We start from the raw sequence: 143,300 nt of genomic DNA, 5'->3' as shown, positions 1-143,300 counted from the left end.
TTCACTTCCCAGTACTCCCATGCACAGCACTGTCCTCATATTGTGCAATTTGGGAGAGGAGTCCATGGACTGAGTAAACTGAGCTGAATATACAGTAAATTAAAATGAATATACGCATGCAATACAAATTTTCTTGGGTGCCTTTCAAGGCAGCTATGCAGTCACCCACGTCCCTGGATGGCATGTAAGCTTCAGCATGTTTTCACCAATATCCCTTCTCACACATTTGGCTTTAAAGACAGACTTGTGAATAATGCGTGGCCCTGTTTCATGCCCCGTTGAGGTAAAGCTTCTTAGAACATCCAAGGAACAATAATGTGGTATTTCTTGATTACCTAAGCACATAAATGTGCAGACTAATGATTTTTTTTTTAAAAAAAAAGCAGCCAGTGGTTTTCTCATATTAAGGAGTTTACATCACGTAGAAATATAACACAGCTTTGAAGTTGCTGGCCACAGCACTTGCACGTTCTCTCAGCTGGGGTGACTGGGCTGGAGCCCACTGGGAGCTGCTGCACCCTGTATGGTGGGGTCTGCAAAACACAGCCTTCCCTCCCTGAGTTTCAAAGGGTCATTCATTGTTTGTTCAAAGCAAAGGCAATTAAAGGCAATTGTCATCCCTCGAGAGCTGTGCCCACTTGGGTGGGTGGCACAGCACATAGCATATAAGAGATTATTTTCTGATAATTGTAAGGATAGTAATAATAAAAAGTAGGATAATCACAAGAATGTCTCTTAAGTGAAAACACTTGTCATTCCTTATTGAAACTGGTCTCTCAGATTCATTTACTACGGGGCTATTAAAGCTAGATATTCCCCGGGGAAAAGGAGGCTGAGTCAGCATGAGATACATTCTGCTCTTACTGATGTGCCTGCAAAAGAAGACGACTGCTATTTTAAAAGAGACCCTGCTGGAAACAGATCAGAACTGAAGCACCTCAGATGAAAGCGTGGAGAAGTTCTCAGTGACAGATGTCGTCAGATCAGAGCCCGGCCTAGCAAATGGTCACTATTCTCAAGAAATATTTTGCACTGTTGCACAGTCATCTGTCTAGAATCTCAGAGTGTTTTATAAATATTAACGTAGTACAAATACGTTTTATTAACCTCTTTTACGGAGATGGGAAGTTTGTCATTGAGGATATCAGCAGCTCTTCTGAGTCATAGACAGCTCCTGGCACAATCAGGATTAGGAGGAAAATTTCTTAATAGCAGGCTCCATCCAAATTATTCTGTCCTATTCTCTAGTTGTTTTATGAAATATCAGCTAGCAGTGAAAACAGTTAAATGGATGTTTCTTTTTAAAATGTATGAGGATTACAGAGAAGGAAAATACAGTGTTCAAAGTTTGGGGTGATTGTTTCCTTTCTGTTCTTTGTGCTGGTTGGTGCCTGCCACTTTATACCACTAAGATCTCCCCACAACTTCTTCATGGTGATACTTAGCTTGCTCACTTTCCCATGATACATTTAGAAATATGAATTCCCTCCTGGCTTACTGATGGACAGAAAGGGAGAAAGGTAATACATGGAGGCTCAGATGCTCTTCAGCTGTGTCAAGAATCTTCTAAACCTCATTGCAAACAGCTTAAACACCAGAAAAGTTGGTCTTAAAAGGATTTATCCCAACACTGTAGCTGATTCCAATCTGTATCTCGTCCGAGCTAGCTGCCCCTCTAGAAAGACACTAGAAAACCATTCAAAGAATGAAGTATGAGTTCACAGATCCTTATGAATTTGGCTCCACCTTCTGTACACAGTGAAAATAAACATGAATTATATTGGATATTGAATGTCAGTCAAGCTTTTTATTTGTTTTATTTTCCATTTCACTTTCAAAAATCCTACATTGAGATGGTCTTATGGTATTTTGTGAGCTTTTATTTCTCTACATTGGTGGTGAGGTTTTCCAGTTATTTGGATCCAAAGGATGGGAGTTTTAAAAAAGAAATATGGCTATTTCAGGTTTTCAAAACGTAATGTAGTGTGAAAGTAACGTAGTCTTTCACAAAACAGTCTAAATTTCTTCAGGGGGTCTTGCAATTTCATTACCAATGTAATAAAATAAAATTTCAGAATATGTATTGACACTGACTGCTACTTACTCTGATGGGTAATCTGCGTCACTGAATCCAATAAATCTGCACACATTAAGTACTACCCAGCAATGTAAGTAAAGGCTATACAGCCAAACTCTAGAATAGAAACCTGCACAAATAAAAGAAAATCAGAGTAGGTAACTCTCCCAAATTCCTACCCAGTTGAAGATAACTTTTGCATCTTTATTGATGGAAAACATTTTATTTATTACCAAACAGAAAATCAGCTGTTCAATAATCATTGTGCTTTGGATGTTTAGAAAAAGTGAGTGGTTTTGACATAATTCTGATACTTTTTATCCAGGCATTACATATAGAAACTGAAATCCGTAGAGATTGATGAGTTTTCCACATGTGTCTGAACCATGGGACAGAAAGTTTGGCTACTTTGGTCATGTCACAAGAGCAAAGGGGAAACGTGTGAGCTTCCTTCCCCTGAAGAAATCTTGCCTTTTCCATCCTGTCCTCAGAATATCCTCAGGTTTTATTTAATTTTGATTTTTGATCTTTGCGTTTAAATCATTCCAGAGCTTCACTTGCCATTTTAATTGATTTGGTAATGGGAGGTACTGTGTTTTAGTCACAGAGCAATATTTTTATGTTGAGTTAGGCAGTATCATTGGTTACAGTGAATTAAATTGAGCTGCTTCAATGCTTAAATAAGCATTGAAGTCTACCAAAAGTACTTTTTATCCAGAAGATCAAAGTGAATGTTTTATTTATGTCAGTTATTGTTTAATATTTGGAAATAAGTCCCTTTTTTCTACCACTTTCAACATAGAAACAGAACTAGAATCAATTATTTATAGGCTCTCATTTATTATTGCATACATTTCAATAAGATTTGTTAATCACATTATTCGTTTAACTTTTTTTATTCATCACAAGATTAGAGAATGCTTGTGGGCAGCCTTTTCCTGTAGATATAAGCATTTTTAGATTGACATGTGGGTTCATTCACATTTAGCTGGGTGACTGTGTTCAATCACCTGCAGACAGCCTATGCTGGTCATTTTAAAGTCTTCTCCCCACACAACTGCCACGGGAACAAAGAGGATTAGCTTTCCTGTCACTTTAGTTTTTTTTGGCTGCGGACAAGAGAAATTTAATGTCCCCTAAGAAAATGGGCCTAAAACACACTATTTCAAAAGATTTCTGAAAGACAGAGGCAGGATGCGTGAGATGTGGTTGGCTGAAAGGCAGAGGCATGCATACTGGGTTTTTTGATAGCATCACATGTTTGAGGACATGAACATTTCAAGGCTTCCCTCTCATTTTCCCTACACCACTCTTTTACCATTTGCTGTACAGCTGCATATATGTTGGCCAGACTCATCTGAGAAGCATAATTGCTTCTTTCTTTTGTCAGTCTGCAGGATTAACTGTGTTGTAGACATGAAAGGGTCTGCAAAGAACCAAACATCAAGAAATTTTACATAAAAGCAAGTAAAAATTATTAATAGGGTTGACTGCTGGTAAAAACACAAATTGATTAAAAATATACTACTAATTAAGGGGTTCCCATAAGAACAGCTTTGGGAAAACAACTGGAAAATTAATCTACTGGAATTAGCAGTTTCTGTTATAAAGTTTTCCCAGAAAGGGATCTTCCAGTATAATCCATGAGTCGTTTTCCCAGGCAGTAGAGAACATCAAGTCCAGTAGTCTGCTCTGAATTTAAATGTATATACATTCATTTATTTAATTTCTCAGAAATTTTAAAATTAACAGAACTGAAAAAAAAAAGTACTTGTTGAGTTACACAGTGTATCAGTAATTTAATGACATGTACAAACAAGGCATAAAGAACATAAAAATCCCTGACTCCACAATTCAGGCTGGGAACTGCTCGTTAGCTGTTGCTAACGCTGTTCAGCAAACATGAATGGTGCATAAGGGAAAACATCACATAAGAGATAACAATATCTTTCAGCTATTAAACTTTAATGCAAACTACATTATATCAAAAGCATGCTAAAAGCACACAGAATAAAATCATTTCAATAAAGTGAGAAAAACTAGTTGTATTGAGCATTAAACTAAGGGCTAATTTTTACATGTCAACTTTGAATAATAAAACACGGCAGCTTTACAGCTTTCCAAGGCTGCATTCAAAAGAAACAACTTTCAATTACCTGCCCTCAAAACTAACACTGGCATATTATCCATAAGCATAGTTCTTGTAAACTTGATCACAATAAAAACCAAAATGGGTACCAATAAGACTATTCCATATTTACAGAATATTTTCAGAAGATAGGAATGTAAGAATTAATTCAGTGTTCTCACAGTCAATCCAGGTTATTCTGTCTAAAATCTAAGTAAAAATTATTAGGCAAAACCAGTAAGATGCATTGCCTATGAAAAAAAGGTGTCCTTTTATGAGTGCTTTTTAAGGGTGATTTAGTGTAAGCATTGAGGATGAGAATGAATACAGAGTTTAGGTCCTACTACAGATACAGGGAACTGAGGCACACAAGTCCTAGTTTCTGGCCCAGCAGCCTTCCCCCGGTGATTACCAAGCTCTGGAAAAGCATGAACTGCAAAGCTCAGGCAGCACCTGTGGTGCTCAGCATGCCCATAACCACCCCACATTATGCTGCCTGGAGCCCCCTTCCCATCCTTGCTCTGGCCAGAAACCCCAAGAAACCAGAGGTACCCCCACCTTCCTCCCTACAGAGGCCCTGTTTTGCCATGTATTTTCCGAAGCAGCCCAGGACAGGCTGCCATGTGGGGCTTCCCACGCCATGCACTTCTTCTCAGCTAAGTCCACTTGTGATTCTGCTCCTGCCGCTGCTGAGGTTTTTTTGCTAATTATTTAGTGATCAGAACACTTGTCCCCAAAGTGGTGAACTTGCTTGCAAGCCCTGCTGAGACTGTAAAGTTCAAAACAGTATCTTTAGCTTCCAAACCACTGCTTTAATTAGCAAGACAGAGGACAACTGAAGGAAAATGGATGCATCTTTTATTCCTGTAGAGAAAGCTGCGTTATTTTGCAAAAATGTGGCACTTAGGGACATGGTTTAGTGGTAGACTTGGCAGCGTTAGGTTTATGGTTGGACCCGATGACCTTAAAGGTCTTTTCCAATCTAAATGATTCTATGATTCAGTGAAAAAGAATTGAAAAGTTCATTAACCTGAGAAATAATTCACAAAAAAAAAAAAGTGAGAATATTTACAGAATACTAACAGGCTTCTGTTTGAACCAGCACTTGAGCGCTCAACTGCATAGCTAAACCTCTCAATTTTATTCCTGTTTTCTTTGAGTGTGCCCAGAAACTCCAGGAGCAGAATGACATCTCTCCCCAGGGAACCTGAGCTCCCTCCTTCATGCAGAGAATGACAAGCCAAAGAAACTGTCTAACGACTGAGAGGTGGTATTGTATTACTGCTACTAGCAGTTTAATGCCACACAGAGAAACAATCTCTGTGGAAGAAACAAGATTCTGACTTCTCTTCACCCCGCCAAGCACTCAAACCACTAAGGCAGAAAGTGAGGATTTCACCCTGCAAGTGTCCTTTTTTCCCCACTGCTTTCATTAAGTCTCAATTTCAGTGCAGAAGCTGAGTTTCAGGAAGCAAAGATTATACATGTGGATATATATTCGATACATATTTAAATATCTTTCAGGTATGTATGTGTCTTGAAGTTCTATGTCAGGAATTTATTTTGTGGTCAACACAAAATTCACGTAGTAAGAATTTGCCAACTTAGTTTTACAATCCTGTGAAAATATTGCTGTTTTTCAATTTTGTATTTTTGGAACATATAAAACAGAAAAAAAGAGGTATGAAACAGTAGGTTTCCTCTCTTGCCTATCTCCCAAAAGGCTTGGAAGAGAAAAGCTGACTGCCTGTCCCTCTGTTCATAGAGAAGAACATGCATGTTTTCCAAGCAGTAAGCAAGAACTTGTAAGCCAGAACTTTCTTCATATACTGAATTATCTGAAGTTCATTGTCTCCACTCAATCAAAAATAAAAATATTAAATTAATAATACTTCAGAAATGAAATTTGAGGAAATTTGGATCATTAGTGTAGTATATTTTCTTTTGTTTGTTTCACTAATTGCAAGATAACAAGGTAGAAATCCAAAGACTTTCACAACACATTATTTGAGAAAGCTGCTTTTACATATTTTGAAATTTAGAATCCAGAACACTGATAACTTGCTTTTCTTAACATCTTTTTCAAAAATACTCTTAAAAACAGGGTAAGTATTCATAACATGGTCTTGAAGAAAGTACCTTTTTTTCCTGACCATTTCAGATGGGCACAGCACAAACTGATACACTCTACGAGCCCAAGAATTCCTTTTGCCACCCATTGCACACTAGTTTATGGAAATTGTGAGTGATTACTACATTTCAGATTAACTTTAATCACTGTTTATACTCCTTTGGGTAAATTCCTTTTCTGAAACCTTGAAAGTAGTCACAAGTATGAAGCCAGTTAAGCTGATACCTGTATAAGAAACTGCCAGAAATGTTTACAGATAAAGGAAGATCATACTGATTAGCCAAATGAGCCAGAAAATGAGGGCTAATCTTAGGTACAGGAAAGGGAAACACACACTATAAACTGCAAGTAAATGCTAAAACTGAAGTAAAATCTCTTTGGATTACTTCATGAAACCACTACATAAAGCACAGATCATTTCATGAATTTATGTAGAGTCTAGGGATACCAATGCACCTGCACGATTTTTTTTTCATGGCATATAAATAGATCTTCGTTACTTATTCAACTTTTGTTCCCTGCCCTCAATACCATTTGATTACAAATAGGAATTCTACATCAAGAACAAATAGGGTTTCTACCAGCCTTTGAAATGGAAATGTAGAAGTCTCAGTGTGAAATTGTTAAGGATCTTGATATGCAATCTGCTTGACCCGCAGACCGTATTTGAAAAGTGCTGGGCTATGTGTTGAAAGCCAAGATGGTGTTATATACCATTGTAAAACAGCTCTCTTCTACCACTGGTCTCTGCTGTAACAACTCACCATGACTTTTTAAAAAAGTGTTTTGCTCTGAGGGTGGATATGTATATATTTACACCAGACAGGCAACTGGGAATTGAGTATATATTGCATATAAGTATTCTGAATATTCATGAAACCTAGGGAAACACATTTAAGGCAATACTACACACCTAAAAATGTGCGTAACTTGTTTTGGCTCCCTTGCAAACTCCCCAGTGCAGGACTGGTAGGCGAAAGCTTATTGCTTCTTTTATTCTATAAGTTGTCCCAGGGAAGACTTACTCTCATACAGTTACAGTTAGTTGCCAATTAGTTTTCAATTTAGGTGTGAAAACAAGAGTAATGAAAGAACAAACAAAAAATATAGCATCATTACCTGACTTATTTTTTGAAGATACTAAGAAATATTCGGGAAAGCAGGGTAACAATGAGCTTTGCAGATCAAATCCATAAAACGATCCTAACACTGCAGTACTAATCAAATGCGGCCACACCGATGATTAACACTAAAACAACCACTTCAGATTCCTATTCTATCTTAGAAAGGTGCTTTCCTTACACAGACTCCAGAGACTGAGGCACCAAGCAGGTTCATGCTCTTAAGACCAGCAAGCTCCTTCACAGGCACAGCAGGAAGCAATTAAGGGACTTCTCAGAAAATTAGGTGCCTCCAGACATGGCAATTGCTGACTTGGATCTTCCAGGCTATTACAGCGGTACAGAAAGACCTAAAACATAATTCAGCACCGGAAACATTGTGTGTCTTTAAGCCAAAATCTTTATCTCAATTCTAAATGTTATGCTGAAATGTAATCTTTCTTTATGTCACTGTTAATTACCGGTTTTACTACAAGCTCACATTTCTGTGCAGCTCTGCAAACCAAGGTTGCAGATAGGTATTAGACATAATTTTCAGACTGTGCCAAGAAGAATAACTGCTACTGGGCAAAATGCCCGATGGTTTAACATCCCAATGCTAACCTGGGTTTGAAGTTTCCGTGTCTACGAAAAAGCGTCATCTGCAAACACAGCAAATTAACCTGGAAGACACTGAAGGGCAGCGCATATGAATTTCCATTGCACCACATCTAAATATAACAGAAGCTCTATATTCAGAACAAAAAAATACATAAAAGCACAACATAATGTTCAAAAAATAGATCTTTTAATTTTGAGAAGTTTTATTGGTGGCTCTCTTATTGTTCTGAATAATTTAAAGATTACCGAAAATAATGTGGATTTTAATCGAGACTAAGGTTTAACAAGAGAAGCTTTGCTAGAGCACCGGCGTTTGGAAAGGGGGTGACGCGGGGGATCCCCGTTTCCGCCAGGTCCCACTAGGGGGGGATGCGAGACCGAGGAGCCCTTCGGCCGGGGCGGCGCCGGCCGCGGCGGGGAGGGGCTTGCGGAGCCCGGGGGGCAACTTCGGCGGGGGCGAGGGAAAGCTGGGAGGGGGAGGAGGGTGCCCAGCAGTGCCCAGCGGTGCCCCCGTGCCCGTCGCCGTGCACCCGCTGTGGCTGCAGCCGTCAATCTCGTGCGTGTGAACCCGCTTCCTATCAGAAAGGCGCTCCTCCGCCTTCCTGTTCGTTCCTTATGCCTCGTCAGCCTGTGCATATGCTCATCTACACACACACAAACACTTTTTGTAATAGCCACTAAAAAGATACACATTTTTGTGGATCTACCCCACCCCCCTCCAGAAAAAAAAAAAAAAAAAAAGGTTCATGAATGCAAGAATTAGCTACAAATGTTAAAAAATGTCACTTGGACATCAAGAGTTTTGGTTCGTTATGGCCATTCTCTTATTTCCAGAATGAATATCTGAGAATTTGAAACTAGTGAGTTTTGAAGGGTTTCCACCTGAAACAGTAATGCTTCTTGAAATATCTTTCAAAGTCTTTTATATCATGGGGCTATAACATATACTTGTCATGACTTTTTCAGACTTTGACAAACTGATCAACAATTTCGGTTTGGTTTTAGTTTTTCAGTGAAAGCCAAGATAAGTTGCAGGAATGTTTGCTTCACTACCTATCAGCTTGGAACATCTGCAAAATCAATCAGCTTTCACCAAAGACAAGGACATCTCAGAAGGTCAGTCCTTATTTTTCCTCTTGTACCAGGATTTTTGCATTACATATGAAATACAAAATGTACATAGTGCAGTGATTTGGCTAGGACTCCAGAGTTCTCAAGGTCTATTAGTACAACTAATGAATTGTCATTAATTGTTTTCCAGGTTCTTTACTATCACTCATATTACTCTATTAAAATGTTCTGGCTCTTCTGGGAGCAATATGTTGTGTCCTTTTGTCAATAAACCTACAACACAGAGATTTTTCATTAAAGGTGTCAGTCAGCTGTATATAAGTGAGTGATTACTTACAACTGGTTTAGTCAGTTCCTTCAGGGAAATATGATAGAGTGATTGTTTTAACAACAATTTCAGTTTCAAAGAATGTATGTCAAGGGTTAATGTTTTCATCTGGAGATTGCGTTCACCTGCAGTAAAACCGTGTACTTAGATCACTTCAGATCTAATTATCTCTAGAAGCATTGAAATTCCTTTACAGTAAGTTAACAGAAGAAGTATCAATCAATAATGATACCTAAGGACATTCTGCCACTTGATGTCACTTTCAGAAAAGGCACTGTATGTGTTTGGGACATAAAAAAACCCCGACCTGTGTAAGGTAAATAACCATAGGTAACATGCAGAGTCACTGGCAGATGCAAGCAGCAGGAATTTAAACCCTTTCTTATTACTATTTATAGTATAATCAAATCACAGGCATCCCACCACTTGTACGGGAGATACAAGTTAATGTTAAGGGAAACAAATGAGCAAAAAGTCAAGAATATTACCACTTCCATCAGTCTTAAGTTGTTGTAGCAGTCATGCAATGTTGACTGCAATAGCCACAGTAAATAATATATCTAATGAATGTAGACATTTTCCATCTTTGCATGATATTTCCAGGCACAGTTTGATAATCATAAATGTACTCATTGATCAAAATTATCCATTTAAATGTTTACATTAATGTACTTCAGCAATGCCTCAGGAATGCTCCTGATACTCATCATTGCAACCCTTGTGTCCAACATGACTTATTTGTGGGCTACAGTTTGTGTTGCTATTTTTTCTACTGCTTGATTGATTTAATCTTAAACCCACAAGCGACCGTCCAGAAGATCATGTGTACTTGTCTAGTTCACCCCTAATAAAAAGACATGTAAACAAACACATTAATTTGATCCTAATATTTGATTTTCAACAAAAATCCCTGATCATAAGGCTTGTCCTGTATGACAGTCCTTAAGAATATGTAGAATACAGTGGATGTGTTGTAGTAAAATCTCAAGTTATTTCGCTCAGTACAAAGCTATAAGGATACAAAAAAAAAAAAAAAAAAAAAAAAAGGCAGCATAATAGGTACAGTACTTAGAAGGTCAAAATAATCTAATCTCTCTTGGCCATAACCTTTATGACTCCATTGATGATAATGAAGGAGATACGAGTTTTAATTAAAAAACACACTTTCATGGAATTTGTCCTGCAGAAGGTTTTCATGTCTATGACAAATCTTCCAATGCTGGCTGCATCTGAATTACATACAGACAAATCAAGACAGTAGGCAGAACAGTATAATTTACACTCCAAGCTAGTAATACAAATTGAAATCAAGGATAATGGCAAAGTTTGGGATTTTCCTGTTTGCCTGATTATTTGGTTTTCTGCAGGGAAGGTGAAAAAATACGAGAATTGAAAACAGATGACATACTAAAGATGCTCTCGAATGAAGGAAAATATTTTCCAACTATTAGGGAATTGAAACTGAAAATTCATTGCTTTTGTTCTCAGTCTTTGTATGGCCGAGTTGTTTATTACTAACTTGGACAAAAGCCCTTGAAAGACAGCAATTCTGAAATGGCAAAACCATAAATGAGAGGACGTAATGAAAGCTGTTTCAGGCTCTAAATATTCTGATTTTGTATTTCAACAATTGAGTTCTACTCCTTCATTGTAGTGGGGAGAGCTGAAATATAGTCATAGGAAAATCAGACATGTCTACTTATGTCATCTTTGAAGGCTGTGGATATTCATCTCCATGAAGTGAACAGTATAAAGAGATATTACCAGAGTCATGGGTGATTTTTAAACATCAAATCAAAGAAGATGAAACAATCTGAAAAAGAAATGTATCACATAAAGATGAAAACCTCTTATTGAAAGCCATGCACTGCATGATGAATGTGCACAAACTTACTCAAAGCACACTTTGCCATGGCAATTTCTAGTAAACTATTATCTCTTTAGAAAAGATGCTGTGATATTTTAGAATTTCCAGTAGCTGGAAAGACCCGTCAACACAGAATCGCACTTAATAGTGGTGCATCTTACAGGAGTGTGAGAGATTTTCATGGAAGAAAAATGCATGTAGGTCTGTATGAAATATTAATGATACAAAACTGACAGTGATATGATTAATGCTTCAATATGGATTACATTTCTGTAAATGTACTCTGATTAGTCCTCAAAATAACCAGATTGAGGTATTTGTTTCATTGTGATCATCACACTGACTTAGATGTACAGTTTGCCTTTTTGGGTTTTTTTGAGGGGGGGGTTTGTTTGTCTTTTTAATTTGCTCTGTATTTGGTTTCATAATAAGCTGTGTTCCCTGCTCAATATTAAGAACTTTCCTGAATTAACATAGTTCTCAAAATCAGATTGAGTATCCAAACAACTTGGACTTTGAATCATGGCTCAGTGTGGAGCAAATAATGGATAAATGTAGGAAACGGGAATTATCTCAGCTGTAAGGGAATACTTTGAAAGATAATTCCTAAAAGTATCTCATTAATGTAATATTTAGTGGTTGAATATAATCAGTAAAAAGTGTAGCTCTATTATGAATTTTATGCAAAGTCATGGAGTGTGCATATGGAGTGCCATGGCAGTAACGATCTTGCTCTTGTTCATTTGGTTGCCTTTTCCCCCCAGCTTTTGGAAACTGTTCTCTTTTTTGTCAAGCAGGGTTATATATTACATGTACCACCTCTGGCAATGTATGGAAGGAAGATATAGCTATGAAAGTCATTGGATTAAATGATAGATTCAACTTTTTTCAACATAAAATTTTGGTGACACCTACTGTAGCTACTCTATCTGGGACAGATAGCCTGCCTTAAAACTCACAACTAGAAAAATCAGAATAATTAGTATCTGGTGAGCAGGTATAAACTTCTATCTGGAGGTGAAAGAAAAACAAGAAAACCACTTGGGGATTGTGAGAACTAAACAAGGAAAGACATTCAAGTCTGTAGGGACCCTACTGGTCTCAATGCCTTCTCCCAAAGCTGAAGGTCCACCAATCCTTCCACTTATCCCGTGATCTAATTTCTCCTGTAGATTAGCCCTTCCCGTGCTCCAGATGGTCACATAATAATTGCTTCTAAGGCTGTGCTTTTGCACAGGTGAATGCACTAATGTGATTTGCCAAATCATCATCAGGTTCTTATTCCCATATCTTAGCATGAATAGTTTAAAATGAAAACATCTTCACTTTCTGAGAGCAATTGTAAGTAAAACTCCATTTTCGTGGAGATGGGGATTTTCCTAGCAGTGATTCTCTATGTGATTCTAGGAGCTGGTTGCCTTACTCCCAACTTTTCCTCCAGTTGTAAACACAAATAGAGGCATATTAATTCCTCTCAAAATGACTTGGCTATTGAAGGATTAACCTTCAATTTCTGTTCCTTAGTATTCTTCCCTCCAAAGCATAATTTGACCAAATGTAAGACTGTTGAATTTTCTTTCTACTTTGAATCAGGATATGAGAAAAAAAGCTGGCTTACGCATGTGCTTCACTTTAGAGTTTAATTACTAAAATTCTCAAGATTGCTATATATTTGAATTTGCTGAATTATTAAATAATGCTGCAGGGTAATGCAGTTCGTGATCTTCCATTTAAAAACATGATGGCAATTTTATCAACATTTTTAATAGAAATTCATATTGAGACCCAAGTAGCCAGCTATTAATCTGAACAATTTCTTTCATACTGAGGCAAGAATATTGATGGCTGTGGATTTGTCAGATGCAGAACAAAGTAATATGAAACCATTTTAATAAAAGGCAGCTTCCCCTTCAGCAGGATTTTAGTTGAAGTTTACTTCCATTATTTATTTGAATCATTTAATAATCTGTTGCAGTCCAATTAAAAAGACAGATTGGACTGAACCTGTATTTAGAAGAACAGGGCATATCACTTTCTCCTGCTGTCAAAATTCTGTTTAATTAGCACTGAAATTTACAGCATCTATCTTTCCACCTAAATTACTGTAGCCAGCTAAAATGCAATATGTTTCCATACCTGTGAAATGTTCAGGATAATCAGAAAGAAGCAAGTTGTGCCTTAGCTCAGAGCTTTCAGATTCTCCTACATACCTAGCTGAATGCACTCACAAATAAAATCTTTACCAGTATCAAAGAAGCAGATCACAGACCTTGCAATATGTTCAGATTTGTTCCAAAGCAATGAAGCTATTCAATAGTTAAGGTGAGTTGAATCCATTACTATCTTGTTCTGAAAGCAAATCTATTATTTTAATGTTCAGGGTGTTCAGTAGGACCAGGCTATGGGATGTTGTACATATGTAAGAAAAAGCAAGAGGAAGAATTGCTAACTACAAAAACATTAAGGCCCATATGTTCCCAACAGCTGCACAAGCTGGAAAATTGTCAGAAGCTGGGCAATATCGGTCTAACAGTTTCACCTGCCTGAGCATGCGGGGTGCATGGTTTTAATGTTGCAGTCAAATTGCTGCATATGTCGCTGTCTCAATGATGCTTGTGGAGACATAACCTACTCCACAAGTACCCTTCATCTTCTAGATTATTTTAGTGAAATTAATAGCATCTTTCTGCCCAGGAACGCCTACTGAGTTTCAGTGGGATGACTTCCAGGACAAGAGACTGATCTGCTGAGAAAGCTTGGCAGACTTTGGGATGGAGAGTGAATCAGGAGCAAAAAGGTGAGGAAAAACTGAGGAATAAAATAATCTTAATTCACAAAGAATAGTTTTTTTGTCTTTTTGATAACTTGTCATCACTGGGAGCTAGGATTTCTATCTGGGCACCAGGAATTTTAGTAAGGGGGAGCTGCACTGAAGCAGTTTGACACCCAAGCACTATGATTTCATTTCGGAGACACCTATCTCCTCGTCTGATCCTTCTAGCCACCACTGACTCTCCCTGTTGACCCTACTTCTTCTGGGGTGGCAGCTGGAGGGCATGGGTTTATTCTTACTGAATACCTCTTGTGGTCCACCCATGACGCAGCTCAGGGACCTCAGTGGAAGGAGTATGGTGCCTAATTTTCAAGCACCAGTCACTTGTTGGTTCATAGTAACAGTCCAATTTACATAAGTACAACATGGAACAAAATTAGTTCTTAATTTGTTGCTAGAATATTATCAAATTGTTTCCACTACACATCCTAAAGCTCTTGCCCAGGTTTGTCCTTGAGAGGATTCAACTAAGTTCTGTGTTTCCACCATGAAACTCCATTCATTTTGATGCGCATTGAACCAGAGCTCTTCCTAGAGCTGGGTAAAGAGTTCTTCAAGGTGAGTTGAACTGTGTAGCTTTGAAATATGTTTTTGTATTAGGAACCTGACAAGTATCACATTTCTACCTTGTGCATTCATTCTTTGAAATATAACTACAGTCAGCTTCTAATATGCCAAACACCTATGACTCTTTTTCCTGTCATCTATGAAGGAGTATTTTCTTGATATAGAAAACTAACTATTTTTTTTTTTTTTTTGCTTCTCTGGAAAACAAAAACTATGGGTTCTAATTTGAGTGATAACATCACTTCAAAATGATGAATTGTCACTTTACCTGGGAAAATTCAAAATTGCTAAGAATAACAGACTCCAATAGAGATGTCACTTGGAGGAAAAACTTCTATGACAGCACATTTTTTCTTTGCTAGAAAGCACATTAAATAACACACTGCTAAGGCTAAATTGATCCTCCCATAAGAAATCATAAGCTCTTGTATTTTATTTAAAACATAAATCAAAGGAGTTGATTGTCTTTAATTTTCATTTGGTTAACTTCCATGTTCACAGCTCTGATACCACATTTCTGCATGAAGTGCCTCATAGTTAAGGGGGAATGAGTGTATTAGTGAAAAACAATTAGACTGAATTAACATGTTAGACTTAAATAACAGGTACTGTTTCATACACAGGAATTAAGTAGATGTTAAGTATGAAATTTAGTTGCATGAACTGCAGTTGGTGAAACTGTCTATATTTACAGGTGACTAGTGCCATTTGGTGCACTTAGGATATCCAAGACATATCCACACAACTGGGGGAATATCATAGAAATACAGGAGATGCTCAGCTCTCTGCCAAGACTTGCTTTTAAGTTCACCCTAAATTAGGTCATCTTAAACCCACCTGCAATTTAAGCTCACCTGAAAGAAACACAGATGCTTGATTCAGTGGACTAAAACAGGCATATAGTGCCATTTGAGATGCCCTAGGGCATTTGAGACACATCCATGGTTTTGGCAGATGCAACAAAGGACAAACAGGATGCCTACACAGTTCTGGAGCATCTGGATACCACACACTGTGCCTGAGGACATCTGAAATGACACTAAATGCCATTTTTAGACAACTGAATTTGCCACTTACTGCCCCCCCCCCCCCCAACTTTCAAAACCGTTAGTCATAATAATCTATTGTAATATAGCAAAAGAAGGCCACACTTAACCAAGGAATTTTAATGTTAATTGCTCCAGAATAAAAACTGGATTTTGTTAACAGATGGATTATATCCTGTTGTTATCTTAATGTTGTTCCAAAGAATTTGGAACATTCAGTACATCTGCAGGGCACTTTACAGTCTTCATTGCCAAAGACAACTTGCAAATACCAAGCAAGATGGTTTTGCATTGCCCAGTTCTGCACAGCACATAGTCAACAGATTAACACTTGCCCATACTCCATCACTAAGAGCCCAGGTAGGACTGGAAACAATTATATGAGATTCCTTTGAGTTCACTAAACAGAATGCTTTTATTAATTGTTAATTGTACTTTGATTCTTAGCACTGATGATGTGGAAATTAATGACCCAGATGTAGACAGAGCTGAAGCAAAGGCTAGCGATTCCTGCAAGAGCCTCTGAGCACTTGCACACTTCTGTTGCAGTCTGTCAGGGGAAAGGGTTGAGCAGTTATATACCAAAACAGGTCTAGCAGAAAGCTATTTAACATGAAATCTATGAATCCATGTCTTAACATTGACCACGCCCTAGATAATTCAGTTTGTCTTTTCTTTTGCCTACTGGTTATGTGATTCATACTTACGGAGATTTTGAAAGTTCACTCCAGCCAGATTCTCCCATCAGTTAAATATTATAAATGAAGGATGACTTCTCATGAACTAATTTACCAGTGTAAAATAAACACAAACAAGGAAAGTAATCATATAATTTTACATTGCACACATGCCATCTATCCATTTACCAGTGTGCCACTAATCTGTTCTGTTTATTCTCAATTAAAGAATATAATATATACTCAATTAAAGAATATAATTTTCATAGAATCATAGAATGGTTTGGGTTGGAAGGGAACTCAAAGACTGTCTAGTTCCAACCCCCCTGCTATGGCAGGGACACCTCCCACTATATGAGGTTGCTCAAAGCCGCGTTCAACCTGGCTCTGAACATTTCCAGGGATGGAGCACCCACAACCTCCTTGGGCAACCTCTTCCAGTGCCTCACCACCCTCACAGTAAAAAATTTCTTCCTTATATTTAGTCTAAACCTCCCCTCCCTCAGCTTCCACCCATTACCCCTCATCCTATCATTACAGTCCCTTGTAAAAAGTGCCTCTCCAGCCTTCTTGTAGGCGCCCTTCAGGTACTGGAAGGCCACTATGAGGTCTTCCGGAGCCTTCTCTTTTCCAGGCTGAACAAGCCCAACTCTCTCAGCCTGTCCTCACAGGAGAGGTGTTCCAGCCCTCTGATCATCTTGGTAGCTCTCCTCTGGACTCGTTCTAACAGTTCTATATCCTTCTTGTATTGGGGGCTCCAGAGCTGGGCACAGTATTCCAGGTGGGGTCTCACGAGGGCAGAGTAGAGGGGCAGAATCACCTCCCTCGACCTACTGACCACACTTCTCTTGATGCAGCCCAGAGTCTGGTTGGCTTTTTGGGCTGCAAATGCACACTGTTGGCTCATGTCGATCTTATCATCCACCAACATGCCCAAGTCCTTCTCCCCAGGACTGCTCTCAATCCACTCATTACCCAGCCTGTATCTGTGCTTGGGATTGCCCCGGCCCAGGTGCAGGACCTTACACTTGCCCTTGTTAAACTTCATGAGACTGGTCCCTCTGGATGGCATCTTCCTTCGCTCCAGCATGTCAACCACACCACACAGCTTAGTGTCATCAGCAAACCTGCTGAGGGTGCACTCCATCCCACTATTCATATTGCCAACAAAGATATTAAACAGTACCGGTCCCAGTACTGATCCTTGAGGGACACCACTTGTCACCGGTCTCCACTTGGACATTGAACCATTGACCGCAACCCTTTGAGTGCGGCCTTCCAACCAATTCCTTATCCACCGAGTGGTCCATCCATCAAATCCATGTCTTTCCAACTCGGAGACCAGGATGTCATGCGGGACAGTGTCAAAGGCCTTGCACAAGTCCAGGTAAATGACATCAGTTGCTCTTCCCTTATCTATTGATGCTGTCACTCCATCATAAAAGGCCACCAAATTTGTCAGATAGGATTTCATTTCACTCCATCTACAAGAGAGGCAGAAAGGAGGATCCAGGAAACTACAGACCTGTCAGTGTGACCTTGGTACCAGGGAAGGTCATGGAGCAGGTCATCTTGAGTGCCATTAAAAGTCATATAATGGACAACCAGGGGAGCAGGCCTAGTCAGCATGGGTTTATGAAAGGCAGGTCCTGCCTGACAAACCTGATCTCCTTCTATGACAAGATGACCTGACTATTGGACGAGGGAAAAGCTGTGGATATTGTCTACCTGGATTTTTGAAAAGCATTCGACACAGTTCCCCATAGAATTCTCATAGAAAATCTGGCTGCTCATGGCCTGGATGAGCGTATGGTCTGCTGGGTCAAGCACTGGCTGGCTGGATGGTCCCAGAGAGTGGTGGTCAATGGAGCTAAATCCAGCTGGCGGCCAGTCACAAGTGGTGTTCCTCAGGGCTCAGTGTTGGGTCCATTTCTGTTCAACATCTTTATTGATGATCTTGATAAGGACATAGAGTGTATCATCAGTAAGTGCGCAGATGACACCAAGTTAAGCGGGAGTGTCGATCTGCATGAAGATAGGGAGGCTCTACAGAGAGACTTGGACAGATTGGATCGGTGGGCCAACATTAATGGGATGAGCTTCAACAAGGCCAAGTGCCAGGTCCTGCACTTGGGCCACAACAACCCCATGCATTGTTACAGGCTTGGGGAGGTGTGGCTGAAGTGCTGTCTGGAAGAAAAGCATCTGGGGGTTCTAATTGACAAGCAGCTGAACATGAGCTGGCAGTGTGCCCAGATGGCCAAGAAAGCCAACGCCATCCTGGCTTGTATTAGAAATAGTGTGACCAGCAGAAGTAGGGAGGTGATAGTCCCCCTGTACTCTGCACTGGTGAGGCCACACCTGGAGTATTGTGTCCAGTTTTGGGCACCTCAATACAAAAGAGATATCGAGGTGCTAGAGTGAGTGCAGAGGAGGGCAACGAAGCTGGTGAAGGGCCTGGAGAATAAATCCTATGAGGAGTGATTGAAGATGCTGGGACTGTTTAGTTTGAGGAAGAGAAGGCTAAGGGGAGACCTCATCACTCTCTACAACTACCTGAAAGGACATTGTAGAGAGGTTGGTGCTGGTCTCTTCTCACAGGTAATTAGTGATAGAACAAGAGGGAATGGCTTTAAACTGCAACAGAGGAGGTTCAGACTGGACATTAGGAAAAAATTTTTCACAGAAAGAGTGGTCAGACAGTGGAATTGGCTGCCCAGGGAGGTGGTGGAGTCACCATCCCTGGATGTGTTTAAGGGTCGTTTAGATGAGATGTTGGGGGATATGGTGTAGGGGAGAACTTTGTAGAGTAGGGCTGATGGTTGGACTCGATGATCCCAAGGGTCTTTTCCAACCTGAATGATTCTGTGATTCTGTGATTTTCCCTTGGTGAAGCCATGTTGTTTGCCACCAGTCACCTCCACATTATCCATGTGCCCTAGCAGAGCCTTCAGGAGGATCTGCTCCATGATCTTGCCAGGCAAGGAGGTAAGACTGACTGGCCTGTAGTTGCCCGAATCTTCCTTTTTTCCCTTTTTAAAAATGGGGGCGATGTTTCCCCTTTTCCAGTCAGTGGACACTTCACCAGACTGCCATGACCTCTCAAATATGATGGAGAGCGGCCTAGCAACTTCATCTGCCAGTTCCTTCAGGATCCGTGCATGGATCTCATCAGGCCCCATAGACTTGTACACCTTCAGGTTCTTTAGATGTTCTCGAACCTGATCTTCACTGACAGTGGCAGATTATCCTTCTCCCAGTCCTCCGCACCTTCAACTTCTACATCTTGGGCAGTGTGGCTGAAGCCCTTGCTGGTAAAGACTGAGGCAAAGAACTCATTGAGAACTTCAGCCTTCTCCATATCCTCCGTGACCAGTTCTCCTGTTCCCTTCCGGAGAGGACCCACACCTTCCCTAGCCTTCGTTTTATCATTTACATGCCTAAAAAAGTTTTTCTTATTCCCCTTGATGTCCCGGGCTAGATTTAATTCTACGTGGGCTTTTGCTTTCCTAACCTGATCCCTAGCTACTCGGACAACTTCTTTATATTCTTCCCAATCTACCTGTCCATCCTTCCACTTTCTGTAAATTTTCTTTTTATCTCTAAGCTTGTCCAGGAGCTTCTTGTCCATCCATGCAGGTCTCCTAGCATTCTTACCTGCCTTCCTCTTTTTTGGAATGCATTGTTCCTGGGCTTGGAGGAGGTGGTCCTTGAATATGGACCAGCATTCTTGGTCCCCTCTCCCCTTCAGGGCATCATCCCATGGTACTTCACTAAGCAGATCCCTGAAAAGGTCAAAGTCTTCTCTCTTGAAGTCCAGGGTGGTGAGCTTACTGCGTACTCTCCTTGATGCCCTGAGGATCATGAATTCTAACATTTCATGGTCGCTGCAGCCAAGGCTTCCCTTCAGCTTCACATTATCCACCAGTCCCTCCTTGTTGGTGAGAACAGGGTCCAGCATGGCACCCCTTCTCATCGGCTCCTCTACCACCTGGAGAAGGAAGTTGTCGTCAATGCATTCCAGGAACCTCCTGGATTGCTGGTGCCCTGCTGTGCCGTCCTTCCAACAGATATCCAGGTGATTGAAGTCTCCCATAAGGACCAGGGCTTGTGAATGTGAAGCCTCTCCTATCTGTCTGTAGAGGGCCTCATCTACTTGGTCATCCTGATCGGGTGGCCTGTAGCAGACCCCCACTATGATATCACCTTCCCCTACCTTTCCTTTAACCTTGGCCCATAAGCTCTCAGTTTGTTCCTCATTCATCCCCAGGCCAAGCTCCATGGATTCCAGCTGGTCATTAACATAAAGGACAACACCCCCTCCTCTTCTTCCCTGTCTATCTTTCCTTAAGAGCCTATACCCATCTATACCTACGCTGCAGTCATAGGAGCCATCCCACCACATCTCAGTGATACCTATAACACCATAACCTTGTAGATGTGCACACATCTCTAACTCCTCTTGCTTATTCCCCATGCTCCGTGCAATTTTGCCTTGTTTGTTACTCTTAGACCCCTAGAATAATCTAAAGGAACTGACTTCAGTATTTTATAAACTAGATGGTTTATACTCCACTTCCATTTAGCAGTTTTCTTTAATGTAAATATTTTAAATTAAGGGTTCTGCCTTTATCAGGTTTGAGATTTACAGTTCCAAATGTACTTCATTTACATTTTTAAAGATACTTCATAGTAATACAAGAAGGATGCAAATCAGTGAGTTTACAGTGTTAAAACAGGTAAATTAAAGAATCCTGAAGGTTGAGAAAGTCATGGCCGAATATTAAACTGAAAAAGCTCAATAGTGGCCATGTGACACTTTTGAAGAGAGGTGCTAAGTGTATGCAAACATTTAAAGGGTAAAATATCCACTATGGAGAAAGCTGTTTTACAGCATCGCCAAGCTGAAAAGCACAGGACAAAGCCTGTGAGAGCATGGGGAGAAAGCATTTCTCACAGAAGGGATCCAGCTATGGTAAAAGAAAAAAGAATCAGAAGAGATTATTATCGGACTTTCTTTAGGAAACACAGCCAAACCTTAAACAGAAGAGACTCTGCTCCATCTAAGAACCACCGTGCTTTGTACCGAGAAATATTAATCCCCCCAACTCCAACCTGAATTGCAGGAATCTGAAGAAAAAATCAGTAAACCAAATTATTAGAATCTCAAAAGTTAAAAATCACACAGCCCAAGCAAAGACCTACACTGAAAGAGAAAAATGCCAAAGAAAATGCCAGGGACTCTTCTGAATTCCTTTAGGAACTTCTTTGTTGCTATTCTTTAGCATGGAAGATGATCAGATACTATGATAATGGAATATAAAACTATATTGGGAGTTATTTTCAAGATAGGAACAGTGACTTTGGCTAAACAAAATGTAAATCTGATTATCTTGTCTCTCCCAAAGGTTGTTGTTTCTGCCACATCAAAAAGAAAACACAAGACAAGCATGCACTAGAAAAACCTCCTGGAATATCTTGTAGGGGAAAAATCCTTAACAGACATGAGGACAGAGGATATGACCTTAAGGGCCGACTTTCAAAGGGCTTTCAGCTTTGGCTGTAAATTGAGTATGCTGTCTGCAGGCACAAACAGGATCTATGCTTGCAGATAAGATTTTGCGATGTTCTCAGATCACTGCTGGGTCAGTCACTTACTTTCATGCAGTTGATCTGCAAGAGGCCATTAAAGACCCCTGTAAAGTTGGTATGACAGGTCATTTCCTTCTCTAATTCAAGTGTTTCTGTGACAGCATATGCTAATCTATGAACAGTTTATAGCATTAACGTATTCAGGAATGCTTTACATCCAGCAAGACACAGTTTCCATCAGCAAGTGCAAATGGCACTAAGCAATGAGTTTACTCCATCACCAGGCTCGCAGCTGTGCACTACCAGGAAAATGACGCCATTATTTATTTATTTATAATGACAAGTTTAATTTCATTGTGGCCTTGTCTTCAACTTACCTCTTTCTTTGTAGCTCCCCCAAAACTCTTCCTCCTTTTCTCCTGGTCTTTCATGTTGGTCTTCCTCCCTCTTTCTGCCCTCCTACTCCAGGCAAAAGCATCTGTTCTGAGTCTGCAAAAGGCTTCAGGTTTTACTGTGCTTTCTGGTATCTTTAATCTGTCCTTTATTTTCAAAAATAGTTAAACTGGAAGAATGCAAACTCTTTATTCAGCTTCCTTAAATAGAAATTTCAGCTTTCAATTTCCTGCTGTTATGGACAAGCACCACAGGATATACTGGCACACTCACAGAACAGATGCATTAGTTGGAGAGGAAGGATGTACAAAGAGAAGTTGGAGTGTTTTATTCACAAAGCATGTTTTTTTCTTGTGATGCTGCAATGGCTGTTTTAATTAGTTTTGGGAGGCTTCTCTCATCACCTAGAACTGATGCAACTAGGTAGCCTGAGATTTTCAGCAGTAGGTGGTGGCAATGTGTGCAAAGGAGACATGCAGGGAGCTGCAGGGCATGGTTATGCAGCGCTTTCTAAAAAGCAGGCTCCACTGAAGTTTCCTGAAAAATACTTAAGCACCCAAAAATCAACCATCTTTTTGGAATACCGTGGTCTTAGCATTTTAATGTCCTCACACTATGTCACTCTGAAGGAGCACTCAGAGGGAGCTCGGAAGGACCATCCCCTTTCTCCTGCTAGTGGAACCTTCTCCCATACTTGGCCTTGCTGAAGTTAGTCAAGTCACTTATAGGATGATCAGAATGAAAAGAACCACAGTGTGGCTTGTTGCCATTAAAGAAGCCACCACTATCACTTTAAATAACCAGTTTCAGCTGGTTTTATTTCAAGCCCCTAGGTTCCTCCAGCAACCACTGCAAAATCCACGTGGCAGAAATGACCTTGCAGTTCAAGCACAAGCTCAGTCTCCCTGCCTTTCCTCTGTTCTCAATGCAACCACCACTGTCCTGTCACTCAGGCCATAGATTGTGCTTTCTTTGTATCCAGTCTTGCCATTAAAATGTATTGAGAAATCACTGTGTAGCTATAATTCATTTTTTGTTCTCCCTGCCCTCCAAAGACATTCTCAGGGTGCAGTGAGGGCTGGCTGTTCCCTAAGGGTTACAATTGAACTGAACAATGCCAAAACCTCAGAATTAAGAGGAAATTTTAGCTAGAAGCAACATGCAAAAATGTAGAAAAGACCATGAAGAAGCTGTGTTGGAGAAGACCAACCTGTACAGTATCTGTATAGCTTTTTTTAATTAGCAAAAGTATTTTCTCATGTTTCATTCTATTATACATAACGTATCTGTAATTCGCTAGTGGTTTCTAAAAGCGAACACGCAGCCTCATCAATTTTTTCTGCTTCTCATTTTTTTATATAATTACATTGGAAGTTGTACTATGGGACAGAAAAGCATCCTCAGCAGACAGAGGATAGGATGCTGTGACTTCTTACTAAATCGACTGCACAGACACAGCACACATAGCAAAGTGTACAGCCAGTGTTTAACATGCTGCAGTGTGCAGCACTGGCCAAACACTGTCCTTGGTGAGAAAAGTGGGAGCTTTATAGGCAGCTCTCATGCTCAGTCTGTCTGATCTGGCAGAGGTTCACACTGCATCCTGTACAGCTGCCTCCTTGTTTTCTTCAATGGATCATGGTTTTCTCTTCTTCATACCAGTCAGGCGCAAGCTGAATGTTTCATGGCAGGGAAGGTTATACTGTTATACATTAATGGTGTAAACATTATTTCTGATACACATAATGGAAAAATTAGAATGTTTGTAGTACACTTGCATAGTGTGTGACTAGGACTATAGGGCAGTATGGTGCCTTGCTGAAGGAAAAGCCTAAAGCAATGGAAACACCTACTTCTTCCTGAGCATTTCTGCCACCATCACATCATTATACCTCTAGATAGAGCATCTGCTGTTGCTTTCGCTGGTAATCTCCTACTCAGTACGTGCATAGTCAGCAGTAGTCTAATGACTACTGTTTGCACCCAGATCAGCGGCCACAGGCATTGACATCAGTATAGATGACACTATGTTTGCTGTACTGTGCTTGTCGTTAGGCAGAGCTCATCATTACCAAGGGACAAACCCTCCAGCCCTGCTGGGTAGGCAGAGATCCTGTCCTGGGTTCCTGGGACCAGCTTTCCATTGCAGGAACCTTGCATCTAGAGAACACAGTCAGGATTTAGATTGTGAATGGCTTAATTTCTGGGAATAACCTTCTTTATCCTTTGGGTAAATAATAAAGTTTAGCAGCTTAAGACAGACTCACATTGCTGACTCTTTGGGTTTTTCTCCACAGAAAAAAAATAGCAAGGAAAGGAAGCCGCTGCGCTCAGAGCTGTCGACTGTACTGAAGTGCAGCTCAGCTATGACTGCAGCACCATCTCCCCAGCCCCATTAGACTTGCTAAGTGCCATCTGCAGGTCTGCTCAGGAGCACCGAGTGGAAGCTTTTATTACTGTCTGGTCCCACTGAAAATAACTGAAAAAGATTTTGCAGCCTAGAAAAAATTGTAGGAATATGAATGAAACGAACTCCATCTTGTCTAGTAATCTTTTAGCAATTTCTAAGAATAAGAATTTCTCTCAAGATTCTCCTCCACTGTCCCCCCAAAATCTTAAACAGATATTCACTAGCTAAATAATGGGCTTAGATTTACTGTTTTGTCCCGAAGGTCTAGTCAAATTTAGGCTTTGTTGGATTTCCCTAGCCACAACACTACTTTGTACAGCCGGGTTCAGTTCATATGGTGACAATAATAACACTAACCCTATCCTCAAAATATGTTAAATAACTGCTAATTCACCACACAGTAAATGATATTTTCATGTAAAATTAGTTTCCTTTTTCTTACAGTTAATAAAGCCATTTAAAGCATCCTTCAGTAACATAGCAAAACCAGTTCTGTAGAATGACTCTACCCATAACTTATCTATTGTCACACATGCGGGGAGGAAAAAACAATGCAGTGAAGCAAAATGCCTGTTCAGGAGGAGTACATCTATGGTTCAACAAGCAGGGTAACACTTTTACAAAGCACGCCCACCCATCATTCTTTAAATGACTGTAAAGAATTAATAAACTTTTTTTTTTTTTTTTCAGTGCAGTTTCAGCTTTTGAAGAAAGAGCTACAGTCAGTGAGGTACCTTGCCACTATGCTGCAACTTTCTTGCTGCTTGGTGCCTGCAGACACATCTGTCTGGCTGATTTCATGCTTCTCTCATCTCCCTCACTTAGCAGAACACCAGACCACAACCACAGGCACAGTGGGGAAATGTTCCTGTGATGTGGTTTCTGAAATTTGGCTCAGTTTTTCTTTGCCTGGCAAAGGCTTATTCATTTCCATCCTCTGAGCCAATCCTGTTCCCAGTCAATGATAGCTGTGTGAATGCATCTGAGTGCTGAATTTAGCTTTTTGTGTTCAGCTGGTTTCACAATGACTTCTTCTGACTCAGCGCTCATTCTGGCAAATAAATGCAATTTTTAATGAGTTGCCACTTAGCAGTTTTTTTTATTAGTAAGTAAATTATTCCTACTTCACTTTGATTTTGTTTTCTTTTTTTTCTTACATTAAAAAATCAAACCTCATTTCTAAGAACTGTTTAGAGGCCACAGTAGATTAAATTTTCAGGTGTAAGTAGCATCTTGTTCAGCCTTAATAGATCTCAGTGATGCCTGGTGCCTCCTGTGAGTAGTTTAAGAGTTACTTACATGATAAGAACAGGCTTTCAAAAGCAAAAACTTAGCATCATTTCTAAACACATCCTTCCCAGAATGCAGACATTGACAGTTGTACAAAGCATATACCATAAAAATCCTTGGGAGGTCACTGGTCCAGCCCTGCCACAGCAGGCTCAGCACTGAGGTCAGACCGGGCTGCTCTGGTGACATTAAACAGAATGGGTCCCAAGGCAGACCCCTGTGGTACTCCACTGCCACCAGCCTCCAGGTAAACATGATCCATTAATCACTGTCCTTTGAGCCCAACCATCCAACTGCTTTTTAACCAACTAGTTGTCCACCCATCCACACTGTAATGTCCCAACTTAGTTACAAGAATATTGTAGGAGGCACTGTTGGAAGCCTTGCTAAAGTCAAGGTGACTGACATCCACCACTCTCTCTGGTCCACAAAACTAGTCATTTTAACATAGAATTCAATCAGGTTGGTCAGGCATGATTATTCCCTGGAAAATCCATGCTGGCTGTTGCCAATCACTTCCTTCTCCTCCATGTGCCCAGAAATGCCTTTCAAGAGGACCTGCTCCACAGTTTTCCCAGGGATCAGTGTTTTGGAGACTACTCTACTGATAGAAATTGGCCCAACTTCCATGTAAAATAAATTGTATTGCATTTCCTTCTATGCTACTAGATGGATTTGAAGTCTTCAGAGTGGATACAACATTTGGTTAATCACTCAACATTTTAAAGTTGGTGTCTTCAGGAATCCCATTCATTAAATTCCAGTTCTTTCCTGAGATCTTTTGTCCATTGCTTGATAGTGGAATTTAAGGCTTGGGCTATAATAAAACCCCACTGAAGCTGCTGAAATCTGGGAATATAGCTGAGGGAAGCTTTTTTCCAGAAGACAAGTAGTGACCATAATTCATTTGAATTCATTATGAAAGCAATGCCTTTATTTTCATTTATTATTGGAATTGTACATAAACATTTATTTGCATACTTTTAACTGTCTGTGCTAAAGAAACCCGAGTTATGGTTTGAAATGTTAAACACAAAGGAGTTAGGAAATACTACCTTTAGAATTGCTTTGTGTGTTAAACCTGTGTTTGGGGTATATGCCCAATCCTAGTATACATGAATGACTACTGAGGTGTCTGAAAGCTGGTTTTGCAGGAAAAGTTCACTTGATATTTCTAAATTTCAACTCAGAAAATACTTTTTAGCACATGGCTTCTTACTTGCTCCTGTTATTTTTATGCTGTGATTGTGAAGTGTGGTAGGGACTGTCTTTCTAGTCTGTGTTTAGACAGCACCTGGGGCAACACAGCCCTGATGAATGACTGAGGCTCCTAGCAATAGGGAAAAGGAATTATATGTAACAGACATACTTAGCTGCTAAGTTTTGAGACACTTCTACGTTATGCGTCACTGCCCAAAATGATTTTGCCATAACTTACTTCTATTCCTTCCCTTCTCCATACCCATATAATTTCATACGATGAAATGGGGATTGTAATTATCTGATCTGCCCATATACAGGCCTGGGGAATAGTTACCAGGAACTCAGATTTTCTTCTCCCCTCCCTCTCTATATCATACTGCAGGGACATACATGGATTTTGGGGGGTTCCGCAGGAGATTTGGAGATAGATCTCATTCCACTGTTTTAACAGTGTATTTTGGCATCACAGATGGATTACATTAGAAAGAAAAACTGTTTTCTGCTTTGGCTTCTGAATCAGCCCAGCCACAAAGCTTCATGGTTTGTGAATATCATAGTTTCTTCTTGTGGTGCATGTGTGAAAAGGAAAATGGCAATATCAGGCATTTAGGTCTCAGCAGAAGCTCTCCAGAATTTAAGAGGACAGAGGAAAAATATTTCATTAACTGTAAGTACTCCTCCTCAAAATCCTTGTGCAAATAATATGAAAAAAAAAAGTCTCATAGAAAAAGTTGTGAAAATGTTAATAATGGAAAGTGTTAAAAAGCCAAGATATATCATCCCTACTTCCCTGGGTCTCCTTCTAGCAATAAAGGTAGGCAGCATCCTAATACTTTGTAGTTAGGAAGATTTATTTGAGTTTCAATATAGTAAAAGGAGAGTAACTCTTAAATACATTTCTGAAGGCTATCTGCAGCTGTGCTGTTAGCCAACACAAATGACGATGTGCTTCACCAATATTCACCATTGCATTCATTAAAGTACAGCTTTATTTATTTGGCTTAAATTACAACAGGAATTTGATAAAAGATAGTTTATGAGCCAAGAGGTTAAATTCAATGCCTGGAATAATCACTGAATCAAATCCAATGGTGTGGTATCCAAAGGTGCATTTGCTCAACAACTTTTGAAACAAAAGAGACAAAACTGCAAAAGGTGCTGGTTTATAGCATTTTATTTAAAATCAATAGTGACTTCTGTGAACACCAACCTCTGGAGCACTGAGAACAAACATCTCTGCAAAAAGTATTTATTTTTAACTCCAGACAATAAATTTTCATTTTCCATTCAGTTCACATCTCCATCACTCCATTTTTTCCCCCCATGTAATCTGATCATTTTTCAAGAAGATGGTTTTAAACAAGACACAGACAAAAAATTCCTGCATATCCCTTCACCTTCTGCCTATGGGGAAACCACCTGGTCTGATCATTCAGGTTGTTTAGCTTTTGAATATCTCCTGGCTTTCATAGCCTTGAAAATTTTTTATCATCTTCCTTGCATGTTTCAGTGTTGTCTCCTTTTCTCCCTTATAAAAACTGTTGCAGGACACTACACACATAGTGTCAGAACACTTGGACTCCAAGGAAGATGGTAATTCAGCTTCCCAGTTTTAAAGCCTTATATTTAATAGGGACCTTTTCTCCAACTGTTGTCTCTCAGAGCTATACCCAAACCAAGGCTACTACTGAAAAGATATCTAGCAGGAATCTTGATGAGCAGGTTAAACAAGTAAAACTCCTCACTAAAATAATGACAGACTAAGTAGGCTCCTTACTCTCAAACAAATTTCATAAATGAGGTTGTCCTAAATTAAGGAGGGCAAATTGCTGATGAGGGAAAGAAAGAAGGAACTTTCCTCCACCCTCATAAGGCAAGATCTAGCACTTCATGTTCTACCCGCCATTCTTATGAAACTATCACAGAAAGCCTGGGAACACAGCAAAAAAGATATATCAATGAAAAATCAGAGATGTCAATTGCTAAAAATTTTTAAACTGGTAATAAGGTAGGGTGACAGAAAAAGATTTTAGGGAATCTGTTCTTACCCTGATAACCTGATGATCAAGGCGATCAATGCTTTTTACTCAGGCTAGCAGCTTGTCACAAGTGTGGTCCCCCAGGGATCAATACCGGGCCTCACGCTGTTCAAACACCCTCACCAAGTTTGCTGATGACACTAAACTGGGTGGTGAGGTGGACACGTCAGAAGGGCGAGCCATCCTTACAGACAGACCTGGACAGGCTGGAAGAGTGGACAAGCAAGAACTGTATGAAGGTTAACAAAGACAAGTGCAAGGTCCTGCACCTAGGACATGACCAAAGACCCCAGTATAGGCTAGGATCTGTGTGGCTGGGGAGCAGCCTTGCTGAAAGGGACCTGGGGGTCCTGGTGGACAACAAGCTGGACATGAGTCAGCAGCGCATTGCTGCAATAACAAAAGCAAATCAGATCCTGAGCTGCATCTGCAAGTGCATTACTAGGAGAGCTATAGATGTGATCATCCTACTCTACTCAGCAATTGCCAGGCCACAGCTTAAGTACTGTGTCCAGTTTTGGTCTCCACAATTCAAAAAAGACACACACAGACTGGAGAGGGTCCAAAGGCATGCCATGAAGATGATCCAAGGGCTGGAGAACCTGTCCTATAATGAAAGACTGAAGGAGTTACGTCTTTTCTCCCCAGAGAAGAGAAGGCTCAGGGGAGGCTTCATCACAGTTTTCCAGTACTTAAAGGGCAGCTACAAAGAGGACAGAGGCACACTCTTCACAAGGAGCCACATATAGAGGACAAGGGGCAACAGTTACAATTTGCACTAGGAGAGGTTTCATCTTCATGTAAGAATGAATATTTTCACAGTGGGAACAATCAGTTACTGAAACAGTCTCCCCAGGGATGTGGTGGAGTCTTCATCACTGAAGGTTTTCAAGATGCAACTGGACAGGGTGCTAGATAATTTCACCTAGGCCTTTCCCACATGAACATCTGGACCAGATGAACTTTCGAGGTCTCTTCCAGCTTAGGCTGTTCTATTATTCAATAATCCAAGCTACACTGAGGTTTTTGCCAACACTTGTACATGCATTTTTGATTAATAAAATGTCCACACCATCTTGTTATTAACTCACAGCATCCTGCAGAGAGCATCACGTTAGCAGCTTCTCCTCATAAGAATAAGAGAGGAAACCAAACTCATCCCCAGACAAACCTAGATGGAAAAAGTGGGCCAAGTGTTCTCCTTTCTATTAGGTGCCAGTGTTGCTTTCTCACTTAGTGTAAGGCAACAGTGGCAAAGGTTGTTCAGTGTCATTTCTCAACTTCCAATGATATAGGTCTGAGCATGTCTTAAAGACAGAGAGGATTTTTTTTTGGGGGGGGTGGGGGGGGTGGGGGTGTTGGGGTGGGGTGTTAAATGCAAGACCTGCAGGAATCCCATCCAAGCCTGAAACTGAGAAGCAGATGGTACAATTCACCATTGGTTTGCTTGAATGAGGTAACATCAGATATCTCTCCAAAATGTTTGATTATCTCCTTTGTCTCACTCTCTTCACAATTCTCTTGGACTCTAAATCAGATTTAATAAATTATTTGAGGATTTGGTTTTGACATGAATGATTGTGTCTTCTGTCCTGTCTCCAATTCAAAGTCAGCACTGAACAAATGGCTTATCTGTCACACATCACCATTCTTTGACTGCGTGACTTCTGGCTGCTAAAATAGCAAAATGATCATTGTTGCAGTCACACCTTTTCTCCTTGATGAAGGATCAGGCTGATTTTTCTTCTAAACTAAATTACTTTGAACATATTGTAGTGTTGATTGACAGCTGGCTGAACATGAGCCAGCAGTGTGCCCAGGTGGCCAAGAAGGCCAATGGTATCCTGGCTTGCATCAGAAATAGTGTGGCCAGCAGGGACAGGGAAGTGATCTTACCCCTGTACTCGGCACTGGTGAGGCCGCACCTCGATGACTGTGTTCAGTTTTGGGCCCCTCACTACAAAAAGGACATTGAATTACTCGAGCGTGTCCAGAGAAGGGCAACAAAGCTGGTGAAGGGTCTGGAGCACAGGTCTTATGAGGAGCGGCTGAGGGAACTGGGGTTGTTTAGTCTGGAGAAGAGGAGGCTGAGGGGAGACCTCATCGCCCTCTACAACTACCTGAAAGGAGGTTGCAGAGAGCTGGGGATGAGTCTCTAACCAAGTAACAAGCAATAGGACAAGAGGGAATGGCCTCAAGTTGTGCCAGGAAAGGTTTAGACTAGATATTAGGAAGCATTTCTTTACAGAACAGGTTGTTGGGCGTTGGAATGGGCTGCCCAGGGAGGTGGTAGAGTCCCCATCCCTGGAGGTGTTTAAGAGTAGAGTCAACATAGCGCTTAGGGATATGGTGTAGTTGGGAACTGTCAGTGTTAGGTTAATGGTTGGACTGGATGATCTTCAAGGTCTTTTCCAACCTAGATGATTCTGTGATATAAATTGGCAGAGATACAGAAGAATAAAAATTCCACAGTTGAGAAATCATAAGGAGAAGAAAGGATTATAAATATCAACAAACAAAACATAATTTGGGGATCAACGTGCATAGATTTTGTACTGTCTTCATTTGACATAACTTTAAAGCACAGATCCAGCACATGACACAGAGGGATTTAAAACCATATGAGATTCTAGTTATTAGGAAGAAATAAAAGACCCCAGAGGATATTCTGATTTAGTCTTAAAGGCTGGAAAAATTGCAAAATTGCATCTTGAGGTCAGAATTAACTCGTAAAAATCTTTTACAGAGGAAAGATCTTCTTGTGAAAGTTAAGTCAAGAACTCATGAATACCTGGGTATGCAGTTAGGAGCTCCAAGCTTTGCAAAGTAATTTCTTCAATAGTTAATTAAAAACATTAATGTAAGATGCCCACCTTGTTGCACCAATTTATGAGTCAAATGTTGAAGTCTGAATGAGACAACTTTGCTAATAGTTTGAGAGTTTTAAAATTAATTTCAATAAGCAGAAAATCATTACTAAATGAAGAAGAGGTTCAGTGAAGAGTAACAGAAATGGTCAGAAGGCTGAGACTAATTATAAGCTACAACTAAAAGTGCTAAATATATCAAATTTAGCAAAGGGTTGACTGAGGGGTAATGTAACCAGTCATGGATATTTTTTTAAAAATGTTAAACTCAATATGATATGGATAAAGTAATGCTGGAAAAATTTGGCTAGATATCAGTAAAATAGTGAGAATGAGTGTTTTCTGGTTTTCTTGATGAAAAATAAAGGAAGCTGCATAGCCTGGGAATATTTGGTACATGAGGCATCATTGTAAAAGTGCAGATGGATTGTATGAATCAGTTGGCCACTGCCTTTATGGGAAAAAAAAAAAAAAAAAGGGTTTTTTTTTTTGGTGAAAAGGGAGTGAAAATTCTTAATATTATCATCACTGAAAGTCTGACCAACACAGCCTGTCCTGTGGCTGTGGTCTCACGGCCATTATCCAAACCTCTCCAAAATCATGGGGAGTCTTTCCATTGACTTAAATAGACTTTGACATTCTCTCATAGTGAAATGAACTTATGGCTAGCACCCAAATTTCGGGAAAGCTCAGAGGACAAGATCCTGACCTTTCTATACCTAACAAGGGAAAAAAAAAAAATAGGAAGGAGGCCAGGCAGACCTTGTAAAGAATAGCAACTTTGGGACTTTCTTCCCTGAGGCATGTCTAAGGTAATGATACATGCTGGGAATCTACTCCAAACTGATAGGGAAGGGAAAGGGAAGAGGGATTGTAGGAAGCTGGTTCAAGGAAGAGGGAAGAAGAAGAGCCTGGCACAGCAGAGGGGAATTAAAAATGCAGCTGGCAGCCCTTCCACAGAGCTCTGATAAGAGTTGCAGGGATTTAAGATCCTCCAAGTACCTATGAATCTCTCCCACTTTCCTATTTCCATTACAAATTCAAGCAAAATTGAAAGCAAAAAAGCAGAGGAGAAAAAGAGGAAAGGCTTTGCTTTGGTGGCAAGAGGAAGGAAGTAGGCCAATTATAAGAAAAAAAAAAGAAAAAAGCAAATCACAAACATAAAAAAATGCAGTGTCTTGTATTCTGCTACTATAGTAGCATATACTATAATACTGTGAACTTCAAGGCTGTTAGGAACCCAAAGCATCTCTTAACTACATAGAGACTGGAAAGACTGGGAAATGTATCTGACATAATAAACAAGGGGGAAGAAATACACATTCTCACATTTGATCTTTTTCAGTAGATAATGACATTTGGTTCTTTTTCTTATCCAAGTACTGAAAGAAGTAACTGCTAGGTGTCAAAGAGATGTATTCCTCAGTCTGATGTAATCAGATGTAATACTGAATCGGAACACGGAGAATGAGAAATGACGTGGAGGCAAGTGGTTTGCACCCGGTGGGCAGCCAAAAGGACAGTCCCCTTCCTCCTTTTGTCACTATCTTGGGTGACACACACTCAGCAGTGCACAACCAACCACCCAGAAGGGTCCCACCTCAGACTAGCCACTCTGTTTGCCCCCAACACATGCCACTGACTTCAAGTGGTGGAAATGAAAATTTGGAGCATGTCACACATTCTGTCCTCCTATTCAGTTTCAGGGATTTTAACGTCGTTCCCTGTCATGGGGCTTGTGCCTCACAAAGGTGGAGACACAAGCCTGCAACTGATTCTGCCACTGAAAAATCACATATGACATGCCATAGGCCCTCAAACATATTGTACTATTGAAGGCACAGAGCAACCGCAGATTACAAGCATTCCAGTTAGTTCAGTAAAATTTATTCTTTCTCTTCAGTGGGATACAGAGGTTTAAGTTAAATTTCTTTTTCCCAGATGTATTTATCTACCTCCCTATTACATTAGACGAGAGACAAAGCTAAACAGAGGAATAGTTTCCATTCCTAAACTAAGCAAATAAATCAAACAGAAAGTGAAAAGCAAAAAGTCACCTGAGTTATTAATGAAGGCAAATTTTGTTAATTTGATGAAACCAGAAAATAGTTACAATTATTGTAACTATTATAAATACTAATATAATATAAAAACGAATTATAAATAATTATAATTATGAAGAGCTATTCTACACAGCCATACTACCTGTATTTATTGATACATTAACAAAGAGGAGAAGGTTTTTGCTCGGAAAAAACTTTCTGGTTAAAGTGAAGGATCCATAATCAGAAAAGATGATTAAACATGGGCATGAAATAAATGGTCCTATTTTACTCAGAAGATTCCACCTGCATGAATGAAGCAGAATGGGTGGCCTTACAAAGGCATTATGAGAAGAGATGGGAAGAAACAGAACATCTGCACAAGAAAACTGGTGACATCCATAACAATATTTTAACCTAAGACTGCACAGAGAGAGCCTTGAAATTTGTCTTCCTGGGAGGTGGCAAGCCTCAGCAGTCACAGACCAACTCTGTAAGTACTGCTGAGGGGACAGTCCCTCACCCAGGCGTGTGCCATGTTCCATGTGGCAGGTGCTGCTCAGGGTTTTCACCAGCAGTGACTTCAGTGGAAGGGTTTTGCCTCCCTCCCCCTGCCAGCCAGTCCAAGCACAAATATTTATTCAAATGGGACAAACAGCAGAAACAATTTTTTGGAAGAAATAGAAATTCAGTTTATTAGGACTGTGGAAACACAGGGCCAGACATTTAAAAGTATAATCAAGCCATTTAAATCCAGCCATAACATTTAGATTCTATTTAATCCTAATGTATTTTTGTAACTGATTTTTGATGAATCAGCCTTTTAAAAGTCTTTATGTAAACTGTTCTTTGGATTTAATTGCAAATACTACCCTTTGTATACCTAAATGGTAGTATATATTCCTACCATGGCTTACAAGTAGCCTAACTATTTACCTTTCAGATTATTCCTAGATCTTTTGATGGTAAATAGCATCCAAAGAAAGGAAAGTGCTTCCTTTTGGTACATCACTAAAATAAACAGTCTTGGGGGCCACAAAAATCCCTGTGTTAACATGCTGTCAGGAAGGCTAATCTGAACAAAATGGGTTACCTTGATTTCATTCAGATTATTTTTTTAGCATATGCAATATGAACAGTTTGAAAAATTATCTCCATTATAAATGAGCTACTTCACACTCTAGCAGTCTTTGTCAAAAGTCATTTCACCTTTTGACATACCTAGTTGACAAAAATGGTACTCTTGACTGGAACAGAAATGAGATACCTGAATAACACCAAACTCAAAACAAGCAAGAAAGCAATCTTGTAAAGACCTGCTAAGCTTCCCTACCAGGTCAAGTACATTCAAGAAGAGGTAAGACTGGGAAGGGGACTGTGGACATCCTTCTGCTTACAAAAAAATAATTTTCTATTCTCTTCTATGAAAAGGGAAAGAACCTTTTATCTTCTTATGTACCATGTGTGGCTCCTACAGTAATGGATGTTTCTTTAAGAAACTTGCTTCTACCTATTCTTATGGAAGTTTCCACACTTACGTGATTTCCCTTGTGCTACAGATATCTTCATGGCTGTCCAGTAGCCTGAGGCACTCAAAAAAGGTAGTAAGACTACAGAAAACAAAAGTCACAGTCTGAGTTAATAGAATGAGCACTAAGACAAAGATTGGACATAGCTATAACCTTACACATAGTAAAGGGCCCAGAGATGGCCAGTTAGAGCAAGAAGTCCTTGCCTTAATCTCACCTTCTAAGAGGAACAGAGATTCAAACTTTATCTTATGTCACCTCAGATTTCCAAGAGATCTTCCCACACCCTATATTGCAGGTGACAGTGAAAGTTACCATTTCACTGAAATGTCTGTAATATTCATGCTGCATTTTGGTGCAGTTTATAATTAAGTGCTCATATGGAGGCCATCAGGTCCACTCAGCTTCATTTATGCATTTCACATTGTAAAAATTCACAAAACATGCCCTCTGAGTAAAATCTTCTGCTTAATGTACAGAAACTTATAAAATCCCTCCAAGAACACGTTGCTACATTAGACACAATACTGCAGCCCTAACATCAACTCACTCCATTTTCAGTTAGTACAACCTATATAAACACCCTCAAACAATAAATTTGAAATGTAAACATACAGGATAAGCCATAATGAAATAATATGCTATATATCTACATAGTATAATACAACACAAAGACAAAGCACTATTTCCTCTTTCTCATCAGCAAATTAAGTCTTGCTTAAACAGGTACTAAAAGTATTTATGATTTAAGGAGTAAGACATTTTAAAGAGTTAAGACAAAGCTCTATACAATACTAAAAAAGCTAGCAAATGTAATAAGGTTTACCTGGGGAGATTTTTAGCTCATTCCCACATATGTTCTTTAAATCTACTTTATCCCTTGGTAGTGCAGAAGCAAATTAGCAACATGGGAAAAGTACTAGGGAAAACAGAAGGTGTACATTAATTTCACACCTAATTATTAACTAATTTGCTCAGGCTCTCCTGGAATAATCAGCACTTGAACAGCTTCACTTGGTCCCAATGAGCTGCTGCAGTGTCTCTGTTTAAAATTCCAGGGGGGTCACAATTGCAGCAGGCTGAATAGTAATGATTGTAAGGAGCCTAGGTCTGGGTCTTCTTCCATAGGACCTGCACCACGTGCTTTTATGGTACCAAGCATGACTAGGTCACTAATGCTAGAGTAGATAGATGTGATTTCTTTCTGATAGTTGAGTTATACTAGCATAAGACTGAAGAGAAGGAGGATTCAGGTGAAGTAGCTCCACTGGTCTTTTGTTGCTGTTAGTTAAGAGTATTAAGACAAAGCCAGCGTTATTTACATTAGAAAAATTAACTAGGACAAATTTATCTGCATAATGTATTATGAACCAAGGCTCTGGTGCTCTAATACAAGCAATACGTAGTGTTGGGAGATGACAAGTTCTGCTAACTTATTAAATAACACACAAATAATTTTTGATAGACTAATGATGTAAATGTCTGGCTGAAGTTTTCCTACAGGCTGCCTTTCTTTCAAATAAAACTTCTAAAATACAGCATATATAAGTAGTTCCTTGTACATTTGATCCAGATTGCTTTTCACTCCCTTCTGTACCCCATGCAGGTTGTAATTTGCTGTAACATCTGTCTGATAAAAAGCCTTTCATTTATACAAAATAAATGACAATTTGAAAAAGAGCGTTATGCTTATATAAAGATATGACACATCTTCTATATCCTATCCTTATTTTATCCTAGTTATCAGGAAGAGGCACATGTGAAAACTGGAAAACACTTAGGACCAGATTCAGAAGGAACTCTGGTACCAACAGGACTTGGTAAACTTTATACCCCAAACTGAAAATTAGGATGCAGCCCCCTGTTTGGCTCTGGAGATCCCAAATGCTTGCACACCTCTTTCACCGCTCGTCTCACAGTGCTAACTGACACTATCTAGCTCGGACCTAGAAACTGGGAATTCAACACAAATCCACTCCTAGGAGAGTTTTATAGTTGGTGAGGAGTGCCTAGGCTCAGCTAGACTTTCTTCTTTTCCTGCTGAAGATTTGCAAAGGAGATCAGGATCTGCCAAAGAGGGAGGTAAAGTCAACAAGAGGGAGCTTGGCTCTGCAAACCCATGAGGACATTTAGGTAGGAGTGAAACGATGAGACTGTCTCTACTTTCAGGACTGATGATGCATTTTATATTAAACAGTCACCGGACTCAAGAGTAATAAAAGGAAAAGTACCAACACTCCTGCATCAACACTTAATGCTACGGTCAAGCTCCATCCCTGTATGCATTCTTCAGCTACAGGAATTCAGAACTGCTTTGGGAATCTTCCTTCCCCTCCCTGCAGTGCTCACATTACAGACTGATAGGGACTTTGCTGAAAGAGGAAGGTTTGGGGTTCCTCAGGCTGGAGGATGCAGATACACCACTGATAATCTCTCCTCAGACAGGGATAGGGCACACTCTGAAAAGACACCAGGATCTTTGCCTAGCTTTTTCAAGCAGTCTTGATGGACACTTACCCTCAGGAGAGAATATGGACTCTGGATACCAAAAGTAGAGATAGGCTCGTACCTGCAGCCCTGAATAAGGCACCTAAGCTCCAGAGCAGGATTTGAGGGACAGTCCCTCATTTTATATTTTCTAGCTGTATCTTCCTTGTTCAGTATGTTGGGGGAAGGCAAAAATATGAGAAAGAATGAGCTGAGGGCCTTGGGCCACTGAACCTTCCCATGCACTGCCTAAAAAATGCTATTTCAATGGTCCCTTTTGGATATAAGGTCCCATTCTGGAATCGCGTCCACAAAATGAGAGCCATGCAGTACATTTCTGTAAGTAATTGCAGTCATCTGCAGAAGACAGCTCATCTCAGTAAGCTTTGCTAAGTATTTCAACCTATGATGGATAGGAATTGGAGTGTCCTGGTTAAAATGCAAAAAATTCTACATATGGCTAAATAAGAAAAAGAATAAATTGTACAGTTCTGCAAAGTGACATTCTTGGCATCTGTTGCCTTCAGAAACAACTGAGAATGTGCAATAACCCTCAGGACTGATCTTCAAGTAACCTCTAAGGAAAGCATTATAAACATAAGCTAATTTTAAAAATCAGGTGTAAAACCCATAAAATTCTAGCAGAGCTTATTTACTGTTTTATACCAAGATCTATGTTTGTATAAAATTTCATGAAAATTGCACCTAATTTACCATGGATTATTTCTTGAATAAAAAGTAGGAAGAAAGGGAATAATAATTTCCCTATATTTTTATATTATTTTCATCACAGCAGGTAACCTACCTGTAATAAAAAAATGCAGCAAGTCTGTTTTGTAATGCTATGTTTATTGTATTGAGTTATATGCAATATAATACACATCAATACCATATGGTGCATAAGCAGTAAAATAAAGAGTGGCATTACAATTATTTAGTGCTATAAACACCATAAAGCATCAGAGTAGCTAGCAAAATTATGCTGAAAACTAAGCAGGGATGTATTTTTAAAGTTTTTTGAGAACTTTGCCAAGAACTACTCAACTGTTAGAATATCCTCCTTAAAACTGGGGTTGAATCCTCCACTAATATAATTTAAGATAGATCCATCAGCATAAATCAAGTTAATCAACATACACCAGCTTAAAGCCCATATCCACAAGGATTCTTTCCTTCAGCTATCACATTATTCTCCAGTGCAAGCCCAGGAACCCAAGTTAAGCAGAAAGAGTGCACCAAAAGGGAAACACACTTTAAAATAGCAATTATCACATTATTAGCATACTTTGCATTGCTATGGGAGTGCTCCAAGGATTCCAAGCAGAATAATCAGTCTTCAATCAAGTCATTACAAGTTCACAAAACCCATTTTACAGATGAGATACTCATTATGTGAAAGGACTGAAGATTACACTCAGCCTTATCAAAAAAGGATAAGGTTGCATTTTCTTTGACAGTAAAGCCAGGTTATGAAGTTCCAGCCCCCGTCATTAGCTGACTTCTCCCACCCCAGAATCACAGCTCCTTCCCCCCTCAGTAGCACTGACTTGTACACTGTAGGTCTGGTGCAGTAAACAGGACCATTCACAAATCTGGAAAAAAGGTACCTCCTGAATCAAGGGACCCGAGTTCCACCTTGTGGATTTAAATAAACTTCTGACTTAGGAGAACAAGGACTCTGTGTATGTTTTTTCCAGTAGTTGCCCCAAACAGGCATGCATAAGTACAATTTGCCTGGATGGAGGAGGTGGTTTCCTTAAAAAAGAACTGAAGAGATGAGTTTTCTGAACTGAAGAGGGGTGATTATTTTTTGCAGGCTGTTCATTTTTCTTCGAAGTCCTGATCGGCAGAAGGCAAGACCTGTCCAACTGAACGTAGCTTCGCACTTTTGCATCCTAAAGCCTGGCAGGGAGCCCTAATATTTTCTGTTATGCCTGCTCTGTGGATAGATTTCTTCACTTTGCTGCAAGCCATATGGCTTTCATGAAAATTACTTTTTTTCTCAAAATACTAAAATAAAGTAATATATGGCTAATATTTTATTTATGTGCCAATACCTTTTGGGGACAATAATTTAGTTTCGGATAAAATATGCATTACAAAATTTGTAATGGGTACTGCAGAGGTGGATATAGATATAGATATAGAAGATATAGAAGTATTTGTCTTATTCCTTGCTGAAATGAGTTTGACTGATAAAATCGTGTCTCTATTGGAATTTTACTCACGTCATGAGAGCACAAAAACAAATGTTAAGTATTCTGTTTGTTACTTAGAGATTATTATTCATGTCAGAGAAATGTATTACTGAATCAAATTCTTCCTTAACACTAAAATTCACTGGAATTATACCAGAGATGAGGGTGTCATATTGACTTCAATAATACAAAACTATAACACCTATTTTTTTATTTCTCCAAAGAAATGAGATTCATTATTTTAAGGGATGACTGTGTGTTGCCAGTGAGATTCCATTTCACAACAGATTCTGTTACACAACAATCTTAAAATCAGTTTTCATTAAAAGATCATTTTTTGTGTATGTGTGAAGACATTCAGGACTGGTGTTTTTCTTCATCTGTCTTTCTTTACTTCAGACATGGTATTTGTTCAGAGAAGCTCCAACAACATTTCTCAGATGTAAAATTATGTTAGGATCCCAGACATTATCTAAGTGAAATAAAAGAAAGAGTAAAAAAAGTGCTTTCTGGAGTTTAAATAAACAGTGTTGTTACCAAGCAATGCTTTTAATATTTCTTTTAAAACATCATTTTGATGTTTGAGGAGGTCACAGTTTGCTAGGACACAAAATATTTGAAAAACAAAGCACACAGCTCATGTTGCTGAAAGTACACAGAGGAATAAAGCATGGCAAAGTACGGGCCAAATTCTGTCCTCCTGGGCAAGTCTTACAAAAGAGTATAGCTTCAGATGAGCAGCAATGAGCAAGATTTGCTTACTTTTCAAGCATTTTGCAGCATTCCAGAAATGAAGAGAACAAAGTTTTCTGTGCGTCATATCTGGCTAGATTAATCTGTACTTCTAGAAGAAACTCTTAAAAACAAGACTATAACTTATATTAACAAAATAATATAAAACAACAGCTGACGTAGCAAATGTCTCAAGTATTTGACTCCCTGCAAGTATTAAGATTACAGAAAGCACTTGGTGTGACGGTGCAGGAAGGAAATTGTATTGTGCTTGATAGTGGGATTCAGAACTATAGCAGGATAAACCATTGGGTAAGGAGAGCTGTAGTTTATCTGGACGGATACAACTTTCAGAAGACAGATGGGAAACAGAGGAAGAGAAGGTGTGTTGGCTCAATGGAAAACCACTTATGCAGGCTCTATAGTATAGATGGTGTAATAGAGGAAGTGATAGCAATGACACATTTTGGGAAATCTAAGACAGATAGAAATCCAAAAAAGGAATAGCAGTCGGTATCTGCAACAGACTACATCAGCATCTCAGAAGAGCTGATGAATGAATTCTGAAATGTCAGTGTGATGGGTAAAGGAATTAATGCTAATCTTGGAAGGAAATCTGAAATAAGTTACTTCAGCAATACTGTACAAAAGATGAACATAAAATCAAGCAATTATAAAAATATTCAACTTCAGGATATCAAAATACTGATTTTCAAGGTACCACAGACAGTAATTGGGGAGGATGAGAAGAAATACAATTCTAAGGCACAGTAATATCCATGTACAACTACAAAAGAGGCCACCAGGTTTGCTGAGCAGACTCCTTAGAAAGCACAGTGTAATCAAGTCTGTTAGCATAATTAAAAATTGTAGCTTTTATGTTCCATGCACATTTAGGTGGGGAGATTACATTTAAAACAAATGCAGTTTCTTCCTTTTCTCTCAGGATCAGACATTCATCTCTGAAAGTATGAGAGGATTTGGGAAGTCTGTTTGAACCACTGAAGACTCACAGGAAGCCTCTGCCTCCGTTTGGCACCTCCTTTGCCAGCATGGCCATCTGCAGCTATGCAATTCCCTTCCTCAAAAGTAGCCTTTTTGGGACAGCAGTACTAGAACTTGGGTCCCTGTCCTGGATGCTTTGTGAGAGCAGACCTGGAGCTGACAGAAGACTTGCAGGCATGAGAGTTACGTAACGTTATGCAGTCCTGGGGACGAAGACAAAGGGGAGGAGAGCCCTGCTGCAGAGATGTCTTTGCTGGCTTCCATGATTCTCCATTCAGACTGCAGCTGGGATCTGCAAGTCCCTGATCAGGCAACTGGAAGCAAAATGAAAGGAGAAGAGAGTTCTCTAAATTGTTTCCTATTTCTAATGACGATGTAAGTGCCTTGCCTCAGTAGCAAAACCATTTCACAATAATGCAAAGTGTATTGAGTCTAAGGCAAAAGAAGAAGTGTTAAAGATTGTTTTTGAATTAAAACCTTGCGATGCTGGTGTGAGATACAGTTGGCCTGAGTGACTCTACCAGTGATTATAAACGATTAAGATCAAATGGAGGAATGGAACTGAAAGGAACCCTATAGACAGGCTATAATCTTCCTTCAGTGATCACAGATAATATTTGTAGTGTTTTGAAGTGCCCACAAATAAGCTAGCAGTTCACTTCAGAAAACGTACATGATCCAGACTTCACTGAAGCCAATGAAATGGATAACTTTAACTGCAAGCAACAGTACAATGTTAATTAAAAATATTTAACACTTTAGAAATATTCCTTTAGCCTCTGAATTTTTACCAGACAAAAGAATAAGCAATGCCAGCACCCCAGGTCAACATATTTTCTTCATATTCTGTGGTGATATTGTACATCATATGTCCACAACTATAATACCTATGCCATCAAAGTTTGATTTTTGCATATTATAAATAGCCTTAAATAGACATTTACATTGAAAGAAATGCTGTATTACAGGTTAATAGGTTCAAAAGTCAGATGTCCCCGCAACTCTTGAATATTGCTGCCACCTTCAGGAAACACATGAGAAAAAAAGACCAAAATATTAATTAGAAAAGAAATGGCAAATAAATCAGAGATTTATGATGCCACTTGGCTATTATATTGTACTTCTGTGACATTAATTTTCATAATGGCATATAAAGATAATTGTATTATCCTCAATTTCCAATAAGGACCTGAGTCCAATGTTAAGAGATTTGCCTAAGGCCAATCAGAGGCAGTGACACATATGTCCTTAGCTCCCTGAAGTTTTACCATGAAAGATTTGTGGATCAGATAATCATTTTATTGGCATTTGGATATTTATATTGTCATAGAAGCTTATTTTGTCCTTGATTTACTGAGGCAGTTACTTAGCATTGCAGTGCAGATTTTATCGCCTGCACTGAACCTCCGTTCCAGTAGTTACTTTTACAACCACATGCAGGGTATCTATTGAAAGCTGTGTCATAAAATACAGATGGAAAAATCAGTGTATATAGATTCACTAAGTTAAATTTTTAATCAATAACGCTCCTGATTGTTATTGGGCGGGATGGTTCTGAGTTGGTGCTTTACAATGTTATGTGAGAGTCTATTGATTTGCTGCCAGTTTCTCACTTCTTTTTCTCAGACAAAAGAAATCAGGAATAGCAATGTAAGATCTTCAGTCTTCATGAAATATCAGCATAATTGAAGTTTAATTACCAAATAAGTAAATTGACCCAAATTTACTTTTGATTCCTGGAAGAGCTTACACGTATCTCATATTGGCTTATCCCTCAGCAGTAAGGTACAAACTCATCTGATGTAACTTTAGACTAAAGTCATGATACTTCACTTTTTTTTGGTCATGAAACTAATGTAAATTCTGTATGGACGTGTTTTAACACAAGTCTGATAAGTGCAGCTGATAGCATGAAGTGATTCAGCCTGCGACCCTCATGCCCATTTACCCACCAATCCCTGATTGTTTGTTTGAACGGAAACATCTAGTAATGAGTTAGTATTTCCCCAGAGTGCACAGGGAGGAAAGGACAGATGGTCTCCAAAATAGAAAATTTCCTTTGGAGATTCTTTAAAAAGACTTTCCCATCAGAAGTAATATTTTAAGCAGTTTCCTTTTTGATATTTATGATTAGATTATGATCTAATGAAGTTTCAAAACATGCTCATTGTTCCTCCAAATTTGAGAAACTCCCATGAATAGTGATGTGAGAGAGCAACAAATGCCACAGTAGTCATAAAAGGGTTGATGAAGTATCTTCATCTTTTATTTGGGGGCTCAAGAACTGCTTAAGGGATGTTAGAATATTCAGAAAGGTGGGATAGACTTCTTGTGTTATCCCCAGAGCTAGATTTGACACTTACTTCTCCTTCCCTGACATATATCTTAGTCCTAGTTTGGGAAACTCTGAAGTGGGGATATCCTGGCTCCTTCTGGTCTTGATTTAGCTCTGGAATGGTGTATAGAAAGTTAGTTTTGTTCTGTCTTTTGCCAAGTGTAGTTTACCCTCCCCTTTAGTTCTTCTTCGGTATATACTCCTTTGAAAACTGTATCAGCCAAGGAAAAGCATAAAGTGGAATTTCAGCACGTACTGGTTATGGTAAGTTACTCTATCCGATGCTAAAACCCAATCCCTTTAGTTTGCTAAAACAAAGGTCCTACCTACTGAGTTGCTGAAAGTCTTAGTAAAACATTCTTGGAGACACTAATGGCTGTGCATCGACTACATAAAACCAGAATCTCTTCAGAACTTTGTGTGCCATCCACAAAAGGATGGTCTTGTGGAAAGATACAATGAAGGAAAAGAGAAGAGGGCAGAGCAGAACAGAACAGAGCAGAAAGAGAGGAAAGGAGAAATTATGTCCCTGGTGTAATATCATTAGCACTAAGACCAGCTGTTCCCACTACTACCAGATTACCAGTAAAGAAGATTCCTTTGTTGTCCACAGTTTCCTCCATTCTGAACTGCTATGTTGGAGACACTGCAGGAACACTTTAAATTTACAGAAATTTGGAATAAACTGGTAATTCAAATTTTGGGACATGTTCAAGGTATGGAGAGAGAAATTAAACTTCTCTGTAACACTTAAATGACTCACAACCCTATAATATTTCAGTTTGAAATTTTGCTTACCTTATATGCTACACACTCTAAGAACTGGTACATTTGCTGTTTCTTCTGTTTCTAAAATTACAGAAGTCAGCACTGTGACTTTCTACGAACATTGAAATTCTAAGGAGACTTGTTTGTATCTCATGTTTTCCTGAGCTAGGGTTAGAAGCCAGGGGTTTTCCCGTTTGTACAATCACGAGAGAACATCTGGAATATTTTTGCCAATGAGAAGGATGCCTTGGTCCAAGAGACAGTGAAATTTCACCAGTGTGAAATCCGCACGAGCAATTTCACAGTGACTGCAACCTCTCTCATGACTAACATCCATCCATGTAAACAACGCACTTCAGAACAGTGTTGCTCACTATGGAGTATCACCCTCAGAAGGTATCTATCTGCTTGGATGAACCCTAATGATCACATCAAATGGCACCTGAGATCTGCCAGCTTGGTTCAGGAGAAAGGGCTCCAGGTTCCAATAGCTGCAAAATATGTGGCAAAAGAAGCTGGATGAAATACAGAAGGTGGAAGAGAGTAGAAAGGAATGGAAGGATTTCAGAAACACCACAGGTACTATGAGAACATCCTTCTGTGATGCCACTACAACTGCAATTTATCTTATAAGGTGTTTTATAAGATAGGAAAGGTATGCTAAAATGGAGGCTCTTTCAGTAAGGACTAGGAATGCTGAACGTTATGTGTACTGAGTTTCCTTATTCCATACCAGCTATGAAATTGAGGTGCTGTCACTTGAATCAGTGCTTGTGAAATGCTAGAGGATTTAGAAGTTGTTGTACCACAGCACAGCACTTCTCAGTTGGTATGGAGACAGAAAAGAAGCAAACAGCTCTCTTGCCTGTGAAAGAAGAGTCTGGCATGGATGAAGAATAAGCTGCTGTCACTTGTAGCCCATTCCAAACAGTGCACTTAGAAGATGTGGAGAGTGCACAGCCGAAGTAACAGGAGTTTACTCAGGATCCTTTGCAAGCAGCTGGCAGCAGACAATTGTTCCAGTTTCTGTTTTGTGGGTACCTGAGTGCACTGGATCACTTCAAAGCACTGAAGAGAACAGTATTAAAGGTACCACAGAGACTCCATTACAATGGATCAAAATCTTGTTTCTGAGGAACTAGCAGTAAGACAGGTTTATGTTTATGTTTCAATTCCTAGATCATCACTTTTCAATAGAAAAGCTACATTTTACATGCTTGGCCCCAACATGCTAGTAGTTTTACCGTGAGAAAGTGGATGCCCACATTTAGGTAGAGCTCCGTTAACTGAAGGGGCTACAGATCCACTTACAGGAACACGTTGTCATGGAAGATTAGCGTTACTGACATTATCAAAATCACTAGAAAAAAGTAGGAGTGAAAGATAAAAATGTACAATGGGTTACCTTACGTGCAAGCACTATCAAACATCATTATGAGCGTTTATTATAACTCATTTCTGGCTTGTTATAGCTAAGCTAATGGAAAATGATTTCACATCAAAATGCTTTTGCTGGTTTGTGTTATGTATTTATTTGTTGAATAGAAAAAAATACTACTTGCTGCTTTTGTAATATTTCCTCCATCCCAGGAAGGGATGAAGAGTTAAGAAGCACTGGAAAATACCTTGCCATTCATGTTTTTCTGTTTTGAGACAATCTGCTCCCCTGCTGATGTAAACTGGGAATAACGCATGAGTCAGTTCCTTTGATTTCAGTGGAAAACCTACAGCACACAGAAGGCTGGGAGCCACCATGGGCTGGACAGAGGTGAGCCCTACCAGCCTGAAGACAGGGAGAGGCCAAGTTGTCTCCAGCTGACTCTTTAGTGAGTTTTGCTGGGGGGACCCTTATTGATAAAGGTGTTCCGGTTACCCCAGCCATGGGTTTTCCCTTGCCGTCGCCTGGGCGCAGGGTACTTCATCACAGCGCTGAGAAAGCGCTAGACCAGATTTTTCCTAGGCCAGTGCTATTCCTTTTACGTAATCTGGCCGACAACACAGAGACCACCAACACGGGCCATAAAGAAGGCCCGTGCGGCAAAGGAGGCCGTTTCGTGCTTGAAACCCTTGCCAGGGGAGCTCTGGGGCTGCTGCCCTTCCCGCCCCCGCGGCCGGGGAAGCCTGCGGCGACGGAGGGGGCTGACGGGGGGCCGAGACCCCCGCCTCGGGGCCGGCTGGGACAGCGACAGCGGCTTCCCCGCCCTTCCCGGGCAGGGGGAGCGGGGCGGCGGGCTGACGGGGCCCGGCCCTCCCGCCTCCCGCCGGCCTCTCGCGATGTTGCTAAGGGCCCCGCGAGACCCGGCAGCGGGCGCCGCCGGTTGCTACGGGCCGCCGCCCGCGAGACGCGCGGCCGCCGCGCCGGGAAGGGCAGCCGCCGCCTCAAGGTGATTCCCGCCGGCCCGGGGGGCTCGCGGGCAGAGACCCGGCGAGGGCCGCGCACGGCGACGCCGCTCGCTCGCCCGCCGCCACAACCGGCGGGGCCCGGGCGGAACTGGGAGTGCGGGGCCCCGGAGCTGGGCCGGGCCGCGCCTGGTGGGGGAGCGCCTCGGAGAGCTCCTGGGACTGGGGCGCACCGGGGCGGGCGGCTGCGGCAGCCGCGGCGCGGGACGGGTGCCTAGGGCGAGCGCATCCAGGTGCCCTGGCAAAGCCCCCCCCCCGCCCCGTGCGGTTAGCGGGAGTGTGAGAGGGGGTCCTAGTGAGGTTCAGCTGCTTCTCCCGACGCTTTTGAAAAGACAAGCTGCTTTCGTACGTGTGTTGTCATTAGAAGTCTGGTTACTGCCCAAAATTGATACGCAGTTGAAATGACTGACGGTAAAAATCGAGAGGGGGATAGGAATTTTTGCCCTACTCGTATTTCTGTTAACTGCCGTCGTTGGTTTCTTGCCAAAATTACCACTGTTTTTTTTTTTTTTTCGTTGTCGTTCAAAACCTTGCTCAAGCGAAGGCTACAACAGGCCTCTTTGGAATCATCCCGTGGGGTTCGGGGCAGGATTTGCCGTTGTGGGGCAGTGCCGGGAAGATTAATTTGGATTTGAAAAGGCTGTGCACACCGAGCTTGGTGTAAGGTTTCTCAGGGACAAAATGATCGTTTAAATTTTGCCTGGAAACTGAATGGGGGATATGCCAGCCAGGAGAAAAAACAAAACCAACAGAAAACCAAACACAACAAACCACAAACGTTTACAAATTAATTTTAAGATAAATACCTCTGTTAGTAATTGCATAAGTCAAATAAGACTTTTCAGAGCAACCTTGAGGTGAAACTGCAATATTCTTATGATTTGCCTTTATGAGTAATTTGAGTGGGGCTTTGCACTGATTGCCAACCGGTATCCAGATACTTGCACTTTTAAAAATGTGTAGTTATACCAAAATACTAAGTGAAGTTTTTTGCAGGGGATTAGGATATCATCCAATGTTAAGGTCAAAATATGAGACTTACAATGGTGGTTTATATAGGTCTAAAAATACATTGGCTTTGATGAAATATCTTGAGGTTCTAATTTATAAGAAAGAGGGCTGCAAATCAGGGAGTTAGGATTATTACAAGGGATTTGTGGGGTTTGTTTTGTGGGTTTTTTTTTTTTTTTTTTTTTTTAAATATTTTAATGCTATTTTTGGTAAGATGATTGAGTTAATGTTGAATTACATTTGATCAAAGTAGGGTGTTCAGCGACTGTGCTACTTACCATAAAGAACTGCTAACTCAAGGAACCATTACCTTTCATAAAGGGTAACTTCCAGTTGGTGCTCTATGGCTCTGATTTTTTGTTAGTTAATAGTGTTTAAGTCTGAAGAAGTGATTTATTATATGGTCTTTTCCAAGTGTGCATATTTTTTATTCACAGGTGCTTAGAGAGTCTTTGACTTTTTTTTTTAATTAAAAAAAGTCAAAGGTCTCTAAATCATTTTTCCTCAAATAGACCAGAACTATATAAGATAGAACTGCCACTGGGGCTTGGAAGTATTTTTTGGCATATAAAGAACTTTAAGCCATTAATTTAGGTTAATTAATAAAGATAGAATGGAGCTTTTGGGTTTTTTTTGCAACCCTTGAAAATTAAACTACTAAGACACTGTCTTCTGGACTTGATGGATGTTTCCAGTTTCTCACTGCTACTGCTCCTCCTAGTTTTTCCTAGTAGCTGTAGGATTAAATTGACAGGACTCTGATCACTGCAGTTGATTACAGCAGGGAAATTCAACAGTTCTGATAATTCCACCTGGCCCTTGCAAAAGCTGCCAACACCTTTGATCATGGGCATGGCAACAGCTCTGAGTAGAGAGATCTGAAAAGCAGAACTGGGTAGTAATAGTGGATGAGAAGCAGCTGCGAGACTCGTAGAGGTTTGTTATCAAGATACAGTCATTACATCTGTAAAAACCCCCTTTTTTAAATTACGATGTAGTCTTGTGCCTATTTGATAGGCAGGTTCTCTAGCATCTACAAACAGGAATATTCATGCTTAGTGCAATATCTCATTTAAGAATATTGTACTAAGATAACAGCTTTATTAAAACTGATTTGATTATTTTGTTTTCAGTTTTTCTGTAGATAAGCTCTAGTAAGTATTTTCTGTCCGTGACTGTGTCTTTTGACAGAAAATCTCGTGGCAATTTAAGGGACTTATGCATTTTCTTAGCATCTTGAGGGGAGGAAAAACACAGAATTATGAGAGCTTGTTATTGTTATATTTGCTTTTTACAGATGTCTCACTTTACGAGTGAGGATGAAGCTCTGTTACAGTCTATGCTTAGACAGTTGCTGCACAGTGTGAAGGAAAAAATCACTGGAGCCCCATCAGTAGAATGTGCAGAAGAGATTCTCTTGCATTTGGAGGAAACAGATGAGAATTTTCACAAGTAAAAATATGTTTGCTTTTTTTAATATTTTGAAGGACGTGAAAAGTGTTAAACTATATTATTACTGGGAAATGTTTACAATTTGTATTGCTGTGCAAATGTGTATGTATTTATATATTCCTTCACTAGTCAACTCGCAAAAGATAATAATTTAGAGAATAAAATTAACGTTGCTATTTTTCTGGTTTTTTTTTTCACTCTTGGTAATGTATTTTTTACTGTAATAGCAATTGATGAGCTGTTTGTGAGAGAGGAATTTACAAAACAACTTAGCTCTGATGCATGTGTACATGTAATGCACTAAATGCAACATGCAAACAGAAGCTAGAAGAAATCCTCACTGAAGACTGTCAGGCAGTATTTTTGACACCTGCTAGACAATATAGTTTTGTTTCTCAAAAGGTACATTTTCAGAAGGCTATTTGGCTTCTATATTTGATTGTTCTGTCTGGCTTATGTTACTGAACTGTTGTATATCTTATCAGGTAGTTGTCCTTTTAATTTATGTTTTGAATAAAGCTGAAATGTATCTCCATCACACTTCTGTTAAATCGGACTTGACAGTGTGACCTCACTTACATGTGATCTAGATCTCTGGAGCCCACACTCTTCTCTCCTTTCCATGGTATTCTGACTTGTTTATTTTTTTACTACATGAGAGTTTTTAGTATGCATTTATGGTGAGCCAGTGGAATATCAAGCTGAAATGCCCTTGAAGACAATAAGGACCAGAGTTCTATGACCTGATTTCTGAGAAAGCAGGTTCCCTGCCTTTTTTCTCAGAGGTGGAATTGTCTACATTATCTGGTTTGCCTAGTTTTTAGCATTGCTTTGTCAGGGGTAGAAGGTAGGTAAAAAGTAAACAAGTGAAATAGAACTAGAGTTTATCTAAAATTTCACTATAATTTATAAACTTTAATGCTTTTGTATCTTCTGAGGATGCTAAATGCTGTCAAATGTATTTTAGCTCAATTTTAATTTGTATTACAGATTGTATCAGATAACACTGTTGGCAGTCTTGCAAAGTTTGAGCACCAGGTTGGGTGATGAGCATGAAAGTAAAAAAGTAGGTTATAAACATATCAAAGTTGAAAATTACATGTAATTTTGAAAATAAAGCATTTTTATCTAAAGGAAGATGTATACAGTAAAAAAAAACCCAAACAACCAAAAGCATACGAAATTACTTCTGTCAGTATTTCTTCTGAGGACTTACTAGGAGAATACCCAGGATGAGGGAGTAATGTCTATAGCTAGTGGAAGCAATGCATACATAGCTTTTCCCTTTAGAACGGTGAAACGATAGCTTTCATTGCTCTTTCTGGTATGTTAAATAATTGGTGATCCTATAGATTCTTTCTTTTCATGAGAAAAGTTTTAACTTACATTTAACAGAATATCAAGTGATGCTTTAAATGCAGAATGCGAGCGTTACTCTGTGGCGCTGGAATATTTTTGAGGTATTCTAGTCTTGTTCATGACCTGTGGCAGTATAGGTTGGCTATCATGGAAGGTCAGAGAGCTCATATGGTGGTTTATTAGTGAGACCATTAGGAAACTTTCTCCTTGACCCTTACCCCATCCATCCAGATTGCAAGCTCCTTTATTAGTAGTGTGTGCTTTTGGACTGTCCAATATGCTGGTTCAGCTCAGTATTTTGATCTGCCTCATGGTTATTTTGCCTCAGTAATTTTATCAGATTTTGAGGCCTTACTTTTTCCTTTGTTCCCACTTTGATGTAAAAAAGACAGAAACACAGGATCCTCAGAAAGCTAATAAAAAGGAAAATTGAATCGAGTTTAGAATTTATGTGCAGTAGTAGAAATCAGGACTTCTAACTATGTAAGTAGCATGTTTTCTGTTGTATTGTTTCCTTAAAGTCCTCAAGTTTTTTAACTTTTTTTTTTTTTTTTTTCCTCCTTGGTGCTTCCTTCGTAAGCCCAGCCAGATCAGTCTGACTTGATTCTGCATGTGAAGAAGTAGTTCGGTCATTATTGAAACACTTACTTGTTACAAAACATTTTTAAGGTTGAAGAATGATGCAGAAGATCAAGGCTAGGACATCAAGCAGACATAAACTTAGTGGCATGAATAATTATGTGATTGATGTGTACTTCAGAGTGAAGCAGTTGCTGCAAAAATGTATACCCTAGAAATGTTACTGTCATTAAACAAATGGGAGAAAGTTTTATGAAAGCTTTCATTCAGTGGAGAGTTGTGTGCAATTTCATTATTGTAGAAGTAAAAAGCCAGACTTGAAGACAAATGAAAATGCAAATAAACATGTTTGCATCTTTCTTGAAATACACTTCTTGTATTTCTGTTACTTTCATTGAGAACAAAAGTGATGTAGGAATGGAAATAACTGGGAAAAAAGCCAAAAAAGGCTGTTATACCTGATGAAACTGGAGGTAGGCAATCCAGTGAGGAAGTAGGTATCATTATACATTAAAAAAGTAAGCACAGAAAATTGTGTCTTGTATCTTGAATGTAGTCTGCTTTATTTATTTAATATCCAAGAAAGGCAAAAGCTGCTGCCTGTTGTAACAGTTCCTTTTATTTGCATTTGCATTTTATAGCTTTGGACTCTGTACCTACAAAACAGTACTGTACTCTGTCCAAAACAATGAACTGTTTTATTTGAATTTTTCTCACTCTATTTATCCAAATTAATACAAAGTAGTTGCACACCTGCGTCTGATACAATGAAATTAGAATGATGCATCTACTGTTTATGTATGATTACTTTTTTTGTGTGTTTGTTTGCTTTGTCCTTTATACAAATCAGAAGACCAAAAAAAATATTATATATTCTGAGCACTACTTTTTTAGCATTTTCTATAGCTAATAGAGCCTGAGGACCCAGTGAGAGTCTTTCGTTTGAAATCCCCCTCTGATTATTCTTTTGTTTAAACAAGTTTCTGTGAGTATCTAATAATAAGAGCGCAAAGTGCCAGTTTCCTTGCATTTAACATATACGTGTAATCACAGACAGCTAGTTTGTCAATTTGAGATCTGCATACTGTCATGACACACAGACTTGCATAAGCCTTAGACATGCTCAAATGCTGGAATTTATAAATTGTGTTTTCTATGTTTCTTCTCATTTTGTACATGTACTGCATAAATACTAATACCAGGTGGATATACTGTAAGACAATGCTATATGTTCAGGATGCTCCAAGGAATGTTTCTTTTGGAATTTTAAATTAGAGATTTCTTGATACTGTGATTTTTGTCTACAAGACCTTAACCTTTTGTCTGAGTAGATTTTTACATTTAGAAACAGCACAAAAGGAAATCAGAAACTCTTTGGTATTGTTTCTTCCTGGAGTATGCTGATAATGACCATATTAAAGAAAATCAAATGTAATTGTGTTTTTTAGACTGTTGAAGTTTATTTCTGTGCAAGTCGTAAACCCTTACTTTAAAGTAGCAGGTCTGCTGGGTGAGAAGATAGCTGATGTTAATATGTAGAAAATGTTTGATGATGAGCTCAAGGACATCTGTTACATTTTAGTTTTGTGTATTTGTTGCAGCTATGAGTTTGTGAAATACCTTAGACAATATATAAATAATACTGTGGGATCTGTGATTGAAGAAGAAACAGAAAAGTGTACTTCTGCTCAAAATCAGGGCGAGGTATCTGGCTATGACACACTTGTCCAACATGTTACCAAGAAGACCCGTGAATCAAAAGAGTGAGTATATACATGTAATTCACGTTTTTGTTTCTTCTTGGTCTTTGTCGTCCTTTCTCCTTTCCAGAACTTGTTCTGAAAAAATAAATGCTGAACCAATGGGTTACAAAAGTGATTCTTTGCTTTCAAAAATCAGTGCTAAGCAATTCAGATATTCCTACCCTACGTTGCAATTTGTCATGGTTTGTCTCACTCTGGAATTAAGATTATGAGCTATTGCATAAAAAGATTGGTAGCAAATCTATGAAGTTTTTGAGGTATCTAGCACTGGATTTGAGCAGGGGTAAGATTTCAGACAAGAATCACTATTTCATACTATTTCACTAGCAGCAAATTAAATTCGGTTGTGATATGGAAGTTGGCCTAAAGGAAAAATTGGTTTTATTAGGTACTGAAGTTTGTTAATTTCCTTAGATATTGGTGGAGAATCTGCATGAGAATGTTGTTTTCTAAAAAAAGTAAATTAGAATACATATGTGTATTTTTTAAGATCGCTTCCTTGGGATCTAGTCAGGTGTCCTATAAGAGTAATATGTTCAGTAAGATCTCCTTGACCAGTTTAAAAACTGAGGTTTGAGCTATCTTGCTTTGTATTTTAGTGTACATGCAGATACTTGTGTAGTGCTGTCCATGTAATGTAAAATTGGTATGTGGACCAACTGTATAATTATCCAAGATTTTTTTTGACTCAGACTGTCAGATGGCCAGAAATCAGTAGGTGTGCAAAACCACATGTCAGCATATTACAGGGTCTATGGTCCAGGATAATTGGCTTTTGAACACCTTATTTAGTAAAGAAGCTTTCAGTAGAAAAACCTCTGTGAGTACCAGTTAAATTCTTTTATTTGTCATCTCTTCCCTACTAACTTTATTCACCTTCTATGGACATTAAACTAACTTTTCCTTGGAAAACAGAGGCTGGTAGCTACCTTACTGAATTTTCATGCCTTGGATTTTGAGTTTGCGTAGGCAGATGATTGCTGTGATTCTTTAAAGCAGTGATCAGGAGTACTTATAAAATGGATTTTAGCATATACAGCTGTTACTTCCGGAAAATATGTAAAACTTCAAACATTTAGTCTACGCATCACGTTTGTTTCAGAATTCCTGCACAAATTCTAACTACATCATAATGCTTAAAGCAGCTCTAAAAGTATTGCTGCTTTAATTAAAAGAGACAGTTTACTTTTGTCATCATGGTGAATCAGGTCCTTGCCTCTCTATTTTTAATTGTCATAGAGAGCCATGATGAGGGCTTTACTGAGGTTGAACCATTACAATGTGAAAACAATGAAATGAAAGTGAGCACCTGAAATGGTGAATATTGAAAAATTAGTAACAACCAACCCCCCATTATTTTAGCATCAGTGGTCATTTTTATGTGTTATAGAGGAAGAAAACAAAAAAGACAATTTTTGTCTCATATTTTAGCCACTAAAACAATTTTATGTGCTACTTCAGCTAAACTATTTTTTTCACTCATTTTTAGTGCATAATCTTAACTTCATCTGTCTTTTTAGTGGTACTAGGCTTTTGCTGGGATGCCTGTTTACTATGTATCCTCAGTAAGAAAGAAATTAAAAAATAGCGTATGTTTCTGTTCTAGAAGATTTTGTGTTTGTTTTCAAGTTTCTTCTACAGAAGTACACAGAAATATGTTTTAATGAACCACACCTTTATAGGGCCCTTTTCTTGTCACCTGTCTACAAGTATTCTGAACTCTGAGCATTGTTTGGTCTCACTTTGATGGTCCAGATATCATTTCAGGATCATTCAAGGTTCCAGTTTTGTTCATTGTTCATTTTCTGGGGGTAGGTAGTATGCCTAAAGGTATTTATGGAGAAAAATATATTAAGGAATTTAACTCCTTAGTACTACATTCTGTATTTTCAAAGTACAGTCACTTATGTTAGAAAGCAGTTCTTAATCAACTGTACTTGGCTTTTATTTTCACCTAGAAAATAGATGTTAGGATGATTGTTTTTCAGATTATGCTATTTGTGTCTTTTTGTTTCAAGGATCAGGACCTTGGGGTTCTTGTGCTCGTTAAAGTTGGTAGAAGATGCTGGAATGAACTAAATATGTCTGTATCTTATATTTTTAATTTGAGAGGTAGGAGGATATTAAAGCACAATATGGTAATTTATATCTCTGGTGACTAAAATAAGTAATAGTAGCCTTAAAGTAAAAAATAATTGGAAATAAAATACCAACATTTTAGAATAGGATGTTTTTCTGAAGGAGCTTTTATTTTGAATTGCTTCCTTGTGGATATTATTATATAACTTAGAAAAACCCTGGTTTTGTTGAAAGAAAATTGGTTTGGGTGTATGACCTGTACTCAAGATCTTGAATCAAGATGATGTGTTCTCTTCTATTGGTTCTGCTCAAGGCTTATAGCAGAAGCAAAGTTGGATGTTGAACCTGAAGAAACATAAACAGTAACAAGGATGAGAACTGGTCTGTTTTCTCAGGGACGGATTCTCCCTTTTGGTGTTTCTTAAGAACCTCAGAACAGGATTATGTTAATGGTATTTCATTGAATGGTTTTAGAAGGGCAAAAAGGAATTTTATTATAATTTTAAAATATAGTTATCTGAAACATTTAAGGTACATATATGTTTTGTTGTTCATTTTGGGTTTGCATTTGTTTTTTATTAATTTCTGTAAAGTCGGTGAGTTTGGGTTTAAATAACATTATGCCACATTCAGTTATTCATGATTTAGTGAATTATTTTTTTAATTAGTGATTTTTATGCTCTTTAATATTAAAATCATCTTTACTTTGAAGATACAGAGAAATGATGCATGCCTTGAAGAATGTCATGATGGTTGTGGTAGAATCTTTGATTAACAAGTTTGAAGAAGATCAGATGCGTAATAAGGAGCTGGATAGTAAAACAAAGAAAGAACATCAGAGTGGCTGTTACACTGAGAACTGTTCTGACAGTGACTCCTCGTTCAACCAAGTACAATGTGTTTTCTCTCTATGTTACAAAATAAGCATGGTACTGCAAAATTGTTAAGTTTCTGTCAGTGAAGATTGAGAACAGGCCTAGAAAAAGATTCATCCTTCCTATCTTTGATATATCCTAAAATGAATTAATTGCCTTTCTTTCAGTCTGAAGTACTAAGCTTATACTAGCTATCTAACCTTTAAGCAGCATATGCTAGACGACATTAATATGATGCCCATATGTTTAAAGTACCTATCTAAGTACTGTGTAGAAAAAGATAAAATACGGTAAAGGCAATACATCATCAAACTTGTGATTTTACTTAAGGAGCCAAGTAATGTGCAGTTCATTTGCAGACTACTGCGCTATGCTGTATTACTTACTGAATGAATTACTATAAGGAATTTTATGAAGATACAGGAAACTTTTAAGTAAAGAAAAGCAAAATATGTAACAGTAATTTTGCTGTAAATTTAACTTTGGGCAAACAGCAGAAAACATTTAGAATGTTGACTTTATTGCTAAATTAGTATAAATGTTGAAGTCCTAATTATTAAAAGTAAATTAGATACCAGAAAGACTGCTTTTAATCTTCTGCTGTTCGGTTTAATAAAACATACTAATGATCATTTTACGATGTGTATTACAGAGTTACACGTTCATGAGTCAAGAACAGTTGCAGCTGCTTGTAGAAAGGCTTGACCCTATTCAGCCTAAGGAAGTAAGTTTAAAAGAAGAAATAAAATGTTAATACAAAAGAATGTTTGACATATTGTAAACCAGACTGTACGTACGTAAGAGTTCATATGTACCTAAGTGGAATCTTGTCTTTGTTGGCACATATATCTTGGCTTCAGTGCAGCAAATGCTCTGCAGTGCAGTATTTCATTGTTCATAACCATCTAGTTCAAAAGCTAGTGTTGCAACAAGTATCTTTGTTTTGTTAGGAGTTTATGTGCAATAGGTGGGCATTTTTAGTTTGGAAAAAGTTGTTCTGTGAGAAATAGTTATTGAAGCTTATGTTCTTATATACGTGCCCCTTGCCCTTCTTGGTAACTTCTGTGTTGTCCTTTGTGTTACCCCTATCAGAAGAGAGAGATGCCTGCTGATTTGCCAACAAGCTGCTGCCAGATGGAATATATAAAAGTCCAAGTTAGGCCTGCCTTCCTGTCAGTGGCAGTAATAATTTGGGTCTCTAACCACCAATCAGCACCAGCTGCTGATATTTTTGAAGCCTGAAGAAACATCATTTTGAGAGAGTTGTCTCAGTAAGATTTGTTTGAGATTGTCTGGCAGTTGAAAAAGGCCTGGTAGATGGGAACTGGTATAAACACTGTGATTGAGTTTTCTGAGAAAACCAGGTAAATGTCTGATGCTATTAAATATTGTTAAAATTTCCTACAGTTTGTTTCAGTAATATGAAATAAATTACTAGAGATTACAGTTGTGTACAAATAGAACAAAAAAAAGTTATTTGAAATTAGGTAGATTATAATGCTGATGAAAATTCAGCAGTAAAACATAGTGTCTAGTAACTGTTCGTACTTTCCTGTATTTTTTACAGAGCTGCTAGGCACATTTGTAGTATTTGTGGATAGTTTCTTATATTCCCTGGTAAAAAATTATTTGATTACAACCAGAAAGTAAAACATAATCCTTGCATCCACTATTGAAAACCTATATAAAATGGTTTTGTTGCTTCTTCAAATATATGTTTGGTTTTTTTTTTTTCTCAGTGATGTAGTTTTGTCTAAATCATCATAAAAAATATAGGAGTAGATAAGTATTCTGGAATTCCTTATCTTTTCTACAGATGAGGATGAGTTTCTTCGTTTCTCCAAATTATTTGGTGTTTATCTTTTTGACCACTTCAGGTTCGCCAAGAAGCATTGCAGACACTGTGCTTTGCCCCTCCCTCTGATATACTGAACTCTGAGAGTTGGCCAAATCTGCGTAAGCATCTAACAACGTCTCTGTCAGATCCTGATGCAGTCTTCAGTGTAAGCTAATGTTCTGTATTTAGTTACCAGATGTGTAGCCTTAGTAAAGAGTACTGAAGAGGAATAAGAAGTTACATATGTATTATGAGTAGTCCATTAGGGACCCAAGACATTTTATTATTTGTGTATGTATCAGATAAACTTTTTGAAGTAAAAGAGCTACATGATTCCAGTAGGTCTGGATTTAAAGGACTCAACAGGCTTTCAATAGGAATTTTAGGGGCTGGAATACTCATTTACATATCTTTCAATGGGAATGAAGAAGCTTAAATGTCTTTTAGCAAACAGACATACAGAAGAGTTTTGTCAATTTTTTGTAAAACATGTCATGTTAATATTTCCTATTTAAGTCAGGTATATGCTCCATGATGATGAGAAAATGATACATAGTAATATTACAGGGGCACTGATGAAGGAAAAAAAAAAGGCAGCTGTTTAAACTGCTTTTAGTTATTTATTATGCCGATTAACCCTTTCTTTGAGTTTTAAAGTCATTATCAAATAAATATGAAAGTTGCTCCAGCTGCTGAATGTATTTTTCTTTTGGCTTAGAAGGTCTACCGTTTCTTTTGATGCAGTGCTAGTCACAAGTCATTGGTACATTTAATAACATAAAAACATTAATGTTACTGGAAAAGCAGAGTAATATTCCCTGATCTGCTTCTTTGTATCTCAGTGAGGCTTTGCATTGGTATTGTCAGTTAAAGTATTCGAGTAAAATTTCCTTCGGACTGTATGTTTCTGTGGTCCTAAACTGTATATTTTTATAAAATATGCTTCACATCTGTAGAGATATCTGAGCAATGTTTAATATTAAAAATAATGCCACTATGTTGATTATTGTGCAATAGTAATCCACAGTTGCATGACTATTTAATACATTGCTGGCTCTTTCTCCCTTAGGAGAAAATTCTTAGGTTCTATGCAAAAACCTTTTCTTCTTCTCCATTTAATATGACAAGAGAAGTCTATACAAGTTTAGGTATGTGCATTTAATTACGTTTAAAACAATGAGTCATATTCTTCCTGAAAATCAGTAAACTTTCATAATGAAGCTGTGTAATACAATCTGTTTTGCCACTATTGTCATGGAGGTGAGGGTTTTTTTTAATTTATTTTCTTTTTTAGCAAGACACTTGGAGTTGTACTTTCTTTCTGGAGAATATTCTCTTCGTATTTCAGCTGGTCTGGATGTATCTAACACAGACATAAGTCATTTACTTAAAAAGGTATAAATGAACTTTCCATACCTTTTTTTTTTTTTTTTGTCATTGTTGAAACATCATGCATTATTTATTTTGTAATTTTAATAATTATGTTTTCAGGTCCGCCTTTTAAATGAGTACCAAAAAGAAGCTCCGTCTTCCTGGATTCGTCATCCAGAAAAGTATTTCACCTTCAAAAACCTGTCACTGTTCCTTAATTTAATGATTTTTGACATATAATTAGATACATACGATTTTAGCAAAAGGTTGATTACAGGATGCACAGATGACTGGTCAGTGATAAGAGGGGGAAATATAAATAGAGGGTGGGAAAGGTGGAATAGGGAAGTTGCATAGGAGTAGTCATGGGTCATATTAAGCTGCTTACTTAGCTTCTGAAGTGTTTTAAGTGCTTTCTTAACAAAAATAATTTGTATGTTTAACAAAGTAACAAGTGTAATAAAATATGTAATCGTGTAGGAGAATACACATCTATGTTGTTATTAGTTTTGTTCATGGTAATACAAAGAACCAATATCCTTACAAGATCAAATAAAGATAGTGTTGTTGATATTTATGATTTATCTGAACAGTGAAGTTTTACCAGAAATTTGTTCCTGAGTATTACTGGTGGAATTTTTTTTTCTATTTGTGTCATAAGGTACATGGAAGAAGTAGTGGAGAGTACCTTGTCACTTCTGTCAGTAAAACATGAGCCTAATCATCCTGCCCCTCCAGATTTTTTGAGTCCGGTCTACTTCTTGGCTTTGCTAGATATCAAAGCAGTATGGTTTAAAAAGTGGACGGTAAGCAAAAAAACCCCACACAACAAATCTGTCACTTGTTCATGTCTGACATGTATTTTGAAAAGTTTGATTTATGACTTATTATCACAGACCTATTGTGACCTTATAACAACCTGTAATGAGCACCGTAATTAAGGAAGTCTGGGAGTTTTTAGGCATTTGTGTCCTTTGCTCTTCAACAGTACTCTCTCCCTCCATTTCTATTCAGTTACTAGTTTTCATAAGATTTCTGAGAACCTACTGCTGTTTGGGACTTCAGTCTCTTTGTGATAATTGACTGAGCTATCAAAAGATGCAAATATTTTTCTGGAAGAAGTGATGAGCATGAAAGTACAGTTATATATATCATATGCTGCACACAACTTCCTAAATTCCAGTGGACATCAGAGCTTTTCTGCAACCTACCATGTATATTTTATAATTTAGGATTTACATAGCAATGTCAAAACATGTAGTCTAACATTCCAGCGTAGTTATTGTTTTTCTGTTTATTGCATGTTCTGCTACATATTTTTCTAATGACATAGGTTTTTTTTGATCATCTTAAATGCACTGCAGACAAAAGGCCTAGTTGAGTATAATACTGGTTTACACAAGCTGGAGTTCAATATATTGAATATGTACTGTGCACGGGATCCCTAATAGAATTGGAGATAATTACTACTTTTTAATTTTAAAATAAAACTTACATGTTTGAAGTTGACACTAGGTCTTCTTTGTCATTTTAGCATGCATATTACAGCAGAACAGTGGTACTTAGGCTTTTGGAAAAGAAATATAAATCTTTGGTAAGTATTTCCCAAGGCAAATGTACTTGGAACTTGTTCTTGCTTTGCACACTGTGGTTTGAGCACTTTTTTCTTTTTTCACTTTTGTTCCATGTTGTTTAGCTAGATGAGCCTTTTTGCTTTTTTTTTTTTTTTTAAATTTCTCTTTGCTTAAGTGAATCATTGTTAAATTCAAAGAAGGGTATGCGACAGCTCTGAGTAAGGGGAAATCTGGATGTTTTATAGCAGGAGTTCGATTAGGATTATTATTTATTAATTCCTTCTGTTGCATTCATATTTAGAATTGTTGCTGACAATATATAAAAATAGCAAATGGTGCATGGAAAAATGTCATAAAAGCTCTGTTGAATTCGGATTTTTGATGGAAAGAGACTAAAAAACAACCATTGTGTTCTTTAAGTTGTGATATGAAGTATTAAGGATTCTGTGTCAGCAAGATAAAGCAAACTGCAAAAACATCTTTAGTAATGTAGGTGTTAATCCTGTCACATATTCTGTACGGTCAGATCTCCTGACTGGGATGGAAGTTTCATTGTTTTCAGTAAGACCAGTATAGATGTGAGATCCATTCATATAGACAGGACTTTGACTATGTTTTGTAAAATCTTGTAATACAAATGAAATATAATGTAAAATGCAAGTGACTGATAAAACCTTAGGATGGGAAACAAGGATACAGACAACTATAAAAGGTGTTTCTCTTGTTTGTCTGTGTGCATAGAACAGCATAGACTAAAGCATGTTCCATGCCACAAAAAGTTTATAATAGGAAACCCATGAGCAGGGTCATCTAATCTAATTTATAAGCATAGAGTAAACATCCGATTAAGTATTTTTTTAATGACATATGTCTGTATATTTTACTTACACTTGTGAATAAATCTTAGCAGCTCCAAACGGTAATAAATCTGAATGTATTTCTTTGTTCATATATTTGTGATTCTTTTCTAAGTCCATGCTGATAATTTTTAAACTTTTATATACATTGATTAGATGATAATGCTATGATAATGATACAACACTTTTGCAAACAACAGCAATAGCACTGACAGCACCTAACGACCAAACTTACATTTTAGTAAGTGCATTCAAGACAAAGTTTTTGACATGTGGAAAATGAAAGTCTTCCCTCGTAACAACGATATGTCAATCACAGATTGCCATTAACTTCTCAAAATACTTGCATGTTCTCTGTAGTCTTTTTCATAGATTGTCTTAGTGCTTACAGAGCTGATAGTGTGATAATGTAATAATACTGGCAATATGTTTTAATAGCCCTGTACAATTTTTGACTCCTGTTGGTTAATCTATCCAAACCACTGAAACATGAGGTAATTGCAGTGAAGCGGATATTTAGGTTCTTGTGTTAAAGGACAGTACTTGTATCCAAGAGACAATGACTTTATTTTAAAATACCAGGTATTTTATTATTTTGTGCTTTTTTCCTCAGATTAATGCAGCTGTCCAGCAATGTCTTGATTATTTTGAATTTTGCAAGGCAGCAGTTAATAAAAGTTCCAGAGTCAGTGACTTCTCCCAGCAGCATTGTAGTGAGTATCTTTGCATGTTTTTCATTATATGGACATACATCCACATTCTCTAGGTCTTTGAATATGCTACCTCAAGAGGAAGGCATTCTGTCTATTCTTTTTCTTCCCAAAATATTGTATGTCTATCTTTTGAGAGAACACTAGTAGTACTCGTTCGTTACTTAAGCTGTCTGTCTTTATATACAAATGATCCACATACATTACAGGTAGTAGCTAGGTACTGTAGAGTAAACTAAAAATGTCAAATTCTAATTTTTTGGTTTTATTGTTAAAGGTGATAAGCAGAACTTTTCTTACACTGGATCAGAATTGCAATACGTCTATTTTGTTCATTCACTGTGCCTTTTAGGAAGATTGTTGATCTATAAGCAAGGCCGAAATCTCTTTCCAGTACAGCTGAAAAATAAAAAAGGTAAGGGAAGGGATGAGGAAAATGGAACCTGTTGTGCCTGGAAATCTTTCTTAGGAGATGGTATAGGTAGTGTTGAGCACCAGCACAGTTTTTTTGATCTTTGATGGATGTGGTTGAATAGATAGCTTTTATCCTTATGTTTACTATATTTTATGTTGAAGGAGAGTTGGATCACTGTGTAAGTGAATCAGTCTTTCTAGGTATGAGTAATATCAAATGGATTGATATAACTGTTTGGAAGAGAGACATGTCCAGAGACCAAACCTGTTTTTCAGGTGTGAAACAAAATCAGTATTTCAAGCTAATTGCAAATTGAAAACAACTACTCTGAGCTTAACGTATTAATATGATTAAGGTAAAACAATGGTAGAGGAAAAGGTCGGTACCTGTGGAACAGAGGTATTAATAAGGACAGAAGATACGAGATGGTAAAGCTCTTGGACATCCAGAAAAATCTGCATATGGTGATATGTTGTGCAGGGTTGGCAAATGCAAGTGTATGAGGACGATTGTAGTGTTCCATTACATTAATATATCTGTTAATTCAGTGTAGAATTCAAAACATTACTGGATACTAATTCTTAAACTTGTCTTTTGAAGGTGTTTTGTCCCTCTGTTTTGAGGATCAGGACTTAATAGATCCAACGTAGAGCAGTTGTGAGGAAGAAACATCTAATCAAGTGCTTTTGTCATTTATGGATTATCTATATAATGCTATTCAAGCAGTGATCCATTGGTGATAGTTGCTTTTTTCTCTCCCCTACAAAAGTAACAGTCTCACCATCTGTCTTCTTAATAGTGTCCTTCTCAGCTTCATAGATAGCAACCCTTTCCTCACGCATTGTACAATTTATTAACATAATTACATTAACCTTGGAGCAATAGTTCCCAACTTGCATTTTAGCTACATTTGTTTTTGTTTCAGACCTGAGGAGGAGGAGTCTGACAGCTTGTCTCTTTTCCAGTTGTTTCATTTAGTCTAATAGCAAGATAATGCTTTTTCCTACAGCCATGTATATTCAGCGTTCATTCAGCGTTCTGAAACGTTGGCTGCTATTTGTTTCAATGGAAGACATGGTAAAATTGCAATTAGCTAAATTGGGTGCAAGATCAGGCCTTGTAAGTTGATCATGAAATACCTTGGTAGAGTCCTAGGCATGTGTGTGTCCTTTGCTTTATCAGTTGTACATATGTTGATTTTCTCAATAAAGCAAAGCATTGCTTGCATAGATTTACAAAATCCATTTTGTTTGTAAAATTAAAGTTGCACTTTAATTTGCAGAGTACTTTCCTTTTTTTTTTTTTTTTTCCCAATAGATAGTGTATCCATAACCGATCTGTTGGTATTATTTATTCAGCTTATTTATTACTCTCCAAGTTACCCAAAGACAGCTTTGGCAGTGCATACAGGTAAAAATGTTTGTTTTTATAATTATATATATTAACATATATTAATGAGGCAGGTGGTAACTTCTTTTGAAATTTTTAATTGGGGTATGTTACTTGTACAGAATTTTCCTTTCCTCCCTTACCTTTCTTTCTTCCCTCTGTGTTAAATCAGTGCTTAACAAAATCATAATTCAGAAGCATGTACATAGGCCATATAGATATGTTTGTGTAAGTTAAAATCTAAACACATAATTCTTGTGTTCACCAGACAATTACTCTCCAGCAAGTCTTGTTATGGAGATTCTGCAAGTTTTTTGTGATCAAACAGGATGTGCTGCTGAATGGTTATATACGGATGCAGTGATAGATGCTCTACTTCATCCCGTTCAAAGTTTACTGAACGGCACAGAGGTTTGTAGTAATCTTCCAAATAATTTTGAAATCTAGAGAATATTTTTTCTGTATTTTCTGTGTAGAAGATTTATTTAGTCACATGGTAACTACTGTAGTATTTTCTACATTAGCTATTATAGTATGCCTTAAATAGCATAGGTTGTTGTCATGATTGGTCTGAAAAACTTGGTTTTCCCGAAATCTTGTTAATAGTAGCAAGAATTGTGCTGTGGTGAGACCATTCCCTTGAGAAAATCATATTGCTTAATTTTTTTTTTCTTCCAATGTTTTTGTGTGTCTCTTGGATATTTTTGGGATGCTGATTTGCTCTACCTGCTATTTAAAAGCCAACATACTTTTATTCATTTTCAAATTCAGCTGGCAACTTGAGGTTAAGTGTTCTCAATAACTAATATAGGTAAAATATGTAATTCTTCATTGAAAATTACTATTTTTTGAATTGGCAAAAAGAAAAGGTTTTGTTGGGTTTTTTTTAAACATTTCTGTAAGAACTATAAAAATGTTGGGAAACATCTACCTCTAGGTACTTGAAAGTCTAGTTACAGTTTCAGCCTGTCCTGTTGTTTTTGTTTTGACTGAGATGATTTAATTGATCTAGGTGGCTGTAAGTCTCAAGACAGAGAGGCTGAGGGTCTGAAATGCCCGTGGAGGAGCCTGAGCTGTCTTACGTAAAGAGACTTTGAGAAAATTAATGGCTAAGTAGTTTTGAATTTAATTCCTGAGACTCATGCTTGCAAAGACAGTCTGGGTTCCTAACTTTAATACCTCATCTGGGTTCTTAAAGTTGAATTTTGTTAGTATCCTTCTGATTATTTTTTCAGTGCAGTTTGTTTATTTTTCAGAAAAGACTCTTCATATTAATTCCTGAAAGTATTTTTACCTATGCAAAAATATTCCAATGCTATTTCAAAAGTGTAAACAATCGGTTTCCAAGTAAATATTTTAAAGTATGTATTTCTGTAAAGCTTAAAACTATAGTCCTGCAAAAATTTTATGTTAATAATTTAGCTCTTCTGTGTGTACTTAGTACAGTAGCATTACTTATATATTGTATTAGAAGGCTAGCTATGGATGCTTTTGCAAGATTAACACCTTACGTTGTCTTGTTTTTACTGAAAAAATTTAGTACAAATTTTTTCAAAAATGACTGAGCCTGCATATGCTTTGAACACTGATAGTTGAATTTAAAAACAGTACTAAGGCAATACTTAATTGGTTTGCTGTGATGGAAGCCTGCGTAATCCCTCAGTCAATCTCTGTGGTCACATGGTATTCTAAAGCATATACAACTGTCTCTCTTCTTTATTATACATTAGTGGTTAAAAAAGAAATTATTGCAAAGTTTAACAGTTCTTCCTTTTTTTTTTTTTTGTTTCTGACATGCTCAGCTGTCTCTCGTAGGTAGCTGAACTCTTACCAAATTGTAAGCCCTCCTGTGACTTAGTAACTGGTCTCTTTAAAAAAACAGGTCACGTTCAGGATATATTTAATGCATGTAGCTGTAGTAGGTTGGTTATGTGTTGTGAATCTGGAATATGTCATATTTGTTCTAACAAAGGTGCAGATTGTTTTGTATGGAGTCTGGCAAACCAATAGCTAGAAAAGGTTGACCAAGTCAGAGTGACCGTCTTCCTCTTTTACAAGAATTTGAACTGTTTTTGCTTCCCAGCCAAACCATTGGCACTTCTTAGACACCCAGGAATCCTAATACTTGACTCTAATACTGGACAATGCCTGTCTCAAAAGGAAGGCTATGGCCACACACGCATCTTTCTTCAGCTGGGGTTGGGGGTTGGATAGCACTGCAGTTACATATGGGACTCCTTGATTGTATGGTGGGCCTAATGACCAAACACAGTGCTGTTATTTTATATTTGAGCTCTGAATTCACTTATCTAAGTGCAAGCCTTACTTAACTTTTAAGCAGAGTATTATTGTGTATCTGTAGCAGAGAGGGGAGGAGAAACTCACTTGCTATGAGCAGTTGTCAGAAGGATCAGTTTTTGGGCAGCAGTATTGACCTTTTGGGCTCTGTAGCCTCTGAGTTGCTGCTGAAGCATAGGGGTGCAGAACATTGCATTCACATTTTAAATAAACAAAGTACCATGGGTTTGGGTTTTTTTTGGTGGTGTACAGGGAAAGCGAAATAATAACACTTGAAGAAACAGTGACAGCACAGTATGTTCTTTCTTAGAATACTGAACAATGATACCCAGTAACCTAAAAATAAAAGGTGTGGGAGATTTTTAACCTTCTATCACTGAAAATTTTAACTAAAAAAACAAAGTCAAAATTGTATTTTTTCTCTTGGGTTACTTTGACCATTAATAGTAAATTCCTTTGAACTTTGAAATAGAAAGACTACTTATTTTTTGTCTGTGCACTATACAAAATGTAGAGCTACCTGTAAGAGAAGAAGCAGGAACTGGATTGCATAGCATTTTAAAAATAATTTCTCTTGTGAGTCCATCTGTCCCTGGTGAATAACAAAAGAGTGGAAAAGGTTTAAATGGTGGACTCCAACTTCAGGAAAGTGGTGCTTTATTCCTGATTCTGACATACTAGATACTTAACAAGTGTTGCTGGGAACAGTAATCTCCCCTCCCTCATCGTTGCCTATAGTTCATCTCTTGTCCTGGGTGTGGATAGGGGGAAGCTACCAAATGGGACTTCTCACTCTGAAAATCATGCTTCTTTGTAACGATGTTTATGCATAAATCCTAGGAATTTGGAGTGTTTCTCAGTCCCTGGGTGAGAAGGTACGCTCTGATTATCTCATGACTGTGTTATTGAGGCATATGGGCAGGAGCAGAGTTTTGCTGAGGAACTTTAGGACACTGCGTAAGTCCTGCGGAATTACAGCTGCTGTCTACTGTCAGGTCCTTGGCACGTCTGCCCCCTACTTCCTCTCCCCTGGGCTTGGCAGCCTGGGCTTAGGGCTGGCATAGGTAATGGTGTGGGTGTCCAGCCTTGAAGAGAGCTGTTTGAGAAAGCTCTGCTAGGAAGCCTCAGCGGACATCCTCCCAGCCATGGCTCTGCTAATAAAGCCTCAGTGTGGACTCACTCCACCTTCCACTCAGGAATGTTTTTTAAGATGAGGTTCTTCTCCTCATTCCTTGCTTGTACTATGTTGTAGCAGCATGGAAGCCTACTGTCCCATTGAACTGAACCTTGACCCACAGACATGATTTCTTGGTTTGCTTCACCTCAGACCTGCCTTGTCACTATAAATAGAGTTGTATGGTGATTTTTTGGGCTGTGTTTGACCCTGGTTACTGTGTCTGGAACTGACCCTGACTCACTGACTTGGCTTCCTGGTTTAACCTTGGACCTCCCTTGTCACTGTGGAGGGGATCTGGACTGTTGGTTGAGCCTGGTTACTATAACTGGACCTTGTCTGTTTACCTTGCTTGGGTATGGTGGGACTGCCTGCCCATCTGATGGTGAGCCATTGTCTCTGCCTGCCTTATTATCATCCTCGTCTTCTGACTTCTCATCCTTTGCAGAGCATCCTGCCCTTGCTAGTCCTTGACGGGTTTTTCATGGATCACCCGTTTCTGATTGTCTGCCATTGGAATATTGACTTCACTTATTAATAAGCAATGTCTAATTTAACATTAATTCGGGTAGTGCATTTGTTAGTCATAGTACCATACCAAACAGTCTGAATCCCAGTCTGAATCAGTGTTAAATGTTCAAGTCTGCTTGATTATAGCCTAGCTGTGGCTATACAGTGCTCTGAAGTGAATAAGAAATTGGTAGAGGGCTTTCGCTTTGCTCCAGTGGGGAAGACTTTCCTTATGAAATGGGAGAGTTAGCATGTTTCTCACCTCGATTCAGGTATTGTTCTTATAGCCCTAGATGGCATATCAAGAGCCTTTCCACATTCATGATGGGAAAAGAGAAGAAGGAGTTTAGAAATGTCTGTTCTCTATATCTGTGTAGTCATTGAACCTCTGCGATAATCATTAGAAGTGACAATTATTGCCATTTGTGATGAAGATTTCTGTAATGGAGTTTGAGCATAGGCTGTTTGCTTATTTTGTTTAGGCTGTTAAACAATCATCGGAAAGGTGACCTTCAGGTTCTTCATACATAAGCCAGACTTGAATAAATAGCTTTCACAATAGCACTGAATTTAAAACTACCTTTTTTTTTTTTTCTTTTCTTCCAAATAGGTGTATATAAATTGTCTTGAAACCACTTTAATTGATGTAGCTGATATTTTGGCAAGGATTGCTGCTGTAGAAGATGGTCTTTCTCTTCTTCTTTATGGAGAAAATGAAAAAACTGCCAAAGAAGATAGGTAAGAGTGCATTAATGAATAAGCATTAGTGAGTACTTTAATGAATTACATTAGTCTTATGAGACTCATTTTCTTTTTTCATTTATCTGTAACATGATATGTTTTGTTTATGTTTGGAGTAAAATATCTGGTTATCAAGTAAAGTAGTAAGTGTTTTAGAGAAGGTATTAGGGAGACATGTATAATCAGGTGAAGTGTCAATTTAAAGAAATATTTTTATTCAGGGAGATTTCTACAGTTTACTTAGTTTTTGTATTCATGTGAGAGCTTTCCTTTCTGTGAATGTAGTTCCATTATGTTCATAGTGCTACTGTTCAGGGCAAAGGCACCTCTTCTCTGTTTTTTGTTTGTTTGTTTTCAGAATATATATTAAAAATCAACCTATTTTATTGAAAGAATAGATTTAATGTAACATTCACTTTTCAATACATCTTGTAGAGACAGATCTTGTATCAAAAGCTGTTATTTGTAACACTGTACCTCACTTAAGATCTCTGTGATCCTATGGGTAGTATATTGTTAGCTGATGCTAAAACTTGAAAGAGGGCAGTAAAATTGAGACTAGCCTTTAAAAATATCTAAGCTGTAGGTCATGAAAACGTTTGGAATGTATATCTTCAAAGTGGAGGAATCTCAGAAGTTGCATATGTTTTTAAGGGGGGTTGGAAGTAAAAAATAGTATTTTGGAGAATGAGTTGTCCTTTGCATTGCAAACCTAGAAGACTTCAGAAGGAGATCTCAGATAGGAAAAAGGAAGAACAAGGGCAAATTTTGCCTTATAGTAATATCCTTAACTCTGATTAAGCAGAAGCTAAAACAATTATCTTGTTACTCTTCCCAACTGGACTCCTAAAAAACACAAAGTCTTTGTAGTTCATAGCCTTGTGGACTGGACGGAAGAACAATGGATGCGTTTTTGCTTTGTGTAGACCTGTAGCCAAAGTAAAATCACGTGTTGTACGTTTCTTTTCTTCTGACTGGTGTTACAATACAGTTGGCTCTTCCATAATGGATCACAGTTTCATTCCATAGTTTCTTTTTCTGTAGAAAAATTTAAATGTTTAGTCAGAGGATTTGTTTCAAGGCTTATTGATGACTACAAACAACATTTTAAAAGTGTTATTTTATTTCTAGTCCTACAGCTGTTCATGTAATTGTTCAGTTTACAAAGAAACTTCTTCATGACGACATTTCACTTGTATCTGGATCCGAGCTTTTGCCAGTTGTTAAAGGAGCTTTCATTTTTGTATGTCGTCAGATGTACAGAACTTGTGAAGGCCTGCAGATGCTAATTCCTTATGGCTTACATGAATCTATTGGAGAGGCCTGGAAAAAGGTAAATCTTGCTTTGGATTGAGAAGGTTGGAAAAAAATCTTACTGTAAGAGGTTCCACTTATGTAATAGTTGTTCTTTACTTCAGGTTACTTATATTTAAGTAGTGAGATAATGCTTCGAATTGTTCTAAAAATGAAGTTCTACTTCACAAATTTTCTTTCTGTAGGTGAACCTAGCAGAAACTTGGTTTGAGACTTCTATGCTTTAAGATTAAACCAGGAATTCTCAAGATGCATCGATAGACTTATCATTCATTGTCCTTGATGCTAGGGGTCACTTAATGTCATGATAGCCAGTGTCCAACACAGATCTTGTCTTCACTCCTGGTTTGGGATATTTTGAAAGGAAAAACTCCTGAGATGTGGTCTTAGTAATTTTTAGATTAAACTAGTTTATTTTGGTGGGAGAAACAAAGAAAAAGAAGACATTCCAAATATTTTACTTAAATAGTTAGATGGTGATTTACTTAAATAGCTAGAGACAATAATGAGAAGTGCCAGACAGGACTTCTTGTCTCACCTGTGTACTTGGATATCTTACGAAGTGTAGACTCTGTATTTCAACTTTGGTTTGATTGCTAGTCTAATGCTTTTTCTGCATGAAAGAGCTTGGGTCCAACAGTTCTGTGTATTCTGCTTTCTGTTATAAATTTAATGAACAAGGTATATGGATCTCAGTTTAGTGAATAAAGCATTTCTATTTCCATTGTTCTCATAGCCATATGCTGTGTGAAAATTTTTAGCTATTATAAAAATCTAGTTGAGATGCAAAAATGACAGCAGATACTGCCAAGAGCAAATTTCAAAAAGTTCACAGTGAAGTAAAATTCAAACAAACGTTTGAATCATTAAAATAACATTGGCAGCTGTACTGGGTCTGGCGGTCAAACCACCACAGCAACATTTAGGTAAGGCTAGCATAGAAAGCTTCAACTTGGCTTCCAGCTAAACTGAAAGCATATTTAAACTATAGGTATTAGAACTCTTAGTGGAAAACCAAAATTTAGCTGCGTTGTTTCACTTTATACTGAAAAATTGAGCCATCTCCTTTTTTTTGTCTAGTGATTATAAAATATTTTCTTAGAGAAGGATCAGACCAAGCTGGAAGAAAACATTGGCTAAAAGACTAAATTTTTTTTTTTTTTTAAGTTGAGGAAGCGGGAGAGAGATTGAATGCACAGGAAAGAGAATGAAACAGCTATTCTTCCTGTAAGATGCTGTATGCTTTTATTATGATTAGAAAACTTAAAAATACAGTCACAGTGTAAACTGAGACAGAAGATATGAGGATAGAGTATGAACAGAAGAGAGACTTAAATCACCAGCTTGTGGGTATTTCTCACTGCTTTTGTATATGAATATTATCATGAAAGCATACATTTTGATTGAAAATAAAATGTATTATTACTTACAGTTATAATTATATAACAGTAAACTCCATTTCTCATCAGAGAATGTTGGTTTTGAAACTTACATTCTTCCTTGCATTGAGAACTTTAGGATTTTATTGAATTAAGGAGTTTAGTTCACTTGAATCATGCTGCAATTTATATAACTCAACAATCTATCTGTCTTTTTATGCTTTCCTATTGTGTAACTAGTCAGTCTTGAACTAAATTGTTTAATGTTTATCACATGTAGGCTGTTATATGCCTTTGATGGGTATTTCCAGTTATTTACTCTAAAGCACCACAGCATTTACACATGCACAAAAGACTTCTTTGCACATTAAAATCCTTCATTATGGTGTAGAACATAATTTAAACACATTGTTTTGACACATACAAGGTAGGTAGGCTGAATGTGTCAAATTAAAAAAAATCATGAAAGACTTCACTGACAAGTTGCCATTTCTTCACATCACTTTGGAGGTCAAATTGAGATTGAAGTGGAATCTATGTATTCAGGACTTCAGGAACCAAGAAGTTAGTACAGGAAAGTCACATTTTCAAGTCTGCCATCTTGATTACGTTTTAAATTATTTTCTGTCATTATTCAATTTTAAAACATTTGAAGTTTATAAAATACTCTTATCATTTATAGTGTAGCAAAAATGGTGGGCTTTGGTGGACTCTGTCCCAGCAGTAGTGACAATTTTTTAATGGAGAGACTGGTAATTTGTTTCCTCCTCTTTTACACATGTCCTGGAGTTCTAAGACTACTGGAGAAACAACTTTTTTCGGCAGGTTCTGCTGGAATTGTGGGACAGAACTTGTACAGATGATAATAAAAGGGGAACTTAACAGATCCAGGACAGCTGACTAGTTTAATAGAGGAATCTTTTGTGTATTTGTTAGATCACATTTACAACAGAGTAAATTAATGACTGCTCACTTTCATTTGAATGGTGCAATTTGCTTTTTATCCCTAGAAACGTGAAACAACTTAAATCATTCATATTAAATATACAGTTTTTCACATCAATTATTTTCAAATATCATTTAAATTAGAAACGCCATCAAATATAAAAATATCTGTGTCTGTAGCTCTAATTATGTACATGCCAATATAGATAAATTTAGATAATTTATAAATGAATGAAATAAAAATTTGCCATATTGTTTAATAAATATGGTGTTGAGTTGTTGACTCCAGAGGCTGTTATTTCTTTTACTGTGACAGAAGTGGAGTAAAGAATTGCAGTCTCATTTTTATATTTATTAATCTTTTTTTTTTAATGCCAATTTTTGCTTTGCGAGTCTCCAGTTAAAAAGTAAAAAGAAAGAGCTTTTTATTTTAAGAATTCTAATAAAAAATTATAATATGTACTAACTTTAAAAAGGTTTATACCCAAGGAAGAAATAAAAAATAAGTTTTTGTGGAATAAAATATATAGTGAAATAATGTACTCTGTGTGAAAGGCTAGACTACAACTTGATCACTTTTTTTTTTTTTAATATATAACAAGACATTGAGCAAGATCTAAAGTTTAAAAATGGTGTAAATAAACAGCAAGGAGGTATTTACTTACTTTTTATTTCACAGATGAGTTTGGTTTCAGAAAGAGTACCCACTCCTGTAACTGGTGCGAAGAGTTCATCAATAAGTCTAGAGTCAAAAAACATGTAAGTTGATGCTTAATTTATGCACATGCACAAGTGTGAACACACATTGCTACTTTATCCACAGTTGGGGTGTCTTGTAACCCTGTATCTTTTTGCCAAAAGCATAGTGGTAGGTAGAGGGAGTGAAATCATCCTAGCATAGGTCTCAGTACAGTTACAAAATTGTTCTTGACCTTTCAGGTCTTTCTTGGCTTACACAGTTGTGTCTAATCTATGTAAAATTGACTTATAGTTGATTCTCTCTGACTACAGAAATTGGTTTGAGGAAAATGTGAATTAGAAAGCATAAAACAAAATAGCTGTCAGAGTTTATTTTACGGCTTTGATGTGGTGTTAAAATGCTGTTCTGCTGAATGGTATCTACACCGTCAAAATATTATGTAGCAAGATTTTCAGCCAGAATGCTGCCAGCCTGATACATATTGAGTGAAAGGCATCCCCCCATTTATAGTAAAACTTAATGTCCCTTTATATAAGTTTGTATGCATTAAGATGAGTCATATACAATATCTCTGAGCCTGAAAATTCAGGGTGATGTTGGTGTTAGTGCAAAACCTAGTTAATTAAGTAGATTCTTGTTTATACTTTACCATAGATTTTACATATAATTTGCAAAGATACCTCACCAGTTGTTACTCTAGTCTGTAGTGTTGACACATGAACTGGTTATAGCAATTCCAATCTAGTGGGAAAAAGAAATCTAGGGATGGAGAGCTCTGACTGATGAGGCTGTTACTAATCGCTACCATTGACATAAGCTACAATTTCCTCCGAGCATCTAGATTTTTCATTTAACTATGGAACAAGACATGCTGATATATTTCTGGGTGAAATTTTTGCTTCTGAACATGACATGGCAGGGATTCTGTGGGAGAAGTGTCTGAAGTTTGGGGTGATAGTTGACTGCTACGAGAAAAGCTGCATGCTGCTTGTTGGTAGGAGTCAAAAATGGGAAATGAGAACTAGAGTAATCTGGTAAGCAAATGCTTTTAGAGAAGCAGAATCACGAGAGTCTAGTGATACCTACAGGGATGGTACCTAGTCAAGGTGATGTAATTGCTTCACTTTTCTTCTTAGGGTGTAGAATATTTTGTAGGGCAGAGGGTATTATCATACTTTATTCTTGCAATTGCTGTTCTTCATGCCATGTCTGTAGAAAATATCTTACATTTACTGCTGTTAGTATGTGAAGCTATTGTGTATATATAGCTCCTTATTTTCATAATTCTGTACTAATTTCTAGCAGGAGCCTCTATCTCCTCAAATGTGAGTTTTTGTTAGTTCCTCATAGTGTTTTTACATCGGTGAGAAATTCTGTGCCTGCTGTGCTGATTTGTAACTGACTCATTAATACCTTAAGGCTTGTCTAGAGTCAGATAGTAAGTCGTAAGTACGTTTAAGGGTGGTATAGGTCTTTTGGGTTCCCCATTACATCATCTTTCTGTTCTGTGTTCCTGCCTAACCGTCGTTTTGTCAGGATGAGTTTGAATGTTTGTACAAAATACAGTCTAATACATATTACAACTTTCCCAAAAGCTTTTTTTTTAAACTAATGTAAACATATAGAGTAAACATAGAGTCCAGTGAATGAAGTGTTTTCAAAGGTAGAAGTTGTAGTTTTTCTTTTTTCCTGTGCTTCTTTACATATCTTTTTTTATTGTTATTTTGCTACTCTTGCAGTTTGTTATGGGAAGAGACTTTGTTAGATGCTTTGCTTAATTTTTCTGCCACACCCAAAGGACTATTTCTGCTTCATAGTACAGGTGCCATGAATGACTGTGTGAACTTTATGTTCAGAAGCTTATCAAAAAAACTCCAGGTAAGCATTACAGAGTCTGTAGAGTTTTCCTTTCTTTTAATGATTGTAAAAAAATTAAGAAGAAAGAAAATAATAAAAAAATAAATCCAGGAATTATTTTGTCACTTAATTTTTGCAAAAATCAATTTAAAAATGTAGCTTGTCATCTTTGATATTGGTGCCACACTGATTGGGTGTTGCTTATCTTCAGAATGTCAGGCATATATTTAATTTTTCTGACTTTTACTGTAAAGTTTGAAATGCTAGGAAAAATATTTTTCTTTTTTTCTTCTAAGTGAATTTTTTTCCTAGACCACATTGTAGGTGGTTTTGAAATCTAGTTATGCTAGACAATACTTGAAATGTAACCAGAAGTTGGTTAATGTGCATTTTAGGAGAAAAACCATAATGTTACAGACATCCTACTGAATTTGTACAAAAAACATTATAATGCTAACATTTTTATTCTGTGCTGATGTTGCATGTCTCAGCCATAGTATTTTGCATTCAAATTTTGATAAGATACTTGATAAAGGTCTTCGGTTTGGAATCTGACCCTGGTAAGTCTGTAGAGGATAACATCTATGAGCTCTTCAAGTCTAACTGTACAGTGGATTAAATTCTGTAAACAAGTGTAGGAAAGATCAATATTTAAGAGATCATTTGAGAGTTTTATGCCCCCTGAATAACTAAAACTGTGCTTTTCCATTTGTTACTAACAGACAAACGAATATGAGGAGTTTGGTAATAGAGTGATTGTTACGCAAATGGCAACAACACCAACGGGTGCAGTAGCTCTACAGAGTTCAGGTAAATAAAGAATGATGTTATTATGAACAGTTACATGCTATAGTCTTGCATATTAGAAAAAGTCAGTGAGAAAGATGCTAAAAAAGGTCAACTGAGTAGAATAATTTCAACAGTATTAGCAAAATCTGCTTAAATGGCTATTGACGTCTTGATGGAAATTTATTCTTTTCAACTTTTAAGTCATTCACTTATCTCGATGCAAGGTTTTGTTTGTGTTGTTTTCTTTTTTTCCTTAAATTATGAAAGATCTTTACATCATTGGTTTGGATTTCCAGAAATTTCATGTATGTACATGAAGACATTTATATTTGTTAAATAGTAAGTTGTTAACAATTTGCAAGTGCTTCTTATTGATCTACAGATCAGAATTAATAACTGTTGATTTCTGTAATTTGTATGTACTTTTCCGTAGTTACTGACTGCTCAAAGAGCAAGAAACTGCAAAGGCCTGAATGTCATTGGCATTCCTGTACAGTAGTGAGATGGAATTGAGATTGTTTGAATTGACAATTCTTCTCATATGTCAACCCATACCACAAAGTCCCTTCAGATTCATTCTCAGATAACTCAACCGTTGCCATGCAACCCAGCAGTCTAGGTAGTTGTTATGTTAATACTAGAATCTTACTGATAAAGTAAAGCTACTGTCTTAAGTTGCTAAGAAAGTCCATAAGGTACAAAAGTTGCGAATATTCTCTCTGAGTATCTAGAATTGGCTGGTGTGTAATTAAAATGACTTGACTGAAAGACTGTCAGAAAGGCAGGCAAATTCTGCCAGTCAGGGAAACTGATTGTTAGTTGCTTCTTATTTATGCCTCTGGGACCTTTCAGAAAGCAGGGAGCAGATCTACTTGAGGAGTAACCCATCTGTCCTGTTTAAGGTTCTCAGCCAAGTTGCTTCTTATGGCCCTTGGTGTCAAAGACAAATGGTAGACCAAAAATAATTGGCATTGATTTTTCAGCCCTGAGAGGATGTTGTATAATGTACGTAAAGTTTATACTATAAAGCCTATAACTTACATTTAGAGATTTCAGAGTTAGATGGCGATCCTTCCTCTTCTATTTTAATATTTAACATTTTAAATTCAGCTAGTAGTGCTTCTCTTAAAAAGACTTCTTCAGTCCTTAACTCTTCATTGTAGTATGTTTTAATTTATTAATGAGTTATAGTAAATCTGTATTTTTAAAACCACAGAGCCAATACTAGCTAAGCCTTGATCTGTAGCAGTTAACTTGTTAAAGAACATCAGCAGCTCATTTACATGGAAGATATATAAATATCATCCTACTCTAGTATAATAGTCTTTGCAAACTGTTGCTGTAGATTTTAGATTGAATACAAGCAGGCTGCTATAGAAAGGTAGTTTGACTAAAGGATTGAGAATAGCAGGGAGAGTAACCCTCAGGCAGTCTATCTTGTGAAATTTTAGTTCACAATGTAGATAATTTTGAGAATCTGAGTTAGAATTGTGGTATAAAATGTTTTATAATACAAAAGTTGTTTTTCTGGTATTCTTGCCATTCTCATGATTAGAACAAAAATTTGGTTTAGGTTTTATAAAGACACTTGTAACTGAATTATGGACTCTTTTGGAGTGTGGAAAAGATGATTTGAGAATAACCCAACCCAAAACTACTCCAGTTGACCCTATTGACCAGAGCTGTCAGAAGGTGAGAAATTACTTAGTCTTCTGTATTGACATGGAAAAAATAGTGCTGTAGTTCAGAGAGGATGATACACACCTTTCTGTGAATTTTCACTGTAACTATACCTGCTTCTTTGCATGTGAGGCTAAATTAGTATAATACACTAGTCAAATGATGAGTGATCGAAAAGATTCTTGTGTTGCATGGCAGGTCACAATGCCAAGAATCCATTAAAGTCAGTATAAAATAGTAAGTAACAATCATGACAAAAGTGAAAGTCTTAAAATACTGGCCATCAGTTCATGTCTCTGATTACTGTAGCAGGATTGGAGAGACTGACATGTTTTAGAATATGCTGTGTCTCTGGATTTTAGAATTATATGATAATGAAAATATTATAATTTTCAAAATTGCTTGTACAATTTGGTAGATAATACATATTTCACAGACAATACTGCCCTTTTAGGTTATATAGACACCTGCCAGGGTTTGCAGTCTTATTCTGAGCAACATTATTTATGTCAAGTTCAGCCTACAAAAAAGGATAATAACTAACTTAAAGTAAATGGGAAATAATTATTAATGTTTACTTGGTTATACTTAACAGATTAACATTCCCTTTTGTCCCCCCTTTTTTTCTTTGTCTAGTCTTTTCTGTCTCTGATAAACTTGCTCACTTACCCTGCGGTTTTTGAGCTCCTGAGTAAACAAGATATACCAAATAAACCAATGTATTCACTCCGTGAAGTACCTACAGATATTATTGTAAGTATAGTTTTTATTTTGAAAGAAAACTAAATACATTTTTCCTGAGAAAAGGTTAAAATAATAGTAGAATAAGTTTTTTCTTTTGACTGAAAGATTTTGAAATTTTCTGCATTTTGTATTACGTACAGCATGAGGGCAGTATATGCACATATCACTTCATGTTAACCTAAATTTTCATTTTGAAATCCTAAAGATAATGTAAAATTTGATGCCTAATTTAAATTTTCCTGGCTTGTGTTAGAATTGTGTTTTTCCATGAAAAAAAGTGACATACATAAACACCTCTATATGAGCATGCAGTTAAATACTGGAAAATGCTGGAAGATATATATACTCTTATTTTATATAATATTGCTCTATCACACTATCTGTTGATTTCAACAAAAATTAAAAAAAAAAAAACAACAAAAACAAACCAAAAAAACCTCAGGCTTTCTTAATAATACAGATGATTCGCAAACTTTAAAAATCACTAATTGGAAAGTTACGGATTAAGACATATTTCAGTCTTAAGAAAAATAGTATCGCCATTTCGGTATTTAGTATTATTTTGTATGAGTTCATCCAACTGCAATCCATTAGGGCTTTTTTCTCATCTACAAAGCACCGGCAAATTTAAACTGTGGCTTTGAGTGGCAGTTAAAATCAGATTTTTGTCTAATGAGCTAGTACTTTGAATTGCTGTTGTGTTAAACTGTTTGCTTAGCACAAGCTCTGGATTGGTGATAGTTTATGTTGTTTAGACAGAGTGTATCATAATAGTGTATGTTATGTTTGGAAGGAATTTTTTAGTTCTTTTTTGTGATACTGTTTTGATGATTTCAGGAGGAAATGGGATGATAAATTCCATTTTTCCCATCCACTCAATGTTGGTGTGTCCACCAATGAATAGTTCTGTTCAGTCATCAAGTTTTCTGAGGCACTGGGAGTGGGGGGAAATAGATGTATGTTTAAGGTGATAGATATTTGAGAGCTTTCAGATTGGGGTAGGTCTTAAGCAATGATTTTTGTGACTTTTGAAAGCCCATGTTGTTTTGGCTTTTGAGGCACTTCAAGACTTTGGTGGAATTCTCTAGGTTTCCAGAACTAGCAATACCAATACAATTGTTCACAGTTCCCTGGACAGTTACAGATGTTTTAGATGGGGTTTGTCTCACTTAACTACTGTGGAACAGTGGGTTTTTTAAGCCTAAACTAGTCATCCAAGATATTGTAGTTAACAGAAGGGAAATAGTCAGTTCTAATGTTCATTTAACAAATAATGGCTTTGTCTGAGTACTCAGAAAACTTCTGGGGTTAAGCAGACATATATAGATTTGTTATAACCAGGTTTTTGGGCAGTGATTGCAGAACACTAAAGGTAGAAGATTTGACCAGATGTAACTCTGGTTAGAAAGCAAAGTAAAAGCAATTTCGATGATACTAGAAGATTTGATTAGAAGACCTAATTGCTTTGTTTTTCTGTATTTCTGAATCATGTTACATTGCCACAGAATCTGACTTGTAATATTTTTGCTGAACTATATTTGATAAAGCACAGAACTTAATCATCTTTGTATGCCCTTTATTTCTCAAATACACAGGATTTAAACATTTTTTTCCTCCTTTGTATTTTTGGCTAACTAGTTGTATTGTTGACTGAACAGATCTTTATTTTGTGCCCTCAGGAAAACTTTTCTTAATACGTGCCAGATCTTTTTTTTTGTTGTTGTTGTTGTTACTCTGCCATACAAAAATATTTTAGAACATGGAGCAGATGGATCAGGGCCCTTCTGCCTGTCTCTGCTTTTCCTTTGAGAGGTTCTACAGTACACATATGCAAGGGAATGTACCCTCCAGATCTGTAGCTTTGGAAAAGCATGTTAAAGCAGGTGAATTTTTTTGTATTCAAAAAAAGTATTCAAAGTAGATGACATCCTACCTGTAATAATTAAGTTACTATTATTAATATTTTTCTGATTGGACCTTGTGTGTGACCTAGTTCATTATCTTCCTTCCTAATATCCCAAATCAGAGCTTGATCTGCTTTCTCAATGGTCCTCTCTCTGTGCCTGCTCTTTCTACTCTTCTGCAGTCTCCAAGCTTTGATATATAGATGAGAGGAGGAGGTTGTTGCCAGAGAAATATGCCATGGCATTTAACTCTTTGTATGTGCAAATATCTAAAAAGGCTTAAACTCCCCAAAAAATCAATTGCTTGCATTATCAATTTTATGAACAGCCTTGAGGTCAGAGTTGAATTGTTTTATTGTGAATTTTACAGTTGTCGTGGTTTAATCTCAGTCAGCAGCTCAGCCCCACACATCTGCTTGCTTACTCCCCCCAGTGAGATGGTGAAGAGAATCGGAAGCGTAAAAGTGAGAAAACTCATGGGATGAGATAAAGACAGTTTAATAGATAAAGCAAAAACTGCACGCACAAGCAAAGCAAATCAAGGAATTCATTCACCACTTCCCATCAGCAGGCAGGAGCTCAGCCATCTCCAGGAAGGCAGGGCTCCTTCACACATAACAGTTGCTTGGGAAGACAAACACCGTCACTCCAAATGTCCTCCCCTTCCTTCTTCTTTCCTCAGCTTTATATGCTGAGCATGATGTCATATGGTACGGAATATCCCTTTGGTCAGTTGGGGTCAGCTGTCCCAGCTTTGTGCACCCCCATCCTCCTCACTGGTGGGGTGGTGTGAGGAGCAGAAAAGGCCTTGACTCTGTGTAAGCACTGCTCAACAATAAGGAAAACATCCCTGAATTATAAACATAGTTTCCAGTACAAATCCAAACCATAGCCCCATACTAGCTACTATGATGAAAATTACCTCAGCCCAAACCAGCACTATTATGAACATACTATGTGGAAAAAGTGCATTCTTCACATCTGTCTCCCCTGCAGCTCAAAAAAATGTAATAGGGAAAATATGGTTTCGCAATATTTTAATTAAGAATGCATTTTATGAAAACAGTTTACTTTGACAAGTTCTAGATTTTTTTTTCTGCTACTGGCAGTTTTACTTGTGGTGTTTACTCTTACCTCTGTTGAAAACCAGAGCTTTGGTTGATTTTGTGAAAGTATAGATCCTAACTTTTCTCACATATTATATTGAAATGACTCATTGATCTAAACAGTTGAATAATAACTGCTTCTTCTGTTTCTGAAACTATATACTTCTTAAATATGGAGAAAATAAAAGTTTCGTTTTAATTCAGATTAAATAAAGCCCATAAGGACTCTGTAGTTTGTTTCTTCTGACCACTGCACAGCAATCTGTCTCTGAGACAATAACATCAGTGAATGTTTTAATGCATTTCTTAGTCTTCTAATGAAATAATTTCTTCAGAAGCAGTTTGGATATGCAGTGAACCCGAGGGGAAGATAATTAGGTTGGATTTGTGGAAGAAGTGGGAAGCAGCCACAGGTTATTGTCTATTACATGAGATGCTGTGGGGTGAAAGATGTAAGCCTTAATATCCAAGCCAAGCCTTGCTACACAGAGTAAATGGCTGTGTTTTGAAGAATGTAGTACTGACCAGTGTTAGAAAGGGTATTATACTAAAGGATTTGCCGTTCTTTTCATTAAAATAGGTACATACACATTTCAAACATACAAAAACCCGTTCAACATTTTTGTTGTGTTTTAATACTAAATAAGAATTGGGATACCTGATATACTAAGATGTATGTTTAGTGATTTTTTTTTTTTTTTTTTAACTGAGATTTTATTTTTCCTTAACCTTCTGTATGGTTTCTTTTTGCCATTGAGTTTTATGGTGGAAAGCACCTCTTCTGACAGAAATAATTTCAATGTGTGTTTTAATAATAGGTTTCATTTTGTAGTAAACATCCCTATGAAACTATTACATGCATAAAATATAAAATCATACATGAGGCTTTTTTTCATTTGTCTTCCTTTGGCAGGATATCATTGACAGGCTTATAATTTTGAATTCAGAAGCTAAAATTCATTCCTTATTCAGTTATGAACAGTCACATATCTTTGGTCTGAGGTAAGATGCTTGTTTTTTATTCTCTGGTCACATTAACTAAATAGGGTATAACATGCTTGGATGTGTTGCTTCTGCTGAGATAACATTGTTTGGTTTTTATTATGCATGAAGGTAAAATTCCTTCTTTTTTTCTAACATAACAAGATTAAATGAAAAATGGCCTACAAAATGAGAATAGTGATTAATCTCATTACTTGTAAATGGATATATTGTAATACGATAAGCAGTAATAGAAATTGCATGTTGTTATTTTGCCTAGTTGATTGAAAAGAACATGTGGTACATCCATTGTAATGCATAAAACAAAAATCATACCAAAATACTAAAATAAACAAAGTAGTTTTTTTACAATGTTTATATCAGAGTTTGGTTTATCTGTACTTAAAATTATTTTTTAAAGTATTGGTGTAACTATCATCAGTTTAACCAAAACTTATTTTGAGAAGGAGAGTACCTTTTGATCCCAAACATTCCTAGAACCTGAAGGAACACTTAAAATATGCTCCCACTGTCATGCTCATGTTTTGTAATATTGTGTTTTATAATATTTTAACATAGAAATTAGTTTCTGCATTTTTTTCTGTTTTCCTAAGTTGAGTATATAAATCCTTGAATTCGCGTTTTTGTTATTAACATATTTTGTGCAGTTCAAATAAAAGATCTGCTGGATTGTACTTCATAGTATGGAAAACTTTGATAACCTTGTGTGTGTGGTGGTTTAGTCCCTGCCGGGGTCTGAGACCACGCAGCCGCTGCCCCTCCCCCACAAAGGGAGTGAAATACAAAGCCCCGGGGCTGAGATGAGGACAGGTTTAATACAACAGTGCAACAGCAACACAACCAACAACAACAATAACAGTAATAACAATGAACAGAGCAAGATATCTACCAATACAGCAGTGAGAACAGAGAGATGGCATAACACACGCGTTCACCGACTCTCCCGCGCTTGGGTGCCAGGAGGTGACGTCAGCATGGTATTGAATAACCTGGCTAGAGCTTCCCCCCACTGCTGGGGAAACTTAACCCTATCCTAGCTGAACCAGGACACCTTGCTTGGGCAAGATATAGCTGAATTGATAAAGTACTGCAACGTTAGCTTCCTGCAGCTGTATTTGTATTTTGATATCACAATAAAATTGTTTCATAATATGTATGAATAACCATAAGATACAGTGTAATTTGCTATTAAGGATGAGCATGGAGGAGATGAACAGTGGCAAAATTTGGAGTTGGGAGATACATGATTTTGTCATATAAATTAGAAGTTATAAATGCTGCTTTGGAGGAAATCACTAGTTGGATAGGAATGAGAAGTCCTAAGATGAAATTTGAAAAATTAAGATATTAGTCTTTATTTAGGATTATACTGACACCATAAAAAGCTTGGCAGAACTCCCTTTGATTTAATTAGGGATAAGGGAAAGTTTTACAGTTTAAAATAATAGTTCGCTTTTAGATTGTGGTCTACCTTTATAAGATAACAGATCTCTCCTACAATGATATTAGGAACCCTAGTAAGGTCGAGACAAAAATGAATTATTCAGTCTGATTGCATAAGCAGTTGACTCCCATGCTGTAAGAGACTGGTACACAAATACATGGATCATGTGCTGAAGTTGTGTTGAATGCTTACAATACTCTTATCAAGGCCTATACCCTGTGAAGCAGCATAAGTACACATATGAGCAATGTAACAATGTCATGTAGTCATGTAAAAGAAGCTATATTGTTACACAGATAAGATAAGCTTTAGAGTTCACTGTGGTAATAACATTTTCTGCTGGATACTGACAAAGTCATTTTCAGTGTGGAAACCTACCACATAAAAGTGGTAGATATTGTAATAATCAAGTAGTAAACAGTAAAAGAAAAGATTTTTAAAACATTTAAATACAATTTTCAGTAGAGGCTTCATGTTCTGTAGGGACTTTTGGAATCTCAGTGATACCTAGGACCTCATGTTTACCTTCATTTTTAACAGATTCACTCTTTTTTTTTTTTTTTTTTTTTTTTGATTGTTCAAAAGCCCTGTGCCCTTTCCCCCTTGCCTTTCTTTGCCTTTCCTGTAAAAGAAAGGAAGATACAATTCTAGGGATTTTAATATGGGCCTGTGTATACCACAGATAATATAAGAGTGTGTTTTCTTATTGATTAAATGGCTTTTTATGAGCATGTGAGGCTTTCTGTACAAATGTTTTTTTGCAAATAATACAGAATTGTCACATATAAGCTTTCTATTATGACTAATTCAACTGCCTGCACAAAGAGAATTTTTATTCTTACATAGTTATTCAGAGTTCCCTATTAAAACGATACCAGAATTCTGGATGATTCTGGAATTTGTCATGCTTACTGTATATTTGACAGTATTAAGACTTGCAAGAAACCCTAGGCTACATTATCTGAATATGAGAGGTATACAGTTTGTTTTAAATACCTTTTGAAACGAAATTCTGTGAGCTTTTCTGTGAGCACTGCTGACCGCAGACATCTGTGTTCCGTAAAGTGAACCTTGCCTTGTGTAGTTGGTTTGCTCCTTGACCAAATTCCATCAAGAATACCAAATTCAGCAGCAGTTAGATCAAATATCAGATGCTTAATACCTCTGAAAATTTAGAAAGTTAATTAGAAAGAGCAAAATATCTAAATTTCTCTTTGCTGCTATGTAGAAATAAAATTAATTGTTTATGATAACTGCAACATTGAAAAACCAAACAGTTCTGTGACTGAATGATTTTGGTGAAACATTTGTCTAGAAACATTTCTTTCTGCTAGACCTAATACCAGTAGTACAACCAAACCCACGTTCTTTTAATTGTTCACAGATGTACACTGCTATATACTTTGTTATTTGTACATGTGGCTCACCCAGAGTTGAGTGCTGAACTTCAGATCTGTTTAACTTATATGTTATACTCTGAGATCCTCTAACCCCCTCTTATTGTTCAAGATTTGCTTGCTTGAATGTTAAGCAACTTCTGCAATTTAGAACTACATTTTTCTTTATATGTATATTGTTCATCAGTGACTTAAAATTATTTTGTTTACTGTGTAACTACATATAAACAGTCTGTTTAATCCAAAAATGCACAGATGTATCTATCTATGTTTTTAATGTTAATATTACATTTTCTAGTGGATGATTGTTTTCATTTTGAATAAGTATGAATTCTGAATTATTATTCTGAAGGACAATACTGCAGAGGCTCTACTGTCAACTTCCCCTTTCAAGCTTGCCCGCTCTGAAAAGTGGTGTGCATGCAGCAGAAATCAAAGGGAAAATGTAGGGAAGCTAGATACGGTTTTGCATAGCCAACAATCTATAAAGAATGCTCCCTAGAGTGCATTCATACAGACTAGGTCCTGTGTGATCAAGGTAAAATACTCAGTTTCATAGCAAGCAATGGCCTGATGCAAATCTGTTTTTCTTGCGATTCTTAACTTGGAAGTATCTTGGCCTAGGATTCTTCAGTAGTTTCAGACACTGATCTGGTGTTCCTTTAAGTGCAGGTATTGCGTCCTTCTAGGATGAGATTTATTCATTTGAAGGTCCTTTTAAACTCATTTAAAAAAAAAAGAAAAAGATTAATTATTGAAGGGAAACTTTAGGCAAGAAGTTGGAGGTAAGAATAGAAAAACAGAATTAGACAGTTCCTAATCCGTGTATAGAAAGTTTTTCAAATTATCAGTTCACTCTCAACTTCAAAGCAGATTTGTAGTTATTTAGAATCAGGAAGTCTCTCAATCAGTCAATATTGGTTGATAAAAGACATCTGAAGTCTGTCTCTTTTGTACAGGCTGAAAAATCTGGATGCACAGGAACTAATGAAAAAATTCAATACTCTTTCTGTTTTAGAAGATTCTGAACTTAAATTGCTGTCAGGCAACAAATCCTAGAGGAAGAAAATTCACAGCAACAATCAAAGTAATAAATTTTAAACCTACTAAACACAGAGAATTTTCTATCAGAGAAATAAAGCCGATCATTAAATTAAGAAGTGTACCCATTGATCTTATAAGTTATTGGATGTGAGAGAACAATTTTCATAAAGGTGTGATGCTACAGATCTTAACCACCTTCCTTTCAAGGCCAAGCTCTTTGAATCTCTGTAATTTAACAAAGGAATTAAGTAAACAGTGGTAACATACTTTTTCTTCCAGACTGATGAATTATATGGTATCAAGGCAACTTATCTACTATTTCAGTACAGTGAATACATCCATGAGTTGTGAGTTTTTACAGCCTGCCAAGAAAGTATATGCATACTATATATTTTCAAAGCCTCTGCCTAAAGCATTATTCAGGCATTTACATATTGCTGTTCTCTCTATTCAGAAACTTGAGTTTTCTGTGAATGTTAGTGATACTGTGTTGTTAGCTGGATTAGTGTAGCAAAGTACCAATTTTTTATCTTCAATAACCAACCCCCCATCCCTAAAAAGTATCAATACTCCAAAATAAATTCAAAGATACTCCATCAGTGTTGGCTTGCATATAAAACAGGAGAAACAGTATTACTGAGAATAGGCATAGACTGTGGGCAGTGGGAGGGGATTAGAGTTGGTCTATAGGCAGCTTTGCAAAAATTCCCCTCATTTAACAGAGTACTTTTATAACATATACTGTTCCTGGAAATTTTTTTTTCCTTTTTTGGATATATCATAATATGGCAGTAATAGGCATCTGAATACTTCAAAGAAGAAGAAAACCCAACCCTTTCTTTGATTATTTTGTATACATATGCCACTTGAATTTTTTTTTTTTTCTTTTCCCCCCGGTGCCTTCTTTTGGCTATAAGTTAGTAAAACTCATAAATATTGTGAGGTTGAAAGATCTTTTGTAAGTATATTGTGAATCAGAAGAATCTTTGTTAGCCACACAGTTGTTTGCTGAAACACCTCATGCTAGTGAGCATCAAGCAACAAGGACAGCACTTTGTTCAAGAGTTTGGCTTTCTGCAGGAAAATACCTGGAAAAACTCTGCAAGTAAATCCTTTTCCTTCAGATATGCAAATTGGAACAGTTTAATTTTAAAGACACAACGTGCTTCTTAGCATTAGAGATATCTGAAGGTAATCTATTTTGTAGAATCGTAATTTGAACTGCAATGGAAACAGATTTATTTTAGGCCTGTATAAGGTAAGGCTGAAAAAGGAGTATTTATTACAATGCTCTCTGTGAATTGTCTAAATGCATTTATGTTTCTGTGGGATTATAGAAAATTGTAAATATTAGTCTGTCACATGTTCATCAATATCAACCCCAGGATTGTAGAGCTACAGAGCCTGCTACAGATAGAAAAAGAGTATTAGCTTGTTATTTTCAGATTTGTGTAATAAATATTTTGACATTATTGTCACACTTCTTTTTGTCGTGTAAAATACCATGGTGAATGTTTTTTCTTATAATACTCATTTACTTGCTTGCTGAATGGGTGCAAAAGATTATAAAAATGCATTGTATTCTGTTGGCGTACAAAACTAGTAAGAGAAAGATTTAGGAAAGAGAATTTAAATGGCTTACACTATACTGACATCAAAATCAATCAGTGTCTTGAAATTTGCCTCAAAGCAGTATGCATTAGTCAAAATTTCATCTAGTGCACACCAGTGAAATACAGGTGAATGAATAAAATCCTACAGGAGCTGGGAGATAAACAAGAATGTGATAGGCAAGAGATAACCTTGTGGGTTTAGGAAATACAGATATTAAACACTGCTGCATTCTTTTCCATTGTGTTTTCATCTGCATTGTGAACACACCCTCTTATATATAATTGAATTTTAATAATGAGGTAGCTTCAACATATGAAATACTTTGTTCCCTTAATTGTACTTACATTATGTGTATTGTTAATTAAGAGAATGTGTGATTTTAATGATTGCAACACAATGGAAGGAACATTAATTATCTTGTTTTCTAAAGGTAGAAGATATGAATCCCGATCATTCTTTTTCCTCAAGTCAATGTGCTGTTCAGATTTATCCCCTTTCTCTTTTTGTTAAAAAGCATTATGAGTAGTAGAAGCTTTTTGAAAATGTTCGTATATAATTCTTTAAAATCTCATTTATTATAAATTGAAGCAAGACTTTTTATTTAAAACTGTTTTTAAACAAATTCAGTTTCCCCTTTGGAAAACATGGCATTTTTTTTCTAGTTCATGTTTTTGTTTTCCATCTTCATTGCAGAGCCAGAAACAAGACTGTACTTCTAGCTTTACATATATCTTTATTTTAAATATACTGTCATAGCCCATGAACACCGTTGTCTGATGTCACTGATAAATCTTTTTGCTTACTAACATTTGAATGACTGGCTGGTACATTTACTCTTGCAACAAGATTTATGGTGCTATTGGCTGGATGTACTGAAGAAACCCTTCTCATGCCACATCCTGTGGCATTCAGCACCCTTATGTCTTTGTGAATGGAAGAAAGCCATGTTCATAGAGTTCCTCCTCTTGAAGGGAATGTGGAGTATGGTGGGAGGGGAGGAATTGAGCCTAACAGGATTTCTTTCTTCCTTCAAACCTGCCAGATCTAAATTATCTTGTGTTGGAAGCATGAAGGATTATGTAGTCCTCCAGTTATTTTCTACCAAACCTTTTTCAATTAAATAAGGAGAATTGATTGAGTTAATTAATGACCCATTTCTATTATTTCAAGTGTGTTTTCTATTTAGTAAGTGATAGTTCTTTGGAAATGAACCTCTTACTTACAAGTGTGCATGCTGGATGTGTGTGAGGGACAAGACTTCTGCAGTAGTGATCACTGGAGTGCACTTGTCCTGTAAATCTTAGGCCCCTGTTTAATAATCCAAAGGTGAAAGAGGACAGAGTCTACATCAGTAGTGATGGTGATTTGCAACAGGATTATGTTGGCATGCTTCCACATCATGTAGTTATACAGTTAATTCAGTTTTTTGTTAGTTTATATATTAATAGAAGTTTGTTAGGTTTATTAATTAAAACAATTTATAATTACTAAAGTACAAACAGCAGATTCTGTGATAGGATTATGTCACTTATTTGTTGATGGTTGTTTTTCTTCACTGAGGGAAATTAAAATGCTTCACTTCCTGCAATTTAAAATCTGTTTCACTCTGAGTCCTCTAGGCTGGCCAGTGATACTCATGAAAAGCATTTTTGTTTAGCTAGGGAAACTCTTTTACCATTAGCAATCACATTACAAGTGAGTTGTAAATACATTGGGTAGCTAAACTGCTGTAGGTGCTCTTTTGAAAATCTTTTCATGTGGAAAACATCATAAGGAATACATCAGTTCCTGAGTTTTCTTACTGGGAGAAACATGACTGCCCTGAGGTAGTAGCTTCCAGTGCCCCAGGCATGAGAGGTATACTCAAGGTATTGGTAAATACTCTGTATCCAGAAGATCTTGTATTTTTCAAAACCACTATGTCCCCCCTTCAGTGGGACAATTAAAAGCCTTGATTCTTTAGCAAGACCACATGCAGAGGCATGTTCTCTCTGCTCATTACTAATGCCCTTTGTTCAGTCTGCAAAGGCAGCGTGCAAAGCTTTGTGTGGCTGAAGCTTCCAAGTGCCCTTTATGTTCTAACGCTGACTTAGGTAGCTTTTGGCTTTTTTTTTTTTTTTTTGCTAGCCATTTGCCTTTGTGTACTGGTCCGGCACACTTGATAGTAATTGCCACTCGCGGTTTGGATCAGTGTTCTCATTGGAGCTCAGGCCATTACTGAAAGCATAATAAAGAATAAATCAAATGGGTAACGTAGGCTCTGATGTTAAATGTTTTGAGCCTGTCCCCCATGATGATGACACTGGAATTTATTTAATGAAAATTTTGCTTTTGGTTTCTCTGTTGGTATACATATTCATTTAGGAAGAAGGAGGTCCTGCTACTGCAAAGAGGTTCCAGTCCTTGTTTTTTTCAACTTATGTTTTTAATATTGATTCCTGGGAGAGAAAGAAAGACCTTACCTTGTCCCATAGCTGAGTTCTCTACAAATATGCTGTATATTTTGCACTGACCTGAATCAGCCATGCCTGTATCTATAGAAGGCAGTAACTGCAAGGCAAGAGGAAACCTTTTACTAAAGACCAGTTTTAGACCTCCATTTTGGGGTCACATCACTGGACCACCTTACAGACAGCATAGATGCAAGCATTTCAGACTTGGTTAGCCATTACACACTGCCTGAACACATGTTACTGAGATTGCAATATAATTTACTTTGGATTTGCTGGTTTCTTTTTTCCCTATGATGGATGGACTTCTGCTTATAGCATGAAATTTTATCTTTTGCTGGGACTATGTACTGGCTGGGATGGAGTTAATTTTCTTCATAGCAGCCCACATGGTGCTGTGTTTTGTGTTTGTGACTAAAACAGTGTTGCTTACACAGCCCTGTGTTGGCTGACACTGTGCAAGCACTGCTCAGCAACAGAGCTGGCTTTTCCCACCCCCCTCCCCAGCAAGTAGGCTAGGGGTGTGCAAGAGGTTGGGAATGAACGCAGCTGGGACAGCTGACCTGAATTGACCAGAGGGATGTTCCATACCATATAACATCGCACTCTGCAACAAAAACTCGGCGGGTGGCAGGTTGGTCTTGCAGGTAGCCATTGCTCAGAGACTGGCTAGGCATTGGTCTGCTTGTGGGTGCTGTGGAGTGAGTGAGCGAGCAACTGGGTGGGTGCTTAGGTGCTGGGTGGTCAACCCACCACAGACTATTACAACACTGTATACAAGAACAGTATCTTGCATTTTTCACTGCCAGCTGAGCATTTACAGGCATCCCTGAAGTGAGGACAGAGCATCAGATTGGATTTGGAAAGAACATATGTTATGAAAGTAAGGAAGAATAGTCTATGGGAGTGTAGTTGGAACTGCAGAAAACTAGAATTGGGTTTACCATAATAAAGGTGGTGTTTGAGAGAGGTGTGATTTGAAGGTGGCAGGGGGGATAGCTGAGAAAATGGGAGTACAGGGAAAATCGTATTTTGTGTTCTTAAAAGGAACGCAGAAAAAATATTGAGAAATATGATAATAAGCTATCCTCATAATGAGTTTTTTTAGCAACTTAGAGAAATTCATAGATGTTTAATTATATTATTTTCAGGTGAAAAAATTTAGAGAGGCAATATAAAATTAACAGTTTTAGAAGCTAGAATTATTTACTAGCTGTTTTATATCCCGTGAAGGACCTTTTGTTCTGCCATAATTAGTCATTATGATTCCATCTAACAAAACCAATGACATAATCAGTTTACATAGGTACACAAGTACTAGTTAGCATTCCTTCTTTCAGACTAGAGATTTCTACAGTGAAGTATTAGTTATGATATTATAGTTGAAGGGATAGAATCCAGGGAGCAACCTCCAAGAAAGACAGGGATGACATAGGACAGGAAATGCAGAATTCAGAACCAAAATTACTTATAATAAGCAATAATAATAATCTATAATAATAATTATAATAATAATAAAATTACTTATAATATTACCATATTTTCACAACTATGAAATTTATTTTGATTTTTCTGAATTTTATAGAACAGTAACTTTAAAGAAAGACTGTCTTCAGGTAACCTTTTACTTTATTGCAGTTTGTTCCTGTAAATATGGTGTATCTTATTAGTAGTTTTCACAGAATTATAGAATCAAGATTGAAAGGGAGATTGAAGATTGTGTAGTCCAACTGCTCTGCTCAAAGTGTGTTCAACTAGAGAGTATTACTCAGGGCTGTGTCCAGCCTCATTTAGAATATGTCCAAGGCTAGCGTTGCTGCAAGATCTCTGGGCAACTTGTTCCACTGTTTCACCACCGTCACAGTATGTTAAAATGGAAATTCCTGTGGTTTAATTCATGCCCATTGCCTCTTGTCCTTTCACTGTCTGGCTCCATCTTCAAACCCTCCTGACAGGTATTTATACACATTGACAAGATCTCCCCTGAACCTTCTCTTCTCCAGGCTGAGCAGTCCCAGCCTCTTTCTCTATGTCAGATGGCCCAAGCCCTTAATCATCTTTGTGGCCTTTTGCTGGACCTGCTTCAGTGTGTCCGTGTCATGCTTTTACTGGGGAGCCCAGAACGGGACCCAACACTCCAGGTATGACCACACCAGTGCTGATAGAGGGGAAGGGTCACCTCCCTCACATGGCCTTCTGGCAGTACTCTTCCTTACACAGCCCAGGATGCTCTTGGCCTTCAAGGGCACGTTGGTGTCTCATGTTCAACCTGTTGTCCACCAGGACCCCCAGGTCCTTGTCTGCAAAGCTGCTATCTAACTGCTCATTCCCCAGCCTGTACTGTTGCATGGGGTTATTCCTTCCTAGGTACAAGACCTTGCATCAAAGCATATCTTCCAATTTTCAGCAACATTTACGTTGGGAATTCTATCTTCTGCATTTAAAACAAAAATTTTAAATATATCAAAGATATGCTTTGATTTTATTGTATTATATCTGTCAAGGTTTTATACCTTTTCATAAGCATGCATTCCTTCTAGATAGGATATTGGGCTGGGTGGTCTGATGCAATTCTTATGTTCCAAATGCAATTAAAAGCAAGCAAACAAATCTCTACAGCTATATTCAAGCATTCTCACAAATACACACATATACAATGTAATTTTTTTTTTTTAGCTTCAAACTTTATTCTATACATTTATGACTTTGGAAGGTAAGGCAGTGGAATATTGTCTTTAACTAAATATCTGAACTTCAGTGATGGTATTTTTAAATGGATTTTTCCGTGTAAATGAAAATTTCATTTGAATACCCCAGCAGAGGCTGCTCATGTTAGATCTCATATATTTTGTCATTTATCCTACTACTATCCCTTCTACCTAATTTTATTTGCTTATAGTTGGCTTTATCTTTTTGCTCTACTTTGTGTACCAGAGAGATGTTATAAGGTTTTTCAGCCATCAGTCTTCTCCCAAGTGGTTTTTAAACAGGTTCTTCGCCATTTAAAGTCATCATACTTAACAGAAGAAATGGCCCATCTTCATCATGGTTTCAGTGCTCTTTTTGTGGATTTTTATTCTATATAATAATAAAGAAAAATATAGTTGAACTGACATTTGTTCATCTCTGATTTAGAAAAGTACTCAGAACAAATTAATGTCAGGAAATAGTTAATATAAAAAAGGACAAAATTGAACAGATCAAGTTATATTAAAAAGAGAAAAAGATATATTATCATCTTGAATATTTAATCCTTGGCCACAATTGTGTGAATTTGCAGGTGTTAAATTATCCAGAGAATGGCTTGTGAATTTTTGCTATTGTCAGTAGAAGCATACTAGGAATTACATGGAAGAAAATAAGCATTGGCTAACAGACTACAGATTTCAAACAATATATGTTCTCTAGTTCATATCAAGTCTTACGTGAATGCAAAATATAATGCTGATCTGACTTAATTTATGTTGCGTTTTATGACTGTGATAAAACAGAAAATAAAAATAACAACAAGAATGTTTAGTCATATTATTTTCCATTAACAGGAAGCCTTCAATGAAATTAGTTTGTTGCTGTGTTAGAGTGAATAGATTAGTTAAAAAAAAACCAAAAAGTAATATGATTTGGATTGCCCTACATCAGATTTACATGAAATAGATTGGAGTATTTTCACTGTTAATTTGTCCTGAAGTTATAAAAGAAAATTGTATGTAATGTGTTGTCATGTGCTCTTACGATTATTAATTTCATTTATCATTGTTTTGTGTTTCTCTGAAATAAAAAAAAAACCCCACAGCAGATTTGTTGGTTTTAACATGTTTGTTACATGTTAAATCTTTTATTGCTTTTGAACTGAGTTAAATTTGATTACTTAAAAGCCTGTTTTCTGAAGGAAAGATATATTTTTTTGTCTCCCTCCCTTCCTCCCCCCTTTAGACAATCTGATTCTGAGTTGCCTTACCAGCATATTATTGTATAATTTCTACATATTTCACATGGAATGTCTCATTAAATCCATGTCACTTTTGTTATTCTGTGATACAAACTCAAAAGCAGACTGAGCTGACCAGTGAGTATTTTCTCTGGTTGTTCAGTGCACACAAAAAAAATCTGTTGGGAACCATTCCCTGTTTGCTCAAGGCTGTGCCACTTGAGTGGATAAAAAGCATATGAAAGAGTGTTCCTGACCCAGTTCTGTCTGGGTATTTTTCAGACCCTTCAAGGTGGTTTTTTTTCTGGGGTTTTGTTTTATTTTTTTTTCCATTTTGAGATCTCATAAACATATTCACCTTTGTCTTAGTCTTCATTACTGGATTCCTGACTGATGTGCTATCACTGCAATGTGTCCTTCTGCAGGTTGTTAAATGTGCTATGCTGTGAGCTTAATACCCTTTTGCTCTTGGAGACTCAGTATAAAGTGTCACAGGTTTTACTAACCGCTCAGGAGGAAAATGTCACAGAAACTTCAGAAGGACACAGGTAAGAAGTGACTGATGTAAATGTTATTTTAACTATCAAACTTCTCTCCTGAGAACAAATACATGAATACCTTAGTGACTTTGAACGTACAAATGCTCTCACTGAAGTTGGCTTCTAATGTGCGTGTTTACTTACATGCACAGTTGCCGTCAATCTTAAATTATTAAAAGATACAACAGTCTTATTCTTTCTCCCATGTCCACCTCAGAAGTGTAAGAAATAAAAGAGCAAATATTTTTGTAAAAAACAAAGTGCAAAATTTGTGGATGTAAATATGCCTTTTAGTTTTTATTTTATATTATTCTTTTATGTTCTGTATATAATATAAAATCAGGGTATTGTTTTAATGTTTATGAATTAAAGGCATCTTCAGTACTTTGGGGGTTATTTATTAATTTATTTATTTATAACTTAGTTGACTTTCCAGGTTCTGGGACTTTCCATTCCCGACTTGTAAATAAAATTGCACAGTGCATCCTTTCAAAATGAATAGTGAATTTTTGGGCCAGAAGTGGGCAGTCATTTAGTCACAAACATTTTGTCCTTTCTCTCTGACTGCTGAATTTTAAGAACTTTTTCCTCTTACTGTTTGCTATATGGGACCAGTACAGAGTTTAAATCAAACAGTATGAGTGAAATATCAACAGATATAGATGACTGTTTACTATTTGAGGATGAAACCTACTATTTCCTTACTAAGGAAAAAGTTGTAAGAAACTTGGTGTATAAAACCTGATATTTATTCCTTTTAAAAAATTTTGTACCTTGGGCTACACAGTGACTTCAGACAGCAAGTTGGCTGTGTGTTGTTATGAATAGCTCTGCTTATTTGTGACAGCAGAAATTTGCTGGTAAGCCAAATAAGGAGCAACTTTTGATGGTCCATTAACTGTCTCTGCCCTAATTACTGAGCATGTGGGCATAACAAAGCTTGCAAAGTTTTCTGCTCCTTTGTGTCCAGTAATTGCTCAGATGTTTCCAATCAGCAGCAGGTAGGGAAGGGTGAAGTTAGGATAATGCTTGCAGACATCTCAAAATACTTCATGTTTCTGTTTATTTCTTTATGCCTATGTGTTTTCCACGTTGTGTTTTAACTCTGGTATGTGTCTCAAGGTATTCTTGCTCGTTGAAGTTTTGTGAATTAGACAGTTGGTAAATCACAGTGGTTCTGATTTTTGGAGTTTTTTGGATTTTGTTTTTTTCCCAGAGATTTTATAATTGATGGTCTTTCAGTGGAGAGAAACCATGTTCTTGTAAGGATAACTCTGATTGGAGGACCGCAGGAAAGGATTTTGCCTTTGAGAGTACTAGATAAGGTTAGAATCTAAAGTTTAACAGTTTCTCTTTCATTAACCCCTGCCTTTATTAATTGAACATTCTTGCAGATAATTCAGCATGTGAAAAATTATTTAATGTTAAGAAATACCAGCCTACCTTTAGGTTTATAAAGGCCTAAAATTTTTAAGAAGTGATACACTGGAAAAATTCATTGTTCCCACTATCTGGGGACTGGTATGTGTCTAGGACAGATGAAGTGTTTATATTGCTCCATTTTAATGTTACTTTTCGTGGTATAAAAGTGAATGCAATTTGTGTTTTTTTTTTACTTTTACATTTCTGTGTTTTCTTTATTAGCTTTCTATTTCTTATATCTTCCCTTTGTTTGATATTTTTTCCATGCTTGGGTTTTCACCTGCAGTATCTAATACCTGGAGCTTTCACTGATGTTCTAACAATGCAGTGTTTGTTAAGCAGCTCCTTTAAATGTTCTGTTTCTCACTGGCTCTGAGTCTCATAAAGATGAAATGCAAATTACTGTCAGCACAGCAAAGACAGATAGATCAATGTATAAAATTGGAAATACACTTTTGTGGGGTTTTTTATTTTTGTGAAAGCTGCAATTTCCTTTTTGGTTTAAAAAAAGAACTGTAAAATCAAAACTGTCAGTGGTATATATCAGAAAAAATTCTGGCTCAAATGCTTTTTGGATTTTGTATTCTTTAACTTTTTTTTTTTTTTAACTTATTGAATATCTCATTGCAAATTGTAGTATCAAGCATAATTTTTTGTGCATAGGCAATAATTCTGGAAACTTTACCTGTGTGTTAATCAAGCAAATTCTACTAATTCTTCTTCTAAATTAATTTCTTTCTGGTCCTGTTTCTAGGGCAGTGATCCATATCCTTGGCCAATGTTTTCATCATTCCCTTTGCCAAAGTGCTATCTTGCAGAAATTCCGAGGAAAGCTGAATTCAGACAAGGTACATACAAAGCATGCAAGCAGTATAGATGTCAAACAGGCATTTCTGTCAATTTAAAAATTTTTTTTCCTCCCTCCCTGCTACACCCCCCCTGGATTATAATCTCATAAGTATTTAAGGTTTTTTTTATTGTTGGCTGCGTTTGTAGCTAAATAAGTTGGTTTGGTTTTGCTTGTCTGGCTTTGTGCAACTGTCAATCTGCAAAGCTCTGTTTAGTAATCTAATTCTTATGCAAACTTCAAGCTTAACCTTTTGGCTCATCTCAGGTGGGTGACTCATGAGATACATTTATATCATCTCTCTAGTAACTGAAGCAAGACAGTATGGTTAAGCTACAAATTTTTTGTACACTATTTTCATGATTCAGATCCCTGTGTTTACAAAGCTTGGTGGTGTGTGAAATAGACAGCGTTTAGGATAGTTGGTTTCCACATTGAACATCAATTTGGAATGTGGGCCGACTGAAGAATCCTTTGAAGAACTATCTAGGTAAAGCAGTTTAATTCATACAGAGAAACTGTTTTAAGGTTTTAATTTGCATAGACAATGCAAAAGAATCTGATGAATGGTTTATAGTAAATAATTCTTTGTATTTGTTCATGTTTACTGTATCCTTGAAATGTACTTATTAGGAATTATTTGTGAATTACCTTAGCAGATACAGATTTTCAAAAGTGATAGAAATTCTACATTAACTGTAGAATACAAAATAGTCTGCTTATAAATATCTAGAAAAAAATTTTAGCAAAAGTGATTCCCTTCTCTGACAAGAGGAAAGGCCATATAGTTATAAAAGAAGGGAGTTTTCTGTATCTTAACTTAGTAATACTATTCCAGGCTTCCCAATGCAATTTTCATAAGACAACAATCAAATCACCATAAAGTGGATGCCCGGTTGTTTTAAATATGTCTGGTAGTATTGCTCTTGGATCAGAAAAGCATGTTTTATTGTATCCCACAGAACCTCTCTGTTCTCTTGTTCAGTGCAATTCTGCTGCTCGTCATTAACCAGTGGGGTAATAGAATAGAGACTGTAGTTGTCACTACTTTTGTGGATGACAGCCAGCTAGGAAAGCTTGGGTAAAACTTTTTGACTAACAGTAAGTTTGCTGAAATGAAGTTTCAAAGGTTTGCAAATGTGTTTGATGAAGTGTTGAAATATTTTAATTTTAAATGTCATTTTTGATATTAAAAGTAACTGAAGTAAAAGACTATATAACTGAAAAATGAACAGAACATTTAGTTTCATAATCAACAAAATATCTGGTTTACTGTTTAAAAAGAAAAAAAAAAAAGGAAAACAAAACATTGAAAGTATTCTATTTCAGTTCTCATTAAAAAAAAAAAAAAAATTGATTCTTCTACCAAACTGAATATCTGATTTGCCAGACAGAAGCTTTCAGGATGTGTAAGTTATTTTGAAAGAAAGTATCAGAATAAATAGATCAAAAGTGAAAAGAATAAAATTCATTAATTGCTATTTCCAGTGCTTGGAAAAAAAGAAATCAAGAGCATGAGTAGAAGATGGGGAATATCTGAACTGTATTCTTCAGTACTACAGTATGGCAGTGATAGGAGTGCTCTTTCACAGTCAAGGTTAAAAATATGATTATCAGAAAGATCTGTGAATTACATTTATGCAAGACAGAAGATGATCTTTGTGAGTTGAAGGTGGTGAGTCCTGGGCTGGAGTACCTCTAGCACAGTCACTGCAGTCTAAGGAAAATAGATACATTTGAGGGATTCTAGACCACAGCTATAGATTGTGACTTTGAAGTGTGATACGTGAGTATAGATTGAAATAATTGGAACTGGCTGATGCTGAAAAGACAGAGGTCATGCAAGTCTCTTAGTATGTTAAAAGAGGGCAGATTGATTGTTTTCTATGTCCCTGTGCAGAAAAGGGAGTAGTTGGCTTACTTGGCAATAAAGATTTATTACAGGTTAATAAAAAAAACCTCTAGTAGGATACATCTGAAAGTCATGAAATGATCATTAGAGGTATTAAGAACAATTTCTTTGATGTGAATATTCAGAATTCATGTTGTATGTTACTTATACAACTTGTTCAGAGATTTTAAAACAGTTTAGACAAAATACTTGTTAATTTTAATTCTGCTTCACTGAAAGAAGATGAACAGGGTTCACAAAGACTTAATGGCAAGAGTTCTGCAGCTGTGCAAACACTTGTACATCGCGTGAGGGGGAATGCATGACTGCTTTGTTGTACCTCAGCAATGATCGAAGGCCAGCAAAATGTTTCTGTGATTCCCTGGAGCTGTCTGTGTTCAAATTTCATGCTGCGGTGTTTCATTATGTAACCTGTGCAGTATCATTTCTGTCCTCTTTTTGGGTTGTTTCTATTGTGTGAGAAATTAAGAGTACTAGATTCTTTGTTCTGTTAAAGAATGTACAGTTTCTTTGGCTGAAAAGGCTGTAATTGTAGGTTTTATTCTGTCTGTCCTGACCTCTTACTTACCTCCTCTCTTATTGCCCAGGTGACATGGACACCTGAAGGGATGCTTACTTTTTTTTTCTCCTTTAAAAATTGGTCCTGTGTCCATCATGTAATTGTGATGTCACCTGTAAAAACATAACCTGTGTGTGTGTGTGTGTTTGTTTTTTAATATATCTAGAGAACAGATATTGGAGGTGGCTGGGGGGAAGGGGAAAAAAAAGAGGTTACAGATGTGCCCTCAGATATGATATTGCTGTCTCTGAACATGTTTCTCTTCTGACCTTCCCTTCAGGTGGAACTGAAGGACAGATGCAATAACAGAACCTTTGTTTCCCAGGGGTGTCTCTCAGCTAATGGAAATTGCCTTTCTGAGTGCAAGCTGAAATTACTCACTGAATATTTTGGAACTACTGAGGCTGTTGCTCGCTGAAAAGATTATGTACTACTGAGGTCAGGGAACAGGAAGCTTCATTTCCACAGCCCTAGACTTCATGTAGCCTGTGACTGTATCCAGTATAATGGAAACCATAGATGAAACTTAAAGTAGCATGTGAGGGGTGGTCACTGGAAAAGATTTATTCAATCCGAGTTTTCTATGAAGAAAACCCAAGAAATAGTGGTAGGTTGTTTTTTTTTCTTCTCTCTAAATTCTTTTGAAGGACAGTGGCAAACATGCAGCACTGGCACCTTTTTGGTTGTTCAGCTGTGGGGGGGAAAGGGAGGAGGACTAAATCAGCTGTAAGAAAAGCCAGAGCAGTGCTAACTCTGCAGAATGTCTGGAACATGTGTTTCCCAGCACAGAGGCTTGAAGGCTGAATCCTAGAGAACTTTTTTTTTAACACTCTTGCTATTATTCTGTGCTCATGTAGTGCTCACAGACACTTGCAACTGGGTATTTTGCCTCACTGGATTGAAAATGAAGCTATCATAATTCACACTGGTAAAATTAGTAACTACACTGGAGAGTGAAGTAATTCCTTCATTTCACGATGACACTTTGAACATGTAGACTCACCCAAAAAGTATATTTGTATTTGAGGAAAATCTGCAGTGGATCACTCTTTACAAGTATCTGCCCTGGTTTTACAGATGTTAAGCATTTGACTGTATGGTATATGTATCTGTAGGAAAGGATATATGGAAAAATATGGTTGTGTATTAATATGCATTATTTCAGCTAGTATTTAGAGTTGGAAAACTATTGGATAGCAGTATATTAATGGTTCACTTCTGTCAAAGGTAATTTATAGTGAAACTTCAAATGATTTATGTGGATAATTATTTACATGTAGAAATTAATTGTGCCATTTCCACCTGTTTACACTGCAGCAAGATACCCTGTCTTAATTGTTCAATTATTATTTCAGTAAGATAATTTGAGGAAAAACTAGCAAGTGGTTTTCAGAGTGATATAGTCCTGTCCTGGTTTTGACTGGGATAGAGTTAATTTTCTTCCTAGTAGCTGGTACAGTGGTGTGTTTTGGATTTAGTGTGAGAATAATGCAGATAACACACCAATGTTTTAGTTGTTGCGTATCCTAAGTTAAGGGCTTTTCAGTTTCCCGTGCTCTGCCAGCAAGCAGGTGTACAGGAAGCTGGGAGGGAGCATGGCCAGGACAGCTGACCTGAACTAGCCAAAAGGATATCCCGTACCATAGAACGTCATGCTCAGTATATAAACTGGGGGGAGTTGGATGGGAGGGGAGAATCGCTGCTGGGTCATCGGTCAGCAGGTGGTGAGCAGTTGCACTGTTCATCACTTGTCTTTCTTGGGTTTTATTTCTCTCTCTTTTTGTTAGATTCATTTTCATAATTATTACATTTTTTGTTATATTTTATTTTATCTTAGTTATTAAACTGTTCTTATCTTTACCCATGAGTTTTACTTTTTTCCCGTTCTCCTCTTCCCCATCCCACAGGGTGCAGGAAGGAGTGAGTGAGCAGCTGCATGGTGCTTAGTTGCTGGCTGTGGTTAAACCACGACAAATCCTTTGTTATTCAGGATACAGCTATTAAAAAGAATGATTTTTTTTTTTTAAATTTGTAATATTAACTACACTGTAGGTTCTTAAAAGTTGAACTGTATTAAACTGTAATATTCACTCTTCGCACAGAAGATCCGTTTTCCTTTTCTTCTCCTAGCTCTGCAATTATGACAGTTGGAAGTGAGTGTGACTAAAGAATAGTGTCCATAATTGTCCTGCAATGATCCTCCATATATGTAGGCACCCCATCACTCATTAATCTTACTCTCTTCCTGACTTATACAGTCCAGAATTGCTGCCAAAAATCTTCTTTTGATGTTTTATCTCAGCCACTGTTCTCTGAGTTCTTTGTCTTATACTCTTAACTTGAATGGGAACATGCCGCCATGTTTCTGTTTTGTTTGTTTAATCAGATTTCTTCTCAGCCATGTTTTTTTTGATATCTACTGGAAACTAGCCATCTCTCTTTTTTTAAATTGTTTTTTAAACTTTCTGTCAAAGAACCAGCTATATTAGCTTTTTTATTATCCCTTATGATTTAACATAAAAGTCTTTATCACCTGCACTTCTTTGACTTGTCCTCCTTTTTATATTTGGCTCGGTATTAAAGTTTTAGCCTGTTCTTTTTCACTCTTTAAAAAGTCCTCTCAGTTAATGAAAGATGAAAGAGAAGTAATTTGATAGGTCAATCAGAAATGTACATGAACTTTCCTAAAATATATATCCCTATATGGATTTGTTTTCATGTAGTAGTCAAATATAATATAGTCAGGTTATTCCTTATCTCTAAATTTAGATTTTGGACAAGATACACATGGATTTACAGATCATAGATTTTTAGTCACAGAAAAACACTTTTGTCACAAAACAAATCAGATGAGAAAGGGCTTGTGGCATTTCTAATGTTTTCTAAAATATTTATGAATTTTCCTAGGTCTTTCCCACTTTAGACACAAAAGATAGCTGAAGAATTATAAAACAGCATCTTTTATGGAATGAGATCAGTTTAAACTTACAGAAAGTTATGGTGTGGTGGTTCAGATTTCATACATGCAGGCAACTAGGTTATTTATAGTGCAGTTCCACAGCTTCATAAACTAGTAAACATGGGTTGTTGGGTTTTTTTGGACAAGGCTACACAGAGCAACCAGTACTAGCACAAATGAAGGGGTGGGGTGGCAGAGTATAACCACATATGAGGAAGAAGGCAGGACTGCAGCAGATTAATTAAATTGACACAAGCTTCTCTTCAATCACACTGTTAGCGTTGAGGATATTTAAAAGCTCACTATCATTAGAAGAGGAAGGTCTAACTCATTTCCTTCCTCACTTTTTCTTTTCTATTCCTGTTTGTTGTTTTTTCTTCCTCTGTTCCCTTACCTTCTGTCCTTTACCTCCATCAGCAGTTCTGGTATTTCTTCCAGGAAAAAAAAAAAAATCAAGTCATTAACGTTGGATAATTAGTGAACTAATTTAGTGATGTGCCAGAAAAGAGAAGGAAGAAGAACAGGACTTCTCTCTTCTGGCATTGGCTTGTGTTTAGAACACCTTTAGCAACAGTGTGAAAGCCCAGCCTCAGTAACAAGCAAGATGTGTAGCCCAGGACTGTGTGGTAGTTGGAGTTCCAGCTACATGGTAATACTGTTGGGCAAGTTACGGTTGCCTACTGACTTGTGAAAGTGAGCTGGCATTTGTTTGATATTGTGAGTTTTTTTGAAAGCAATTTTCATTCAAAAAAATCTCCAAGGTTCGTGGTTTTATTTTTGTTTGTACCGTGACATGCTGCTGGAGGAAAGGGTAGTCCATGTTTAATGACAAGCTGTTAAGTGTAGCAAGTGGTTTAGCTGGAAGAAAATAAGATTCTGTAAGTTGCCACAATATGGTACCAGTTACAGTATGTAATGGATGTATTAAATACATGGTTATGTTATATATCTTGGTTGCATGGATCTTAAGTTTGTTTCTCTGTCATTTGAATTTGAACATTCCTGTGTGCTCTCTGAGAATCCTAACTCTTGTATTCTCTTTGACAGGGGGGAAGAAATCCACTGGTTATATAAAAATGAGTTCTTGTCTTCATTAGGTTCCTTGCCTGTCACTATTCTGATGACAGAACACCATATGCTTTAGTTATATTTGGTACATATTGGAAGTTGCTTAAGTTTCTTTTTTATAAATACTACCTTCCCAGAGGAACCTTAAGGCAAATACAGTGGTCCATGGTCTTTAGCAAAATTTCAGAAAATAGTTTAATACTGTAATCTTTATTTCCTTATCCTATTGTTGGAGCATCAATTAACTTAGTAAAAGATTACTTGTTTAAACAGTACGATCTTGGATGCATTGGTGCTGCTAGCTACCAGCATGTGCACATTTCAGCAATCACAAAATAAAGATTTAATTTTGTAAAACCTGCAGGAGAGGAAGAATATTAGAGAGACAAACTGTGCAAAGAAAAATAGGGGTCAGATCAAGAAGCCAGAAGGAGGCAAGCAGAGATAGATGGGCAATGATCTTGAAATCCTGCTTTCTTGAAATTATTGGGGGATTTTTTTTTTTTTTTAGTAGTTTTATTTCCTTAAGAGGAATCAAAGTTTCACCCTGGTCTCTGGTAAGTTGACTGATTAAACCTCAGCCTGTAGTCTGATCCTCGCCTGCCAGACTGAATTACTGCAGTCCTTTAGGAAGTGAAGTAACTATTTAACTTGTAGAGGGGTGTTGCTTTGCAGTTCTAAGATTTTCTTCAATCTTCACCTGTTATAGAAATAGCAGAAAAGGGCAAAGAAAGAACTAGAAATCCTACTGATAATACTATAAGAATAAATCCTTCTTCACGTTAAATTTTCATACTTATGTAAGTTGTTGTAAGCATCAGTGTATGTTATTTGGAATGATGCTAACTGAGGATTTAATTATTTAAGGATAACAAAGGAATTTCAGGTTAATTAATTTGGAATAATGATAATAATTAAGTTACTCTAATTAGCTTCTTTTGAAATACTATGTATTGTACAATAAGTTCCAATGGCAAGGAGACAATTTACTCATTATAAATCATTAAGGTCTTTAGATCAGCTTAAAATAAATTATATGCAATATTGTAATTCTGTTGAAAATATTCTAATCTTAAAAGAATAAGATAATTTGAAAATAGTATTTTGTTTGTGGAAACAATTAGGTTTTATTAGAAAACTGAAAACTGAAAAACTATAAAGAAGTAACAGTAACAGTAAATATTCTAAATAGCCATAGACTGGCTCAAAGAATTGTTTGATTTTTAATCAGAAGTCACCTTTCATAACAGAATTCATTTCTGTATTGTCCAAAATTTAGAAAGAGAACAAAGGAGAGCTTGCAAGGTATGAAGAACCTTCATCACCTTAGTGAATAGTTAGTAGTAGTGTGAGACCATGCAGTTCCCATCATTACAAAAGGATCATAGCCTACACTACGGTCCTTTTGTAATGATGGGAACTGTATGGTCCCACCGTGAAGGGATTGCTCACAGCTGGAGTGAGTGCATGTGCATTTACCTTATTACAGATACCACCTTTATTCTTCCCCTCAAGTTGACCAGAAAATATTTCATAGCAGTATCAAGTAGTCTGAGAAACAAGTTGCGTGAGGAGAGGCAAACTGATTGTTTCCATTTTGTAGGGGTCAGTATTTTCTGTTAAGAGTTTGATCAGTTTTATCTTACATAAAATTACTTTATGAAATGACTTGGCATTTGAACTTGAAATTTGTTCTGCCTTTAGAAAAATAGAATTTGAATAGTCAGCCCTTATGCTGACTAACCCTGCTAATATATTAGCATTTTTTAATAAATGTTATATATGGGAAGAAATTATTTCCTCTTCGATTTGCCAAAGCATATGTATGAATTATTTTGATTGTTATCTTGCATATATTTTTCAGTGTCATTATGCATGATGATAGCTTGCTAATAATTTTTCATAATTCATAATTTTTCAGTGTGAATTCCAAGATAGACATTTTGGTTGCAGAAGATGTTTGATTTAAAGAAAAAATTCTTAAGGCTTTAAGTACAGATATTATATTGTTGAAAGACAACTTAATGTTTTTCATGTATGATTACACATGCTGGGTCTGTGTTTGTCACTATGGTTCTTCTGTTTTCAAACCTCTGAGAGACTCAGCTAGTTGTGAAATTTACTGCCTCATCCTGTGGTATTTTATTGTAGAAAATTGATAAAGTATGTCTAATTTCCTCGAACTTAGTAGAAAATAGAGGGAAAAAAAATCACTTTTAGCCAAGAGAGAAGAGAACATACTTACTGTCCTTTTGTCATTGCATCAGTGGCAATTTTAATTTTGAAGGCATGTCTTCCTATTTTAAAGAGAGAATGTGTCTTTAATAACAAGGTAAGAGTAACAGTAAGGAGCAATCTTTGAAGCTCTTTTTTTGTATTTTAAAAAAGGAATCTTTCATAAAGTTCTTTTTGTAAACTGTTCTGCAAATTTGTTTTGTAAGCAAGCTGAACATATAATGAAAAATGTTACCTGATACATTTGTGCCTCATATATAACAGTTGTATGAAAAGACTGTGTTTTAATAGTCCTCAGTAAAAAGTCAAGCATTCAAATTAGAAAATCCCTGAATAATATTGTTCCAGCCTCTGACAGCACCAATAAAGAGCCTGTGGTCCTGGCCTGGAGCATGTTGGGTGCACCTTGATTTTTCAGAAAACTCAATTTAAAATTCTAAGTTTCTCTAAATATTAATGCAAGACTTGCAAGGTGACATTTCAGTGACAGCAAAAGTGTACTTTTAGTGTAACCTTTTGTCCCTATTTTAAGTCCTTGTGCTAAAGTTGGGAAATGCTGGAGATTTATCGGCAAAGCTATTACAAGAATTCTCATATCATGGGTAGCCCAATGTATTTTCACAAAATGTACTCAATAGGTGTGTCTAGCAACTGAAGGTATACACATATACTCCATAATACCTGTCCATAGTAGAAGCATCTGAAGGAAACCTGCTTGCAGAAAGAAGCAGAAATTTTCTATGGAACATTGTTACCTTGCTGTCTTATCATACTTCATTTCATGTTCTACAAAATAGCGCTGCCACCTCACGGTTTTATTATTAAAACAATGATACGGTGGAGGATCTTTGCCTATCTTCTATTTTAGATTCTCAGAGTGGTGAAATTACATGGAAATACCAAACTATGTTCTTTAAAATGTCTTTCCAGTTCTTATCATGTCAGGAGAGAAGAGTAATAACTTTGGGGGGAGTTATAAAATGTGCCTCAGTAATGTCTTAAATGTTCAAAACCCAGCAATAAGTAGAATGAATATTTCTGTTCTGTATAAAGCAGAATGTCATCAGCTTTAGGACTGCTTGTCCAGTTTAATTGTCTTGGGATAAGGGATATTTTTTAGTCTTTTCTTCCTGAGGTATGAGGTCTGCCAAAAGTACCAGGCAATGACAGGGCTCTCAGATGTGTCTGACTTTCCTGTTCTTTGTTGCAATGTTTCTAGTTTCTGAATGCATCTACTTGTTTCTATGGTACTCTGTAACTAATAGCTTATTATTTATGTAGTAAATTTAAAAGAAAGAAAACAAAAATGAGCCAAGATTATCATCACAGAATAACACTAATTCTTCATTTCTTCTAGATAAAGATCTTGAGAAGCTTTTATCACTCTTAAAAAGTCCAGAGAAGCAAACTGGGTGGACAGAAATTTGTAGAAAACAGTTCTGCAAAGTCATGAAAGCCAGACCGGATATCATCAGTGGAGCAAGTGAGTATGACTTCCCGAGTTTAACAGAGCAAGCGAACGGAAGGCCACTAGTAAGCAACTGTTCTTTAAAGTTTCATTGAGGATTACATTATCTATACAAATAATCAATAATTTTGTGTTGATTATGAAAACTATTTCAATGGGATTTTCCTGAGAAAACAGGGTTTATGCCTCATGTCCTATTTTTCTCTGTTTATGGCCATCATCCCTCTGTGTTGGCTGTTTTCAATGAAAGATACAGAACGAGGGCTCAAATATAAGTCTTTGTTTCAGATTTCTGAAAGGGTCTATGATTGAGATACTGAGGAAATGGAAGAGAGACTGAGAGAAAACAGACGTTTCCCAGAGACCAGTGAATGACTTTAAGATGGGTTGGGAGATCATATTAATGGCCAATTTCAGTAAAAATTTTCAGAATTAAGCCATACTAAACATCAAAGAACCCACTCATTCAGGTTTTTCTTCATTTTCATATGTATTTTCTAGTGAAGAGTGTGGTCATGGAAGAACATTGGTATAGATCAGTTAAAACAACAAACGAGTCAAAGCAAAACCAGTGATCACCCATATGACATAAATCATCAGAAACTGGACATAATAATTCACTTGTAATATCACATAAACTTGTGTAGCAATAAAGAAGCTAGGTGTTTTCAGACAATGCTGGCTTCCATTTCTGTAAGAATTCTCATTATGGTCAGATGGTCAGTACATAGTCTAACTTTTTGTTTACAGATGCCAAAGGTTTCCCTTTAAATTCTTTAGGTAAGCAATTCATACAACTGACAGTGAAGACAGATGAAGTATCTTCTATATGGGATCAAACTAACCTAGCATTTGTGTTTTACATGAGACCTGAATTTTATGATAAATTATATAGCATTATAAAAGTTACAGAGTGGTTTCAGAAGCCTTAAGGAAGTAATTTATACAGGAACTGATTTAATATTAAAATATTTAATAAGAAATTAGTCATTTGTATAATGTGATAATAGTTATTGAATGTCAATAGTTATTAAATGTTTCAAAATTCTGAGCTTTCTGTTCTTACTGCTTGTTTGAAACAAGCTTGAGTCTATAGTCTTAGGTGATTTTTAAATTAGTCAGAGCTTTCATCTCCCATTTGGAAGAATGTGTGTGTAGACAGAATACATATGTATTTGTATATAATGCGTATGTGCTCTTATACCTTATATTGTACATGTCCACAAATGCATGTATTCAGACAGTTTTGTGAAACAGGTGAACAAGTAGAGATTCATAACCATTCGGAAGCAACTGAATGAATTTTATATGAGCTTCTGCTAGTGGAAGAAAAATAAGCTGAAGTAAATAAAAGAAAAAGAAGAAATAAATTGAAAAAAAAAAAGCTAGATTTTTCTAGCAAAGTTGTATGTTTACTTTTCTTGCGTGACTGGTCTAGTAGTTCAGTAAGGTGTTTTTTTGGTGTAATACATTGTGAAGCACAAATAATTTAGTCTTTGTAAAATCAATTTTATTTGAATGCAGCATATTTTCTAGACTGATCTCTTCTTGGATTATATGAAATTTTTGTTGAAAATTGTTAGTTTGTCTTCCTGCATCTGAAAGGAATTATTAGTTGAAAAAACATTTTTACAAAAAACAGAACATACATTTAAAGTAGTGTCTTACAAAGAAAAAGAAAAATCTTTCTTTTTGTGCTTTGTAGTTATTCATACACAGCCTCAAAACCTGTGTAGGTTGTTTTCTGTAACTTTGTTGGAGGTAGTAGAAGCTACAGTGACGAATTAGAGTCATTAAGATTTGTTAACCCAAAGCAAAAAATTATGCTTGCTTCTGGATAACTGTTTCCAGCTGAGATGGAACTGGGAGTCAGCAAGATATCTGTGGAATTGTTAAGTCTCACAGGGGCTTCTGCAAGTGCTTTCACAAACCACACAAAAAAGGAAAGTGTGAAAATAGAAACAGAATAACACATTCAAACACCAAATAAATAAATAGAAACACCTTAGGAAAGGACAGTAATATTATAAACTCAATGTTGGTTCTGGTAATTTAAGGTGGATGCAAAGCTGTTAAAATGTTGCATATCTGTTTGGAGATATTTCAGAAGCCCCAAAATACTGCTAGCTGTGTGGTTTGAGACATCATGTTCAGTGAAACTATTTAATGAGACATAGCTGTGCTACTACGTATCTTTTGCAGCATGTGAAGCTCTCCCAGATTTCAGAGGAATGTAAGTCTGACCTCTTTCCTGTCTGGGCACATTCAACAGTGAAATGGGTGATGAAAGTAGAGTGGTTATGATCAGCACAGTGTTCTAGAATCCATTAATGCTTTGTGAGCTCTGCATCATCTGAGGTAGCTCTGTCAAAACATGCTGACAAAAAATACTGTGATCCTTTGAGGCAATGTCATTGCTTGTGATGTTTGTGTGCTGCAGGCTTTAGTAATTGCTGCAAAAAATTGAAAGAAACTGCAGAACTTTCCCCATAGGATGAAGAACCAAAAAGATGGATATTTTCAGTAGGGTATGACTGTTGTGTGTGGTTGTGTGTTTTTTCATTCAGGATAACAAAATGCTAAACTTTGGCAGTTTATCAAAGTAGCCTAATCAGGCTAATGTAAATGTAGCTAATATGAAGGTATACTTTACAGCTACCAGAATCTTCAGCAAGGAGGGTGTCTCAGTTGTCATCATTCTGCCTGTATATAGAAGTAAAGATAATAGGGACTTTAATTTTTGATGAAAAGGATCTTCTGGATTCAAAGACAATGCAATACTACATTTTTACTTTTTTGCCTCGGTCTTCACTGGCAATCTCTCTTACCACATCTCTTGAGTGGATGGACCTCAAGACAGGGACTGAAGGAGCAAAGTTGCTCCCGCTGTAAGAGAAGATCAGGTTTGTGACCACCTGAGGAACCCGAACATACATGTTTATGGGACCTGACAAGATGCATCCCAGAGTCCTGAGGGAATTGGCTGATGTAGTTGCCAAGCCACTCTCCATGAGATTTGAAAAGTCATGGCAGTCAAGTGAAGTCCTTGGTGACTGGAAAAAGGGAAACATTGCACCCATTTTTAAAAGGGGTAGAAAGGAGGACCCTGGGAACTACCAACCTGTCAGCTTCACCTCTGTGCTTGGGAAGGTCATGGAACAGATCCTCCTAGAAGCTATACTAAGGTACATGGAGGACAGGGAGGTGACTTGAGACAGACAGCATGGCTTCACCAAGGGCAAGTCCTGCCTGGCTAACCTAGTGGCCTTCTATGATGGAATGACTACATCAGTGGACAAGGGAAGAGCTATGGATGTCATCTATCTGGACTTCTGTAAGGCCTTTGACACAGTCACCCACAACATCCTTCTTTCTAAATTGAAGAGAGATGGATTTGATGGGTGGACTGTTTGATGGACGAGGAGTTGAATGGATGGTTGCATCCAGAGGGTAGTGGTCAATGGCTCAATGTCCAGATGGAGATCAGTGACAAGTGGTGTCCCTTAGGGGTGGGTATTGGGACCAGTACTGTTTAATATCTTCATCAGTGACATAGACAGTGGGATGGAATGCACCGTCGGCGGGTTTGCAGATGACACCAAGCTGAGTGGTGCAGTTGACACACCTGAGGGAAGGAATGCCATCCAGAGGGACCTGGACAAGCTCAAGAAGTGGACCATGTGAACCTCATGAGGTTCAACAAGGCCAAGCACAGGGTCCTACACCAGAATCAGGACAACCCCTGGTATCAATACAGGCTGGGGAATGAAGGGATTGAGAGCAGCCCTGAGAAGAAGTACTTGAAAGTACTACTGGTGGATGATAAGCTGGACATGACCCAGCAATGTACTCTCGCAGCCCAGAAAGCCAACCGTATCCTGGGCTGCATCAAGAGAAGTGTGGCCAGCAGGTCAAGGGAGGTGATTCTCCTCCTCTGCTCCACTCGGGTGATGCCCCACCTGGACTACTGCATCCAGCACTGGACACCTCAGCACAGGAAAGACATAGACCTGCTGGAGTGGTTCCAGAGTGGGGCCAGAAAAATGATCAGAGGGCTGGAACACCTCTCCTATGAAGAAAGGCCGAGAGAGTTCGAGTTGTTCAGCCTGGACAAGATAAGGCTCCGGGGAGACCTTATAGGAGCATTTCAGTACTTAAAGGGGGCCTACAGGAAGGATGAGGACAGACTTTTTGGTAGGACCTATAGTGGTAGGACAAGGGGTAATGGTTTTAAACTAAAAGAGCATAGATTTAGTCTAGATATAAGGAAGACATTTTTTACAACAAGGGTGGTGAAACACTGGAACAGGTTGCCCAGAGAGGTAGCTGCCTCATCCCTGGAAATAATTCAAGATCAGGTTGGACGGGGCTCTGAGCAACCTGATCTAGATGAAGATGTCCCTGCTCATTGCTGGAGGATTGGACTAGATGACCTTTAAAGGTCCTTTCCAACCCAAACCAGTATATGATTCTGTGGTTACTAGTATGTTCCTTTTTTTTAAGGAGAAAATTATTTAAATTTCAGTCTTCATTAGGTCCAGCTAAAGAAGATTTGACTAACTTTAGTCTTGTATAGTAGTATTCCATAGGCTCTTTTGTTCAGTATGTGAGAGTTCCCTAGGCTGTGATTTCAAAAAGACAAATCAGGATAACTATTAGATTTCCATTCTGAATTAATCCTCAGAGAAGCCTCTTCTTCTTTGTAAGAAGAACATAGATTCTCTAAGCTCAATATGACCTTTTTAATATGGACCAAATCTTCTGCCTCGAAGATCACTCAGATCTAGATTCTGCCTGTGGTCTGCCCTCATTTTTTAGGATGACCAATTTAAAAACATTGCATTCACAAAAGAGGTTTTGCTTGTTTCGGAATTAGAGTGGAACAGTGGGTCTTTTGTGTTACACAGGAAGAACAACTGCAGATCAAAATTTATTTCTTCTGTCCCCCAAACAAGTTTGGAGCAAGTTACAAAGGAATATCCTGTAAGCAGTGTGAGTGCATGTGAATGTGCATGCATGTGTGTGAAGATTATGACATTTGATTAGGACTTGAAAGGCTGTTTTTTCCATTAATAAAGATTATACTATTGGTATAAGATATGTGACCTTCATCTTTAATGGAAGCACTGCTGGAATTTTTATTGCTGTTTTCTTCTTTTCAAAGAAAACGCAGGTTGTTCCTTTGCTATTTCAATGTACAGTAATTGAAAGGCTCTCCCATTATCTTAGGAATTAAAAATAGTCCTCCTTATTGTTGCCATTAAGAATGGAATTGCCAACTGTGTTTTTCATATATTTATTAAACAGAAGTATGGTTGATGGAGTTAAAAATTTCTGACACTACCCATACAAAGTCAACTGTTCAAGGTTTTCATTCTTCAATTTTTAACCTCTAACACAAGTCAAGTAGGGCTACTGTTAACTCTTAAAGTTTCTTTTTTCTTCTAAACTCCTCTGAAGCATCTGTGAGTTGGTATAGGATATGATCCAGTAATACTAGTTACATTAGAGGATCTAAAAAAATCTGATGCTTTTTGCAGTTTTTGACCTTTTTGGCTTAAACCTTTCAGAGTGGGAATTAGATAATCTCTCATGGTGGTTACCTATTAAAACAGTTTTAATCACATGAGTTTTTTTAATCAGTGTTCTTGTGCAGTTTAGAAGCCATTTTGATTACCTTCCTTTTGTACATTTTGTTCAAGGAAAAAAAAATCCTGCAGGAATTTGGGTGTTTTATGAGCATACTGCAATCATTTAGGGAATTTTAAGACTCTTTCATTTATTTTGTATGTGATTACACAGTCCTAAATTGAAATTCTCTTATTTTGGATGTGTGGATTAAATTTGCATGAGGTAATTACCAGTCTCTTAAAAACTTCAATATTAATACAGCCAAGCTACCATAATTTAAGAAAATCAACATTTTCACCGAGTTGGTGGGCTACAACGCTAATCTCTGTGTCTGCACATAACCTCTGCATGAGAACGTGGGCTTTTACAACAAGGCTGACTGCACTATACAATGAACTTTCCTGAATTTCTTTTGTCTACTTTTTCCATTAAATGAAAATCACTGAGTCAGTTTCCACCTTTATAAAGATTTTCAGGGAGTGTCCAAATGGCAGCTAAATGATTTAGTATTAAAAGAGAAAAAATAAAATAACTACTTGTCATTTCACACACTCTTTTGGAAGAGGGAATGTCCTGTGAAAACCCTCTATTTATGTGTTAACAACATTTGTTTTGATAAATTCTTATGTGTGTGTTCCTCTCTCAAACTTGATTAAAAACATTTCAAAGATCCTGATAGGCACTTAGATAAATACTTTCAAATGGTGGAAATCAATTTAGTGCTTGAGTTTAAAAAAATTGCTTAGCAGTTGAGCTGTCACTTCTCCCATTAACTCAAGCACTGAACTGAAATATTTGACTGCTAGGTCAAGCGTGTGGATGCCTTCCAGCACAAAGGGAAGAAGTGTACAGTTTTCTGACTTGGTTTTAAGTTTTGTGAATTACATGCTATTTTAGTCTTTTTAACATAGTTCCTGTTTGTTATTATAGTGTGGCATATTTCAGTAGTCACAATACTAATAGGCATACAGTAAATATCAAGCTAGTTACAAATTTTAATTTCTGCTTTTGCTATCTACAGCTCCAGATATAGACACCTTTTCTCATTTTACACAAATATTTGTTATATTGTTTGTGGACCAAATTCCACTAAGCATATTAGTGAAGATTAGTGAGATGATCGTTTATTCTATTTATTCTCACAAAATGAATAAACCGTTACTCTTCTATAAAATAAATTACTTTTTGCTAGCCTCATGTGGTTTATTAACCATGATTAAAAATAGCTATATTATGTTTAAGTAGCAGTTTCTTCTCTCCATAAAAATGTGTAGGAATATAAATTACACATGTAATTTTTTTTGTTTTGATTTAGTAGTCCTTTGCAATGCAAAATTAATTTTATTACTGTTGGAGTTGGCTGCTCTTAACTGTAAATCTGTGTTTAGCTGTTGTAGTGAAACCTTTTCCCCTTTGCCCTACCCATCAACATACTATTACCAAAACTCAACCTTTTAAAAATTTTTCTGGACTCATTCAGTGTAAATTAATTTCTGTAACTCTTTTTAGAAAACTAATCAAGAAAAAAATGATTTAATGTCAGTATATCAGCTTAAAATGGTTGGAAGAAGAGTTAACAGTCTTTATCTTTTTCTTCATTATTTTTCTGGCATAAAGAGCATCAAATTGGGTGGAGGTTCTGTCATCTTCCTCCTCATGCACGAAAGAGCTTGCACAGCAGTCTCCTGTGTTAGTTTTCCTGCCAGCAAGGCTAGTTCAAGAGTTTTCTAGCTTTCTCCATTGCCACCTCCACCACAGATTGTTGCGCCTTACTTCTGCTGGTATAATGTTCATACAGCTATCTGCTAAAATGTGGGTGCATGCTGTTACGTGCAGGAATGGATGACTAGGGAATGAAGCTTCAGTGCTATTAAATTGAGCTGCTGCCAAGGAAATGGTAACATGCAGTCTTAAAACAGGAAATCCCATGGGCAGCAGCACTTGTTACTCTCTAAATACACTTCCTTGCTTCGCATTAGTTTGAAAATGTTATATCACTATTCTTTAAATCCTGTTTGTCATGACAACAGCAGCTGTTTTGGGATAGTATTTACTTATAAAAAATGTTCATTGTTGCTACCTTAAATTCTTAATATGGCTCATCTCAGTATGGGCTTCCTCTGTGCAGTATGTATAAAGACTTCCTTGTGTACTTTGTTTAAATCTGTAAGGTGGTAGTGTGCTCAGTTGCAGTAGTGTCAAACTTGGAGAACTGAAGAATCGGCAACAGTTTTTGCTAATGATTTGTCATTGAGAGTTCTTGTGTACTTCCTGGCTAATGTCGTGTTGAGGTGGGAGATACAATTTCCTACATAGTGACCAGATGTCAGCATCTGACTTATCAATGCAGTATCTGCAGATTCAAAACAAGAACTGAATAAGAACATTATGGTCATCATAAAAGACAGAATTTACCAAAGTAAATGTTCCTTTTGCTTAATTTTAAGTGAATAATTTTTTTCTTGTGATGGCATAGGTAGTTTATATGTAGTTTTATATCTTTTTTTTTTTTTTTTTTTTAAACAGCCCTTAAAACTTCATTTACTTCTGTTAACACAGTTTTGGGGTGGTGTCGGTTTTTTGTTGTGTGGCTGTTGTAAGTTTGTTTTTATTTTTTTTTATTTCCTGTGTACATACACAGACAAATATGGTAAGATACCGTGGTTTAATTATAGTTAATTTTCATTTCATATTGAAACCGTGTAACAAATTATGAAGTAATCCTTGGAGGATATAAAGATAATAAGTGATTCTCTTTCCGTTTACACTGAATATATTCTCAGTAAAGCTATTAAAATTTAATTTAAGTTAGGAATGGTGTTAGGAATGCAAAATGAATTGTTCCTCCATGAAAACATGAATAAACATGCAGGAATTCAAATAGCTTTAGTTTCTCATATATTGTAATTTTGTTAAGTAATGTAGTTCCACATTTTGTCATTGCCTCTAATGTTTTAATGGATTTTTACTTTTTGCAGTTTTGGCAGAATTAATTGAAAAGTTCGTGTCACATCTTTCTGAAAGCCGATCAGATTGTTATTTCAGCACAGGAAACTATAAAGGTCAGTCTCCTAATAATTTATTGCCATGCAGCCTCTTCATATTTAAATTACTTCCATTTTAAATGTATCTGTAGCATTTTGAGGGTTGTTTAATATGGTTTTTAACAACTCAGAAATTCATAACTGGTAGGAAATACCTCACTTTGGAGCAAAAGATGATGTGCTTGAGTAAACAGTACAGATAATTATTAGTGAATGGGCTTTCACATTTCTGTACGTGTGATGGAAAGGTGGACAGAACAGGTAAGGGTATGATTCAAAGTATTTGTTGACACCTATTGTAGAGTGATTTGCAAAGCTGGTGGTATAAACATTTAAGATGGTGTAAGCAATCTGGCTCACCTTTTGAAGCCCCATAATATATAATCAACCCAAAGGTATACAATTCATATTGTATTAAAGGATATGTATTTAAAACCTGCTATTGTTGGCAATCTGAGTGTTAGTTTTGTATAGATGTGCTTACAGCCAACATTAAAGGATGAATAATAAAGTTAATTTATTCTGAGTGTAAAGTAATACATTTTAACATTTTGAAGCACTTGCAAAATTTTTAGAAGCATTGTTAATATCTGCTGGAAAATGCACTTTCATTCTTTACTATCTGTCCAAGACTTTTCACTTAGGTTGCAGTTCAGTCATTCAGAGTACTTATTCTGCCACTAACTGGAGAACCAAGCCTGCTTTGGGGAGAGTTTGTTATCTATACTGATACTTTATTCTCACATCTATAGGATGCAAATACAGTATCCTTGGAGACTTCAGACTTGCCTTTGAAGTTTCAAAGCATAAAACCCTTTAGCAATTTAGAGGATCTCTTTCTTTTATGTCGTGGCCTTTACCTTCTGAAAGCTTGCAAATGGAATACTCTTAAGTTTATTTGAGAATCTGTCTCTTTGCTTAATGAAGAGAGTTGCTGAAGTGACAGTTCTTTCTGTCACTATTTTATTTTTCCTTAAAAGATCCTTAAAGGGCTTTTTTTTGCCCTGCATTAGTCATTTACTTTTCAACTTCTCCGAAGGCATGATGAGCAACAAAAATCTTTTCATGGACTCATAAGACTTGCTATTTACATATTTTTGATACTTGCCAATTCAAATGATGATTTTGATGGTTCCTTTAAAAGCCCCCATAATGTCTTCATGATGGAAATTATTTGTTTGAAACCTAGACTGCCCCTCTTGCTCTTCTCTCTCTCTTTTTAGGTTGCAGTTCAAAACATCACGTGTTCTCCAATAATACGGAAGGCCCAGGTGTAGTTTCCTTTTCCATCTTGTGGAATGCCTATCTTGCATTTCTCTGGAGAACAGTATAGCCCGCAGACCTAAATTTTCAAGGTTATCTTTGTGTTTCCTGTTAGGAAAACAGGAAAACCCACTTGGTTTGAATAAGACAAAAACTAACTAGATAAGGAACAGACATCTAACTGTGCAATCTCCAAGTGGATGTCTTGCCCAGCAAAGACAGCATCCTGTTGTTTCTTAAGCATAGCAGTTAAGTGCTTCCATGCAGTGTGGAAGAACTGTAATGAAGGGAAGCAGTAGCCCATGCTCTGTTCCCTTAGATATTGAGTAACTTAGTTTCAATCCACTCTTCTCAACCTTTTGTTCAAAGCTAGGATTTAAAACACATTCAGGAAGGTTGAACCTGGATCATCTTCTTCATTGATGTGTGATTTCATCATTAACCGTTGATTAGGTGGAGGTGGCAACAACACTACATTATTTATCTAAAATTTAATGCCAACTTTGAAGAAATACCAAGTTTGAAAATCCTGTGACAGTTGCATACATTAAATTAATTTTTTAGAACAGAAAATTCCAAAGAAAGGGTACAGAAACAAAACAAAGATAGTAAAAGTCTTAATTCCTTATTTTCTTGAGCTTGACAGGTTTCCTTTCCATGAGAAACCAACCCAGTCTGTATGACACTCCTTTCTGTATTTTCTGAATATTTTTTTTGTTCAGTCTAATACAGGCACTATTGAACATTAATTCTGAATAAGTTTGCATTTTCAGTTCTCAAATAAAAGTTCCAAAATATAAAGGGTTGGCTGATGAACAGTTCTATTTGCAAATACTTTTGATATTCCATGTGCTTTAATGAAGACAAGCGTGGAAATGGGAGAGTGAGAAGCCTTCTGAAGGATAGTCAGTAGTCTGGTGGTAAGAAACTGATGTGAAATGTAGTCAGAGGGCTTAATGCTTTCTTTCACTGCCAGTGACACTATTAGCACAGATGCTTTTTGTGAAGAGTTCTCCAGTCCCTGAAAGACTGTTGCTCAGGCAAACAGCATATATTTCATCAAGGGTTTCTTTTAAGTTTTATAGGAGAATAGTTACTAAAATTTCATAGCACTTTTTTCAGACAGGTGTAGCAATGTGTGATGTCCAGGGAAACTCGTTTAAACAAATAAATTTATGCTGATTAAGCGAAAGTGAAACAAAAGTCTGGCTCTAAAATTGAATCTATGATTTCACTCTGGAACAGTAAAAGGGCTTGATTGTAAGAATCAGTTTTATAGCTAAATTTACACTCATTTCAGGTTCTTTTTTACATCATAAGACATACAGTGTGGCATTCCTGTGAAGATGGGGAATGTGCTTTGAGAACCCAAGTCTGTATTACACTTCCTATGTTTGTACGGAAGGGACAAACAAAACACGCTCAAATCTTCATCAGACCTTATTTGCTTAAAATAGGTTTCTTGCTGATTAAATAATAATCACATTTGTATACATGTCCCAGGGTTTTCTGCTAATGTGTATGAAGGGTTGAAATTTCTCCAAGAACAATTAATTATTGAATGCCATGTTATTTCACAGTGTCTTTTCGATATATGTATGTGTAAGTGCTATCTAAGCTAACTCCTAAGACTGCTGTTACAGAAGAGACATTTTTCTGAATTGGGTAAAGCTAATGAGTTGTTAGAAGGTAAACGATATTCCAGATGCATCTTTTTAGCTGCATATCTAAGCAAGCTAAACATGCACTTCATAATTGTGTGTGTCCACCATTCTCTTGAATAAATTTGGGTCTGAGGAACTGAAAAACAGTTTCTAATAGTTGTTTAATTTTAATAAAGTCACAGTTTTTGTAAAAGTGGATTCAGTACAGTGCATAGATATTCAGTGTTTATCATGTTTGTTGAAATGAGGAATTGACTATCTTAAAAAATGACAGCTTTCTAAACCTGTAGGTAGCTGTAATTAGCATAACAGTCATCCATCTGCTGTGGAATCCCTCAGGATTTCAGTCTATTATAAAATTTGCAAATGTGGAAAAATCAAATTAGTTTGGGTTGTTATCATTTTCAAGATAAGAGAGAAGGAAGGAAAATACCTGATAAATCAATATGCAGTTGCAGTGTTTAATTATAAACAGTAACACAAATCTTACTTGAAGTTTACTTTCTGCTAGCAGCAATGGTACTGCTCTGATGTGGATTCAGATGAGTAAAATAACATACAGTATGTACATTAAATGTTAATGAACTCTGTCTATCCCCTTTCCCAGAATTAATCCTTTCTAGTTTGCTTTTATTTCTTTCTTCTTAAGAAAAAACACTGAAAACCATATCATTGATGTCTAGCTGTAATAGGCAATAGGATGGCAAGAAACTGAAATTTCTTACAGTAGTAAAATAAGCATTACACATTAGTGTTATGAAGTTCCTAAAATAGCTACTTGCTATTCCTGTTAGGAAATTCCAGTTCATTGCAACATAAATCCTTTGTGGAAATTTATTAGTTTTCTCAAGGTTCCAACAAATCCATTTCTCAAAGAATTCCACTAGCAGAGTCATCTAATATATTGGTGTCTGAGCTTCTTAATTGGTCTCTGCCGTGAGTTGCAATCTGCCCAAAATTGGGAATGCTACAACCTTTCAGGATCAACTGGTTTTTTGGTAGCTCTGGATGTGCAGATAACCTTGCAGTTGAGTTCTCTATTTCCACCAGACTTTGTCTCTGAAACAGCTCTGCCATGTACTGCCAAAAGGGACAGAACCTCAGGGATTTCAGGTCTTGGCCATAAAACTCAAATGTCATGGTGTATTCCTTCTCTAGATGAGGCTCAGTTCTCCAGCTGAACAAAATCTCATAGGAACTTTCTATCATTTAATGGGCTTTTAATCTTCTTAGGGTCAGGTGGATTGGGTAATGAACTGAGAAATTTTAAAAACACCAATGGGAAGCTATCAGTATAGAGCTGATCAGAAGGAGCAGCAAATGAGAAATACGGGACTACAGCCCCAAATTGAGCTGAAAGAGAGTGAAGGGTATTCTTCCCTTCTTCCTGCATAATTTGATGAATGCACTTCTTTAAAGATGGGTGCCCACTTTAAAGATGCTGTTAGCAAAAAGCATTTTGCCCTTTGCCAGTTTATATGTAACTGGACTGAAAATGTGGTTCATTCTTAATGATATTGCTGCCAAAAATTTGTGAAGAGTATTTTTGTTGAGTATTCGTGATGACCAATACATAAAGAAGACGTTCTAGGTATAAATATTTTGATCTTGTGTTTTTATGACAGCCGTACTGATGACATAACAGATACTTTCAACAGTCAAAGTGGAATTGCACGTGAGGTTACCTAGCTTTGATGAGAAGCCTACAGCATTCTCCAGCAATTATTCTTGGATCTTGTTTACATTGTCTCCATTCACAGTTCAAATCCAACAATAATAATACTTTTCTTTGAAATGGGATTATTTCATACACAATTCTAACAATGAATATGAAATTCAGACTGTCAGAAGCCTGGTAGAGGAGATGACACCATCAAGACAGTAGCAAAATGACAGAAGAGAATATAGTGAGAAATGTATGACTTCTGCCTTGCCCAAATTCCAAATAATGTTTTAAAATAGAAAACTTTTGTAACGACATCAGAAGGAGAGAGGATAAGTACTGACAAAACATACAGTTCTATACTGACTGCTTGGGCATCTGCCCACTGACAGTGTCAATGTTTAGGTACCTGTTGAAGAGTAAGTAAAAAAACCTGCTTTTTTAGTTAAAAAAAAATAAATTAGTGAGTTCCACAATTTCAGTTTATATGGACAAATCTAAGGACTAGAGATCTGATAGTGAACATAATTATGTACTTTTAAGATTTTTGAAGCATCTGCAGGGATTATGCAGGTGGCTCCGTCCATCATGGGTTTCTCAACTGTTTGCAGTATTTAACTTACATGGTTCCTTTGAATCAAAAGTATATTCCATCTGTCAGAGATGCAGCACAAAGAAAACTAATCTTTCTTACTATCACTGAAGTTAAAATTTAACATTCATTAACATTTTGCAAAGATTATTTATATAACCATATAAACATTTGTCCTGGGCACCAGGAAGTGAAAAATCTAATTCAGTAATGGGAGCAACAACTTCAGTCATTTTCTTCACTTCACACAGAAGGGGAGCTAGTAGTTTCTTTGGGGTAACAGCAGTTAAACAGGGAAATAAATTAATTATTGCCTAAAGACCATACAGGTTGTATGAAATATGCCATAAAGCTGTTTGAGCTTGGCATCCTGTCATTTCAGTATGAATGCGATGTGGCTTATTTTCTGACTTAAACACATAGAAGCTTCTTCATGGTGAAAGGGCAAATAAATAAGAAAGCAATCTTTCATACGAGTTGTAAATTAGTTGAAGCCTAGTCTGATCAGGAAGAGTACTACTGGACTGTGCATACCAGCTAACTTTGAAGTGTTTGTAGCTATAGATAGAGTTTAATTGCCTTTGCAAATCACAGCTTGTGACACGTCCGTTTTTGTGCTCCTGAATGCTACAAAATATTTTGAGAAGTACTGCCTATTGAGATGCTTGAAAATGGGTATGATCAGAGTTAGTATGAATGATCAGTCATGACCTTGAAGCAAGGAAATACTAAGATTGCTTAAAGAATTGCTCCCTGTTTTCCCTTCAGCCTGTTCTTCCCATTCCCCCTAATCCTTTTTGACATTTACGATTGCTCAGAGTTTTGCAGGAAGACCTGGAAGGTAAAAACCACAGAAGACTATCTGCCCATCTTTTCCTTTTGCCACAAGATGAAAACCTTCAAATTCATTTCCATCACTAGGTTTTGCTCCACAATGAGTAAATAATGAAAGGGCTTTTAAGCAGAAGTTAATCCCCACCTCTCCCCAGGATCATCTGATTTGCATCTGGAACTATACCGGATGCGCAGGATTGCTTCTCTTTAAAGATAAGACTAGATAGTCAGTGGCAGTAAAGCGTACCTTATCTAGCCTAAATCTGGGATTCCTGACAGAACCACGTGGGACAAGTTGCTCAATGAGCCCTCTTTGCCTTTTTTTGTCCTGCTCCCTGCACTCAAGCATCAGAGGTCCTAATTCTTTGGTTTTGGTTTTCTGTGGAACACTGAATTTGGTTTAGAGGTAGAAGAGTTGGAAGCCAAGAGGAAGATTACCAAGTCATAAAAAGAAGTATTTCTTTATTGTAGAAAAAGATTTTTCACATGTAGTGTTCTTTTGTTTTTGTTTGAAGTTATCACTGAGAATTAATAATTTACACTCCTTGGTGTTTCAAAGGAAACATTTTCTCTTTTGAATGATTGTGTTAAATAGTGGATTTAAAAAAAAAGATTCGAGAGCAGGAATACTAATATTTCTTATGATTAGCTTATCTGAAGTGTGTATGGTAAGTTGTTAATATAAAAGAGCAATTGCGTGGCTAAAAAAGATATGTATCATTTACACTTAAAAATGGTCCACAGTTACCGCTGTGGGGTTTTTTAATGCATTTTAGAATGAGAGATAAAGTAAACTGTCTGTTAAAACAATTTATTTTAAAAATTGTAATTCAGCTCATAGAGAATTCTGGTATCCTTCAAGTCACTAGTTTAATTTTGGCTTAATATCTATGTTACAGTGTTTTACATTTTTAAAGAAAGAAGTGTAAAATACCTGTACCAACGTAGATTTTTTTGGTTTATTAGATAAATAAAAAGGAAGCTGCCAAAGCATGTTGTTCATTACATTTAATAATAGCCACAGTGCTGTATCACGTTGTCATCTAATTCACAGTTCAGAGAGGTGTTCTGTCCTTTGTTTGAGGATAAATGTCATTCTTATTTAGAAAATTGATCTGTTGATGCCTTTTGTTATGAAACTCATTGTTTTTCAAGACAGTTATATCAGGTGCATTGCTAAATATCTGTCAAATGAGTTTTGTAGAAAATTAAATTCAATGTATTAAATCAGAGGTACGAGCATCATTACAATAGTACAGTCACAACATATTCCTGCAAGCTTACTAGTCAACTTTTTATTCATGGAGTGCAAAATGCAGTGTTTCAATATTCCACTTATTGTTAATAACAATTTTCTAAGCTTAATGGAACATTTAAGGTCCAGTTTTTAATCAGTGGGAAGTGGTCCTTTGTGTATTCTAAATGACTTTATAGTTTTCTAAAGCCTAGTTTTCCCAGTCTATTAATTGGTAAACAAAATGGAAAATCAAAACTTTTTACCCAGGACAAAGAACCACAGTTTGTGTGTTCACATTGTGAGTTGTGTATTGACAGCATCTTGACTGCCTAGTGGATGAAGCTATGATTGTTTCAAATACACTGGTGTACAAAACCAAGAGTTTTTGCCTTGATGAGGTACTGTGTAATATAGAATTATTATTCAATCCAAACTTTATGTTAATTTTATCTTTCACAGTACAGGGGAAAATATCAAAAGGAAAACTGATAAGGAGAAAACCCTTTTCAGCAACTAAGAAAAGAAATTATTCCAACAAGAAGAAAAGGCAATGAGAGTCAGTGAAATCAGCTGTGTTCTTTTAGTGTTAATGGGAAGTAAGCATTCAGTACTTGCTGTAAACTGTTACAGAATGGAAACAGGTTTCCAATTGTGGGTTGTGATACAGCTGTTACTCACTACACCCTTGCTGGACGGGGATACTAGCACCTGCATTGCCACCCACAGGAGGATCCACCTCAAAATGGAGGCAGGGCTTCCTTCTGTCTTAGAGGTTGTTATACTGCTGGCCTCTCTCCTGCCATTAAATATGGTCGTGTCAGGACTGAATTAGCCATTAGTCATAGCCCACTCATTCAAATTCCCTCTGGTTTCTGGGATATAAGTGTGCTTCTTGCCTTCATAGTTGCGCACAGGAACCTGAAAATGAATTGATTTAGTATGGTAATTGCAGCCTGAGTAAACAGGTAACTTCAAACAGGAGCTGTTTCACTTTTCTCTGGGTTTTTAACTGAAATGCCCAGTGATCTTACATGTATTCTTCCAAATACTGTGTTGCTGGTATGCTATTCAAAAGGTATTTGAACTTCTGTTCTTTGAGTAAAAAAATATCTCTGGTGTGGGTTTGCTATTTCAATCCCATCAGATTATTGGATAAATTTGTTTTACTCAAAGACCAGATGATTTTTCTTATGTATAAATGCATTTGTCCAAAGTACAAGGTTAATTTCTCATGACCCTAACGCTTAGATCATTGTCCTCTATTAAAATTGTAATACAGAACAGGGTTTTTTTTCTTACCGTATTTTCCCTGCTGAATTCTGTTGCTTCATTGTTGAGTGTAATTTTTCTGTATTGTTTTCTTCATGAAAATTTCAACCTACATCATCTCATCTGAGCAGAGTGCTTCTTAATTTTTTTTTATTTAATTTTTCTTCCTAACCAGAGGTATTTCTTCACTTAACCTGTAAATATTTGATCTTTAATGCCTTAGTTCCTGTTTGCTTACCAGGAACATAGAGTCTTTATCTGAATGGGTAGCCAGGGAATCCTTCAATTTGATTTCTCTGTCTGAAAAGGATATAGGAAAACTACATATCAAGTTACTGTGTGATCTGCTTAACCAGATTTTTACATTTATCACTTACATGAATATATTTTAACTTTTGCTGCCATCTGTTACCCACGTTTTTAACAAATTATGTCAGTTGTTAGGGTTTTTTATTTATTTATTGGTTTTGTTTATTATTTTTTAAGTAGCACTTTGAAAGAAGTATATTGAAGGTTTAAGCCATCAGCTTTGTAACTCAATGTTATTGGACTGTAATTTTTTTCTGAGATGTAGTTATCTTAGATGATATATGTACACGAGAGAAACAATGCCCCATTTTAAATTACATATAGAATTTAAAATTTTGAGAAAATATTACAACAGAAGTTGCTTTAATTCATGATTTATTAATTTCTCTGACTTGGATTTTTAGTTTAAACAAATGCAGAAATTGGGGTATATATTATTGTGTGAAAGAAGAATACATAGAAATACAGGTTTTTTAAAATCCATCAGTTATAAAGTTTTCTGTGATTCATATCAAAATAGAATTTTTGTTAATAAAGTTGGTTTTACAGCTAGGAGACTTTAAGGCCACTGGAATGGAAGAAAGTAGACCAGAAAATGCTTCTTTGTCTGATTTCTTGTCCAGAAAGGATGAAGCTCTACTAAGAAATGGGACTGAAAACGATGTTGTTTGTTTACATCGTGCTATAAAGCTAATGATAACCATACTGATTTTAATTAAAAACAAAAATATATGAAGAATGCAGGTTCTTGATGCATCCTTTGCAAACACTACTAAACTCATTTCAAATAAGAAACAGTTGTCCAGATTGGTGTTCATACATAAAAGAAGCTTTACATTAATATTCAGTTAAAATCATCTTTATCGTAATACTTTATTATACCGTTTTGTTTTAGCCATGGATGCAGATGTGAAGAATGAAAGTCTTTCATCTGTGCAGCAGCTTGGTGTTGAAATGACAGTCAGGTACATGGTATTAAAATATTTCCGTAGTGTATTTCTAGGATTTCTTTGGTTTACATGGAATTACTTTAATGATACCTAATCTATCGACTCAATACTTTATACCGTTTAAATCTAAAGATCACCTTTAAGAAGATGAATTCTGACTTTGAAAATGAAAAAGGTATTAGTACATAATTAAACTATCTTTACAGATTATATAGGTTATTATCCTTTATTGTTGTAAAGGCTAATTGTAACCTGTTAGTAAGATTTACCATAGAATTACATTATCCTGAGTTATGTGTCTTTTTTTTCTAACTGGTTCTGTTTAGCTAAGCTTAGTTATATTCCATTTAAACATTTTATTTGGCTGGTAATTTGCAGAGCCGTGATGAAGGAAAAGCTAATGTGTCTGTACTTCCACAGATTGTTATCTTTAGCATTAATATTTGAATTTTGATGCTAATAATTACACATACAATATACTTAGATGGAATTCTAAATAATGTATGTGAAGAAAATGAGTTGTGTGATGAGCAAGAGTACTTGCTCCTCCTCACCACATTGTCTAAAACCGAACTAAAATGAATTTAGGTGAGGAATTGTAACACTGATTTTTGGTGTGTATCCCTCCTATATAAAGCATAATAGGTTTTATTAAACCATTTATGCGTGTATCTACAACATAGTGTATGTGATGAACACCGCTATGACAGCTTAACATCCACAGGCTTTTTAAATATGAGTTCTTGCTTTACAGGAATTAAAAAAAAAATAATTAACCTTTAAACAGTTTTGTTTTTTAACTTTTTTTGCTAGATATGGAAAATATCTAAACTTGCTAAAAGAACAAGCTGAAAATGGGCTGTGCTTCGTGTTAATGAATTGTGAGAAATTTCTGAAACAACAGCAAAGAACTGTGGTATCTTCACTTTGTATCCTTTCTTGATGGAACATGTTATATTACCTAAAAATGCCAGTGGAATTTGAACTGTGTTTGGGCTTTTAGTGGTGGTGTATATGTGTACTGTGTACTGAAAGGAAAAAAAACCCCAAACAAACAACAAATAAAACCAGCACTTATACTTTGAAATTTTGTTAAGTTAAAATACACACCCAATACACTCAAGAAAATCTTCACCCTTTTGTTCCTGTATTTTGTTAAAGTTGTGTCGCATTCATTTTTGTCATAAACTGTTTTGAAGTAGGATCACATCTTTCTGTATGTGTAAAGAGTTTGCAGCAATGCATCTTTGAGCATTAATGAGTATTTGTGGTACTCCCACAATACTGACAGTTTTAATGGTATTGCCCATGTAATGATATATGGTGGCTGTAATCTGATCAGCAGGAATGTTTTGATTTCTGATTCTTTTAGATTTACTGTGGAACTTTTTTTAAAAATAAAACAGATATCGCTTTCCAACAAACTTTGCTATATTCTTCAGGTAGACTTACATATCGCTATTAAAATACACTTCAGGTACATTAGTCAAAACATGCTTAATCTCTTTTTTTTAAAGCTTTTCTTTTACTTATTTTTTTTCCCATAATCTTCACAACTCCTGTTTTCCTCCTCCACCATTCTCCTGTCTTATACTACAAGCACGCTTGTTTTGGAGCGGGGGTTTTTGCTTTTACTTGTTTTTTGTTTACTTTTGTTGATTTGGCTTGACTACTTATGGACTTGAAATAAGGTAGTGTATAGGGAAAATAGCTTAAATCTTCTCTCTTAATTCAGTTTGAGAGGCAGTCGTGCCCCAAGAAGCTGCCTTCTTTGCAGCTGTATTCCCCTTGTCCCATCTCTAACAAATCAGCTCTTGCCTCTGTGTGCATGGGCCTGGGGAGGAGGAGGGCTGTGGTTCCTTCAGGGCCATGAGGAGGAGATCCCTGCCCAAGTTCCTTAACCTTCTCACGCAGGCTGCTTGCGGGAGCGCTATGCTGGCTACGACTGGTTTGCATCTTCTGTCTTCCTCATAATGTCAGGGGACAGGGAGAAGACACTGACGTTTCTTCAGCAATTTTCATGTCTTCTTGTTTCAGCATTTCTCTGGCTACCAAGACTGCATATATCTGTAAGAATTTAAAAGCTGTTTCTTTCTGAAAGGCAACTTTGAAAGTTTCTAAAGGAGACTTTATCAATTTCCTTAGTTTTGCATGGGTTTTTTTAATGCATTAAGTTTTCATTAGGGCCCTTTAACCGAATACGTGACCCTGAAAAATTCTCTCAGAAAAATATAGATTTGACATCTGCTCAGATGGTTGTTTAAAAGTAGTGAAGTAACAGGTGGACTGATAATAAAGGCAGTGTTACTGAATTTTAAAGCTGGCAGTAAAATAAACTTTGTTAGTTGCATTAAACTCTGTGTCAAGACTGCGATACTGTTGAATGACCTTTGTTTTTATTATTGCAGTGTGCAAGTCCATCCTTTGATTCTTTTAGTAAAACTGTCCGTTTCAGAATTTGCTAAATACACTAGAATGTATTCAGTCAATTAAAAAAAATTATTACTGCCCAAACAGCGAATGCTTGACAATTTTAAATTATTATTATTTTGGATCAAGTTTGTAGTATAGGAAACATCATTTCCTTAGGGGTGATTCCAACTACTTAAAATAAAACCCTTCCAGTTTACTTTCTACATTGTCATGTTGTCTGAATGTTTTCACATATGCTATAAAGCAATGGTAGTCTTTACTAGAGAACTCCGGGGTGTAAGAAGCATGGATTAGATTCTGTACCTCTTCTGCATGCAAGCTTCTGTATTGATATGAATTGGTCTGTCTTGTCACCAGAAGTGACCGTATTGGTCCACTCACAGCACTGAGCTCAGCCCTGAGGTTGTTCTAGCACAGTGAAATTTTGCTCTGTTGTGTGAATGTAATTGTGCTGAACACTATCAGTGCTGAGAATTTCAGTGTCGTCTTCCATACAAGAACTAGCCAGCATTGCAGGAAGGTTGCTGCAGTGTTAATGTTTATTCGCAATACATAAATGATTTATTTTTCATAATATATCTTGAAAACACAAAGAGAAAATTCATTAATTAACCTATTTGCATAACTACTGCAACGTAAACTAAACTAAAATGTCAAAGCATGAATGAGGAATTTTTCAGCCATTGGATTGTGATGCTGCCTACCTCAGGAAGGAGGAAAATTTCAAAGGATGTACCTTGACCTTCTAGCATGAAGCCAAGGATTCATTACCTAGAAACCAGGCACTGATATCCAGAGTTTTCCATACTGATAAAACCTCATTTGCTGCACAAAATAGAATTTCAGTCATACCATCCATGCAAAGAAACGTGCATACAGGAAACTACTTCAAATACCACAGAAGTTCCACTCTATCCACCAGTAAATGGGAAAAAAAATCCAACAGAAATTAGTCTTTTTTTTCCTCTGTCTGTTATTTTTAAATTATAACAACGGTTTCTTCATCCCTGCTTTGACAATTAAAGCTTACATGCAATAAAAAACTATATTGCTAATGAAAAGGAATGGTCAGGATATATTTAATAACAGTTTCTAACTTTAAATTTTCTTTAGTTTAACTATGTTTTTCCTGATAGTAGTACCAGGTTTCCTGTCTCTAAAACAACTGGGATGACTTATCTTACAAATAAATCTGTATATTTTTATATATTGTTCTCAGCAAAATACTTTAAACTAACACATTTTTGTAGACTCTAATCCTTTTCCTCACTTTTGTTGTTGGTGATGATGTTGTTGTTAATCAGATGCACCTGCCTATTACCACAGTGGAATCTGGCATCCATCCAGTCTATTTTTGCAGTGCTCACCACATTGAAATGTTGCTGAAAGCTGAGTTGCCGCTTGTCTTTTCAGCCTTCCACATGTCTGGTTTCACTCCATCTCAGGTAACTTAAGAAAGCATATCAAAGTGTCATCAACTTATTGACTTAAATCCACACAATAAAGGTCCTTATGGACCTACTGTGTTTTTTCTATACAGCACTTGTGGTTACAAAACTAGGGGTAAGAGATATAGTATTGGATTCACAGTGACTTAGAGCATCTGAGAATAGAAAGCAGCTGACTTTGATAGAATAATGACAGTGTACTGCAGCTGATGACCTTCCATTACATGTTCATGCAGAAAACTTGATAAAAATAATATATGCAAACCCCTCATTTATCATTAAAAATAAATAGAATCTATTATTCCCTGGAATAATTTTCCAATTTTTCTGTAGGAAGGAAATGATTAGTTTGGGATAGGTGTATAATAGCAAGTAGTTCAGGTGATACCAGAGCAAAATTGATTTTATATGAGCTACCATAACTAGTGTGTCACCCAGATGTAATAATCTTCTTTATTAAAGAAATGTTACTAAAGAAGAATATTTATCCATAATGTTAACTTTCCTTTTACCTACTTCCTACAATTCTTTGGTAATATGGAATGCTATGTATGGAGCATTACTTGTAAAGACTACAGTTGTGATGAAGCGTAAACAGCTTCGTGCAATAATGAGTTAGATTGCCAATGCAAAGGACCTCTCACCACAGTAAGAAAACTTATTGCTGTTCCATGGCAAGAAAAATATTTTTCATCTTATGCCTTCAAAATTCCTTCTTCCCCACAAGATTTGCAGCTTAAGAGACTTCTTAATGGCGGCAGATGCCAGTGTGGTCCAGATACTGCTTAAAATAGTCAGCTTGGAATTTGGCCTTTGAGGAGAGGAGATTGGCAGATGAGGGACTTTATCTCAACATAGGAATGAGGTGCTTATAGTAAGGTTCCTGTTTTGGGGTGTGAAAACATGGTGACAGTCATTCCTTCCTCAGCTATTCTTGTGCAAGTTATACTGTATGCTTTTTTAATTGTTTCCACTCAATAATACTCTAGTTATTGTTCTAAACTGCTGACAAGTGTTTTTGTTTGGGGATATTTTTTTCTATTTACTATGTTATTGAAATGCCACTGGTGGGTGCCACTGTGTCTTCTGTGTGATTTTGCAGTTCTACTGCAGGATTAAAAACAAACAAACCTTGAACTATGAAAACAACGCTGATGTATTTAAGTGCTTGTGTGCATCAATAAATACCTGAAAACAGATTTAATGCCAGAGTATGACTGCTGTCATCTAATTAGAGTCTTGGTACTTCTATTGCTGCATATTTTTAAACACTTTAAGGACTGATTAGCAGAAGATTTGTGGTCTAGAACTAAATGAAGTGTGCTATACACATCTTAATACATTGTGATTTAGAACTGGAAAAAGGAGTCGCTAAGTGTGTTTCATACCCACTTCATTAAATGAAAACGTGTCTTAGGGAAGGGCCTAACATTCGTTTATAAGGCAAAAAACTATTTTAATTTAAAGGAAAATCCACATTAAACACCTTCATCACCCTCATTACCCTCTAGGCCACATTTTTAAAAAATCTTGAAAAAATCACCTTCACTTTCATTGGACTTTGAGTTTTATATATCAACCCCAGGAGTTGCCAGAATATAGTAAGATAAGTGAGATGCACAGATGCAGGGTGTTATGTTTAGAAGAACTCACTGGAAGTCTATTCAGAGGCTGTGGTTTAAAAAAAATGGTGATTCTTGGCTTCTTTTGTACTTTAATTTTCATAAGTAGGATAATGTTATAGGAAAAAGGATTTGTAGTATAGAAAAGAGATAAAGCTGATCAATTAAGACGAAGTCTACAGCAATTTAATTATAATTTTATTCTCATCTAGATTTCTCTGCAATGGATAACTCAGTGTTTCTGGAATTACATGGACTGGAGTGAGATCTGTCACTACATTGCTATATGTATTTTCCTTGGTCCCGATTATCAAATATATATGTGTATTTCTGTGTTCAGACACCTACAGCAAGACATTCTGAAGCACACTGAAGCCCAAGATCTCCAGGTTTTTCTTAAAGTAAGGGTTTCTTTTTTGCTTTTTCAATTGCTGGAGGGAAGCAAAGCTCTCATTATTGAAAACATATATGTTACTTAATCTGAAGCTCTTACTGAATTTCAGTTATTGATTATTTTAAGTGAGTGAAATAATACTTTAGTTTTATTTACTTCCTGGCAGGAAATTGTGATAGAGTATTTTTGAGAGAATACCTTTCCTGCATTTTGTCCTGATCAGTTCCCTTTGTAAGCAAATAGCCACATTAAGTCATGAGGGCATTTGATTCCGTTCTCTCTCTGTGGCCCCAATCTCATTAAACCAGATGCTCTCCCGAAAGGTGGGTTTTCACAGTGGTCTCCTACTGAAGCTCGAAGAGATGTGGCACAAAGCTTAGTTAGCTGTTATTTTGAACAGATGCCAATTACTATACAACTAGCTTCCCAATTTCATATTCTTTGCCATATTATAAATTACATTTGGCTATTGGATTCTTTTTGCAGGGTACTGCCTAGCTATAGATGCAGTCATGAATAGATACAAATATTTGACTCTTCTTCCCAGAGACTTTTTTGCTTTTTTCTCTGGTGTTTTTTTTTTCCTCTACAGTCAAAATTCTTTTGAGAGCTATATAGCTGCGTCTCTGTCCTAACAGCAATAGTTTTCTGACTAGTTTGTATCCACTTTACATATTTGTGAATATGAATATGTCAGTTTAGTCTTTTTCCTTGAAAATGTTTGGTACACAGTCTAAAGAGTGAGTTGTTTTGTTTGACCTGGTTTTGTTCAATGTGGCTTAAAAACTGCTTTATCTTGATGGCATTATGGGGATAGTTCATGTAGATTATAGAAGAGAATTTATATGTTATCACCAACAGTATAAACAGGTGAAAGATTTGACATGGCACTGTTAAATTAATGAGAAATACTGTATATTAATGCACTACTGGAGTACATTGAGCGACTACTGCAGAAAGAGGAGTGAACAGCATACTTAAACTCCAGTCTTGCCTTTGATAGCTCTTAATTCATCTAAAGAAAAAAAATTCTGTCATTGTATTAATTCAATTTCAGCTATATTATGGGCTTCATGTGAGGTGACTTGGGTTTAGAACTTGCAAAGGTGTTATTCAGCTGCCCTTTTATTGAAATAACCAAGTTCAGTTTCAAGTTTTAGCCTATTTCTCAGCAATTTGGATTACTGTAGTAGAGCAATTCTCTTAAAAGTGGAAGTATAAACTATTCTGAGAACATAATCCAAGTTAAGAAAAAAACCCAACAACCTTTGAATATTCATTTTCTATTTTTTTAATGTAATATCATATCCTGAACTTATACTAGCAATGGTCATTTGCTATATGAACAAGTCTTGCTGCCTGTTTTCCTGCCAAGAACTGATAGTACTTTCTAGTTTTAAGCTTCTAACCTGCTTTATATCTGTAATATAAAGATGATGATTTGACAGTAGTACACCTTTGTTGGTATTATCTAATAAGTAGTTCTGGCTAGCTATTAAAATTAAAACCAAATATTTTATTTCTAAAATAAAAATATACTTTCATTTGCACATGAAAAAAAGGAGTTGGAAACAACTTGTCTGTCAATTCAGATGACATTATGCCTAGCACTTAAAATAAGCAAAACATTTATCCCTTCAACGTGTCCTTCTAGTGATAAACAGATGATAACCTGTCAAAGAGATCATCTTCTATTACTCTATAATTTGCCTTTCCCCTGTGCCAAGAAGAAAGTAGAAGTAATGAATTGTCCATGAACATTTTTCCCTCTTTCTGGTTCTTACTGTTAGCTGAGATGGGTTACTAACATTATGATCCCTTTGAGATGTCTTGAAGTTGCAGCTTTAACTGAATTTTAAATTTATTGCTTGGTCTTTTATTAAACCTTTCATGGAAGAATGAATTCTGTAATTTCCACATGTGAACCAAGAATACTGTCACCTGCCACCTCAGTAAAGCCATCTTGACTATCTTGGTTTCATTTGTTTCATTTGGATAAAATAGATAAACTGGAGCTACAGGATTTGTGACTTGTAATATAGCACATATAGGCCAGTATGTCAGTCTCTTCTAAGAATAATTTAGCGACTCTACACTTTATTTTCTGTGAGTATAGGCCATATTATTGACAACTAAGGTGCTGACCAGTGCTTTAGTACGTGCTTTTCCACTGAAGTCAATCTTCTCACAGTGCATGAAGAGCCACTTGGAAGGTAAAATCATGCCTTTGCATTCGCTTGTGAGTAGGGGAGGAGAAATATAAAGACCATCTCAAATTCCTGTTTAGAAGCCAAAGTGCAGCCTTCCAAGCCTGAGTAGATGCTCTCAGGAGAATTCTACTTAGCAGAGATGCACAGTCAATACACCAGCAGATAAGACAGTCTGGCTCCAGATAATTTTTTGCAGCACATGCTGCCAACAGTGGTAATACTGCTTAGTAGATGGTGGGCACACGTTGTTCCAGTTCAAAGCAGCAACAAATTCACCCCTTTTAGCTAGACTGTTCTTCAGGATCCTGCTTTCTGCAGCACGTCCTCCCTCTCCCTCTAATATAGTAGCAACGAGAAGGAACATGGGCTCTTTGTTTCTATTTCCTGAGGGCACCTTCTTTCACTCTTTTTTTTGGAACTAGTAAGAATTAATTGTTTGTGATGATGCAGAAGTGTTTATTCTGTTTTTATTTAAGCACTTTCTAAAGACCTTTCTTTATCATCAATTTAAAAAATTAGGATGTACTGTCATTCTCCTGGTTTTATTGAGAATCTAGTTGGATATAAAAGCCATATTAACAAACTTTTAGGATGCCATGTGCTGGTATAGAAAACTTCTAAAAGAATATTTTAGTACCTGGCTTTGCCTTCTTAAAGCTTACTTTGTTTTCCTTAAAAATTTTCATATGACGTGTTCTCTGAAAATGAGATGAACAACATCCACCTGAAAAAACTGTTTGTTACCAAGACTGTAATTAGAAAGAGCTGTCTGGAAGCAGATATTACCAAATTTTTATTTCTAAATGAAATGTAATAAAATGTGTGTATTTTAAACACCCAGGCTGTGACAAGCAGAACAAAATGAGCTATCTTTAGAAGCTTGGAATTCATTAAATGTAAGTTGTGCATCTTTTGTTCCTAGCTAATAAATGTTTTCTGTGTGTATTTGTGCAGGAAGAAGCACTCCATGGATTTCGAGTGAGTGATTATTTAGAATACATGGAAAGCTTGGAGGCAATCTACAGACCTATGCTGCTGAAAGACATGAGGAGCATAGGAGTGCGGAATACATAGACAAAGCAAACAACCACTTGATGTTCCAGTTTTGGTTACATCCTTTAAAAGGATGTTGATTCATATATCAGTCAATCTCACCTAAAATAAGTCAGGCTGTGTAAATGTACATACTGTAAAATAAATAAGGAGAGTTTTCAGAATATAGTTTTTGCAAAAGGAGAGTTTAGTGACCTAAAATACCATATTTTCCCAGACAGGCTCTATGTGCAGCCTCATTTCAGTTAGCAGAAGGCATCTTTAGAACCTACCTGTAGGATGCTGAAGTGTCTTCCTTAGAACGTAAGTCTTCCTTATAAACCTTGAACCTGTTCCCAACTCATTGCATTATTGTCATCTCGTTGTAGCACAGTCCTAAAACCTTCATATTTTGCTAGGGTCTGACAAAGTGCTTTTTCTTACAGACAACTGCTAGTGTGTATTCATATGCACAAAAAGTCAACAACTGAAAAACAAATTACCTGTACACAGCTGTTCTGACTTTGTGGATAAATTTGAGAAAATGGGGTGTTCAAATACATACAATGAAAAAAGACTGACGTTCCTGGTTTTTTTTTAAAAAATAAATCATTTTATGTCATAAAACATCTATTTGTAACATGCACTCTCTGTCTGCATAACTGAATGAGAAGTCCTTGAGCGGCCTGCTTTTCATATCTCTGAAAAATGATCATTTTTAAAGATTCTGGTTACATTCAGACAGGAAAACTAATAAGAAGCTTCATCTGTGCTTGCCTTTCATCACCAATGAAAAGCAAAAATTAAGGCTGCTAGATATTTTCTAACACTAGCACAGTGTAGGTAGAATTTCAACATTGTGTAAGTTGACTGAAATTCCCAATTTCAACAGAAACATGGTTTTCTTGAGAAGCGCTACATCCCATTTGCTATAAAGACAGGGTTTAGGTAACGGGTCAGTGGGCAACTGAGGAAACATTCTAGCAGCTTTCTTTCCATATTATGTCATTGTTAAATATTTGTGCACCAATTACTAGTTGTTTTTTGAATCCAAGTTTCAAAGCACTGGGCATGATGTTGAGTCAATAAATAACACTCAATTAGATTGCAACATATTCCTTAAATTAATACTACAGTTGGCTTGTCAAGAATTAATAAATGCCTTTGTATTTCATTGAAATTATGGCCAGTAAAATTATAGTTATTGGCAAGCAGGTGGGCTTCTCTCAGTATCTGCAAGTAATCAAAGGATGTAGATGGAAAATGACAAGGTATTATCCTGTGGCCATTTAATATTTTCATACAGTCAGTGAGCTCTGCATCAAAATTTCCAAAAAAGAAAATATCAAGTAAAAATGTAACGAGGTTAGATGAAAAGTAGACATTTAAGATGGTAGCTTACTAACTGCAGAAACTCGTAGTCACATGGAAAGAAAATCTAAAATTAGAACAGTTATTAAAATTTATTCTCAAATTTGTTATACTAATGTCTTGAAATGGAAGAGGAGAAAAAGTGTGGTCTGTTTGATACATCCTACCCATCACCAGCCAAGCTTCCTCTCCTGTCTCCCTCATGCGTGCACCATAGTATTTTTAGATTGCTTGTTCTTTTCAGTTTGCAAGATTTTTTTTTTCTCACTTCTGTATTTTGTGGGCCTCTTCTGTTCCAGGCTTTTCATCTGTACTTAAATCACTCAGTAGGTGCACTACTTCCCATTTCTTACAGCCTCTATTCTACCCTGTTTTTATTGTTCTCTGCTACAAGAGGCATAGTGATGTGGACTTTGATCTGTTTCTTATATACGACCTCACCAGTAGAACTTTATGGCTTGAAGCTCTGTCTTGTGAGTTGCTCGAGTTCACTGAGTATTGGGAAGGTTGAAAAAGTTCAGTGGGATTAGTTCAGCCTACAACAAGGCTTTGAGACTGGCTCGGAGCAAAACATTTGGGAGCGTTTCAGAGCAGTAGCATCCATCCATGAAGTGAGACACATTTGCCTGCTTTTTCTCTTGTGCTATACTAGGCGCAGAATTGGCATTTGTTGCATGCTGGCTCACAGCCTTCCCCTCAGAGCAACAGTACTGATGTTTTATAACATTCATTCATCCATACAAGTAGTTTTGACTGCTGATGTCTGACTTTGGACTGAAGGCTGACTTTGTCTTTTTGTAATTATGTCACAGATATTTTTTTCTAGATTATCTATAAAGAATTTTATGGTGCATGATAAAGTTTTATATTAAAAGGCCCAAAGGACTGCTGGATCAGTCCTAAAATTGGTGCATAGCTCCTTTTAGGTGCTGTGAAGAAACTCACCAAGGAATCCTACTCATGTATTGTGAGTTGGCTCACTAGCAGCTGCTTAGGTAGTGACTGTCATTTTCTCTTCCTGTCTTAGAGGTAGGAAGCAGAAGAATTGCAGTCAGTAGGCAAATCTTAGGTGAGAGTTGACTTAATGGAAGAAAAGAAATAATGGCTTTAGTGGAGATTTTGCTTAGAAGGCTTTATCTCTAGACACCCTCTTCCCCCTTCTCTCCCCTACACAGGGGAGGAATTTTTATTTTCAAACTGTGTTCTTTGAAAAAAAAAAAAAAATCTTTCAAAAACTCAGGCTTAACACAGCCACGCTCTCATCTAGTCCAGCCTTGATTAAGACTTATCCAGCACCTGGATTTACAAAGTCTTTCAATGAAACTGCCTTAACTTTTATTTAAGGTCTTAAGATCCTGTGTTGGAAACTAGTGTTGCTCACTAATGGCATGTTCAGTGATGGCATCTAAATAGGCTTTGCAGTTGGATGAAGTAAAAGTTCTACTCCATAGAAAACAGCAAATACTAGGTTATTACTTACTTTGTGAGTATGAGATTACCTAGTGTCATCAGTATCAAGTTCCTAAACAGCTTTTTGAAAACAAGATTATTTTTGGCTTAGTCTTGGACAATAAACCTGTTGTCACCCTGAGATACTCACTTTCCCTGAGTACATTTGTATCAGTGATTCTGAAGTTTCTTGAAATTCGTGCTTCCTCCTTCAACCACCCAGAGTTTCAAAAGGACAAATACTGAACATATCTTTTTATTAGATCTATCCTTTCTTAGGATTTCAGTTTTGCTTCAGCCAAAGTAATAGTGGCATTACTTCAATTTAGAATGAAATGCCCCATTCCTGCAGTTACCTTTAAAGAGATTTTTGGTCTTGGTAGTTGTTTTGCATAGAAAGTTCGTCAGTTGGCCTGTACCTTGTAATATCACACCCTTAGGACCTTGATGTTTCCAATGACATTGCTTTATCAAATGAAACAAGATTCAGCTTCTCTAGCAAAAAGTTATTTATGATCTGTATTCTCATAAGAAGTCATCTTTATACTGTGAAGTGTAGGTAGCCAGCAAAATCTGTCAAGTCCCTGCTGTACCTAGTTTAGTAACCAAGCAGTATAAATTCCCCAAATGCATCCTACTTATGTAGGCAACATTACCAGATGATGTTACATAGTGAAAGTTAAGCATTAAGTAGTTCTTTGGTTGAAGAGGTAGGGAAAAATACTGTTTTATCAATACCTGGAATAACATTTTCTTTACAGAATGTCTGGAATCTCAAAATATTTTGATTAGAATAGGTGATACAATAAATGTTTTAGAAGTGAAACAGAAACCACAAATGTTGAATTTAGACTTACCCAATATCATTGCCACATTCCTGTGAGACAAACTAAACATTACTTCAAAGTTCTTGAGAAACAACTTCACTATATAAAATGCATGTGTGAGCACACACACCAATTCAAATTATAAAATACATTAGAACCTGCAGTGAAATTTCTGTCATATGCAACCTAAGAGTGAACACTGACAAAGGTTTTGCCACTAATTTCTATTTTCCTGACTGTGCATTTCATAAGTTCATGGATTTAGCTTTTTGTCCTGTCTAGGAAAAAAAATGTTTTAAATATTTTTTGACTTTTGTGAACTGTGTGGCTCACCTACATTAACAAAAGAGTCTGGCTGGCAAGTACAAGGAAAGAATTATGACAACTGGTGGAATCAAGTATTTGCTGACACCAGGGTCAAAGAATGCTAAGGCTCCCATAAGATCTGTTCTTTTAACCTTAATAGCAGTCTCTTTTTTTTTTTTTTTTTTTTAAATAACTTTTTTGGCAGCTATTTCAAAATAAGAAAATGACAAACATCCAGATGGTGAATAGAACACTAATATATATGTCTTTCTAGAAATTCTATACATTTTTAAAGACACCATGGTTGATTAAGCTACCAATTATGGAATCATCAGTTCCTTTATCAGCAGCAGATATTTGTCAGGAAAATTAGCTCTTGTGCTAGTAACCCAGGGACTCTTGCTATCTAAATAACTGCCACTTTGTATTCCTCATCTCCCACAAAAGAAGAGAGAGGCACCACAGAGATGACCCTTCATATCATAAAATCATAGAATGGTAGAATGGTTTGGGTCAGAAGTGACATTAAAAATCATCTAGTTCCAACCCCCCTGCCATGGGCAGGGACACCTTCCACTAGACCAGGCTGCTCAAAGCCCCGTCCAACCTGGCCTTGAACACTTACAGGGAGGGGGCAGCAACAACTTCTGTGGGCAACCTGTTCCAGTGTCTCACCACCCTCACAATAAAGAATTTTTGCCTTATATCTAACCTAAATCTGTCAGTTTAAAGCCATTACCCCTTGTCCTATACCTACACTCCCTGATCTTTCCTGTGGGCCCCCTTTAAGTACTGGAAGGCTGCTATAAGGTCTCCATGGAGCCTTCTCTTCTCCAGGCTGAACAGCCCCAACTCTCTCAGCCTGTCCTCATAAGGGAGGTGCTCCAGCCCCCTGATCATCTTTGTGGCCTCCTCAGGACCCACTTGAGCAGGTCCATGTCCTTCTTATGTTGGGGGCCCCAGAGCTGAACACAGAACTCCAGGTGGGGTCTCATGAGAGCAGAGTAGAAGGGGAGAATTCCCTCCCTCGACCTGCTGGTGATGATTCTTTTGATACAGTCCAGGATACAGTTGGCTTTCTGGGCTCCCAAGTGCACATTGTCAAGTCTTCTTGAGCTTATTTGTCAACCAACACCTCCAAGTCCTTCTGCCCAGGGGTGCTCTCAATCCACTCATCGCCCAGCCTGTATTTGTGCTTGGGATTGCCTCAACCCATGTGCAGGACCTTGGCCTTGTTGAACTTCATGAGGTTTTCACAGGCCCACCTCTCCAGCCTGTCCAGGTCCCTCTGGATGGCATCTCCCTTCCCTCCAGCGTGTTGACCGCACCACACAGCTTGGTGTCATCGGAAAACTTGCTGAGGGTGCACTCAATCCACTGTCCATGTCTCCAACAAAGATGTTAAACAGCACTGGCCCCAATACTGACCCCATGGAATGCCACTCATCACTGCTCTCAACTTGGACATCGAGCCGTTGACCACAATCTTTGAGTGTGACCAGCCAGCCAGAGTTATCCACTGAGGGGTCCCTCTGTCAAACCCATGTATCTCCAACTTAGAGACAAGACCATCTTTCTTCAATATTGCATCAAAATTGAAAAGATTTTTAGTACACAGCAATTTTCAGTACACAGTGCAAAGATTTACAGTACACAACAATCAGGAAGATGAGTCAAATACAAATACAAAGCCAACAGCCTGAGTACCAAGTGCTGCTACTGACAAATGCACTTTTTGCATTGCCCCCAGCAATTCAGTCAACTACAGTTTCCCCATCTGCAAAACAGCTACAATTTCATACAGTCCGTGTAGGTACTGAGAGGATTAAGTAGAGAATATTTGTAAAACATTTAGTACATGAAAATTCTATGTAGATGCTAAATCTTAATACCTGATAAAAATACAAAAGTCCATTGTGCCCTATGACAGAAACAGGACATAGACACATGTTACAAGTAGGCTGAAACAGACCTTGAAGTGATGGTAGTCAGGCAAACCAATGGCATCTTTGGATCAAAGACAGTCTAAAAACAAATGACCATTTTAGTAACAGATATCTGAATACTTGCTCACATACTATATTACCTCTGGTTTGAGGACTCCCTCATCCAGCTGTGCTGGCTTATATATACATTTCTTCCTTTACTCAGCTCCCCATTTTCTTTCAGGGAGCTAAAGTCTACTGAGATGTAAACATTTTCTGTCTCTAAATCTATTTATATTTTTCTAGTTGCCTCTTCCAGCTTCTTTTCCCCTGCTTTCCATCTTGATTGTATTTACCTCAGGCTTTTTCTCTCTTCTTTTCAGCTGCCTCACTGTTCCCAATCCCCAGTGAAAAGTCCAACCACTAAAAGATAAGAGGTGTTTCCTTACTTGTACCTAAAATATGTAACTAAACATGATTTAAAATAAACATGGGAAAAGACAAAACAAAGCAACGCTAAATAAAACCCCAACTTAGAAAAATTGAGAAGTCAGTTGTAGGAAGACATGACCCTCCAAATAAGCTGTCAGCAGTCCTGACCCAGTCTCCTACTGGAGGGAGTTGAGCACTGCAGCTTCTGCCTGTCTGTCACATCCCCCTAACCATCAGCTGGGATGCCACGCTGAATAAAATAGTTGTGCTATCCCTAAAAGACAAGCAGTTTCCAGGCCACCTTCTTCCAGCAGCCTCTGCAGCATAACTCAGCCTTCTGGGATAAAATGAGTAATCTACAAAAATATTTTTCACCTGTTCGTGTCTGCCATATTTCCTTTTGCCAAGTTATTTTACTTCTGAAAACTTACTTTATATAGTACCTATCTAAAAAAAATACAAGTAATTCTTACTTGCTTTTGTAAAAATGACAGTTCTGCAGGCGGAAGCAGTTTCCCCATTACCATATACAGTGTCCATGCAACAAGAGCAATACTGGCAGTGGAAGTAATCAGAAGGTTAAAAAAAAAATCCATTAGATCTGGTTGGAAAAAAATAGATCAAAGTTAAATAGTTACACTCTAAACCCTGTTTTCCACTGTTTTAAGATGTCAAACTCAAACAGATAAACAGTCTCAGCTTCTCTAAACCATTTTGTGTTGCCTTAAAGTAACTTCTAGGTAATCCATAGCAATATTTAATACATTTCAAAAGGAGCTAAGTTTGAGTAGCGTTAAAGATCCTGGTAAATAGGCCAAATTTCAGTAGAACATGTTATCATTAATAACAAGAGATCACAATACAGAATAAAAGCAGAAGCACTGCTGAGTTGACATCAGAAGGAAGTTAGAAAATGCCAGACTACAGGCAAAGCTGTGGTGTCACATAACACACAGTAATGACACAATGCTTATTGCCAATCTCTGCATTTCATCACCTCCGGCATGAGAATCATCCTTTATTGTTTGTCCAGGTAGTAGTAGTGAACATGTACTTGCTTCAACCATTTGCATTTTTGATACAGGGATGATGTTTCAAGAATGGCAAGAAATTTGGCAAGAAGAATGGTGTTAGCACTGGTAGTTTCAGGATACATGTGTTCTCTGTCCCTACTAAGAGCAATGCTCAGATTACAGCAGGTCCCTCACTCACTAGTGAGTTACAGCAGCAGCTTCCCAGGGAAGGAAACTGGGACTCTGTCAACATTTGAGAAAGAAGGTACATTATTGGCCATCGTTACTGAAAACCAACCGCTGAAAGCAATTATTTTAGGCTGCATTTCCTAAGGAAACAGGTAGA

At 37.0% G+C, this 143,300-nt stretch overlaps 1 protein-coding gene across 5 annotated transcripts; it reads left to right on the top strand.

Annotated features, from left to right (window-relative positions):
* Positions 1 to 47,069: 47,069 nt before the first annotated feature.
* On the top strand, positions 47,070 to 136,260 carry TBC1D32 (TBC1 domain family member 32). Of its 5 annotated transcripts, none has more exons than XM_074862392.1 (34): positions 47,623 to 47,720; positions 50,045 to 50,199; positions 53,739 to 53,900; positions 56,692 to 56,869; positions 57,507 to 57,578; positions 58,732 to 58,857; positions 59,761 to 59,839; positions 59,986 to 60,086; positions 60,183 to 60,244; positions 60,724 to 60,868; positions 61,597 to 61,656; positions 63,107 to 63,206; positions 63,481 to 63,618; positions 64,936 to 65,028; positions 65,276 to 65,418; positions 69,600 to 69,727; positions 70,862 to 71,063; positions 74,048 to 74,127; positions 75,886 to 75,946; positions 76,648 to 76,735; positions 78,288 to 78,406; positions 79,031 to 79,147; positions 83,062 to 83,150; positions 95,453 to 95,575; positions 96,783 to 96,891; positions 97,743 to 97,836; positions 107,926 to 108,051; positions 116,646 to 116,729; positions 126,438 to 126,507; positions 127,306 to 127,421; positions 128,407 to 128,561; positions 130,230 to 130,370; positions 132,208 to 132,396; positions 135,554 to 136,260. In XM_074862392.1, the coding sequence occupies exons 2-34, from the start codon at positions 50,045 to 50,047 to the stop codon at positions 135,671 to 135,673; spliced, it is 3,825 nt and encodes a 1,274-aa protein (XP_074718493.1). In that variant the 5' UTR covers positions 47,623 to 47,720; the 3' UTR covers positions 135,674 to 136,260. The 5 variants fall into 5 exon arrangements, with proteins under 5 accessions (XP_074718494.1, XP_074718493.1, XP_074718492.1 ...); XM_074862391.1 differs by having other exon boundaries at positions 75,808 to 75,946; XM_074862393.1 differs by lacking the exons at positions 47,623 to 47,720; positions 50,045 to 50,199; positions 56,692 to 56,869 and adding an exon at positions 47,070 to 47,104 and having other exon boundaries at positions 75,808 to 75,946.
* The last annotated feature ends 7,040 nt before the right edge of the window (positions 136,261 to 143,300 follow it).

Source organism: Strix uralensis, chromosome 3 (assembly GCF_047716275.1).
Source record: "Strix uralensis isolate ZFMK-TIS-50842 chromosome 3, bStrUra1, whole genome shotgun sequence".
Taxonomy (NCBI): Eukaryota; Metazoa; Chordata; class Aves; order Strigiformes; family Strigidae; genus Strix; species Strix uralensis.
The sequence above is the reverse complement of the archived record's forward strand: the minus strand, read 5'-3'. Positions and strand labels throughout refer to the sequence as shown.

Excerpts from the sequence above, each read along its gene's own strand:
- TBC1D32 (XM_074862391.1), top strand. The coding sequence starts at position 50,045 with ATGTCTCACTTTACGAGTGAGGATGAAGCTCTGTTACAGTCTATGCTT. Across the intron at positions 126,508-127,305 it reads GGTGTTGAAATGACAGTCAG|ATATGGAAAATATCTAAACT; the intron begins GTACATGGTATT and ends TTTTTTTGCTAG. Across the intron at positions 130,371-132,207 it reads CTGGTTTCACTCCATCTCAG|ATTTCTCTGCAATGGATAAC; the intron begins GTAACTTAAGAA and ends ATTCTCATCTAG.